The sequence below is a fragment of the Ictalurus furcatus genome, chromosome 3, assembly GCF_023375685.1.
Source record: "Ictalurus furcatus strain D&B chromosome 3, Billie_1.0, whole genome shotgun sequence".
Classification (NCBI taxonomy): Eukaryota; Metazoa; Chordata; class Actinopteri; order Siluriformes; family Ictaluridae; genus Ictalurus; species Ictalurus furcatus.
The window spans coordinates 8,026,298-8,170,476 of NC_071257.1; the positions used below are offsets into that span (position 1 = coordinate 8,026,298).

The following is a 144,179-nucleotide window of genomic DNA, read 5'->3' on the forward strand; positions in this document are numbered from 1 at the left end:
GTCTGAAATCACCGAAAGAGAAGCAAGGAACCAAAGCATGCTAAATTCTTGGAATCGTATAAATCCAGTAAAGCCGGTTCAGCAAAATGATTCGGATTCAGTAAGGCAACAACAGCTCACCAGTCAGCCTAATGTTTTGTGCATGTGAGCTGCCCTTTGTCATGTTAAACGTCAGACTAAGTGGTGCTGGATAAGCTGCGTGGGGGTGACCCTATGGCCTATACCCCTTTGGGGCAGTCTGTAGTTTTATTACAGGGGGTTGGAAGCATTTAAAACCACTATTCTAAGCAGAGTAAGCTTTATCAAGCACTTTCAACATTCCAACTTGAAGTGTGAAATACCTTAGTAATGGCTCATGCAAGTGTAACCCTGGAAGTCTAACAAGAGCAAAAAGACATTTAAAACATTTGTAAGCTCCAACTGTTTGAGAAAGGTGGTGGTGGGTTTATTTTATTTTATTTTTATGTTATTACAATAGAAGGATCTAGCCAGGTACTCCAATTTCATGTTGAACAGAGATTTTTGGAATAGAGTTTGAAAACCTGCAATTACACATAAAATATTTGCAGACATCAGAAAGTTCATAGAGAGTGCAGAGAACATTTTATTTATTGTTTAATATATACAACATTGTCCATAGTGAATTGTTGCCTTGATTAAAAAAAAAAGTTTAGATGATACTAGAAAAGAGTTGCAAAGTTATATTAATGAACTAAATACGTATTTTCTTTAGAAAAATATCCGGAAATACATTTTTTTATTTTAAGAAGAACCCCAGAAAGATTATTACAATTATTTTGTATATATTTTTCTAAATCGATTCAAGAAAGGCGCCTTCTCGGTTAATACGTCATACGTACGCGCCATTTCTTGACTCTCAGTAGGCGTACTGTTTCTTATTTTTACCACCAGTATTCAGACAAATCTCACCTCCTGAGCTAGGAGTGGCTAGATATATCCCAAATCTGGCGACTGAAGACTCCGGATTGGGGAACTCCATGTGTGAACGATATTATAACCAATAGTAACGCAGCAGGCGGGACTTGGCAGAGTATAGGTAGTGAAATTTGTTGCAGAACGCGTGCGCGTGTCTCGGAAAGCTCTTATTGGCTACAGGGCGGTTAAAGGTACTATGCTGATCGCTGATTGGCCAGCGCGTTTTTTGACGCGAAATTCAAACTATGTAGTAACTGGCGCTTTTTCCCTCTCGGTTTTCATTAGTCAGTGGCGTCTGGATTTGACCGCGTAAATCGCTTATGTTGAGTTAGTGTACAGTAACGCGCGCCAGGACAGTTGCTTTCATTTGTAAAGCTCGTATATGTATATATATAAAAGAATAAAACCTGGAGCTTTATTTTCGAGGTAAGGTATACTACTTATTTTGCACTATATTAATGCATTAATGTGTACTGCACCTGAAACCTGGTGCGATAACTCCGGCTAGTTTATCCATCAAATATACTCAATTAACGTGTCCAGAGGAACAAGACGTGCCTGTTATTTACCTGTATATTAAATAACAGCAATGGTTTGTGTTCTGAGAGTCTAATTACCAGCTGTGGGCTTGTAATTTGTTAAAACCCCGCCAATAAACGCGTAGCTAATGCGCTAAGTTAGCCTTTTAATTTGTCCAGCAGGGCTGCTAGCTCGTTTATGTGGCTCTTCTTGGTTAGACTTTTAGCTAAATATGCAGAATTAATAAACTGTGTTTCGGAAAATATTTAAATAACATGGTTATTGTAGCAAGAAGAGTGAAACTGTGTGTCGAGGATTAAGTAATGCCTTTTGCTACAGACGGACATTTTGTCCATGTTAGCTAAGAAGTTTCTAGCAGGATGTAAAGTGTTTTTTTTTTTTTTTTTAATTTTTTTATTTAGTTCAGGATCAAATAAATGTCATGTTTTCACATGGACTGGTTAGTACTCTCACTGACTGACTTACTAGCATTGAATGAAGTAGGGAAGATAAGGTTAGTTTGGCAGTATATTATTAATGGTATTAATTAAATGACTGATGTACATGAGATTGAAATAAGTTCGTGATGCTTATCAGATATTCCTGTCGTTCTCTCTCTCTTTTTTTTTTTTTTTTTTTTTTTTTTTTTAAAAATATATATGTATATAGTTTTGTGGTGAGCAGACTGTAAAGGCGCCGCTATGAAGTGTCTGACCCGCAGCAGAGCTTCAGCAGAGAAAGCGGAACCGGAAACGAGCGCCGAGTTAAAGGGACTTAAGAAAAGCGCGCCATCATCTTCCTGCGTGTCTTCCTCTATCTCTCACCACCTGGACAGCGACCCCAAAGGGCCTGATAACAAAGAGAACTGCAAGGAAAAGCCCTGTTGTGTAGACGTGCTGTCTGAAGCCGAGGGTCTCCTGACCAGCTCGAGTCCCGCAGAAGACAGCGGCTACCTCTCTCTTCACAACAGCCAACTCGAGCTGAACCATGATGGCGACACGCACTGTACAGAGACGCTGGAGAGATGCACAGAGGAACCGGGATGCAGACTGTCCCCAGTTCATTCAGACTCCAGCTCGGGTTGCCTTCCTGTGCTGAAGTTCCAGGAGGAGGTATGCAAACAGTTGGCCAAAAGCTACAGGAAAAGCCAGAGCTATGACTGGACTGTTGTTAATAAGCTAGCAGGGCACTATGGCCTCCATCACATCATTGGTGCAAAGATGGGCCTGGAGTATGTAGACGTTCTTTGTGACCTGCTGAAGAAAGACATGAAACACATCCTGACCAGGATCTTGGGCCTACTTGGGGATTGTGACTTGATAAAGTAGGTCCTTTCTGACTTGTATGTAAAACCGTACTGTTATTTATTTTAAATGAATAAAATCCTCAGAAGGTGTACTGATTGAAAATATTACTTCTACAGCTGTAAAAAAGTGAGTAGGACGTGGCGGAAAATCATTCAGCAAGATGACCGAGCCTTTCAGAGATGCATAAAAGCAGAGCAAATAGTGGTGAGTGTGCTTTCTTTCTTTCTTTCTTTCCTTCTTTATTTATTTATTTATTTATTTATCTATCTATCTATCCCTCATCTCACTTGAACTCTCATTTTGGTTGCAGGACTCGGGAAGGCCGACAGGTTCTTTATCCAGAGACTTTGGCGTTAGCAGGGTGGTGTTTTCTTGCCTGCAGAGTGTAGCCTCTTCAACACCAGGACACAAACCCGTAAAGAAGACCCTCGGCCAAACCGACGGCACTGAAAACGCAGCCAAGCCAAGCCGCTTTGCAGAGTTTCATGAGGTAAGCACGAGTGCTTCGTACTCGGTGGTGGAAATGGCATATTGAGTGGAGAATGTTCAGCGTGATTGCTATCCAAAGACATTTTTCCTTTTTCAGAGGGTTTTTGAGGTGTTTTATTTTATACATCGCTTTGCACATTAGTCTTGAAATCAGATTGGCTCGGGGAAGTGAGTGTTATAGGGGTTAGAACAGCATTGCTATCGAATTTCTGGTGACTCGTGTTTAACAATCCCTTTTTGTTTTTGTTTTTCTCAGGCTACTAAATCCCTGAAAGGGCACGAGGCTCTGAGGAGTTGCCGTCTCTGTGGTTCTCCTGCACGGTTTGACTCGGCCGTGAAAAGGGCCGCGTGTATGCGGGCTAGCTGTGCTTTCGTCTTCTGCTCGCTGTGCCAGTCAGCGTACCACGGCTCCGCCCCGTGCCAGAGGGGCATAATCAAGGCATCATCACCACACTGCCAGACCATGCCTTTAGCAGGTTCTGCTCGCAGCAAACGCAGCATCCGGCGCCTCTGAGTACCGTTAACTCGGGAAACACAATTTGCACCTTTTTAAATTTGGCCTTTATTGTAAAAAAAAATATATATTTTGATACTTTTATAATGTGGACTTTTTTACTTATGTTCCTTAGTGTCCTTGAATGTGAAGTGATGCAGGTCACTTTGTCTGTGGTCCTAGCACATGTTTGTGTATGAATGCCAAAAAAAACGATGAGAGGACTGAATAGCCTTCTCCACTGATACAGTAGAACATTTTATAAATTTTATAATTATACATGTATTAATTAAATTACTATTTGTGTACCTTGTCCGAACAAATTGTAAATATTTACATGGCTGAATAAAGAGTCCTATATTTTTTTAAACTTGTTTGTTGCCGTGCTTTTATTAGAGAATCCAATGTAAATGACCTTAAGAGTAATTTGCATGTTTGTTGGCTAGAAGCTTAGTTTTTTTCCTCATGAATATCAGAATATTTGTATCATTCTGAACTAAAAACTCGGCTGCACCAAACACGAGGGAAAGGCAAATATGTAATAGTGCTCAATAATGGCTATTTATTTACTTTTAAACATTTTTCAGCTGTAAGTTTGCAAGTTCAGCAGTCAGTCATCTGTTTAGTTATTCTTTTCAGAGTCAAAGTAAAACTCATCCACCATTTGCAAGCTGTGGAAAGACGTGTATGACTTATAATCAGTGTAGGACATGCAGAACTACCAATGTCTCACTTCTACCTCTGTTACCATAATTTCATTGTCAGATCTGTAGGGAAAGATCCTTTATGTGTAATATAAATAGCATAAATATTGCTGCTTACACAGTTAAACCACATTTTTTATTTACTTCTATAAAACTAATCTCGGCAAAAAAAAAAAAAAAAAATGCTCCTTTTGCAGGAGACTGTATTTTAAAGATAATTTTGTAAAGCTTTACAGATCTTTATTGGAAAGCGTTTAAAACGATGTTTTTCATGCTTGTTCAATGAACCATAAACAATTATTGCACATGCATCTGTGGAACAGTCCTTAAGACTAACAGTTTACAGGCGGTAGGTAATTAAGGTCACAGGTACAATAACTTTGGGCACTAAAGAGACCTTTCTATCCATCCATCCATCCATCTTCTATACTGCTTATCCTTCCTTCAGGGTCACGGGGAAACCTGGAGCCTATCCCAGGGAGCATCTGGCACAAGGCGGGGTACACCCTGGACAGGGTGCCAATCCATCACAGGGCAGAGACCTTTCTACTGACTCTGAAAAACACCAGAAGAAAGACTCCTAGGGTTCCTGCTCACCTGCGTGAACATGCCATAGGCCTACTGCAGGGAGGCATGAGGACTGCAGATGTGGCCAGAGCAATAAACTGCAATGTCTGTAATGTAAGGCGCCTAAGATGGTGCTACAGGGAGACAGGAAGGACAGCTGATCGTCCTTACAGTGGAAAATTACATGTAACCGTGTTCCCTCCAGATGTGATTGAGAACTTGCAAATGCCTTGGTGGAAGAGTGGAGTAACATCTCACAGCAAGAACTGACTAATCTGGTGCAGTCCATGAGGATGAGATGCACTGTAGTACTTAAAGCAGCTGGAGGCCACCAGATACTGACTGTTACTTTTAATATTGACCCCCCCCCCCCCTTTGTTCAGGGACTCATCATTCCATTTCTGTTCATCAAATGTCTGAAACATGTTCAGTTCATGTCTCAGATGTTGAATGTTTTTATGTTAATACAAATATTTACACATGTTAAGAAATTAGCTGGATATAAAAGCAGTTGAATGTGAGAGGACATTTATTTTTTTGCTGAGTATATAAGCATGTAACCCTACTATATTTGATTGTTGACACAACATCCCACGGTGTTACTCCTCTCTCAAAACATTTTTATAGTAGAAACATATGGAAGATTATGTGCATGTCAGTCAAGTTACGATATTACAAATGTAGACCGAGGACACAGTGACTTAGTGGTTAGCATGTATTCCTTGCATCTCCGGGGTTGGAGGTTCGACTCCTGCCTCTGCCCCATGTGCGTAGTGCTTGTATGTTCTCCTGTGCTTCGGGATTTTCTCCGAGTGCTCCGGTTTCCTCCCCCAGTCCAAAGACAAGCTGATTGGCATTTCCAAATTGTCCATAGTGTGTGCAATCATGCCCTGCAATAGATTGGCATCCAGAGTGTCCCTCACCTTGTACCCCGAGCTCACTGGGATAGGTTCCAGGCTCACTGTGACCCTGTATAGGATAAGTGGTACAGAAGATGGATGGATAAATACTTAAGTGATTAGGTATATTCAGGGAAAATAACAATGTTTTTTATAAGTTGTATCTTAGATTTAGGGACATCATGTTGAATATTAGCTTAGCTACAAAGTCTTATATCCATCATTTTACAAATAATGTTAACAGTAATGATGATTGGACACAGATTAAAAACACTGTTTGTTTGCTTTGCTCTTCCACGCCGGGTCGCGCAGCAGATCATTAATGCAAGATTTGCAACATTTATCACATCAGTCATATTCACCACCACCACACCAGAGGGCACTCTCTTCCAAATTTTAAACTCATCCTTGCTGGTTATGCTCGTTTCCTGTCACAAACCTATAAAGCACGTGGACCTTATGCCAAGTGTGAATCTTTGCTGTTTGCAAATCCATTTGAATACATTTTGCGCTGTATCCTGATCGATTTCTGTTTATGATCTTGCCTTGCCTTCTTGGTTTTTAACCACCTAGGATTATCAGTTTGTTCTTGCTACTGTATCTCTATCCTGTGCTCCTGGTCTTGCCTGTGTTTACTGACCATGACTTTGGATCTGTCTTTTGGATGCTGTTACTCTGAGCCTTTTGCCTATTGTGCATGAGCCGGATCTACCTACTGTGTATGAAATTACGATTGTACAGTGCTGTGAAAAAAATATTTGCCCCATCCTGATTTCTTCTGTTTTTGTGTATATCTCATACTAAATAGTTTTAGATCTTCAAACGAAATACAACATAAAACAAAGGCAACCTGAGTAAACACACAGTTTTTATTTATTTATTTATTTTCACTGACGCAAAAAAAGGTTATCCAACACCTAGCACCAATGTGATACTCTAATTTCCCCCTTAAACTTGGTTGTGCCACCTTTGGCAACAATAACTAGAGATCAGTCTTTCACAGCACAATGGTGGAATTTTGGCCCACTCTTCTTTGTAGAACTGCTTTAGTTCAGCCACATTGGAGGGTTTGCCCCGATTTGCCTGATTACTTCTGTTGTTTGTTTGTGTATATCTCATACTAAAGTAGTTTTAGGTCTACTAACCTAATACAACAACAACAACAAAAGCAACCTGAGTAAACACACAATACATCCATCCATCCATTTTCTATACTGCTTATCCTACTGGGTCGTAGGGAACCTGGAGCCTATCCCAGGGAGCGTGGGGCACAAGGTGAGGTACACCCTGGGCGGGGTGCCAATCCATCGCAGGGCACAATCTCATACACAATCACACACCCATTCATACACTATGGACACTTTGGACATGCCAGTCAGCCTACCATGCATGTTTTTGGACTGGGGAGGAAACCAGTGTAACAGGAGGAAACACCTGCAGCACGGAGAGAACACGCAAACTCCGCACACACAGGGCCGTGGAGGTGTGAGGCGAAAGTGCTAACCTCTAAGTCACCATGTGTCCACACACAATACAGTTATCCAACACCTATCACTAATGTGAAAAACGAATTGCCTCCTTAGCTGCAAACAAACTCTTCCGATAACTGGAGATCAATCTTTCACTTACTTCTAGGACTAGGACTTAGTCCTATGCTTTGGATCATTGTCTTGCTGCATAATCCAGTTGAAGCAGCAAAGCATCCCCACACCATCACACTTCCACCACCATGCTTGACCGTAGGTATGATGTTCTTTTTGTGGAATTCTGTGTTTGGTTTGCGCCAGATGTAATGGGACCTCTGTTTTCAAACAGTTCCACTTTTGACTCACCAGTCCACAGAACATTCTCCCAAAAGGTTTGAGGATCATCAAGGTGTGTTTTGGCAAAATTCAGACAAGCTTTTATGAAAGTAGGAAACCCAAATATTATATACATGCTCCTCTGAAAGTATTAGAACGGCAAAGACAATTATTTTATTATTGCTATACACCAAACACATTTGGGTATGAGATCAGAATTTCAGATTTCATTTTCTGATATGTACATCTACATCTATATCTAGGTACAGCCATGTGTTGAACAACTTAGAACATGGCACCTTTTGTTTGAACCCCCCCCATTAAATGATCAAAAATGATAGAACATGTGACTGACAGGTGTTTCTTGCTGCTGAATATGCAACCAAATATTATATGTTATTTACTTTAAGACTGTCTGTTCCTATACTTTTGCTCACCTAAAAATTGAGTGGTCTGCCACCACAGGTGCCATGTTCTATGCTGTTTAACACATCTAGATGTAAAGATAAGGAAATGAAAGCTGAAATTCTGATCTAACGTCTCATTCATCTTTTGATCTCAAACACAAATGTCTTCAGTTATAGAAAAAAACCCCAATTGATGTTCCAATACTTTTGGAGGGGACTGTACATTTTTTTCTGCTTACTCAAATAGCCTTCAAGTACAAATTCTGCTCCTGAAGTCTGCAGCTATGTTGACTTGATCTCTTGGGACTTTCACCTGATAAAGGACAAACTTCACCTGTGCTCCTAAAACAGTGGAACCGTCTACAAAACAGATTTGGAACACAGATTTCACCATTATTGCTTGTACTCTATCAGCACCAGAACAGGCATCAAGACAGGGAATCCTCCAAGAGGGAATGGTGAGGACCAGTTAATGGGAGCACATTAAAAATAGCATTGGACTGCCAAGCTATGGTCATTAGAGCTTGTGCTCCACCAGCATCAGTTGGAGATGCGTCAGAGCGGACTGTGCCTGCCAGTCATGGCTCCTCAGGATCCATCTGAAATGTCAGTGCGTAGCTGGCAGTGCTGCCATTCTTGCACCCTGACATCCGTTTTATGGTGACTTTCTATAGTCCTTATGGCCATGTTATGATGCAGAGGCTAAATGTGGCTCTTATATGCTTTAGTGATGCTTTAGTGTTTGTCCCCTATTTTTATCCACTTATGCAGATTCTATATTCAAATAGTAATTGCATTAGGTCTTGGATCAGGAGAGTTTTAATACATGAAGGGGTTTGAGATAAAAAAAAAAGTACAAAAAAAAAAAGATTGGCAGTCAAAATGTTTGAGGTCAACAGATATTTAATCATTTGGTTATTCTTTGCAGTATAATTAATTTTAGTGCTGACCTTTACATGGAAAAGAGCTCAGGAGCTCCCTGTTATTCCATTTGATTTATTAAAATAATTCAACTCCAATGGAACTATGCAATTGAACATGTAATTATGGCTTACTATGACTTAAAGATGCTCTGCATAACACATACACACATAGATGTACATCATGGTATATTTACATGCACAACAATGTGGATAAAGACAGATTCCCACCTTCCTATGAGTCATGCTGTTCGGACAAAGAAATCTGATTTTGCAGTTGGTAGATATTTTATAGTATTAACCTTTTAAAATGGGAGTCTTGAGTAATTGAGTGATATTTTCTCGTGAAATTTGCCCAGTTTTCGTTATCTGCTTGAATGCACATCTTGTCTTAAACACACTATGGATGACTACTAGGGATTCATCAGTTTATATATTGTCAGGCAGCAGATTGTTCTTTTCACAATTGAACAATCTCTTTTTTCCTTCCATAAGTCACAGACATCCTTTACCTGGGACTGGAGGTCTTCAGGTTCCATTGCTGTTGGCTAGGAGAACACGATGAGAGATAAAGTAGAGAACCTAGGCTGCATTTGGCTATGTGCATACTGTAAGATTCTAAATAGGCAATGTTGCATATTCTGAGTATGTGTCAGTTACAGATTTACACTTTTAGACTGCGATAAACTGCCATCCCATTGAAGGTGTATTGAAGGACTTGCTCCCTCCAGCACATTTACTGATGAAGATGAATAAATGATTTAATTAATGAATGACTATTTGGATTTGTAACTTTCTGGAGAGGTTCCACTTGAAGATTTTTGCCTGAAAACATAATTGAAGATCTCTAAGTGTGCTTGTCATATGCATGACTGATGTTAAATAGTTTGATAATGAATTAATCAGAACCAAAAAAACACATAAATAACCTATATTAACCATTTGGTGGTGGCTGTGGCTCGGGTGATAGAGTGGGTTGTCCACTAATCGCAGGGTTGGCGGTTCAATTGGCCCACATGCCACCACATGCCGAAGTGGTGAACCCCAAGGTGCTCCTGATGGCAGGCTAGCGCCTTGCATGGCAGCTGCCATTGGTGTGTGAGTGTGTGTGTGTGTGTGTGTGTGTGTGTGTGTATGTGTGTGAGTGGGTGAATGAGAAACAGTGTAAAGCGCTTTGTAGAACAGCTAAGGTTAAAAACATTTTACCATTAGCTATAACCATCACTACCTAGCCAGTTTCTGTTACCTACTGGAATCAGTGCTAGTCTAACATGGAACTTAGAGGACTTAACTGGAAGTAACTTGGAACTAATAGGAACAGAGTTACATATAGCCAGTTAATAACCAGCTAAACTTACCTCAACAGCGTTTTCAAATGAAATAGAGTTCCGGCCTTCTAGGTAGTGCCAGCGTTGCTAATTCTCATAGTCAACATGCAGTCCAATGACTTACACATATTCAAGCACACAAGGATAGATATAGCATTAAGTATGTTGTGTAGCATGAGAAGGTCACTGCAGGTGATAAACTGGCATGATTCTTGATAGTTATGGACTTCATTGAGTGCTAAACTTAAATTATTGGATGCCAAACTGAGCTCATTTGATGGATACAGTATAGTGTACAAAGATATTTGAGATTTGTAATGAGTATGAGGTCTAAACAAAAATATAAGAAGTACAAGTATTTAATTTCAATAATACTCAAGTAAAATATAAATATGCCATAATCTTAAGTATATTATTCAATTACAGTTACTTACATGGGTTTTATGGGTTCTTCCAGACGGGCAAATTAAATAATTGAAGGTCCCCCTCAAACAATCTAGTGCCTATGATTGCTGTAAAATCAATTACTTCAATGAGACATGAGGCTTCATGAGACATCAAGTGCATATGAGTCAGAAATGAGGCACTAATTGAAGCATTCACAGAAATGAGTACCTTAAATGACTGCTAATTTTCACAAATTCCATATTTCCAGAAATTCCAGGATAAAGTGGCTACTGAACAAATGAATCTTTATTTACTGTATATAACACTTGGCATTGTAGCATTTTGGTGCAGAGGGTAAAAGGTCTGCCTCCTATCAGCTTCAGGATCCCTGGTTCGATCCTGAGCTTGCGTTATTGTCTGTGTGGTGTTTCACATATTCACATTCACAGAGTGGTTTCCTCCAGGTTCTCTGGTTTCCTTCCACCTCCCCAAAACATGCCATTAGATGGATGACTATGCTGAATTGTCCCTTTGTGTGAAGGAGTGTGTGAATATGTATAGTATGTGTCGTGCACAGTGCTAGATGGCTTCCAGTCCAGGGTGCATTTCTACCTTGCATGTTTTTGATGTGGATTTGAAAACACTTTGAAACACTATTCTTTTACATTGGTGAGTTAGATACTGTAAACATAAACATGAGCCACTGCAAGTCGCCTCATAACTCTAAGTCAATTCACTATCATGGCCAAATGTACCAACACCTAACTATATCAGTAAGTTATCAATATCAATAACCAGACCTGCATTTACAGCCTGCCACAAGCCTCACCTACCCCAAATGTACTGCATTGTGGTCATGTAAGGAGCAGTGGGACTCCTGAATTCTTGAATACCACGGAGATGATTAAAAAACCATGGATGTTGCTGTACATAAAACACCCTCCACTAGGGGTTGTAAGACTACTACTTTTTATTAGTTTACCAGTAATTCAAAATAGCAGTTGCCTAGTCAACCTTTTCATAGTTAAAGCAAAAACTGATTTATGGCATTGCTAATTTTATGCGGTTTTATTTATAAAGAACGCTCCAAACCACATGTCAGATAATATCCATACACAGGATTCCATTTCCAACTTGTCAGTTCTTTATTTTGGGATTTTTTATGCAATAAGTGTTCAAAACAATAAATCTGTGTATCATGTTACACTATTTAAAGACGTACAGTGGCAAGAAAAAGTATGTGAACTTTTTGGAATTTCATGGAATAAATTGGTCATAAAATGTGATCTGAGCTTCATCTAAGTATTGACAAATATAATGTGTCTAAAATAATAACACAAAAAAATTCTGATCCCTCATGTCTTTATTGAGAAGAACCAAAAAAACCTCATAGCGCTTGTGGAAAAAGTATGTGAACCCTTGAGTTAATGACCTCAAAAAAGCTAATTGGAGTCTTGTTAAGAAAATGAGTTTGGAGGTGTGGACTACAGCTACTTTGGCTGATAAAAACCCTTCAAACTTTTGGAGTTTGCTCTGCACAAGAAGCACACGCTTATGTGAGCCATGCCTAGCCAAAAAGAGCTTTCAGAGGATCTACAATCAAGAATTGTTGATTTAGATAAAGCTGGCAAGGGTTACAAAGTGATTTCAAAGACTTTAGAAATTCACCAGTCTACAGTTAGGCAAACATTTTACAAATGGAGACACTTTGGGACTGTTGCTACTCTACCAAGAAGTGGGCGCCCAGTCAAAATGACACCAAGAGCACAACGAAGACTCATCAATGAGGTAAAGAAACAACCCCGAATGACAGCCAAAGATTTGAAGGCATCACTGGAACTGGCTAACATCTCTGTTCATGAGTCTACAATACGTAAAACATTGAACAAGCAGGGTATCTACGGCAGGACACCACGAAGGAAGCCACTGCTTACTAAAAAGAACATTGCTGCATGCCTGAAGTTTGCGAAAGAGCACATTGACACTCCACAGCGGTATTGGCAAAATGTCTTGTGGACTGATGAAACTGACAAACTATTTGGAAAAACCACACAGCACTACATCTGGTGTAGAAAGGGCACGGCATATCATCATGAAAACATCATCCCAACTGTAAAGTATGGTGGAGGAAACATCATGATTTGGGCCTGCTTTGCTGCATCAGGGCCTGGCCAGCTTGCAGTCATTGAGGGGAAGATGAATTCCGAAGTATATCAGGCAATTCTTCAGGATAAAGTGAGAATATCTGTACGTCAGCTCAAACTGTGTAGAAGTTGAGTGATGCAACAGGACAACGACCCAAAACACCAGAGCAAGTCCACAACAGAATGGCTTCAGAAAAACAAAATCCACCTTTTGGAGTGGCCAAGTCAGAGCCCAGACCTCAACCCAATAGAGATGCTATGGAATGACTTGAAGAGAGCCATACACATGAGACGTCCAAAGAATATGACAGAGCTAAAGCAGTTCTGCCAGGAAGAATGGGCTAAAATTCCTCCTGAACGATGTGCAGGTCTGATCCACAGCTACAGGAAGCACCTGGTTGAGGTTATTGCTGCCAAGGTGGGGTCAACCAGTTATTAATTGTAAGGGTTCACTTACTTTTTCCATTGCCATTTTGAATGTTGAATGAGTGTGTTCAATAAAGACATGAGGGATCAAAATTTATTTCGTGTTATTATTTTAGGCACATTATATTTGTCAATACCCTTGAATTAGATGAAGATCAGATCACATTTTATGACAAATTTATTCAGAAAACCATGAAATTCCAAAAGGTTCACATACTTTTTCTTGCCACTGTACCAATTCTTAAAATGTGGAAGAGCTGGTGATACAACTAAGAGTGCAGCTCAGTGCAGAAACTCCATATACAGTAGGGCCAAAAGTTTGTGGTCACCCGACCATAACACTCGTATGTGCTTCTTGAACATCCCATTCCAGATTTATCCCCCCTTTGCTATAATACATTTACATTTACATTTATCCATTTAGCAGACACTTTTATCCAAAGCGACTTACAAATGAGGAAATAATAATAACCTCCATTCTTCTGGGAAGGCTTTCCATTAGATTTTGGAGCATGGTGTGAGGGAAATTATTCATCTTTACTTTGTAATAAGTTTGTTGTTGTTCATGTTCATCAGAGGATGATGCCTAAGAAGTCCATGTCATGTCACTGAGATCAGTACAGAATGTTTATATGCTTACAGAGACACGAACATATTCATCTGTTCAAGGTTCATCTGCACATCTTCCAAGATCCTAAAACAAAGCCTGTTTGAACTGCCTCAAACTGCTTCTTATCGGTACACAGAATTATGTCATGTTCTACGTTTCATATATATAGTAGTGGTTTAGTACAAGTGCTTCAGAGCGCTCTCATTATTCTATCCTGCTTTATTCTATCCTATATTAACCATCTTTCTGTAATAAACCTTTTTACCTTCAGAGGACGAGTCTGCGAGTGTTGTCTAATTTCCACGACAGTGGCTGTGGGGATTTGTGCTCATTCAGCTACAAGAGCATTAGTGAGGTCAGGCACTGATGTTGGTTGAGGGGGTCTGGGGTGCCGTCAGCATTCCAGTTCATCCCAAAGGTGATCATGGGGTTGAGGTCAGGGCTTTGTGCAGGCCACTTGAGTTCTTCCACTCCAATTTTGGCAAACCATGTCTTCATGGAGCTGGCTTTATGCACAGGGGTATTGTCATGCTGGAACATGTTTGGGCTTCTAAGTTCCTGTCACGGTTTTGGAGAGGCGGAGACAGATGCAGATTTAAAGTTTTAATAAAGAAGAGGACAAAACATAAAAACCCACCCCACCCCCCTTGACGTGCAGCTCCCGAAGCGCATGATAAGTTCGGGAGGGGGTCCTGGATACCCAGACCAGAGGTCTTTAAGTGTCCCAAAATTCCCCTGAGTGTCTGAACTGAAGTCCAGTGCTCCCCCCAGCAATTCATGACAGTTCCAGTGAAAGGAAATAGTAGTGCCATGGCATACAAAAACATCCTATACAATTGTGTGCTTCCAAATTTGTGGCAACAGTTTAGGTAAGACCCATATATGGGTGTGAAGGTCAGGTGTCCACAAACATTTGGCCGTATACTGTAGCTTACTTAAGATAAAATCCTAGCTTATTTTTTTTCAATTCTTTTATTTATGCTGGTATCCTATGTTTTTTCACCAGTTACGTGAAACTTTTCTAAAGAGATTGTATGCCTACATCGTAGTGTGACAAATTTACAAACAATTTTGTAAACATGGCATTCCTTACAGAGGAATATTTGGCCAGAAAATGGAAAATACAGGTTAGAAAATGGATGGAACGAAAAAGCAGAAACCTAAATGATATAAAAGTTCCTAAAAGCCTATCTTTCCATCCACAAAATAGTGGTTTCTGGCTGTCCATTTCTATGGGGGAATCGTTTTAAGTGGTACAGCAGCAATTACCAGAGCAGAGGGTCTGGTCAGTGTAGTGGACAGAGGCCTGTCTATTTTTAAGGGCAGCATTCCCCTGGTCCATTTAGCCTGGCAGTAATGAGCACTAATGAGCTGCCTGTGTCTATACAGCTGGGCAAAATCAACTAGCATCTGAACTACACCACACTATTTTACACATTGGATTGATCTTGGGTCCGTCTGACCTGCTGTCATACTTGAAAAATAGTGTAGTGTATAGCTAATGGCTTTTACAACCTAGGATATTTTGGATGCAGTGACAATTCAGATGAAGTATCATCTCACAACATATGTGGTGAGCACAAGAGGACATGATTGTCTTAGTAGGCATCCCAAGCTCTCAATTCTATGAAGCTTGGAAGCTGATAAACATATTTGAATAAGAATTTCATATACTTGAATTATAAACACTTTTTACGTGGTATATTTAATAAGCTGCGAATGTTTTTTTCTTTATTTTATACTATAAGATTTGCAGGTAGGGTTAAAAATACAGATTTGATGTAAATTAGGCCAAAGGTGAAGCATTTGGCATTTACAGGGAAGAGTGCATGCTTTCAGAATAGTTGAACTTAGTGTTTAAGAATCACAACTTTTACGTTCGAAAGAAATAGCTAAGGGTGGCCTCACAACTTTAGGGATCCACGTTCGATATTGTACTTGTGTTTGCTGTCTGTGTGGAGTTTCTGTGTGTGTTCTCCTCATGCCTGTGTGAGTTCTTTGGTTTCCTCCCACCTCCCAAAAAACATGACAGAAGGTTGCTTGGCTAAGATTAACTGCCCCTAGATGTGTATGTTTATGAATGTTCTCTAAGCACTACCCTTGTAGCCATTACTGAGACGGTTCATGCTGCTAGAGCAGCCAAATTCAGTCTACTTCCTCCTCGACCTGTGACAAGGTCTAGGAATTCATCTTGGACACAGCGTATCAATGAGTTGCTTCTTACCTTCGACGACGATCATATAAGATGGCTATCCACATCTGCCCCATGCAGACTCTCCAATGGTGTCCCACAAGGCACAGTGCTGAGTACTCTTCTGTTCTTCCACTATACACACTCTCTTGGTGACATCATATCCTTGCATCATTTTTTATAACTGCTAGGCTGATGACACTTAAGTCATCCTCTCCTTTCCTCCCTCAGACACTCATGCTTCTGCACGGATCTCAGCTTATTTGGCAGACATCTTGTCATGAATGGCAGTTAATCAGCTGAAATTAAACCCAGCAAAACTGAGCTGCAAAGTCCTGGAGATGCATGCCTTTGCCAAGCTTTTCTGATCTCCCCATCTCCCCAAACTCTTAGATCTCACCATCTGTCACTTCACACAACCTTTGGACAACCAACGATCCTTCTCACCTCACATAGCTAAACTGACTTGGTTTTGCTGGTTTCTCCTCTACAACATTAGGAGGATCTGGCCATTCCACACATCCACAGAGGCCACTCAGGTGCTTGTTCAGTCCCTTGTCATTTCCAGACTGGACCACTTCAACTAGGCCCTGCCAGGTCTGACTCTGCACGCTATCTGACCTCTGCAACTAATCCAGAATGCAGCTGCATGACTTGTTTTCAACCACCCCATTTCTATGCTCCCTCCACTGACTTCTGGTAGCTGCCTAAATCAGGTTTAAAACATTGATGCTTGCCTACAAAGCCAAACATGGAGCAGCACCCACCTACGTTAAAGCACTTATCATATGCTGCAACGAACTATGATCCCTTTGTTATTTGTTTTTTTAAAAACACTCTGTGTTGTGTTTTTCATACAGTCCTAACTTCCCCAGCGGAGTTTATGGACTGCTAGTACTCTTATTCAAGTGAACCAGTAAGAGGATGTGTTTTTTTTTTCTCAATTTTTATAGAGACTAGATAGTTGCTTTGTATGTAAATGTAAATGTAAATGTAAATGTAAGCACTCCATTTCTATTCATGTGTTCTTGCTTTAAAGAATACTTCACTTAATATTTTATTGTCCCCCTTGGGGGCAGTTTGTTTTGCAGCAATGGAATACACCACATACAAAAACAAACAAATACAAATACACTAATTATACATTAAATGTGTAATAAATATTCAAATAAAGGATCACTAAAACCATCACAACAACCTAAATAACTACCTTTATCTATTTGAGTTAAGCAAAGAGAGAGCACATGGTACAAAAGAAAATTAAAATCTGTTTGTTTTAGCTAGAGGGACAAAGACCCTGAGGGCACAGTCTGGAATTCCTCATGAAGGGGATGAGATGTGTCAGATATAATCCTAAGTACCTGTTTAGAAAATAAATAAGACAACCCAGGCAATTTCACTCCTATCACTTTATAACAAGTAAAACTTTTAATGATAATTAGTCATTGTAAAATATTGAGCTAACATAAATTTTATTTATGAGTTAACATAGTCAAAGCTAGCGAGTAAGCTACTGGTGCTTAAGCTCCTAATGTCACTAGCAATATTAGTAATAATACAGGCATTCCTGTGTAAAAACTGACACAGTATGTTTGATATATATATTAATAACAGTAGAGGAAGCACTGATAAGTATTTAGTGGTTGCAAATAAATGTAGCTAAGTGCCTCATTATCTTATAAATGTAGGTATGGCAACGCTGTGCGTATCGTGTAAGTTAGCCCGTTTCTGCCGCCCGCCATTTTGAATTCGGATCAGTTGAGCATCGGTTAGAGCGAAGTTAGCATTAAACCTTTATGAGCTCAATAAGCATAAGATGGTCTGATTTCAGAAAAAGCGTTCAGTTTCAGAATATGTTTTCAGTTTAATAGCAACACAGTGACTGAAACATTATGGTGCATTTTCCATTCATTTTCTGTCCTACAGGGTCACGGGGAGCCTGGAGCCTATCCGAGGAAACCTGGGGCATGAGGTAGGGAGCCAACCCATCGCATGGCATAATCACACACACATTAACACACTACAGACCATTTCAAAATACCAATCAGCCTACAATGCATGTCTTTGGATTGGGGGAGGAAAACGGAGTACCTGGAGGAAACCTCCGAAGCACAGGATTGTGATTTTAATCCCCAACCCTGGAGGTGCAAGGCAAACTGTGTGTGTAATTAAATATTGACAATTTGTAATGCACATTATTTAAACTTTAAATGTAGCTTTGCAATATGTAAATGTCTGAATGTACTGATGAACAAAAAAAAAAATAGGTAGGCTTTACCACATGTGCATTGCAGATATTACTTACTAAAATAGATTAAATGTTACCTTACTCAATAAAATAATAGGTAAAACAGATCCAAAATGAAGTGGTTGCAAATTGCTGCCTCAATTTTTTGGGGATAAATCGTATTTGCAATTTTTTTCAGTGTAGCATCAATTCCGGTAGCTAATGTAATTGGCTAGGCAACGATTCAAATTCTAGCTAATGATAAATATGAGTTATTTCCGTAGTTCTTTTTTTCTTTTTTACTTCTGATTCATTCAGTAGTAAACAACATGGTATTAGTCATGCATATGACAAACAAACTTACAGCAGCTGACTGATGTTTTCAGGCAAAGCAATATAGTTGCTTTAAACTGAATATCATCTTGTAACAATTTTAGATAAGTAATGAAAGTTACATTTTATATGCAAACATGACATTAACTTAATTTCCTCAGTTAAAACATTCACTTTCGAATATACTTAAGTACATTTAAAAGTAGCAACTTGTTTTTTTTTTACTTTCACTTTTGTTTGGATATTTTCCACTTTTAATTGAGTAAACTTTCACTTAAATATAATTTCTCAGTACTCTTTCATCCCTGAAAGCAGTGGTGCCAAGCCCTCTTCCTGCAGATTTCTAAGATTTACTAATCTACTAATACTGAAAAGCAGGCATTGGTTACGTCAAACACATGTATCAGATTTGACTCATAACTAAACTGGGATATTCTGGTACCTAAATGGAATATCTCTCTGAACAGATCAGCCCAGATCATAGAAAAAGCCTTACTCTGACTATGATTTGATCATACATCTTTATAAAATCTGTCACTGTAGTCTCCTCCACATACAGTACTGTGCAAAGACTTGCTTTAAAGTAAAGATGACTTCAAAAATAATGAAATTAAATCTTTCTACTTAAAAGAAAAGTATTTCAACATGTAGTAAACAGGAATAAAACCAAAAAAGTCAATATTTGTTGTTATTTGTTGTTATAGTACAGTTTGTGCAGTTTTATAAGGAAATTATCTGGTAAGTTTCACTGAGCATCTTAGAGAATCTTCCGCAGTTCTTCTGGAGACTTTCACTGTCACGCTAGCTTCGTTTTTTGCATGCAAAACCCAGCAGCCTTTATTATGGTTTATTGTCTGAAAAGTTGTCTATTACATAATATGCTGCGTTCTTTAATGATATATACAAACATTTTTCTGTAACATTATTTTCTGGAAAAGTATTCGTTTGGAAATTTAAAATGTTTTTGTACTGACTCAACACACGAACAATCATGTACTAATGCCTGAATTAATACTTACTTAAATTTGAACTATGATGAGTTAAGGCATGTATTAATCACCAATGCTTTAACTCATCATTAGTTCATATTTAAGTAAGTATTATTTCAAGTATTAGTGCATGATTATTCATGTACTGTTATTGTAAAGTGTTACCAAATTCATAATATAAATATCTATAACAAAATGAATAGGGCGCCTAAGACTTTTGCACAGTACTGCATATTTGTGTCTAACAGTAGAAGGTATTAAAGTTACTTTTCCAGTCAACGATAAAATGAGCATTAATTCAACATGACAGATATTCAGACATGATTTCTAATTTTAGAGTTTTGCATGTTTTTAATATTCTATGTGAATGTTTGCTCAGGCATTCTGCAGCCTCTGACATTTATGATCCAGTTTTGCAAGGCTACACATGACACTAGTAAACAAACTGACTCACCAGTCATGTCATATTAACACATTCCTCTATCTCTAGGTATCAAGCCATTATAGAACGGTTTAGCTATAACAGTGAGAATGATTTAGGAAGGAATAAGAAGCTGAAATTTATTTTATTCATTCAATCATCTTGAATAACTGAAAGTCCTGGTCAGGGTCATGGTAGATCTGGAGCGTATCCTGGAACCACTGAGTGCAATGCAGGGATACACCTGCATGCCCCTCCCTGGTTGGGATGCCAGTCCACCATAGGGCAGCACACACGCACACACATTCACACCTACAGGCAATTTTAATCTGGATGGAAGCATATGTTGCTCTAAAACCTGTATATACCTTTCAGCATTGATGGTGCCTTTCCAGATGTGCTCGCTGCCCATTTCATAGGCACTAATGCACCCACATACCATCAGAGACACAGGCTTTTGAACTGAGTGCTGATAAAAAGCCAGATGTTCCCTCTCCTCTTTAGTCCTCTTTAGTTTAAAGGATGTGGCGTCCATGGTTTCCAAAAAGAATGTTAAATTTCGATTCGTCTGACCACAGAACAGTTTTCCACTTTGCCTCAGTCCATTTTAAATGAGCTTTGGCGCAGAGAAGACGGCGGCGTTTCTGGATCATGTTCACATATGGCTTCTTCTTTGCATGATAGAGCTTTAACCAGCATTTGTGGATGGTACGGTGAACTGTGTTCACAGACAAGGAGTTCTGGAGGTGTTTCTGAGCCCATGCAGTGATTTCCATTACAGAATCATGTCTGTTTTTAATGCAGTGTTGCCTGAAGGCCCGAAGATCACAGGCATGCAATGTTGATTTTCACCCTTGTCCCTTGCGCACAGAGAGTTCTTCAGATTCTCGGAATCTTTTGATATTATGCACTGTAGATGATGAGATATTCATAGTCTTCACAATTTTACATTGAGGAACATTCTTCTGAAATTGTTCCACTATTTGTAGATACAGTTTTTTGCAGATTGGTGAACCTCTGCCCATCTTTACTTCTGAAAGACTCTGCCTCTCTAAGATCCTCTTTTTATACCCAATCATGTTACTGACCTCTTGCCAATTAACCTCCAGCTATTTCTTTTTAGAAACACTTACTTTTCCAGCCTTTTGTTGCCCAAATCTTTTTAGACGCGTTGCGACCATCAAATTCAAAATTCCCTTATTTTTTTCTTAAAATGGTACATTTCCTCAGTTTAAACATTTGATATTGAGATTGTTTTCTATGTTCTATTGTGAATAACATATGGGTTTATGAGATTTGCAAATCATCGTATTCTGTTTTTATTTACAATTTACACAGCATTCCACCTTTTTTGGAATTGGGTTTTTTTCTCATTTATACAATTGAGCAGTTGAGGGTTAAAGGCAAGGCTGCTTGGATTTGAACTCACAACCTTCCAGTCAGTAGTCCAATGTCTTAACCAGTGAGCTATTACTGCATAAGAACACATAAGAATCTCCACACAGCACAGGATTGCACATAGAACTCTGGTGCTGTGAGGTGGCAACAATACCACCATCCCACCTTAATTTAATTGAACTGAATTCAATTAACTTTGCTTGTAATTTTTATCATGTCTTACTAAGGTATTTGACTACCACAAGCTGCCAGAACTGCTTCGATGTACTTTGGCATAGCGTCTATAAGTCTCTGGACCTGTACTGGAGGGATTTACACCATTCTTCCTTAGGATATTCTCTCAGTTGGTGTTTTGATGAGCTCTGTCGAACACACTGGTCTAAAATGTAGAGAGCTCTGTCGAACACACTGGTCTAAAATGTAGAGAGCTCTGTCGAACACACTGGTCTAAAATCTCCCATACTGTAGGTATTCAATTGCACTGAAATCTGGTGATACATTTTCATAGATATCAAATATTCAGTGAACCTCATGCCCTGTGGAATGGGGCACTGTTAGCTAGGTTCAAACCACTCCCATCAGGATAGAAATGTTTCCTCATAAGGTGATAAGTCTGAATAACTTTGTATTGATTTGCAGTTACTCTACAAGTGGATCCAAAACAATGCCAGCAAAATGCAAAACAGAGCCACTGTTTTTTTGTCTTTAATTCATAATAGGTTGTGTATTTATTTTTGAGTGTGTGTGTATGCTTTCAAGTGCAAAGGATGTGTATTTATCCGTTACAATTAAACATACACCCGACTAAAACCAGTCTCAACATTGGTTGATGATAGATGTGATACATTGGCATGGTTTATGACTGATGCAGTAGTGGTAGTTGGTAGGTAGTTGGGTTATTTCGCATCTGAAATAATGCACTAAAAAAAAGCTAGTGGGTTGTAACCAAATTGACCGACAATACGCACAGCTGATATTTCAATGGCTCTTCAAAGTTTTATTATCATTGAATGGCAAAAATAAAGATTCTCCAACGCCCCAATCCCACCCAGCCCCTTGAGCTCCCTTTTTTTTGAGAACCAACAGAGAAGCAACATCAATAGATTCTTATAAAATTATTCTGATTTACAAAATCCATTGAGATCAGACCATATTACATAATCACTCAGTGCTCCAACCTAATACAATACTCTTGGGATCTAGTTGATGCTCTGCTTGTGGTCTTCGGGTCCAAATTCTTGTTCTCTGATTGTACTATGCCAGTCCATGACTTCTTTCAATGCATTTATTAATTAATCTACTACTTACAGAGAACATAGAAGGAATGTGTTTCTGGGCCAAAACTCACTACATACACACACACACACACACACACACACAAACACACACACACATACACACCCCTTCACCTTCAACATCTCTTAGTGTACTTATTATATACAGTGTAAACGTTTACTTTATAGCTAACCACATATTACGTATTTGTTATGTTGAGAAACATTGTTTCAAAATTAAATGCTGCTATCCTTTACTATACTCTGTATATGGAATGTCTATTACAGTCACTGATAATCATGTTTTCTTATCAAGTGGTCTTCAGAGTGGCTAAATGAGAGGGGGTGGGGGGGACAGAAAGAAAGGGAAGAGAAAAGTGAAAAAGAATCAAGCATTCATAATTGAAGGTACACAATGATTACACAAATCCCCCTATACGAAGAAAATCAACAGCAAGGAAACAGACAGTGAAAAAAACAGAGAGACGGGAAGAATTGGAGCATGACTGATGACTGACACATGCACACACAAACACATGATTCTTCAGCGATTATCTGAACTCTTCAGCGTTCTTATTTACCAGAGGCACAGCCATGCTTAGTAATAATAATAAAAAAGTAAAGGATGATCATGGTTTAGAATACTGGCTAGAAAACACAGAAAATACAAGTATGAACAAGGGTTAAACTGGAGGAAAGGGAGCAAGGAGGCTGAGCTTCCCCATTTTTGGTTTATGTGAACAACAAATGGAGCTGAGCTACCATAAATGAATGGAGACGTAGATTATTTTCTTCTTAAGCTGTCAGTGACTTACCATTGGTATATGATTGAGAAGCTCATCTACAGTTATATCATCATAGCTCTCCCGGTAGGAGGTTTGTCCTCCAGTGGAATCCTCTTGCTCACTAGCAGAGTCTTCTAGGCTAAAGACATATATAAAGTATAAGTGAAATCATCCGGCACAGCATAATCATATAATATGGTGAAGGTATAATATGTGAAACCATCCCACTCAACAATACTGATATAGTCATATAGGCTATAACATCGTATGTAGTCACAAGAGCTTGATCATTGATCAGCCTACCTCCGCTTTCCTGTTAAGACAGAGTTCAGGTACTTTTTCACGGCCATTTGCTTGCGGAAGCGACTGTAGTTATCTGTGAATATCGCATCAGAGTGACGCTTCACTGGCATCTGTCCTTCCAGCAGATCATCACTGAAATGGAGTGAGACACTGGGTTGCAGTAAAATGAACATACTCGGTCCAGTTAAACTCTCTAGAGAGTAGTAAGATTTGCTTTGTTTACTAAAATAAGATTTAAAAAAGAACTTATTTTGCTGCACAGGTTACAATGAGCAGTTTTGTCTGCAGTTGTCCTAAACTTGCTCAGGCTTCCTTTACGTTCAAATACACAACGTCCACAATGTTAAAATTAATGCTGTGAATGTGTAATGGAGTCAGTTATCTGAATAGTCCCATAATGTTAAATAAGATGTGTTTCATTTGAATATTTCTGGCAGCAAATAAGTCTCGCTCTCTCTCTCTCTCTCTCTTATTTAAAAAGAGCTTATCCTCTTTTGAACTGACAATAGTTGAAATGTGTGTTTCTATTACTTTTCTGCTCTGAAACTTTTTTACAACCTGGAAAATCCCCCCTCCCCAGGGAACATAATAATAATATTTTAGCTATTTATTGGTGCAAAAGAGCTTTTTTTTTTTGTTCTGGAACTTTCCACTGACAACACATTTGGCCCAGTTTGCCATTTGCTTGTTTTGAGACATGAAGGTTTGGATTAAACCCATCCTTTTCAAGTCAAATGACTGCATAACTATAACAACTCAACAATAAATGTAATAAACTTTGTGAACGTTAGGTTGTGATGACTGTAACGATATTTCCCTGAGCCCTTTGAGATCCACTGAATTGGATTACAGTTCTGTTAACCAGTCGAATGATGTCGCTCATTTTCCTCAACAAATAGTGACTCTTCAAAGTTTTTTTTTCTATTGAATTGTGGAAATAAAGATTATCCAATGTCCCAATCCCACCCAGCATCTTAAGTTCCCTTTTCTCCACAACCAACAGTGAAGCAACAGCAATAGTTCTTAGAATAATTATTCTGATTTACAAAATCCATTCAGATCAGACTATATTACATAATCACGCATTGCTCCAACCTAATACAATACTACTGGGATCTAGTTGATGCTGCGCTTGTGGTCTTCGGGTCCAAATTCTTGTTCCCTGATTGTATTATGCCAGTCCATGACTTCTTTCAATCCATTTATTTATTAATCTTCTACTCACCACACACACACACACACACACACACACACACACACACACACACAGGACCACTACACCTATGGCTAAGCAGTCTACTATTCTGAAATATTGAAGCGGATTGGAAGTTGGTCTTAGTGCGTATACCTGACACGTTTTCCGATCAGAGACTCCAGGTAGCGTCTGGCTGACAGTTGGCCCAGCAGTTTGCTGTAACCACTGGTAAACAGACCGTCTGCGTGTCGAGTGGCTCTGCACATAAAAGGGAAACATGTTAAGAAAACCTATTTTCAGAGTTAATTCTGCTCCCAGAAAAATCTCCACAGTGCTGAGACATCAGATTATTATTATTATTATTATTATTATTATTATTATTATTATCATTATTATCACCATCATCATTGTTGTTATTATTATTATTATTATTATCACCATCATCATTGTTGTTATTATTATTATTATTATTATTATTATTATCATCACTATCATCATTGTTGTTGTTATTATTATTATTGTTATCATTATTATCACCATCATCATTGTTGTTGTTGTTGTTCTTCTTCTTCCTCTTCTTCTTATTATTATTATAGGCTATGCGTTATGGGTTAATATATCAACACAAGTACATTTAAAAAGACGACGGAGTATACATACAAGATGCAGGAGGTTATGAAAGAGTCTATGGACACGAAATTACAACGTGATTCGTTTTTTTTTCTTTCTTTCTTTCTTTTTGGAACCGTACACATTTAGACAGGCATTTTGACGACATTATATGTGTCGCACAAAATTTGCACAAGCTCATAATGATTAGTTATGGGTTACTAATTAGGCATTACCCATTACGCATTACTAGACCGTACACATGCTGCTAAAAAAGAAAGTTAAAGAAAGAAATAGCAAAAGTCACACACATATATATATATATATATATATATATATATATATATATATATATATATATATATATATATATATATATATATGAAGGCAATAAGCCCCCCCCGCCCTCCCCCATTTTATTGTAGGCTAGATGTTCTCTTACCGTGTAGTGGCGAGCGGCAAACTGAGAGTCCGCGTGTAAAAGACGCCGCAGATCGCTACGAGGAATAGCAGCTGAGAGGCGCTCCTATGTAACATCGCCTTAAACCTGCACAGAAGCAGCACATTTTAATTCTTCCCCTCCAGCAGTTAGATAATCCCTGAGTGTCTCAGATGCATGCGTAAAATGCAGAATATACAGGAACAGATTCAAATGTTAAAGGACATTATTTAGGCACGGAATCTCTGGGTAAAGTTGAGGGGGGAAAAAAGTTCTTAAAGCCGCCACACATATATTACTGAAAAACATAGACAGTATAAATACTTGTTATAGGGTAGATTAAAACATGCATTTCGCTAGAAGCAACATGCAGCATTGGTAAAAATCCAGTGAATGTCAGACTGTGCATTTGGAACACATTTAAGAATAGTCAAGGTTCAAAGGAAACAAACTGAATAAAATAAAGAATTCTACATGGCAAATCAGTGGAAAGTAATGTAAAGGATTTAAACATGTAGTTAAAGATATAAATTCAAGCTGACAATAAGAATAGGAATAAGAAATACAGTCCTCACATGTGCTCAGGTTGTTTTGGATGAGCGTGTGGCCCCTCTTGGAGCGCTGACCGTGGTGCTGAAACAGGTGATTTCTAATCTCAGAGAAGTTAGCAGTAAAAGACTCCTGGCGTCTCTTTCCTCCGCGACTGGTGTCTCTTTGAATGGCCTCACCCACCTCGCCTCGTTTTATATGCCTGAAATGTTTTTCATGAGATGAGAAACACAATCAAATCAGATCTGAGCTGCTACGTCATCAGAGAAGTCCCACCAGACTGATGTGCTGGTCACTGGTTCTGTGCTGAATTTAAGGCTTTGCTTTGCACAGAATGACGTTTTTTATGCCATGATTAGTATGATTCATTATACTGTGATGTGTGCAGGTGACATATTGCCTTAGTAAGAATGAAGGACTGCTCTAACCTAGTAAGGTTATGCTGTATGTAAACTAAGAACCCAAGAACCACTTTTCCTAAGATTGTATGTATTAACTGGTTTGGACTCCAAATTATTATTTCTTGGTACTTCGTTGTTGTTGTTTTTTTAAGGGTTCTGTCTGACTTAGTGGATAGATTGAGTCTAATTATTTGCAATTTTGTCTGTTTAAACATGATTCATTGCTACAGGTGGTCTTTGGATACGTTGTTTTTATTAATACTAAAATAGTTTTGAGACAGAATTGGCTCTAAACATACTGTATATTAGATGGAATGTAATTTATGTCTAGGTCCTATAGCAACCTTGTTTGAGCTTTTGAATTCATTCATCCTCTAAATGAATACACACCATGTATCATTTTATTTTCAGTATATGCAGAATTGTCTAGCATCTCAGACCTCTCACTTTTGTATAATAATGACTTTGTGACTTTTGAGTGTCCTCAGCAGTACCACAGGCTGATTGTCTCCATGCCGCGCCGCATCGATGCAGTAATTCATGAAAAGGAGCCCTGACCAAGTATCGAGTGCATAAATTAACATACTTTTCAGAAGGTCAACATTTCTGTATTATAAATTCTTCATTCTAATATTTTGAGATACTGGATTTTTGATTTCCATGAGCTGTAAACCATAATCATCAAAATAAAAAAATAAATAAAATAAATTAAAGGCTTGAAATATTTCACTTAATGTGTAATGAATCTAGAATATATGATGTAAGGTCCACTTTTTGAAATAAATTATGGAAAAAAATGAACTTTTCCATGATATACAAATTTTTTGAGATGCACCTGTATATAAGATGATTTCTTACCTTATAGTTAAAATTTAATGTATATTCTATGCACGTTCAAATTCTATGCACGTTCATAGTATGTCCGTGTTTAACATTATGTTGGAGATTTATGAATTAATCAAATGTTAATAAAGAGCATTTTCTCTCTTTGAGAAGGTACATGCATGTATATGTTCAGACTGTGTGTGAAGAACCAAATACTTTTTGAGGAGGTGTCTATTAGAGCCAATTACAGAATGTTAGAGAAATTATTCAGTGAGTATCTGTTGGGAGAGCTTTGGTTAAATACTGTTCATTTCATTTCTTTTATGATGTTTCATTGCTATGGTCATCTCCTGAGAGTTTGAATGTGAACATATGGTCTACACAGGCATCCAATATTTTCTCTAGAACAGTTTATTTTATTGTGAACAATATTTTTATTGGATTTCAACAATATGAAGGTAGATATTTCACATAGTTTGACAAAATCAAAGGAGTCTGGGTCAAATATGACCTTGTACAGAGTAAATTGCCATTGAGCCATTATTCAAAGTAGTAGGGGTTGCATTGTGCAATCTATTGAACATTCAAGAATGAGACTGTCTAAAAAGTATTGCAACCATATTTTCTTTACAAGGCTTGTAGCTTAATTTAGAATTGGTTTTTATAGAGACTTCCAATCATTACAGTCCTTTTCATTCCATATACCTTGTGGTAAGCAGAGTCATATCATAATAACAGTAGAGTTGGACATTGAGAAACTTACACCTAACAGTTCAGAAGTAAACTTAACTACACAAGTATTGCTAGTGGTTATTCTGAAAATGGGAAAGAAAGTATTGAGTAAAAGTGAAATCCAGTTTTAATTTAATCTGTGTGCCAAGAAGAGTTACATAAGAAATAAATAAATCTGGCCTTAATTGTCATACATATTATGAATAAAAATATATGTTCATGAAAACATCCTGTGTGCTTTTTTTTTAGTTTCAACATTCAATATCATTCACTGATAAACACTCATCGGTCATTTTAACAGGAATACCTGTACACCTGCAATAACTGCATCAAGCCTGTGACCCAGTGACATCACCACACTGCTTTTCTATGCCTGTACTGCAACTTATTTCAGTTATTTTTATGTATTTATTTATCTATTTGGGGGGGGGGGGGTTCTCCCTTCAGTCTCCTCTTCAGGAGGAGAAATGCTGCTCTATTGGTGGTCAAATGGTGGCCAATCTGATGATTGACTTGACTAGTCTAAAACCTTCCACTTTTTTCCCCTGATGAAGTCCTTTGTTGTGTTGGCCGTGCATTTTGGGTCATTATCTTGCTGCATGATGAACTTCATAGCAATAAGATGCATTTCTCTGTAAATTGGAAGATAGATTGTTTTGGTAGACTTCTGAGAGTGAACCTGTTACGGAAGCAGCCGTGCAAACCCAAGCCATGACAAAATCTCCACCATGTTTGACTGGTGAACTCTTCACATGTTTTGGATCATGTGCAGATCCTTTCTGTCTCCACACTTTGGATTTCCATCCCTTTGGTAGACGTTCATCTTGGTTCCAGAACTTTTGTGGCTCATCTCTGTATTTCTTCTCTATATTTCTACTGGCAAATTCCAATCTGGCTTTCTGATTCTTACTGCTGATGAGTGGTTTGTATCTTGTAGTATGTCCTCTATGTTTCTGCACTTGAAGTCTTCTTTGAATGGTGGATTGGGATAACTTCACCCCTACCCTGTGGAGGTTGTTGGTGATGTCACTGACTGTTGTTTTTGGGACTTTGTTCACAGCTCTCATAATGTTTTTGTCATCAACTGTTGTTGTTTCCCTTGGCCGGACTGTTCGATGTCTGTTGTTAGTACACCAGTAGTTTCTTTCTTTTTCAGAACATTCCAAATTGTTGTATTGGCTATACTCAATGCTTGTGCACTGGCTCTGATCAATTTTCCCTCTTTTCTCAGCTTCAAAATGGCTTGCAGAAAGTCATCTCAGAACACTCTCTTATAGAATTTAGATTATGTCAGAGAGGTGGGTACAGGAACATGAAAACTAGACTGTGGAGAATAAAAAAACATCTCTGGTTGGAAGAAAACAGATTTCTTCTTCATCATGCTGATGGTAGGATCAAAATTTGCTAGAAGCAACATAAGACCATGGAGTCATTTTGTTTGGGCTCAATAGGTTAGGCTGCTTCTGGCAGCATGATGGTGTAGGAAATGTTATTTTTCTCCCTTCTGGCATATACTGGGGCCTTGAAAAACTAGTAAGGAATGTCTGTGAAATACAGTGTGTCTGAACATCATTACTGACTTCATTTCTAACTTCTTCCCTTCATGACTATAGTTTATCCATATTTAAACTGACATAATGTATAATGTCATGAGACACATATAATTACTAAATGGCTCCCAGAACATGAGAGTGAGCTTTCATTGCCTCACTGCCTTCACAGTCTTTGTCTCTGAGGTGGAAAATGCTGTTTGCAGTAAATCTGTGTGGCTGTTCATTTCGCAGAAACTGTGAAACACAATCATTTCCACATGATACACCATTCCTATACAACACATTGAGCATGTTGTTAAAGCTAAGCTCTGGCAAGTTTGTACTTTTCTGCAGGTCAAAAGAGCTGCAGCATAATATTACGTACCTAGTATGTGTATATTTAGAATAATTATTCTTTATTTTATTTGCAACAGAGTAACAGGGTTGACAGGAACATACTTAATTTGTTATACTTAATATGTAATATGATACATTATGAAAGATTGAGGACAATATGATTACTAAAGAAGTAACCTTAGTATGATACTAAAGAAGTAAGCTTTCTTAATCTGACCTTTTTGTCATAAAAAATAAAACATATTCCTTCAAATCAGAATAGGACCCTGAAAACTGGCAAAACGTTTTATATATAAGACTCGCCTTTTGCTTCAGTGGATTTGTACCTTGTAAGTTGACAAACTTTTCCTTTAGTCATAAAGACTGTCTTATGCTCTCAGGATTTCTTATGCTAATATAACATGATAATACTCAACACTCCATATCATTTCAACCCATTTATTACTGTTTTCTTCATGCAAACACATACAGTAATGATTTGCAGTATAATCCCATGAAATGGTGTCACAATCACCCCTGGCTTTTTCGTTATGGATATAGATCTACTTCCAGGTTGCTGTAAAGCTGCTTTGTGACAAAGTCTGCTTGTAAAAGGGCAATAACAAATCAATACATCACAATCTTCAATGGACATTAATGATGAAGAATCTTTACTATCATATTGCTATCAAGTAACACTATACACTGTGTCCTTACCTTTTGTTGCTGTACTGTATTACACTAAATCTAGTAAACATCCTGGGAGTGTTCTAGCTAAACTAGCCAGATTTCCATCCTGAGATTTTATAGCTATAGAAGGCAAACACTGAACTTTCAGCAACATCTGACAGTTATAGATACAACATTTTTACGCATTAGCAATAATAAGTCTTATTTCTAAATCAGTGTCAGTAAGGGTGTGACATGGCATGTGTGTATGTGTGTGTGTGTGTGTGTGTGTGTGTGTGTGTTCCATTATAAGTCACTCTTAAGTCACACAATCTCTTGGGCAATATATCTATGAAACTATAAATGATTACTTATAGATTATTTGTAAATAATCGGCCATACTTATACAATTTAGTTCCATATTTTCTTCTATTTTTATTTTAGTATTGTGATCATATGGAAGTCTGTGAATTCAGTCTTTTAATGAGGCTCTAGGGTGCTTCTGGGCTGGTTTACTCACACCAGCCTGCTGCAATGCAGTCCTCAATCACAGTGCTAACAGAATCACTCGAGACATTAAATACATTAGGAGCCAAACTGTAGGGAAACATATTTATTCCACTGTTAGGATGATTTAAACCAAGTTTGTAACGGATCCAAGATGTAGAAAAGCTTACAACCACAGAAGATTTTTTTTTAACAAGATATGGTAAAATTGTGACAGGCTTAAAGCAGCATCCAGTTACATTTATATGTCAATTGATCAATATTATTACAGTCATAAACATGCAACAGTTCAATGTGTTTGCATGGACATACACCTGTTGTAGGAAGGATTGTTTTATATTGCATTATATCGCATGGTTAATTGCTAAATGCCAGTGAGCTATGCATTATGGACTATGGGATGCAATATGTTGACAAATTGGCTGAGATAGAAATTGGTTTGGAGTAAAGTGCTCGCTGAAGCATCTAGCAGTGAGCATGCCCCCAGGATGAGTCAGTTTTACGCAGTTCTCGGCAGAGACACTCACTACTCAGTTACTGACCTTAACAACATCCCAAATGATTTCATCTGCTCTGCTCTCTTCCACGGCCAGGCCAGTTCTCTATAGAGTGATTAATGAAGGAGGTAAAGAATAGAACCGACTTTAATAAATCACACAGATAGAAGAGCTTAAAGCACAACAGATAGAAGAGCTGGTCAGAGTGGTGACTGTTCTGACAAATGACGCATTTGTGGCTCAACTCATCAAGTGCTAGAGATGAACTGCAATTGTTTTATGCAAGCGCTATATAAATAAATACTTTTACAGAGTTCAGAGTACAGAGTTTCTGGCACCATGTTTGTTTATGCATGGTTTACAATACATCGTCAATATGTTAAAAGATAAGGAGATTTAAGTACAAAGAATAAAATAGATGAAAAAAAAAACTCAGATGAAAATAATGCTTTGTAGAGAATAGATAAGGAAGAAGCTGTAGAATAACTCTATAAACAGGGTTGCCAAGTCTAGTACATTACAAATTCAACCCAATGGACCAATGATATCAGTTAATTTCTCAAAATCCGACACTCCAAAACGATGCATTAGACACTGATAGTGAGAAATTCATCTTCAGGATGCACTTTATCTTGGTCAGGGTCATGATCGATCTGGAACCTGGAACCAGGAACACTGGGTGCAAGGCAGGTTGGGTTAGGGTTAGTCCATCACAGACCAAACATATTGTTATATCAAAATAGCAACACTATACAATACATTTTAATGGAGTAATATTAAAACCATGTGGAATCCTAAAAAGTTTCTATGAAATCTCCAGAGCTCTTGCTGAACTAAATGTATCCACCTTTCCCATATGTTTAGAGGTAGGTCATTCTGTGGATCTGACTTCTTCTCAGTTACTGTCAGCTCTTGGCCGTAATTTATACATAAACATTAGGTCTGCTTCAAGTTGGTGAAAACATGCTGAAAGTCATGTACGAGGTGTAAGAAAAGTGTTACGTTTTTGTGTTAAATGCTCAGCTTTGGTAAGTACATCATATCAGTGCTTCATATCTGGCACAAACATGCTTTCTCACATTACTTTTGCATCCAGGGAAGCCCAATGGAGCAGTGAGTAGCACTGACACGGCACAGCTCCAGGATCCTGAGTTTGATCCTGATCTTGTACAGAGTTTTGCATGTTCTCCCTGTATAGATGTGGGTTTCATCTGGGTTGTCAGTTTCCTCCCATCTTTTGAAAACATGCCTGTTTGATGGATTAGCAACTCTACATTGAATAAGTGATAATTGATTAATATGATTAATATTGACTGGTAAGTGAAATACTGATTTTAATTAACTTTTTTCACCAATGTCCTAAAATACTATAAAAGGACAAAAGTTCATGAACACCTGACCATTACATCCGTACGTGATTTATGAATTTCCCCATTCCAGATTTAGTTCCCATTTATGATATCCTTCACTCTTCTTGGAAGGTTTTCCACTAGATTTTGGAGCGTGGCTGTGGAGATTTGTGCGCATTCAGCTACAAGAGCATTAGTGAGGTCAGGCCTGGGGTGCCGTCGATGTTAGAGTTCATCCCAAAGGTGTTCAGTGGGTTTTAAGTCAGGGCTCTGTGCAGGCCACTCGAGTATTTCTACTCCAACATTAACAAACCATATCTTCATGAAGCTTGGTTTGTGCACAGGGGCATCGTCATGCAGGAACAGGTTTAGGCTAGGCCCCGTAGTTTCAGTGACGGCAAACTGTAACGCCTTTGGCCATATAGTGGTCATATTATGATAGTCTGTTATTATGATATTCATTCATTCATCTCCAATAACCTCTGGTCAGTGTCACAGTGGATCAAGAGCCTATCCTGGGAACTTTGGGCACAAAGGGATTTTAGTATTGCCAATCCACTTCTTCAGTGTCTTTGAAGGTGGGAGGAAACCAGAGAACCCAGTAACCACATGGACACAGGGACAACATGCGAAAACTCCTGTGTAAGAGGGTTTAGCCTTGCAGTATTCTGAGATGATAGGTGTTTGCACAAGTGTGAGGGTATATAGCAAATACTTCAATGCACTTCTTTAAGTTGCTCTGGATAAGAGCATCTGCAAAATGCTATAAAAGTAAAAGTGTAAATGAAACACCAAACAAACAATAAAAGTACATTCATAGAGTAAAACATACTCTATTCTTTTTAGTTCATTTGCATTTACCTGAAATTACATTCATATCCCTGGGGCAACCAGACTTGAAACCCATTCAATGTTATTACTATACGTATGTGTTAAAGATCAGTGTTAGCATGTCACATAGTTCACCATTTTCTGTATTAGATGTTAGAAGCTCTGCTTTCAGGCTTTACAGGAATCATGACTCTGATATCACCCAAAAGCCCTGTGACATATCAATTAAGCCCCATCTTCAGTGCAACCCTAACTAATGCTATAAGTACACATCTGGACATCTGGCCACACAGAGGATATTAGGTTCAACTATGCTTTCAGAGCATCATTAGGAGTCTAATCAAGGACAAGGTCTGTGGTGCATTGCTCTTGGGACACTGGTCATCATGCCCAATAACATTAGGAGCTTTTTCCCCCTGCATGGTCCTTGCGTACAGTTTTGAAACACAATTTGACATTAACAAGATAAATGATGGATTCAAAGTAGGTGAATAAGGTTCTTTTATGTTAACTTTGGAAAATTAAATAATTTCCTTAACATTTCTTTTTTTTTTTAAACATGTCACAAAGTTATATAATTATATATAATTAAATATTATAACACTCTTGACCAAAAGTGCAAAGACTATAACTATAAAGGTTATTTCAAGGAAAAAAAATAACAAATGCAGAAATGATTCTCAATACTTGCTTACTTGCCACTGTGTTCGTTGATGTTTTTAGTGCCAAATTAACCCTATTCCAAATTGATCTATTGGCCCAATGTTTGTGCAATGCCTCTGAGTGATTTTCCCTCTTTTCTCAGCTTCAAAATAGCTTGCTTTTCTCCCACAGACAGCTCTCTGATCTTCATTTTGGCTTAACCTTTTTAACAACAAATTGTCTTCACAATAGAAATTGAAGGCTAAAACCAAGAGTAGATGTTCAGAGATATTTATTGTTTAAACAATCACTCTAACAGGACACACCTGGGTAACAAGAAACATGTCACATGTTCCAATATTTTTGATCGCCTACAAATTGGGTGGTGAGATTCAAAATGTGCTATGGTCTATGTTGTTTAACACATCTACATATAAACACCAGTATATAAAAGATGAAATTTTAAACTATTGGAACTGCTGTTCCAATAGTTTCAGAGTTTCATTCATATATATATATATATGTATATATGTATATATATATATATATATATATATATATATATATATATATATACACACACACACACACACACACGACAGAAATGCTGAGATCCAATAATATATCCCACAATTTGAAACACTATGACAGGACTGAGAGGTGACGACTGCCATATGTGAGAGGGCGGAGCTTTATTGAAAAATAATTGAGTAAAATGAGCACAGTGAAGACGCATTCTCCTAGTTCCACTCCTTCTGGGAATGAACAGAACAATTGCCAGACCCATCCATCTCTATTTTCTCTGTCAGTGCGCAATGCACAAATATATCACACTGCCACACAAAAAAAAGAACATTCATATATAAAAAGACTTTATTGGTTGGTTTATATATAGGAAACTATGGGGGGGGGGGGAATTCTGTTTAGTCTGTATGCAATACTGTATCATTCACATTACACCTCATAAAATATTATTTTACTGACAATTTTGTAAAAGCTTACTGTATATAAAAGCTTACTCTATCTATCTATATATCTATCTATCATCTATCCATCTGTCTGTCTATTTGTCTGTCTGTCTGTCCATTTTTCTGTGGTTTTGAACATTCCTCCTCCCTTTTTTACCTGCTGCAGATTTGTTCTGTATTAAATCACAAAAGGTTTTGGTGCTTCATGCTGTTAATTGTTCCCCTGCTGGCCCTACACTGGGAGAAACCAAATAGTTTCTTGCTATTAAACAGAGAGATCGTGACTCCCTCTGTCCCCTCAGACACCTGCTCGTGTCAACAGATTGATTTGAAGACAACCAAGCAATCTCAGTCTCTCTCCCCCTCTCTCTCTCTCTCTCTCTCTCTCTCTCTCTCTCTCTCTCTCACACACACACACACACACACACACACACACACACACACACACATGCCAAACGTCCCTTCAAGGTCAAAATTGTCAGAGATTCCACAGCAACATTTAAACATATGACATGCTCACAAAAGCACCCAGACACACACACACCCACACACCCACCCACCCATCCACACACACACACACCCACCCATCCACACACACACACACACACAAACCCTGTAGTGAAACACTACTTAACACTACGTTAATCCATTTTAGTCACATTTCCATTAGTAGTGAAGTGTACGGTAATGTAGGGTTACAAACAGAAGATGAATCGATAAATGAATGAATACACGAAGGATATATTGGATTCATATATGAAGAGTCACTGCATGATAGACTATTCAGCTGTATCAAAATGACTGAGAGGCAGTTCAGTGGTGAGCTATGAAGCGGCAAAGTGGGTAGTGTTCCCGAGCTCAGGTTACTGTCTGGGTGAAGTTTCCCATGTTCTCTCCGTGTCCGTGTGGGTTTTTTCCTGGTTCTCTGGTTTCCTCTGACCTCCCAAATCTAAATTGCCTCTAGGTGTGAATGCGTGTGTACAAATGGATGGACTTGTGACCTATCCATGGTGAATTCCTGCCTCGCACCCAGTGTTCCCAGCTTAGGCTCCGTATCCACGGTTACCTTGACTAGGATAAATCAGTTACTGAAAATGTATGAACAGTGACTGAGGACTGGCTCCTATGCTCACCTTTCACTACAATCCAAACTCCTTATCTTTCACTGGAGCACACACTCCTAATCTTTCACTAGAACACACAGACTCCTCACTTTTCTCAGCATGCAAGAACAAGGTACAGTATGAACAGCAATCAACAGGAAGATAGTAAATATAATACACACAACACATGAATAAATCAAAACAGGAGGAACTCCTGTACACCTGCTCATTCATGCAATTATCCATTCATCCAATCATCTACCATCTCTCAGGGTGCAAGGAAAGCATGCATCAAAACTCTTCTCTATTCTGGCACTCAGGTGGTGGAATGAACTTCTCCTAGATGTCCGAGCAGCTGAGTCACTGGCGGTCTTCAAACAGCGTCTGAAGACCTACCTCTTCCTAAAGTACTTAAATTAGCACTTTTCATCTAAAAAAATGTGCTGTCTGTGTGTATTTCTTACTATATTACATCCCCAACAGATTTTTTAGACTGATGGTATTCTTAGTCCGTGACCTAGTGAACCAGTATCAGGATGTATTTATTGATAGAGACTTCAAAGCACTTCTGTAAGTCTCTCTGGATAAGGGCGTCTTCCAAATGCCGTAAATGTAAATGTGAATGTGAATCCAATCTTGTGGCAGCAGCGTAATATACAAAATCACACACAAAGGATTTAGGTCAAGTAAATGCTCACATCAAATATCAAATGTGATCAAAGCATGATCTCACTGGATGTAATCCCCCACCCCCCCTCCCCACTCTACAGACTGTTGTGTGTGAAAATCCCAGGAGATCAGCAGTTTCTGAAAAACTCCAACCAGCACCAAAAAGTCATAGAGACCACATTTCCCCTTCATTCTGATGTTTGATGTGAACACTAACCGAAGCGTTTGACCTTTAACTCTTTTAACCAGAGGCCAAAAAAAGAAGGAATTTCTGCTGGTTTGGGGGTGCCTATGTTCAGCATTGAATTTATTTGTAATATCCCACTGCCACTGGTTAATGACTCATATACAAGTAGTATATACTCATATGCAGTTTTTTCCATCTCTTAATCCATTTTCCATACCGCTTATCCTACACAGGCTCGTGGGGGAGCCTATAGCCTATCCCAGGGAACTCGGGGCACGAGGCGGGGAACACCCTGGACGGGGTGCCAACCAATCGTAGGGTGCAATTAGACACACATTCACACACCCATTCACACACTATGAACAACTTGGAAATGCCAATCAGCCTACAACACGTGTTTTTGGACTGGGGAGTACCCGGAGGAAACCGGGTAACATGCAAACTCTGCACACACAGCTTTTCATAAGTATTTCTTAAAATTTTAATTTTTTACTTAGCCTACTATGTTTAAATGTTATATTTCTATTGTGGTGGCTGTATACGGTGTTCTACTATCAAAAAGCTTTAGCTATGCTGTCCGCTTTATCTCTGTACCAATGTTTTTATAGAGAGCTGTGAATTGTTTGCCCAGCAGCAGGCTCACACCCCTCCTCTTTCCCTCTGCACTGCTCACCAGCAGCTAAACACAGTCATGATACTCTACACACAGAAACCCAACAGTGTCCTGACTCAGACTTAATTTGCCTATACTGATTGAAAAGGTCCATTCTGACGGCGGAAATGGAACGGCAGTGTACTAAGAGAAAGGGTTCAATTGCGCTGCTGCCACATGATAAGATGATGGGATAATTGCACGAATGAGCAGGGGTACTGGTGTTCCTCTTAAAGTGACCAGTGAGTATATATCAGATTATACAGGAGGTAAGATTTTGAATAGCATTATAGTTAGTAACTGCGTTATGGTTTGTGTGTGAGAAACTCTGCATGCTGATTGGTCGATGTGCAGTTCCTATGCATTTCCCTGCACAGTGACGCGTCCCCTCAGCTCTCGTTGTGATTGGTTGCTCTCGGTGCAGAGACTCACGGGATTGCAAAGATGTCCGCGTTCATTTGAAAGTGTGTTTTTACTTCATTTTCACTGCTTATCATTCGTTTTAGTTCGTTTCATTGCGGGTGTAATTGCTAGTACGTTCTGGTGACATCCAGTGAAAGAAAGGACCGGACTCCAAGACAAGAGCCAGGCTATTCCTTATTACCAGGTTTGTTATCAGTGAATAGCTTGCCTGCTAATAGTCGCTAGCTTGTTTAGCTAACGGTGTCTCTAAAGTAAGAACAGCTGAGTCACAGAGAGGGTTTATATAGAGTATTTGTCAGTGAATGTGAAAAATACTTAACGTTTTATTAAAAACGTCTTGTCAAAACAAACAAACAGCTACGCCTTGCAGCTAATTTCCTAGCTAGCAAGCTAATAAGTAGCATCATGCCTCTTTAAAATTTCCTTTCGTTTGCAAATACAGTGTAAATATTCTCAGCTGATTCAGTTGGGAAAATACGCTTTATTTTCAAGTTTTCAAGCTAATAAACAACATTTAGTTATTTATTTTATTAAAAAAAAACTTTTAAAAATGTTTCTGCAGGGTTGCTAGTCCGCGTGACAAAAACAAGCCAATAGCAAAACACACAAATATCAGCTGAAGCTAGACAAGTCCAGTATGTAACGTTGCTGTTTTAATACATTTGATTTAATCAGTATTAAAACGTGCAGTTTCCTTACATATTGCTTACACCAAGATCCTAAAATTGTATTATTCCATATGTGGACATAAATAATTGCTATAATAAGTAGGCATGTATTTAGACCTACACACAGTTTAATACAGGAGCAGTGTTACAGCACTAATGTTCTGAGGCCCAGCTCACTGCTGTTGCATGCTGGGAAGTGTATATTTCACTGGTAATGAGTATGTGTATATACAGTCCTGAGGAAAAAATAGGTACACAAACTAACTAGCTGTCCTTCAGTGGTGGAATGAATTTCCAAACTCAATCCGGACCGCAGAATCGGTCACTATTTTCAAAAAACAGCTAAAGACCGACCTCTTCCGTGAGCACTTAATTAAGACCTAAAATGCCAAGCCCCACATTATTTAAAAAATATAAAATAAATAAAACTTGCTCTGGCTCTTACACCTTTACTCTGCGCACTTTGCTTCTCTAGAACACAATTATACATCTTGCAGGATAGCACTACTTATTTTGTTCTCTGCTTTGCTTTTATTCCCTCAGTTGTAAGTCGCTTTGGATAAAAGCGTCTGCTAAATGAATAAATGTAAGTGTAAGCACACCCCATGGAAATTGTTGGCTTTTTTGACATATTTGGACAAGCAAACGTTTGATCCTCTTTGAAACAGTGCCTATTAATAAAGTTGATACACTTTATCAAATGACGCACAAAAAAGAAACAGTTCAGTCACATAGAAAAGCCATAAAATTATGATTAGGTGTTGATTATTTTGGGTTGGGTGCCAGAGATTAGAACCTGTTTAGGGAGTGCAGGTGGATCCTGTGTTATTTATACCCCTCTTGTATCTGTCTGGTGGGAACACTTTGCTGTTGAGGTGTGTGGTGTCATCATGCCAAGATCTAAAGAGTTCTGTAAGGCCTTCAGAAAAATGTTGTGGATGCCTGTGAGTCTGGCAAGGGATTTAAAAAGACCTCCAAATTATTTTAAATAAATCATTCCACTGTAAGGAAAATCATCTACAAATGGCGCAGATTTCAAACGAGTGCTAATTTGTCCAGGACCGGCCATCACAGCAAATTCAATCCAAGAGCAGGCCGTCTGATGCAAAAAGAAGTCTCTAAGAACCTCAAAATTTCATCACAGGATCTGCTAGTAAGTTTTGCAACTGTTTGTGTCACAGTGCATGCTTCTATAATCAGAAAGAGATTGTACAAATTTGACCTGTATGGGAGACATGCCAGGAAAAATCCTTTGCAAGACTACAGTTTGCCAGTGAGCACATGGGCAAAGACCAGGCCTTTTGGAATAATGTGCTCTGGACAGACAAATCAAAGATAGAGTTGTTCAGCCAAAGTAACAGCAGACATGTTTGATGCAGACCAAAGACAGATTTTCAGGAGAAGCACCTCATACCAACTGTGAAGCACAGTGTTGGAAATGTTATGGTTTGGGGTTGCTTCACTGCCTCAGGGATTTAACAGCTTGCATTAATTGATTCAACTATGAATTCTGCATCATATCAAAGAGAGCTTGAAGATAATGTGAGGTCATCTGTCTGAAAGTTGAAGTTGAACTGAAAGTGGACTTTTCAACAGGATAATGATCCTAAGCACACTAGCAAATCCACCAAGGAATGGCTCAAAAAGAAGAAATGGAGGGTTATGGAATATCCTAGTCAAAGTCTAGAATTGAATCCCATTGAAATGTTGTGGGGGGATTTGAAACGGGCAGCACATGCATGAAAACTCTTACATCTCGCAACTGAAAGAATATTGAAGAGTGGTCAGAATATCCAGCAAGCCTGGTGGACAATTATGCAAAACTCCTACAAGAAGTTATTCCTACTAAAGGGGGCAATACTAGCTTCTGAGGCCAAGGGTGTGCTTACTTTTTCCACAGAAGAATATCACATCTATTGATATTTCTGTTGAATAAATGATTGAAAGCGAATTTTCCTTGTGGTTTTTGCTCAAGTAAATCAACTTTAATAGGCACTGTTTCAAAGAGGGTCGAATGTCCAAATATGTTAAACAAGCCAGCAATTTCCATAGGGTATAATTATTTTTTATATATATATACAGGCACATCTAAAAAAAAAAAATTGAATATCGTGGAAAAGTTTACTTTTTCCCTGTAACTGAATTCGAAAAGTGGAACTTTCATATATTATTGATTCATTACCAAAAAAGTGAAAAATTTCCAGCCTTTTTTTGTTTTAATCTTAATGATTATGGCTTACAGCTCAGAGAAATAAAAAATCCAGTATCTCAAAAGATTATAATAATGAATTTATAATGCAGAAATGTTGACCTTCTGAAAAGTATGTTAATTTATGCACTCTTGGTCGGGGCTCCTTTTGAATTACTGCATCAATGCGGCGTGGCATGGAGGCAATCAGCCTGTGGCACTGCTGAGGTGTTCTGGAAGCCCAGGTTGCTCTGATGGCGGCCTTCAGCTCGTCTGTATTGTTGGGTCTGGTGTCTCTCGTGGATTCTCTATGGGGTTCAGGTCAGACAAGTTGGCTGGCCAATCAAGCACAGTAATACCATTGTCATAAAACCAGTTACTAGTAGTTTTGGCACTGTGGGCAGGTGCCACGACCTGCTGGAAAAGGAAATCAGCATTTCCGTAAAGCTTGTCAGCAGATGGAATCGTGAAGTGCTCTAAAATCTCCTGGTAGATGCTGCATTGATTCTCGACTCAAGAAAACATGGTGGACCAACACCAGCAAATTACATGGCACCCCAAATCATCATTGACATTATATGTCAGAAATTTATTAGCTTAATCACACACGTTTCTGTTATGGTACTTCAAACAAGATCATAGGCTGCTAATGGATATTTCTATTAACCATTAAACACTTAAAAGTTGTGGGATTCAAACAAACGAAAGATCATCAAATAAAGTTAAAAATCATTTGAGCGCAACAAGACTGATAAGCTACTCACATTTGTAGACAAAGTTGGCTGAGACTTCTTCCGCCATTTTTTTTAAGCTGAGAGGCTTCAGAAAATATGTCATTTCCAGTAAGGGAACATAGTGAGCATTGATGTGACCTGGTTTTTGCGATGCATCGAGGGATTTTTTTAGGGAGCAAACGTTCCAGTGCAGTAGAAGGATTTTGCGATTGAGACAGCCTTTAAAATGGCCGACTCCTTGATCAGTGACCTGACTACTGAACTAGGGAGCTGGCTGAGATGCAGCTTAAGCAATAAATTTGATTGGTTATGGATATCTTTTTAACATATCAATATAATAAGTCTAATGGAAGCACAATATCCAATCTCTAGACTGCTGACAGAAAAATCAACCTGTGAAACCAGCTTAAAAGTATCTAATCAGGAAAACCTGAGAATTCTAGGCATGAATAAAAGATTAGCATTGGCATGGACATTTTTGGTCAATTTTATACATCACGGAAACGTCACTGTTCAGTTTTTCTATTTGAAAAAAAGAAAACCTGAACTATTTGATCTAGGTTTATTGTCTCTAACCTAATTGTTAAATATAAATATCTGTTCTTAATGTTAAAGATTTTCATCCTTTGTTAATAAGGATGTTAGGGTTTAAAACATTTGACGTGAGGATAAATACACCCGGGGTGGTACGCCGGTCCATCCCAGTGCACCATGCACACAGACATTCACACTTATTGTCATGGTTTGGGATAGTGGAAGGAAACTGGAGAACCCGGAGGAAACTCCACACGGACAGTAACCTGAGCTCATGAGGATCCGAGAACCATGGCATGTGAGGTGGCAATGATATCCACTGTGCCACTGTGTTGCCTGGTATTTAGCCATTTGAAAAAACATCCTGGTCTTGAAGATGAAAAAATGTATTATTAATCTGTCTCTTTGCTCAGCCATGCATATATCATCATCATAATAATTAAAAAAAAATGGAAACAAAAAGATTAAATCCCTTAATTCTTTCTCCAGGATAAGATACCCAGACCCAGTAATGTTGCTGGAGGACATCTGCAGGAATTATGATCCATTCACATGAGATATAAATCTTTATAAATCACAGACATGGGAGTGTCTTCCTGGTGTACACATTCTTGCCACAATATAAAAAATTCCTTTGTGTACTTCATACACCTTGTTTCAATGCAAACTCTTCGTTTTGCCCTTTATTATCAGCACTTGTAAGGATTGTGGCCATCCATATTGCGCTTGATGATTAGTAAATCACATGACCACAGCACGTGTGCAGACTATATTTTACTGTCTGGGTTTTAAACTCAAGCCAATACTTGGTTCCCTTTTGGATTTTCTGGGAAACTTGGAAACTCTTCCCTTAACAATATTCCCAAAGATATTTTTGAGAACACCATTTTACAATTTGAAGCATTTATTCTCTCTCCCCCTTTCTCTTTCTATCTTTCTCTCTCTATCTCTCTCGTTCTTTCTCTCTTTCTCTCCCTTTCTGTCTCTCTCTCTCTCTCTCTCTCTCTCTCTCTCTCTCTCTCTCTCTCTCTCTCTCAGAAATAAAATGCTGATATTGGGGACTCATGTCGAACGTGCATGAAGAGAGAGCTGCCATGATGATAGCCGCTGGGGAACTGCAGCCGTTTGTCCCGTTCGGCCGTGAGCACTGCCAACGCCACCCAAGCGCCGTGAACCTCCAGCTGCGCCAGCTGCAGCCTGCCCCCGAGCTCTGGTGCTCTGACGGAGCTGCGGGACTGGTGGGCTCCTTGCAGGAGGTCAGCCTCCAGGAGAGAGAGAAAGTAGGTGGTGTTCTTCATCGACACTACTGTTTTCTGCATTTAAGCACTGATTCTCAGAATACCAGCTCTCGCGCATCTCGTTCGCCAATGTGTAGGACGAAATATTTCATCATTTATATGGTGTTTGTGCAGTTTTAATTGACATCTGGTAGGAAGTCCAAAAATGCATTGTAAAGTGTAGACAAACAGACAGATGTCTTGTGAAAAAATTCCCCCACGGTTTACATTGGTCTTTGTCTGGCAGGAGTCCTGGCAGCTGAGGAAAGGCTCCGCTGTGTTCAGTGATGAAGCCGAATATGAAGAGGAGCTGTACGTGGCCGGGCACATGGTCATCTGGAGCCGTGGGACCAAGGATCAAGCTTCCTATGTGTACAAGGCTTTCACTGTGGACAGCCCAGTTCAGCAGGTATCAGTAATATGGTACAGGAGGGGGAAAATTACCTTATCCATACCAAATGTATAATACACTCATGGAGCACTTTATTAAGAACACCTGTACACGTACTCATTTATGCAAGTATCTAATCAGCCAATCGTGTGGCAGCAGTGCATAAAATCGTACTTTATCTTTGGGTAAAGTTCACATCAACCATTAGAATGGGGAAAAAAATGTGATTTCAGTGATTTTGACTGCGTCATGCTTGTTGCATCCAGACTGAGGTATAGAATATTTCTATAATTGCTGATCTCCTGGGATTTTCATACATAATAGTCTCTAGAGTTTACTCAGAATGGTGCAATAAAGAACAAACATCCAGTGAGCAGCAGTTCTGTAGACAGAAATGCCTTGTTGATGAGCATGTCAGTGGAGAATGGCCAGACTGGTTCGAGCTGACAGGAAGGATACAGAATCCCAGATAACCACTCTGTACAGTTTTGGTGAGTAGAAAAGCAGCTCAGAATGCACAACACGTCAAACCTTGAGGTCCCACTTGAGCTGAGGCTGCAGTGGGCACAGGCTCACCAAAATGGGACAGTTGAAGACTGGAAAAATGTACCCTGGTCTGAAGAATCTCGATTTCTGCTGAGGTACACAGATGGTAGTGTCAGAATTTGGTGCCAACAGCTTGAATCCATGGACCCAAGCTGCCTTTTCAACAGTCCAGGCTGGTGGAGGTGGTGCAATGATGTGGGGAATGTTTTCTTGGCACACTTTGGACCCGTTAATACCAATCATCGCTTGAATGCCGCAGCCTATTTGAGTATTGTTGCTGACCATGTGCATCCCTTCATGGTCACAATTTACCATGTTCTGATGGCTATTTCCAGCATGATAATGCACCATGTCAATAACCAAAAGTCATCTCAAACCGGTTTTACGAACATGACGTTGAGTTCAGTGTCCTTCAGTGGCCTTCCCAGTCACCGGGTCTGAATCCAGTAGAACACTTTTGGGATGTGGTAGAACGGGAGATTCGCAGCATGAAAGTGCACCTGAAAAACCTGCAGGAACTGCGAGATGCAATCATGTCAACATGGACCAGAATCTCAAAGCAGTGTTTCCAACATCTTGTGGAATCCACGCCACGAAGAACTGATGCTGTTCTGAGAGCAAACGGAGTCCCTAATCAGTATCAGTATAGTGTTCCTAATAAAGTGCTCAGTGTGTGTAGATTAATATGGATGCTGATTACATCTTCGCCATGAGTATGGTGTTCTTTGGGTGATGAGCTCTCTTGTTCTTGCAATGAACATATCTTTTAAAATTAAGCCCAAAAAGTCTGATCAAGCCATAACACATTTTGGCTAAATGTATGCAGGCTTGGGTGTTTTTTCTTTTTGTTAGAAAGGGTTTCCATCTAGCCACCTTTACCCCATAGTCCAAACGTGAAGAATATGAGAGATTGTCACATGCAGGAAGTGACCAGTCCTTGGCAGCTATTCCTGCAGCTACTTTAATGTTGCTGTAGGTCTCTTGACAGCCTCCTTGATAAGTTTTTTTTTTATTATTATTATTATATATATTTTTTGTTCTTTTCTTCTGGCCCTTTGATGACTTTCGGAAATTCCTCTGTACCCATCTCCTAAATGATATATCTTTGAATGCTGAGATCCTGTGCATACTTTGTAAGCTCTTGGCAGTCCATGTCTTCAGCAGTCAGATGAAACCAACAAGATGTCAAGAAAATCTTTCTAAGCTTTTTAAAGGTCTCGTTTTGTTTTCTAGAATGTGGTGCACAGAGCGTCATTTCTGTGCTTTCTCCCTATTATTGCATAAATATATTGTGCAAATGGTCTGTATAAAAAGGTCAGATTATTATAAACATGCATTACCACAGTATACGACCAAATAAAGTTTATTAGCTTGACAAAATTATCTTAGTGTGCGGCAAGCCAAGTTCCCCAATCAGGTTTAAAATGAGCATTAAAGTGGCGCCAGTTATAAGATTTTAATAAGCTTTTAACATTTAACTTCTTTTGCAGCGCATGCAGAGCAAAAACAAAGACGTGAGAGAGGCAACACAGCTGGTGTTATAGAAGCGCCGAAGACATTCGGTCATTATGCTTTGTTGGTGGCAAAAGAGCAAGATGCTTTATAGAGTCGTGATCAGCTCTCTGGAATTAACAAACTCGTTCATTTTGTCTGTCGAGTATTTTGAGTTGTGAAAATGACCCAGTTACACATCACTATATGGTTTGTCCTGGCAAATATACCCTTCCACAACCAGTGGTTATGTGATGCAGATAATGTAGACACTGGGATATGGCAGTGGCAAAAATAGGCCACTGGAGTTGCTCTTTAAGGTATTTACAGTGGTGCTTGAAAGTTTGTAAATCTATGTGGAAAAAATATACATTTCTATATATCTGTATAAATATGACCTAAAACATCAGATCAAGTCCTAAAAGTTGACCAAGAGAATCCAATTTAACACATGAGATAAAAAGTATTATACTTGGTCATTTATTTTTTTGGGAAAGTGATCCAATGTGAACCTCTAGGATAAGCACACAATTCATTCCATCAAATAATGGTTAAAACCAAAGTCAAAGTCCTGACCTGATTTCCAATGTTGTGGAAGGACCTGAAGCAAGCAGTTCATGTGAGGAAACCCACCAACATCCCAGAATTGAAGCTGTTCTGTACTGAGAAACGGGCTACAATTCCTCCAAGCCGATGTGCAGGACTGATCAACAGTTACCGGAAACGTTTAGTTGCAGTTATTGCTGCACAAGGGGGTCACACCAGATACTGAATGCAAAGGTTCACATACTTTTGCCACTCACAGATATGTAATATTGGATGATTTTCCTCAATAAATAAATGATCAAGTATAATATTTTTGTCTCAATTGCTTAATTGGGTTCTCTTTGTCTACTTTTAGGACTTGGGTGTGAAAATCTGATGTTGCTTTAGATCATATACAGAAATATAGAAAAATCTAAAGGGTTCACAAACTTTCAAGCACCACTGTATGTACCTTATGTAAAATGATGTCTGTTCAGGAGGCTTATTTCTTGTATTTTATTACTCTTTTTATAGGCCCTGTGGTGTAATTTCATTGTTCCTCAATCCCGGAAAGAGGGTGAGCCTATTTTGCATCGCTGGCTACGTTTATTTTCTTCATGTGCGTGTAATTGTGAACCTTTGTCAAATGTTGCTAAAATTGAGCTCTTCTCTATCCTTGAACTTCAGAAAAGGACACAGTTGAACAGTGTGTCTGTATAGTCCAAAGCGCATGCGTGAATGTACACTCTGTGAGTGGAAAGGACTTCATCTCCCCGCTGCCGTTTCAGGTAAATGGTTCCAGGTGTACTGTACCATCGTCATATTCGTGCTATATGAGTATTTTAAGCCTAATAAATTATTGATTTAGCTCAGTATGTACAGGTTACTGTAATGGGTGTATAATTTATTGAAAATAATTTGAAAATATTATACAACATTGCAGAGGACTTTGTAGGACTTTTACCGTGGTATTGTTTTATTTTGTTTGTGGATATTGGACAGACATGAACGATTCCTTATGGTTAGTGTATATATTTGATTATTTAGAACTTTAGAACTAGTCAGTATTAAAGTAGTCTTTAAAGTCCGAGTCCACTAGTAGTTATTAAAAGAAATGTTATTTCTTAACGATGTTGTTACATAATGTGTCACTAATAGAAATAAGATAAGTTTTAAGCATTAGCATGATAGCTCGTTATGTACAAATGGTACCATGTGAACTAAGTGTACAATAACCGTTTTATTTGCAATTTAGGTCTCCTTTTTGTGGCCCACTAAGTTTGGATTGCTTTTTGGGCGCAAAAATCTCACATCTGATGCTCCATTGAGCCCCTCAAGGTACTTATTTCATAGTTTTTGTCCTCATTGGCTAGTGGTGATGTTATTTTATCTAACTTGCACGCATTTAATTAAAGTGAGGTTAAGGTGTTTGTGTGTGCATATGTTTTCATTTTTGTTGTTTTTTCTTGTCAGGGAGCCTCTTCCCACCCTCTTTAGCATGCTCCACCCTCTGGATGAAATAGCCCCTGTTGTCTGCAAGTCTGCAGGTGAGATGCAGTCCGTTCCGACTCTTATGAGCTACAACTGTCGTCGAACACGTGTTCTGATATTTTTGATCACCTAATAATTGGGTGGTCTGCCACCAAAGGGGCCATGTATTAAGTTGTTTAATGCATCTAGATGTAAATATGAGGAAATGAAAGCTGAAGTTCTGATCTAACGTCTCATCTTCATCTTTTGAACTCAAACCCAAATGGCTTCATTATGTAGCAAAATACCAAAGAATTGGCCTTGCTGTTCCAGTACTTTTGGGGGAGACTGTATATGGAGGCAGCGTTATCTCGAGTTTAACATGTTTGTCTGGGTGTGGCAGGGCTGTTTGAGACACAGCGCCTGCAGTATGTATCTGACAGCGCACTTCAAGTGGTGTTCTCCTGTGCTGAACCCTCCATCATCATGACCTACGACAAACTGCAGTGCAGTCATACTATCTGGGCTCTGCGCAAAGTCACACCAGAGGTAACAGTGATTCAGCTCAAAACTTGTGTTCGGTTCGGTGCTTAAACCCACAACAATGCAGTTTATTCTGCATATTCAGTAGATAATTTGATACACACACAAAACTTTGATAGACATTTTTTTTTTTTTTTTTAAATTAAATGTTGTTACAATTTTGACACAAACTGAGCATGTTTGCTGTGCTGACTCAGCAAAAGTACTTCTGCTGTATTTTTTTTTTTCTTTTTTCTTAAGAGACTTTTTTTTAACAATCCTATGGAAATGCCGACTATGTGAATGAATTACAAACTGAAGTTTTCCCCTGCAGGAGCAAGCTACCGTTTTGAAGTGTCCCAGTCAGGATGGGCCAGCTCAGACCCCCACAGCCGCACCCACTTTCCTTGGTGCCCACCTGAGGAGCGTGAGCCGGCTGGACTCCCCCGGCTCACCCCTGCACTGCCATGCCCTGCATAACCAGAGCCGTGTGCCCACCTCACCCACACTGCACTCCCGTGCACACTCGCCCAATATCTCCAACATGGCCGCTCTCAGGTCAGGCAGACTCTGCGCTCGTCAGACACTCGCATCTTATTTAAACATCTGACAATTATTGGAGTATTTCCACTTTTATTTTTCCTTTAACCGATTACACATTTTCCACTTTTGTTAAGATAATCGACACTGACATCCTCGTACTGACTAAAACTTACACTCTACAAGTTGTGAAGAACAGTACAAGTGGAATAGCAGCATGCCTTTAATATATATGTGTTAATATATGTAATACGTATTGTTTCATGACATGGAATTTCAGTGGATCAGAAAATGTGTCAAAACCTACCCAGAACCCCCCAGTGCAGATGCTCAGTATCTTATCCCTAGCTATAACCTGGTGTATTTTAGTTGCAACAATGTTTCCAACATGAGTGTTTTTCTTCGCTGTGTGTGCTTAATAATTAGCCGAGCCCACTCCCCTGGCATGGCGGCACCTTCTTTTACGGGAACGCAGCGCTTCAATGTGTCATGCCACTCACCGTCAGCCCGTGGACACAGCCTGCAGGCGTCCCCCAACAGCACGCTGAATGAAACAGCCCTGATGCCTGAGATGGAGCCCATCCTGCCTGACCTCTGCATTGAGCAGCTGTGGACAGAGACCACTAGTTCCTACAGGTTAGTCACAACCTGTATACAATGAAGGCATACATATGATTGTACCGCTATGACTGCAAAGATGAGATCTTACTTTCGAAAGAAAAAGCAGTATTTCTGCTTCTGTTTTTATAAAGTGTCGTTGGAAATGCTCTAACCAAATTGTTTCGCTTTCACTTAAAGTAATGACTGTTATAAAATGGTTGACCTCTTATTTGGATTATACTTTAAGTTGTAAATTGGGTAAAATTTGCTAAACCAGCATTAAGTTCACTTCTTCTTTCATTTAAAACAGACCTTTTATGTACTTTCATTAAAAAAAATGATTCAGGTAGCATTACGTATGACCTCGATGATCTCAGAAAATAAGATCAAAGTGTGAAAATGATTGAAGACAAGGTGATGATGAGAAACTTAACCATAGAATCTATGTGCTAAGTTAAACAGGTTTCACATGGATGAGTTCTTGGGCTGTCATAAGCTCCAGGTTTCCTTCCAGTCCCATAGTTGTCCTCGGTTTTCACTGTTATGCTGATGACACTGTTCTGAGAGCCGTATCACTTCTAGCCCTGCAATTCCTCTTCCTCCATCCTCACTTTTAATACCATCTGTATCCACGGTGTTACAAACTCCAATTTGATTCAGAACTGACAAAACAGTGGTTCAGTCGGTCTTGTTGGTGACCTCTGTTTCTGACCTGCATTGATATTGAAGTCCAGATTAAACCCTAAATCTGTCTGTAATATTGGTGTAATTATTGTGACTCATAACCTAATTTTGGTTCTCATATTAGCTCACTTACAAAGACTACCTTCCTATACCTTTGCAATATTTGTAGACTCGTCCCTATATTAAACAGCGAAGCTACTGAGCACTAGTTCATACCTTCATCAGCTCTTGTCTTGGCTGCTCTAACTCTTTAGTGCTCTTCCTGCTGAACTTCACACTAAATTACATGAAATTCAAAACGGTCATAAGTCACACAAAAATCAGCCCACGTCACTCCCACTCTCTATAAACTGTACCGGTGACTTGTCCCTTTCTGTATTTAGTACAGAGTTCTTATAATAACCATCAAGGTCATCTATGGTCTTGCACCACAGTACATTTCTGACTATTCATCCCTGCACACACACTTGCGCAGCGCTCGACTTGACTCGAAAGTCTGAACTTTTAAATTGTCATTTTTGACCTCTGTGCCTCAGCACTACAAAGTGGGAAAGAAATATGGACGCCACTATGTCTGTTTTTTGTAAACAATAATCAAGCCAGTTAACTGTGATGAGTGATGAATACATTCCTCCTTAAAACACTGAACTGTATAGTCAGTGTTATAGATTTAGCAAGCTAATATGCCTGTATGTTGATTGATCTAAAGCAAATACTTGTGTATATACAGCATTAAGTCAAGTAATTTAAAAGTAAGAAGTGCTGTTTGTTTGCTGTTGATGCTGCGAGTAGCTCTGTTGATTAGATGTCACTTGCTGAACTCAGGGTTGTGTAGGGTTTTTCCAGTCAGCTGTTGCAAATTACTTTATCTAGTCGAATGCAGCATTAGATCCTTGTTTTAGATTAGCTTCAGTAGGTAGGAGGATGTTTAACGTTATATCAGCCACCCGTTGTAAATAATTTCCTCAGAGTCTTGGTGACCTCTGTTTCAGATTTTAAAGCTGAACTAAAAACACATCTGTACACACAGTACCATTCCAATTCATGTCCCCCGTCCATTCATGTTTGGTTGCTCCTGTCCTCGTCTTTTATTTTCTCCCTTTGTTTATATTTATTCTATCAAATCTATTAATTCTGATTCATGTATTGCGGACATGTTTTGTCATGTTTATTTGTTCTGTTTATCTTGGACAGTTTTGTTGTAAACAAAATTAGTTGTCGTTTCTGTCGAGGCTTTTTAAAGCAACCTTATGTTCGAAAAGCTCTGCATAAATGAAATCATTATGTGCTCCTAATTTATACATTTGCTTAGGGAGAAGAGTTGCCAGGCATCTAAAGTGTTCATTACTTCTGACCTGTGTGAGAACAGATACCTGTGCTTCCTTGTTGAATCCCACCAGCAGCTCAGGTGAGCTACACACCCGCTTCCATGCCACTTTTTAAAAAAAAAAAAAAAAAACCCCTCTAATTGTTGCTTTTGTTATTAAAAATGTTTTAACGCTTTATTGGCTAAACGCTTTATTGGCTAAACCGTATAATGGTTCGATTTAGCTTTTACACAGGTTTCTTGTTCACTCTCATGTGGTTCTTCCAGATGTGTCAAGTTTCTTGAAAGCAACGAAACTTCCCAACTCATATTTGCGTCAGTTACTTCCATTCCGGCCAAAGATGCCGCACCTTTGGAGGTAAGGAAATGAGCCTGAGGTAGCAAACGGAAACAAAATTAAATGTGAACTTGTTGAAATGATCAGAAATAAAATCTGTATGTTTAGTTGCCTGTAGAATTAGGGTCAGTGTTCAAAACACGGTGAGATTATTTCCATAGGTGTCACAGAGATGACGGTTATAAAGCTCATGACAAACCGTTAGAGAGATTACATCTATAACATCTAAGTGTTACAACTTATAGAAATTGCATTACCTCATTGTTTTTTTTTGTTCATATTAAGTAAAATTATTATTAATCGTAGTTTTTCCAGAAGTTTTTATTATTATTATTTTTAAATAAAAGCAGCATTACTCTTTGTGGTCCTAGTTTTCAGTTATCATGACATAATAATTAAATATCATGACATACAGTATTTCACAAAAGTGAGTACACCATTCACAAATATTTGATTATATCTTTTCATGTGACAGCACTGAAGAAATGACACTTTGCCACAATGTAAAGTAGTGAGTGTACAGCTTGTGTAACAGTGTAAATTTGCTGTCCCCTCAGAATAACTCAACACACAGCCATTAATGTCTAAACCGCTGGCAACAAAAGTGAGTACACCCCTAAGTGAAAATGTCCAAATTGGGCCCAAAGTGTCAATATTTTGTGTGGCCACCATTATTTTCCAGCACTGCCTTAACCCTCATGGGCATGGAGTTCACCAGAGCTTCACAGGTTGACACTGGAGTCCTCTTCCACATCTCCATGACGACATCATGGAGCTGGTGGATGTTAGAGACCTTGAGCTCCTCCACCATCCTTTTGAGGATGCCCCACAGATGCTCAATAGGGTTTAGGTCTGGAGACATGCTTGGCCAGTCCCTCACCTTCACCCTCACCTTCTTGTGGTGGTCGTCTTGGAGGTGTGTTTGGCGTCGTTATCATGCTGGAATACTGCCCTGCGGCCCAGTCTCTGAAGGGAGGGGATCATGCTCTGCTTCAGTATGTCACAGTACATGTTTGCATTCATGGTTCCCTCAATGAACTGTAGCTCCCCAGTGCCGGCAGCACTCATGCAGCCCCAGAGCATGACACTCCCACCACCATGATTGACTGTAGGAAAGACACACTTGTCTTTGTACTCCTCACCTGGTTGCCGCCACACACGCTTGACACTATCTGAACCAAATAAGTTTATCTTGGTCTCATCAGACCACAGGACATGGTTCCAGTAATCCATGTCCCTAGTCTGCTTGTCTGCAGCAAACTGTTTGCGGGCTTTCTTGTGCATCATCTTTAGAAGAGGCTTCCTTCTGGGACGACAGCCATGCAGACCAATTTGATGCAGTGTGCGGCGTATGGTCTGAGCACTGACAGGCTGACCCCCCGCCCCTTCAACCTCTGAAGCAATGCTGGCAGCACTCATACGTCTATTTCCAAACACAACCTTTGGATATAACGCTGAGCATGTGCACTCAACTTCTTTGGTCGACCATGGCGAGGCCTGTTCTGAGTGGAACCTGTCCTGTTAAACCGCTGTATGGTCTTGGCCACCGTGCTGCAGCTCAGTGTCAGGGTCTTGGCAATCTTCTTATAGCCTAGGCCATCTTTATGTAGAGCAACAATGCTTTTTTTCAGATCCTCAGAGAGTTCTTTGCCATGAGGTGCCCTGTTGAACTTCCAGTGACCAGTATGAGGGAGTGTGAGAGCGATGACACCAAATTTAACACACCTGCTCCCCATTCACACCTGAGACCTTGTAACACTAACAAGTCACATGACACCGGGGAGGGGAAATGGCTAACTGGGCCCAATTTGGACATTTTCACTTAGGAGTGTACTCACTTTTGTTGCCGGTGGTTTAGACATTAATGGCTGTGTGTTGAGTTATTTTGAGGGGACAGCAAAATAGCAAAGTGTCATTTCTTCAGTGTTGTCACATGAAAAGATATAATCAAATATTTACAAAAACGTGAGGGGTTCACTAACTTTTGTAAGATACTGTATATTGTTTAATAAAAAAAATTATGAATTGTGATGCTATCTTTCTTACAGCCCCCACTCCTTATTCTTAGTTTCTATGTGTGTACTTTCATTCTTGTTTTTATAGGACATAGATGCTTTGCTAGTATTAGAGACCAACAACAGCTTGGTGTTATACACAGGAGTCACACGGGTGAGCTTCTATGTGCCATGTTGTGTTCATATCATATGTGGTGTTCTAACTTTCTCTCTGTGTACTTATGTCTATCCAAAAACCTGTATTAAAAATGAGTATCAAAATAAATTCATTCATTCAAACGGATCCTATACTGCAGAGTGAATGTTTGTCTACCGACGTCCGTAATTCGAAACAGTTTTCTTTATCAGTGACCGTAATCATTTCAGAAGTGAGATTTACGTCACCAAATGTGATTTTACTGTGACATTTGGCATCGCTGCTTATTTGAATATGACGGCGTATTCGAAATAGTAATGAGTGAAGTGTGTAAATGTGTTGTAGTCATAACTGTAGTTGTCAAAGCTGGGTAACAGTCCCCAGTTACCGGTATAGAAACTGCAAAGTAATCTTTATTTAAACCCCACATCAAGTGAAACACAGCACATCAGATCTTCCAATCATAATCTTCCAACAAGAAAGCTGGAGTTCCTGACTGCATGAAGTCTAGTCTCGTTTACAGTGATGCTGTTTTCTTATCACTGTCTCTACAGATGCACACTGCAACCACACAACCGGTTATTTTCACACAGGAATGTGTATGCGCTGTAACTAGCTAACTTAGTTTTGCAAGATAAAAACCAGCTTGGTTTTGTGTCAGTGCTGCAAACAGATTAGCTTCTAATATGACTACAAGTAGACTCATTGATCTGCACTGTTGGCCTAATGGTTTTTGATACTCCGCATGCAGTTCTTAAAGTCGTCTGTAATTTAGAAGGTTTTTCTTCTGGTGCTTTGTGTCTGGAATTAAATCATTCAGTGATTCTTTGTGTCTAGAATTGGCAGGTCCTAGATGTCACAGGTTTTACAGTTATGGCTGTGTTTATACAGTGTTATATTGATACATCTTGCATAAAGGAACAATGTATACTATACATACTACACTGTCATGACACTGATTATATTCAGTAGAAAATGACAGGCTTATATTGTACACACGTTGTCCTCCTGCAGCTGAGACGGCTGATGATGTCACAGCTGAGGCTGGCCATAGATGAAGCTCACTTGAAGTTGTCTCTCTTCTCCTTAGGTGAGCAAAGTGTATGTCCGTGGTCTTCTGTCACCAACCTTCAGTTTGCCAACCCCCCTGCCACACTTAAACACCGTGCTGGAGAACGTGAGCACTCCAGCAAAAGCAACTGTCCAGCATATGAGCAGGCTCGAGGAGGTACGTAACAGGGACCTTTCCAGAGGAAACAATCTTATTAACATTTATTAAAAGCAATTTGTCTCATGACTTGAATGAGAGAAGCATGAAAAGTCCTGACATGCAGATGTTTAATAGTACAGTGATAAATGCAATTGTTGTTCACTCCATAGGTCTGAGGTCTGGATCAATAGAATGATCTGTTTAAATTTAGAGTTACTTTTCAACCAAATTCGCCTTCGTTAATCAAAGGCTGTCTAAACGACGAAATCGAAAAGCTTTGCTCTTTTCTTAACGCAGATGACATCGGAGATTATATTAAATTGATATTAAAAAAAAGTAAATCGAAAACAGAAATAAGCATCAGTATAAGATGACAGGAAAGGAGCTTTAGAGCAAATTGAATTAATATGAAGGACAGTTTTACATTACACTAATTACATTCGCTGTGGCTTTTCCGACTGTGCTTTTCCATTTCTGTAACGCTGTCACAGTCGTGTCCGATGCCTTATAGATGTTGTAATGTAAGGTGTCATGTTTTTATCCAAACCTCCCACACCCATCTCTTCCCACGGCGTTAAGTCCGACATGCCTTCCCCGGTGTCAGAGATGAGAACAGTGCAGCACCATGAGTCATCATGGCTAGAGGATTCACCGTTCCAGCAGGCCACGCCGCATATCCAGGCCCTGCGAGACCCAGTCAGCAACCGTCTCACACTGGTCAGCCAGCAAACAGTACTCACTCACGTACACACACACACTTCTATTTCACTGATATTGGGCCAGGGGACCAGATAACCTTTTTAAAAAGTGGGTTGAGAGCTGAGCATTTACGTTGTCAGATGTGGGAGTCACTGATTCATATCCTCTCCCATTCAGTTTGCTGCAATGGCAATAAAAATGCATATGAAAACCAACCTGTATAGAACACATGCAAAAAAAATAAAAATAATTATATATATGTATGTATGTTTGTTGCAGCCACTAGTGATGCACTGTAACGGTGAATTACAGCATCATGGACAGATGAATGGACTTTTATATTAATATTAAGCATTGGTGCTCTAAAATTTGTGTACCCTCTTGAATCCTCTAAAACTGAAAGCATGAATCTCTGAAGCATTTTTTCTACATATATGAGCATTTATGCTTCCAAGTGGCTCAATCCATACCACCTGTGTTGGATGCATGTAAAATGTAACGCCGTATGTCACCCCAAGCTTGCTTTACATGCAGTATCTTTTTTTTTTTTTTTTAAATTAATTAATTTTGTGTCTTGTATGTGAGTGAAACGTAACATCTGTAGAAATCCACTGAGATCGCACTTTCTATACACACGTTTGTATATATTGTGGACTTTTTTCAAATACTAATTTACAAAAATGTCTTGATTGTGTAACCTGTAGTGGCGTAGAAAAGTGTTGTTGTTTTTAAGTGTGATTAATGTACAAAGACTGTTTATGCACTGCCTGTATTCGCTGTATACAAAAGTATGTGGACACTTGACCATAACACCCATATGTGGGCCTTCCCCGAGCTAAGGTACAAAGGCTGTTTATATACTGCCTGTTTACACTATATGGTTTACACTGTATACAAAAGTGTGTGGACACTTGACCTTAACACCCATGTGGGCCTTCTCCAAGCTGTTGCGACAAAGTTGGAAACACACACTTAACTAGAATGTCTGTGCATTAAGATTTCTTTTCTGTGGAACTAAGAGGCCCAAACCTGTTCTAGCATGACGATGCCCCTGTGCACAAAGCGAGGTCCGTGAAGACACTGTTTGCCAAGGTTTTAGTGGAAGCACTCCAACCATTGGGATGAACACCATTGGGATGAACTGAAACATGCCAGGCCTTCTTCTGCTCTTGTGGTTGAATGGGCACAAATCCCTACAACCATGCTCCAAAATCAAGTGAAAAGCCTTCTCAGAAGATTATGTCCATGGTTTTAGAATGGGATGTTCAATGGCCAGGTGTCCACATACTGTAGGCCATTTAGTGTAGCGATTGTGCTCTTTCTCCACACCCTAAAGTTCTTGCAGGAAATGCCACCAATGTCTATGAATTAAAGCAATTCTGTAATAAGAAATGGTCAGAGATTGGAGCTTATTCTGTGAACATATGGTGCAAGAGAGAAATACCCCCTGGATGTGTTGCCAGTCCATTGCACAGCATCACACACAGACACATATGCTCATTCATATCTATGGGCAATTTAGAGTACACACTGCACACACTGGCATGTTTTTGGAAAATGACAGGAAACCAGAGACTTGGATAAAAAAAACCCATGTGTAACTCCACACAACAGTAACTGGAGTTTGAAGATCTAACCCGTCAGTTACTGAAAGCACAGGTTCAGACCTGCTGTGTCATTTATTTTTGTTTTACTCGCTATTTTTATGACTTGTATGATGACATTTTAGGCCAGGGAGGAGCCAGATGCTTCTTCTAAGGCATGAAGCCACTCCGTCTTTTCAAACTGCTGGTCATGCCGTATAATTGCGAGTTTGAACAGTGATGCTGACTGCCCTCTTCCTGATACATGAGCGCACAGATGTCCATTATTGTCACTCTGATGCTGAGAGGAATGCCATATTTCCTACACCAGTGCCGTGGATGACTGTGGCATTGTCAGGGCTCTAGAAGTTTTAGCACCACTTTATTCCTAAATGATATTCTTCCTCAAAAGCTAATAACTACTCTTGGTTTATGATGCCCAGGCTGAGATTATAGAAGTAAAATTGTGCAAATGTATTCATGCATGCTCATCCTGGAGCACCAGGAATCTGTCACGATGTTGACATAATTCAGTTAGCTCCGTGCTCTGTCTGCAGGGCCTGATTTGTCAGGACTGCTGAAGCATGTTTTACTGCCACAAGTATTTTACTTTTAGACCTGCCACAACCATCTTTAATGGATTTTGACTGACATGCAATTTGAACAGGTTTTTAAAAAAAGCTGTTATAGCTTTAGGTCCTTTGGGCTGTAATTGGATTGTTTTTATAGATTTTTTTTTCTGTCATCCATTTTTCTACATGATTATAATTTGTCCTTTTCTTGGCTTTTACTGCTTCAGGAACTGAGCAGTGGCTCAATGCTGTGGATCACCATTCCTGAAGTGGCTACATCGGAACTGGGTTAGAGAACACACGAACACACACACACACACACACTCTTGTGAGATTGTATACCTGGTCCTGTATTTTGTGCTCAGTCACATCACTGCGTATCATCACTGACATCCTCACTTTTCTCAGCCTTGGAACATGTCTTTTTAAAAGCTCTTGTGCTGATGCCCTCGATGAACATTGTGTAATTCATACAGATTTAGAAAACACTCCAGAAATATAGGATTTTCTGCTCTAACATGGAAAACATTCAAGGTGTCCAGTCATGTCGTCTGTTATAGCACACTGTGCAGTTGTGTGATGTAATGCTTTCATTATTGGCTTTTTGTTATGACCTGGCCTCTTCATATTTATGTCCTCAAAAATGATGGCATATTATGACCTGTCTGTCCTTCTTTAATAGGGCATTTGGTTTAGAAGAAAGGACTCCCTACTTCTAATAAAGTGACATTTTAACCAGCTTTGTTTTGACCTTTTGGAGTTTGTTTGCCAATTAAGATACTGGCAGATTCATTAAGAAAGCCTGATTGCCTCTTGTGCTTAGATAACGTGTTGTGTTGTATTCACTGTGTTTGAATATTGAATTTAATGCAGGTTTTTTTTTTCCCCCGTGTACGCTGATGGACAACAAATGCGCTTTGGCCGTGCTCCATTTTACTTAGCGTTATCCAAACTTTTGTTTAGCCTATAAAGATCCCCCCCTGTTTTGAAACTTTATATCACTCTTGGTAATTTACTTCTTTTGATTATTTATGATTAATAATGTACATGCACACATCTTCAACCCACAATATGGAACGTAGATTTTCATATTTTATTGAACTTACTAAATTTGACCACGGGTATATCTTCCATACTCCCTGCTGTTACAATTAATCCTTTTGCACTCCTACCTTCAGCATGGATACAATGGGCCCTCTCTCATGCTCCTCACGGCCTGTTGTGTCACCAAACAGTTCCCTGTAAATCCACTATTGGCAGAGCCCCTCCATCCCGCACTCGTCTATTGCATCTATTTTCATTACCGTTCCCCTCTCTATTTTTCTCCACCTACTCAAATCTAGCAAGCCATATTTGTTCAGTTCTTTTCATCATACCTCAGCTGCTTTCTTTTCAATCTGCTGCCAACCTGCTCTGCTTAAACCTTTCACCCCCTCATTTTTATTTAGAATTGAAGGGTGCATGTATTACATGTACTGAACAGCACGGCATAAAAAAATGTTATCTATCATTTGGGTCAAGTTGAAGGAAATATATATTACACTAATTATATATGTACAGTTTTTAGCGGATATAGTCAGGAAAGAAGTAGTGAGGAATCTACTCTCGTTTGTGTCTAGGTTTATTAAATTACGAATGCCCGATGTGTTTTCAGTGAAACGATGCCTACAAGCCATCCGGTTCATCCTGCCCAAAGACACGGCTATGAAGGTGCTGGTGAAGTGGTACAATATCTACAATGCTCCTGGAGGTCCCAGCATGCATCAGGAGTGGAATCTGTTAGTCACGTGCTTGATGACATTAATGGGCTACAACACGGAACGGCTGTCGTGGACACGAAATGTCAGTAATGTTTGCGTCTAACGTTTGTGTTGAGGATATATACGAGATGACGGGTGTTATTAGTGTAATTGCTTCATAGTAATGTCGTAGCGATGGGTGCTGCGAGAAATGCACAGAGGTCTCTAATCCTTGATGTTGACTCATGAGCCTCTGCCTCCACAGCTCCATTTTGAAGTGCCCCTCTCACCGGTAATTGCTCCTAAGAAGGCACGTCCAGCAGATACAGGCTCTGATGAAGTAAGTGTTCGAAACAGAGCGACCAGTACTTGCTGATATCCGATGTGCTAGAACTTTGATTAAATTTAATCAGTCATTTAAATAAGATGCGATTTAAACCGAACTAAATTATCTAATTGATTAAAGTTTTGCTTAAAATAGGCTGCTTTTGGAAATCTGTCCGAGATTTGAGAAAACTGAAGTTTAAATGTGGAATTTTAGTTTTCTGATGGCTTCTGTACATTTCTGCAGTGTTAATCGCTGTCATATTTATTTTCCCCCACTATAACATTCAAACGTGTTCCATCAAGGACTGGACATACCTCTGTACTTCAGACTACCACTCCCAGGTGTCCGTGTATCCAGCCCCAGGCATGTGTGATCTGCATACAGAAGTGTCTGCTGGTATCATGGATGAGAGCGGGCCAGCAGCTGAGCTGGACCCCTCAGCTCTGCTCTTCACCCACATCCCAGCACTTTTCTATGTGCTCCATCTGCTTTACGAGGACCTAAAACTGGACGAGCTCCAGCGTAGTGGTGCCCGTGCCCTCGTGGGCCTCCTGCAACAGCTGGCCAGGTATCTTAACTTGCATCGCAATATTTATTGAATATTCCATACTTTTCATAAAAGTAAGAGGAGTTAATCAAATAAAATGGTGGGGTGACTAAAATGCTTTGCCATTTCAGTTAAGGGTAGCTGGTCAGATGAGCCATCTTGCCCAATTGTTACGAAAAAAAATGTCAAGAGCTTGATTTGCTTTTGTGTTCAACATAAACACAAGCTTGAGTGGGTCCTATTGTAAGTTCTAGTGTGCTACTGTGTGTGTGGGCTGGAAGCCCACCCCCCTCCCCCCTTACCCATTTTGTGCTTTTGTCCCAAGAACCCTGCTTTATTAAGGACGCACACATTTTTCAGTATGCATGTTTAAGTGTTAAAGGATTAAAGGATTTCAGTAATCATTTGCCTGTTGCTGTAGCTTTCATGGGTCGTTGGTTGAAATATGTAGAATCAATACAAAGGCAAAATATTTTTGAGTGTAAGAAAAGATTTGAGCTAATAAATGTAGTTTGATAATGAAAAGTGATTTCTGAGCCTGTTAGAAGATTTGTGGGGGGTTGCAACTCCTAAACACTTAAAGCAATCTTAACAAAAGGTTCCATAGAATCAGAATTCCTCATTGTTATGCGCTACTATCCCAGTGCATAGCCTTTGTCCTTGTAATAAAACCTACTACGTGTTCCAACTAACTATGGTTTCATAATCAGGCTGCATATCGATTATTCGGCCCGCGCGAACATTCTGATCAGACGGTGTCCACCACTAATCCCCCTGCCCTCCTCAACTCATTAGGGACCTGCAGCAGGAGGAATACATTGATCTGTACTGGCGTGATTACCCCTCATTCATCAAAAGCTTCAAGGAAACCTGCAAGATAGATCAGGGTAAGTACGTGATCAATGGCTCGGGGTCCCCTCATTAGAAGCTAAAGGCATCTCTGCTCAGTTAACAATGAATCAAAGAGCCAAGTTGGGTTATTCTCTGTGTTGCAGGTTTGAGGGTTGGGCAGTGCTGCAGTCGTTGCTGTTTAAACAAATGCTCTGTGCGGATGTGTGTGTGTCTCTAAAGCTCAGATGGAGTTGATGAGCTGGCCGGTGTACCTGACTGGTGAAGTGCCCTGTGTATTTGCGTGGCTCAGCGGCTGTCTGCGGGGACAGGAAGTGCCTCCGTTCCCCTACCTGCCTGGTATTTGTGAAAGAACCAAGCTGATTGTGTTGGTAAATCCCACAGATTTCTACTTTAAGAACTCGCCCTAAAAGTTCATACAGTTCTCACAGTATTGATTAAAATATAAATATGTTCAGCATCTGATTTGCAAGTATAGGTATCCAGAATTGCCTAACGGTGGAGCTTGTACAGAGCTGTACTAGGGAAGAAAGGAAAGGAAAAAAAAAGTTCATATCTCCAGTGTAAGCTTTCTCATTGTGGTAAGCTTATAGATATTATGTTCAAACAAATCAAACGCAATCTAATGAAGGTCAGTGCTTTGACAGAACTCTAACCTGGTCACATGCCCCTAATTTCGGACACCGTGTTCTGTGTAAATGTCAAGAATTTTAGATGATATATTGCTCCTAGCTAATCATAATGACATTTTACTAATACTGCTTCCTTCCTGAGCCACCAAAGACATGTCCATCTTGTGTGTGTGTGTGTGTGTGTGTGTGTGAGAGAGAGAGAGAGAGAGACGTATACTGTGTATACACTGTGCATATGTCAATAAGTAGGGGAAAAATGTGAGATGCCTCTGTATGTTTGTATGGTTAAAGTTTTCTTGCTGTAATTTAAGCCATGGAAATGGAGGACTGAATCACTGGGGTGGGGGTGGGCATCTCTACCCATCAGGCCGAGTGAGATGACGCACAACTGCACAGAGGCGCTGTCAAGCCAGCGTGCAATTACGGATTGTGTTTACCCCGGTATCTCTCTCTGTATATTCCATTTAACCCTCTGTCTGGTCTGACAAAAGATTAGTGTCCATTAACTCTCTTTGACTCTACCACTCACTCTGAATAATAAAAAAAAAAAAGAACAAATGTTCTGATGTGCCACTCCATTGCTTTAGAGGAATTGTTGCGGTGTCGTTTTAATTTTAATCTGCGTTTTTCTCCTCTTCTTTACCTGATATGACATTCAGAGGTAGCATTCCCTTTTATTCTGTGGTTGGTATATACAGTAATGTGGTTGATGACTCCAGTCTTGGTTAGAAGCAGTGCATACATTTCTCGCTAACATAACCAGAATGACTTTTAATGTCATTGCAGCTGAAAACCGAAACCACATGGGTGCTGTCCCGCTGTTAATGACAGTCATTTGCTCATTTTTTTCCTCTCCACCTGTCTCCCCTTCTCTTTCTCTCTCTGTCGCTCTCTCTCTCTCTCTCTCTCTCTCTCTCTCTCTCTCTTTCTCTCTTTCTGGCAGAGCTATGCGCTATATGTAGTGGGAGATGAAAAAGCTGCTTCATCTAATGTGTCTAAGTACCTGTCCAGGCTCTCTGCAGGTGAGCTGTCACTCTTCTGATGGGTGTGTGTGTGTGTGTTTGTGTGCTTCCTCATTGCTTATATCCTCTGTGTTTACGTCAGAGATCAAAGGTTATTTGTACGAGTCTGAGGTTAATTAAACAAAAGATAATTGATTACACAGCACTTTTTCTTGTGTGTATTATAAGACATATTTGGTCTATTTTTTTTTTCAGGGCAAAAGAAAGGTTTCGGTGATCCTGCCCTTCGAAGGTAATGATCAGATTAAAAGGGTGAAATGTGCAATCGTAACGACTATAATTGTATAAAATGTCTGCAGTTGGCATCAGAAGCCCTGTAATTTTCGTGTGTGTGTTTGTCCGTGCTTGCAGGCAGAGCAGTGTAAAGCAGAGCGCTCCAACAGGCTGTCTCGCGGAAAAACTGGTGGTGTGGTTGACCTCTGAAGGTATGTTTGACATTCATAGTTAACGCCACATCATGTAATACTGTGATTCTGGAAACCTGAATACTAAAGCCATATATAGCCATATATAATTCTAAAGAACTTGTATCCTTCTACAGGCTATTCACACACTGTTTCTTATCAGTGCATGAAGTCAAGTTGAGGCTAAGACTGTAATAAAGTAAGTGGTGCAATTATCTAAGGTTTTGTCGTTTGTTTTCAGGCTTTATGTTGAAAGATCTGGAATCGGTGCCTTTTGGTGTGGCGCTGCCAATCCGAGATGCCATCATCCAATGCAGAGAACATCCCTGCTCCGATTGGTCTGAAGATGTCTGTGCTCTGATTGGACGACAGGACTTAACCAAGCAGGCTCACAAGGTTTCCTTGGACAAAAGAAAACCGGTAAGCAACCTAAAATAGCTTCAAGCTACCTACTCAATGACTGAGTCGGGCGCACAGAGCGCTATATACCAGAGATGTTCTCTCAAGTCAGTTTTGCCGAGTCATGTCTCAAGTCTCTGAGCTTCAGTTCTGAGTCAAGTCTTTAGTCATGCACTTGTTGTAAACACTCAAAATGTTATCCGTAGGTGTTGTATTGCACGCAAGTGAAACACTGCAATATTATTTCTAGGTAAAGCACTGCCATGCACATTGTTACTCGGGTTCACTCAGGTGCACCATCGATTTATTTGGCCAATTCAAATGTTAAAAACAATGCCAACATGTTTGTTTTTTTGTTGTTTTTTTAATCTGTCCTGATGGTGGCATTGTTTTTAACTTTGACAATTTGTATAAATTTCACAATGGAATCACCTACGTATATTGATGTTGGGTTTGAGCACCATAGCCAAGAATAGTCTAGTGATTCTGACAACAAGGAATTATACACACTATATGTAACAAAGTAACTCTTATTTGTGTGCATGTACTAAAAGTATCAAAACAAACACAGAATTCTGCTAGATAAAACACTAGCACTGAACTAACCAACATTTCTGTGTGTTTTAATGTGTTTTATAAAAACCTAAAGGTGCTGGTTAACATGGGCACGTTTCTGCTGTGTTTGATGCAAGGCATGCCTGTGTCTAAAACTGTTTCAGAACATGTTTGGTGTCAGGCTTGTGTGATTCTCGAAATGTATCACCCAGAGTAGAGACCTTTTCAAGTATGTTTAAAAGAAAGGGGGAAAAAAAGCAGATGAGCATGAACGTGAGAGATGGGAGGCTAAGGACATGAATATTCTTAGAGTACAAGCCTGTGTGAGTCCTTCTCTTTCTTACCGTAATATACTGTCTATATCGTAGATATCTATTACAGGTTGCACTGTTGTTCATTTTTTCTAGCCAAGCAGTAATAATAAAAAAATATATATTTATATAATCTATACTTAAAACAGAAAACTGATCCAGGTCCAGTACACTTCATACAAAGTGATATCAAAAGGAATAAATAAATGTAAAAAAAAAAAGCATGACAATTGCTCGTAAACCAGTACAAGTCTATGGAAATGTGCCGTTCTACAAGGATAAAATAAGCTGTAACTCTCTGTTCAAATTATTTATTTTATTTTATTTTTTACTCAATTTGCTTTGTTATAGATATCACAGATTTCAGCATGATAATTTAATTGAGTATAACTGCTGGAACAAAGAAATGAGCTTAAGCCTGCCAGTTTTGAGCAAATTTCTCTGATATCTATATTTTAAAATCTTCTAAACAACTAGAATAATAGCCTAATAATAACATTTCAAAGTCTGGAAATCATTTTGTAAAAATTCATTTAATAGGAAGGAATCAACAGTAATGCCACGACAACCTGGCTTATTACAAACTCTTTAAGACAGCCTGTCAGGTGAAGTCATCACTGCTCAATCTCTAATACAACTCAACACTAATTATGCCAAACTTCATAGGCACGAACTTTTATTAGGAACAGTACCCAAGTTGTGGTTGAAACTGTACTAAGCATTAAACTCATCATCATCATCAATATTTCAGTAGCTGAATTAATGTTGGCTTCTACTGTGTGGCAGTGCGGAAAACCCTACAGTGCTTTGCATATATTTTTTAGATACTGTGAGTTTTTAAGTTATGTTTTCTTCTAGTCTTGTGTAATGAAGGATACCTGTTTTTCTAACTCTCCTTGAGGGGCTTTCAACCGTCCTGTGAAAACAAATGCTCAAAACACCACTTCACTTTTTTTGTGCTTTACCGCTGCAGGCTGCACAAAGTAGTCAGTCAACATGAAACTCAAGTCTGATTTACTAACTGAACTGAAACCCTCACCCATTGGACGGCCAGTGCTCTACCCAATGTTGAGTATTTAATAAGATTAAATATTAAGATGTACTCTGTCTATCTATCTAAATAGATAGATAGGGAAGGCCAGAGAGAGAGAGAGAGACAGAGAGACAGAGAGACAGAGAGATAGGGAGATGGGGGGGGATAGGGAGCGCGAGAGAGAGGGAGCTAGATGGAGGGAGGGAGGGAGGGAGGGAGGGAGGGAGAGAGAGAGAGAGAGAGAGAGATGTGGTCATTTATTTGAGCTACCTTTTTGTTTTTTCCACGTGTGTGTAAGATGGTAGCACTAAATGAGCCACTAGAATCTCCAATAACAAGCGAGGCAGATGAGGAAGAAGACGGTATGGCGGATCTTCATCCGGAGGTGACGGGACTGATCTGGAGCCGTGACCTGCGTGTTCAGGAGGTTCGACGTCTCCTCCAAAGCTCCAGACCTGTGCGGGTCAATGTCCCCCACCTGCCGGAGGTCAGCGACCATGAGTATATTGAGGAAAAGGAAAACAAGTAAGATAACCCACCCTTTCATGTACATGTAAAAAGTAATGTATATGAAATATGATTCTACGTCATTATAGAATTTATAAAGCCACTTTACTAGTACCGGTGGATACAGTAGGAGAGACACCTAGTATACTGGACAACAGATATGACTGAAATGTCAGTCATTTGAAGGCCATTTCTTCAAATGGCCTCAGGAATGAAGATACAGTATATGCTGCTAATGCAAGTCAGAATCTCTATTGTTAGAGTTGATGTCTCAGACCAAAATGTATGTAAGATTTAGTTTTATACACAAGATTATCCACTTGCACATATTTCTTCATCTTTCTCATAAGCTGTTCTCAATATAGCAGCCATGTTTAGAACATAAACAATAGGCAACTGTTTATGCATGTGTCTTTCTTTTGCTTACACTCGCAATTACACTTGCCAAACATGCCGTTTAACTGTACCACTGTCCTGTGTGTGTTGCCAGGCTTCTCCAGCTGTGCCAGCGCACCATGGCTCTCCCTGTGGGTCGAGGCCTCTTCACACTGTTTTCATACCATCCAGTACCAACTGAGCCCCTGCCTGTGCCCAAACTCAATCTGACTGGTATGCCCAGGCACAAACCAACACGTTTTCTCCACATATTCATTAGTGGAATGGACAAAAAAACAATGTTTGCGTTATCCTTGTGTTAAGTCACATGAGGCAGTCAGTGAAATGCTTAAGGCTGGCAAAACATGTTTATTCCAGTATTTTGTATGTCGTTTAGACCATAAGGGATAGAAAAATGTTGCTATACTAAGGGTGTTCTGGGCACTCTTGGCTCTCGTGCTCGCTCAGAAGTTTAAATCTTGCTTTAGCAGGCACACTTTCTGCTTTTTGATGTCCACAGATAACCCTCTTCTTCTGTCGTGTGGTTTAACCGAGCCACACAATTAGAGAACAGCTCTCCAAGACATCTCATTTTCTGGTTAAACAAAATATGTTGAACAAGGTGCTGCTAGAACTTCAGAGGGGAAAAAAGACGACTTCAGATTTCAGTTCATTTTTAGACTGAAGAAAATGCTCAAAAATGATGGATCTTTCAGGCCTGTGCTGATGATTAGTTATACATATATCACAATACTTTACACACATCATGAAAGATTCCAGATATTGTCATTACCATTGTATTTGAAATGCAGCTAAAACAATTATATACTATCGAGGGAAAATGTTTGCATACTCAGAAAAGTGTTCGTCCTATAGTTTGAATCCATCAATGCCATCTGAGCAAAGGAGCAAAATTGGCCATGCTTTCTGGGTGGGAGGGATGGCATTACTCTGTTCCCCGTCAATCAAAGTGACACAAGCCAATCCTGATAATATGTGAGCTCATGTATGCGGATTTCCTCAGAGTGTGTTACCCTGCCTTGTGACGCAGTAGTCCAGAAAAGATGCAGTTGGCTGGCTTCACATGTCGAGGAGGAAGCACATGTTATCCTTGACTCTACTGTTTGATTCTACTGTGATCAAAGTGGGAGGGGAAAAAAGTTTGCATACGCTGAAAAAAAGAAATTTATTGTGTTGTAATATTTGTGCCCCCCCGTCTTGCCATTGTTCTTGAACACTGCCAAATTTAATATGCTGTCTTCACATTCTGTTTGTTTCATTTTTATTTATTTATTTTTCAAATAAATTCAAAAATACTAATTAGTTTTTTTTTAAAAATTAACATATTTGCATTCAATGTTCTGATACTCCCATTATTTTGTTAATTGGGAAAGAGTTCTCTAAAAGTGTTTTTTGAAAACCCCCTTTCCTCATCACTTCATCCGGCAGGGCGAGCTCCACCTAGGAACACCACCGTGGACCTGAACAGTGGCAATGTTGATGTGCCACCCAACATGGCGAGCTGGCCCAGCTTTCACAACGGCGTGGCAGCAGGCTTGAAGATTGCACCAGCGTCACGTGTTGAATCAGCCTGGATCGCCTACAACAAACCCAAGAGCACCGAGCTAGCCAACGAGTATGCCGGCTTCCTAATGGCACTTGGCCTTAATGGCCACCTCACCAAACTTGCCACGCTTAACATCCACGACTATCTAACTAAGGTAAAAGGCTTATAAACGAAAAGTTTATGCTTTTAACTAAAGGATCCATATCTCTACAGCAGTTATGACTAAACAATACCAGTAGAGGTTCAAATCTTCTAATATTCAAACGTTCTGATTCCTTTATTCTCATTATGGTAAACGTAAGTGTTGTTTAAAAAAAAAAAATAATTATGCTTGTTTCGGGGTGCAATGTGACATGGCTGAAATGTCTAACTAAGGCATGAGAGAACAGTGTATCTGTAACTGGTATTTTTATTGGAATGACTTAAATGTATTGGTTATGATCATTAGGATAGGGCCCTTGAAATATAATATTTGTTGAATTTCACAGTCACCGTGAAAATAATGCATGGGAACCGGAAATACGCCATGAAAATAGCTTAAATTTGGGGTTAGAGCACATTGTGATGCTGCTTATCTGACCACCATTTTATTTAGTTATTTTTTTAGAACTAATGTTTATATATCTTTAATATTAATCAGTTAGAATTTGAGAAAACAAATAGCAAATGTAGTGGTGAATAATTTTGTCCGAACTGCTTACATACACTCTCTGCCTATTTTATCAAGTAAACGTACTGTATAGTAGGTTTACCCTAATTCGGTAGGTGTACCTAATAAAGTGGCCACTGAGTGTATAGCCACAATTTACCACATTGTGCTAAGTTGTCTTCTACAGGTCAGGTGGCTTTATTTATTTATTTTTTTAAATATATAAAAGTCTTTGGTCCAAACCTATATGTGACCAAAAAAAAAAGACAACCCCTTTGGATCATAGACAAAAATATTTATGCATAGTAAGAAAATGATTGCTGTAGTCCAGCAGGATGACTATTTTCAGTTCTTTCTTTTCATATTTAGGCTCAGTAGAGATGTAAGAGCTATTATAAAGGACATTTTACAGTTTCCTGTATGAGCACAAATGGAATAAACAGGAGATGAGTGTTAGATTCCCTGTTAAAAGGGGTAGTTCAGCTTGAAATGATATTACCTGGCCCCTCTTGGTTTCATGCTGTGCTTGCTGTATTGCTTTTACGATTTGACATTTAAATCTGTCTTTCCTTAGTCTTAGTGTAATTCTCTCCGGTTTTTGGAGTTACACGCTCTAATTATCTTTTGTCTGACTACTTTTGCTCTCATCCTGTTGTTTTTCTCACATGAAAGACGAACCTAAAACACAGTTTCATTATGACACTGCATAGCTTTCTCATTTCCAGTGAGGCCAGGCTCTATCACTACTTTCGGTGGTTACAATGCATATATATACAATCTATGACTCCATCTTTACACAACGTATTTACGCTGGCCCTTTACCGCATCGAGAATGGCAGTCTGGGCTTTCTAGAATATCATAGTACTCAGTTACGAGAAGCCAGCAAATAACATCCTGCTTTACACACATTCATTTGAAAAGTGAATGAATGAATGCAGAACCGGCTGTTTTTGTCCTTGTCTTTTGAGCTTTGAAATTTGCTTTGTAAATCACGCATCTCTCCTAGTTCCGAGGTGTTTTCTAACTATATCAGTTCTGCACTGAATAATACTCATTTCTGATGAATCCAGGAAAAAAAACAACAACTTCCAGTTGAAGACTGGAATAACACTGCCTTGTTAAAGTCACTGAGATCACATTTGTCCCCATTCTGATGTCCAGTGTGAACATTAACTGAAGCTCTTGATCTGCATGATTTTATGTGGTGCACTGCTGCCACATACTTGTCTTGTTGCATAGTTGCATGAATGAGCAGGGTTTATAGGTGTTCCTATTTTATTGGCCACTGAATGTAAATTTGCACAGACCAACATATGCATTGACTGAACCTTTATAACTGTTTGAATTCTATGACAGTCTAAAGGGTAAACAGTTAATAAATAATTAACAAGGTTTGAGTTTTGAATAAAATAATTTTCTCCCCTTTTTTTCCTCAGGGTCATGAGATGACGAGCATAGGGCTCTTGTTGGGTGTTTCAGCAGCTAAGCTCGGCACCATGGACATGTCGGTCACACGCCTGCTGAGCATCCATGTCCCCGCCCTGCTGCCACCCACTTCCACCGAGCTGGACGTGCCACACAGTGTGCAGGTGGCCGCAGTGGTGGGCATCGGCCTTGTCTACCAGGGTACTGGACACCGGCACAATGCAGAGGTGCTGCTTGCAGAGATAGGTCAGTACACCATGGGATCAGTGTGTATGAATATTATATGGATGTGTGTGTGTGTGTGTGTGTGTGTGTGTGAGATGGTGGTCAGAGGGAAGTGCTGTTTAAATGTTGCAGTTAAGAAGCTAGAGTGCTCACAGGTGTGTTTACATGTGTGCGTTTAGATGGTCGTGATAGAATAAGGTGAGAATAAAGGTTAGATGTGAGAGGCGAGTATGTGCGCGCATGCACATACTCACACCCATTCACACACACACTCAGAGCTGCCACGCAAGGTGCTAGTTTGCCATCGGGAGCAACTTGGGGTTCAGTGTCTCGCCCAAGGACGCTTCGGCATGTGGAGTCGTGTGCCGGGAACGTATGTTTGACTTGGCTAACTCGGATAACTCGGTGTGTATATACAGTAGTTATCTTCAGTTAACTATATTTATTAGGGACGCCACCGAAACATTTTGGCCACACATGATCAAAACGGTGCTTCGTTAACTTCATTTCTCTCCTGCGCTGGTCAGCACTCGAATGCATTCAAACACTTTAAGCAGCAATAGATCAGCAACGAACATGTCAGCCATGTCAGCTGGACATCAGACATTATTTTGTAAAATAATTGTTTTTTCACTTAAAAATCCACCATCCACCTGAGTTGGAAGTGCCAAGTTGGAAATGCTTGCCTCCTGCCTTGTTTTAAGCTGACTGTTCTGGACAATTAAATTGTTAATTTTGAAAAAAGGTAAATCAAGAAATGAGCGAGGAAAAATCAATATCGCACAAGCCCAAGGCTCATTTAATGTGTTGGAGGTGAGCATGCTTAACACTCAGTACGTTTAAATGGACAACAATAATCCAATATTAACCCGATTAAGACAATACTCTGATTAAGAAACTAGCATGTAAACAGTGATTATTGATGACCTTAATCCGACTAATGTCATACTCGAAGAAAACACAAATCGAGTTATGCCGTGTGGAGTATTCCTGTTTTAGTCGCATTATCGATGTGCATTACAGACATGTAAACACCTTAATCATATTATTAACGTCGTGTGGGAGTTTTCACCGCATTTTCCGACAGGACACACACACGTCAGTGTTCACCCGTTTGACGGCAAATAAGTGAGCACAGCTGCATCCGAAACCGTGTACTTACTTGCTATATAGAAGGGGAAATGCATGTATTTCAGCTACTATATAGTAGTTAAGTACGCGGTTTGGGACGCAGCCCACAGCTTCAAGCAGTCATCTGTTTGCACGTACAGCATGACAAATAATTAACTGCACTTGAAGCTTTTCTAAAATTAAAAATGACCCACCCAGAACTGAAGATGAACTGAATGTTGATACGTGAAATTCTGGTGGGAACGTCGGACGGCGTAGCGTGGGGACGTAATGACGTGCGCCGTTAATTGATCTATGTTCTATAACATGTTATATGGGAACATGAAAGGAATATTCTAAAAGCAGCTCATGTAAACACCTTAATCACAATATTGTCTTATTCAGAATAAGGTCAGTAATTAGATTCTTGCTGTCCATGTAAGCATAGTATATGTGGTGTGTGTGTGTGTCCGTCTGTCTCCACACAGGCCGTCCTCCCGGCCCTGAGATGGAGTACTGCACAGATAGAGAGTCCTACTCTCTAGCAGCAGGCCTGGCACTTGGCATGGTTTGCCTCGGGGTGAGTGTGCAAATACCGTCAAATTATGCCGAGAATGTTTTCTTTCATGCAAACTTAATTTCCTTGGAAAGTCACCGGCCTTACCAGCTTATTAGCACACTTATGTGTTTTAGCAATTTTCACGGTCACCTGACAACATCCTTCCTGCTTGTTATCATTCAGGCTGCCAAATTTCTCGCACATCAAGAATAACTCTGATGTGGTTTTGTACACTGGAGGCACTCCCTTTTAGATTCCAAAAGCTACATATCATTTTTGTTTTCATGCCACTGTGAGCCAGTACTTGTATACCTTATCTCATTTTATTTTGTCATTCTCTTGATTTTAAAGGTTCTTCATAGTTTCAGCAATTTGTGGGTCTAGGATCGTAATATTAAAGTATTTGTTACATCTTAGTATTCCCGCTAATAGATTAATTATTACGTTGGCCCAAATAGAGAAGGACACTATTAAATAACCCGAATTATAATGAATTAAATGGTTCCCATGTCTGTCAGACAATATTTGCTTGGAAGACAAGTTCAAACAAAAGTGCCTTTTTAAGTTCTCAGAGCATTGTGTTACAGATAAAAGGCATTACGTGAGCCTATGTGCAATATGTGTGTGAGACTGAAAGCTGTGTTTTTCCCATACCGACTAAGCCTCTCTACCTGTAGCATGGCAGTAACCTGATCGGTATGACGGACCTGAATGTGCCGGAGCAGCTTTACCAATACATGGTGGGAGGACACCGGCGCACACACACCGGGATTAACAGAGAGAAGCACAAATCCCCAAGCTACCAGATTAAGGTGTCGACACTGAAAACACAGAAAGATATATAAACTATATCATATTATTGAGGACATAATTAAATCAGTGTGTTAGATGTCACCTTCGGGAAATCTGATATAACAATTAATTATAGGAAGGTGATACGATCAATGTAGATGTGACCTGCCCTGGTGCCACCTTGGCTCTTGCCATGATCTATCTAAAAACCAACAATAGGCAAGTGTGCTTTTTTCTCTTGCTCCTTTTTCTCTTCCTGTCTAGCTTGTTCTTTTTTTTCCCCTAGTTCAAAACAATTCATTTTGAAGACTCCCATGGTCTCTCAGTGTGTACTTCACAGTCAGTGATTATCATGTCACACCTCTCTCCCTCTCCCTCTCTCTCTCTCTCTCTCTCTCTCTCTCTCTCTCTCTTTTCCTCCAGGTCTATAGCCGATTGGTTGAAAGCCCCAGACACCATGTTCCTGCTGGACTTCATCAAACCTGAATTTCTGCTGCTGAGGGTGAGAGGAAGAGAATGAATGAGAGGGAACGAGTGATGGATAGATTATGCCTCTAAAGTTCATTATGACCTTTGAGCACATTAGCACTTCCAATTACGTATTACAATTGTCTGACCCAGTATAGCATTTTGTGGTATGTATCTGGTTACAACTCAGCATTTTCTAAAAAGACTTTTCTAATATGTAACACTGCAGTGGCAGTGCAATACTTACATTATTTGGTTCAGGAATTCTCTCTTAATAAATACATTAAATATTGCTACATTTGAAGCCAAAAGTTTACATACACCTAAGCTAAAGATATTTAATCTCAGTTTTTCACAACTCCACACATCTAATGTTACCATACATGTCTTTTGGCAAGTCAGTTAGTCAATGTCTACTTTGTTTACATCAGAGGTGATTTAAAAAAAAATGATTAAAAACAGATTTATTTCAGCTTTAATTCACTATATCAGAATTACAGTGGATCAGATGTTTACACTTTCTGTTTCTTTGAACAGTCTGGAAAATTCCAGACATTGATTTAATGACTTTTAGAAGCTTCTGATTGGCCAATTGTTATAATTAGGCGTTATAGTATAATAGGGAGTGCACATGTGGCTGTATTTAGAGCCAGTATGTTTTTGCCCTTGATGGGAAAATGGGAAAATCAATGGGAGAAAGTCATAAGAGAACCCTATATTGCCATGGCCTGAATGCGTGTCATGCAAGGAAGAAGCCCTACTCTAAGAAAAAAAAAAAGCCAGACTAAAATGCAGGTGATCACCAGCCTTTTGGTGATCAAACAAAAAAAAAAGAACTATCTGGCCATAATGATGATAATGTGAGAACTATTTATGGGTCAAAAAGCATGACGCTTAACACCATCCCAGTTGTGAAGCATGGTGGTGGCAGCATCATGTTCTGTGGGCCATTTGAATGGACTGGTGCATTTCAAGATGATACAGGGTGTTCCAAAGGTCTCCGTACATGGGGGGGTGAACACTTTTTCAAAGTTTATTTACAAAACATCCTCTACATGATTTGCCACTTCTTTGTAAACACACAGAGTCATGTCTCCCAACATTTTGCTCCCAGATTGGCAACAGAACACTGTGTGTGTGATGTGTTTGCTATGCTTCCTGGTGAAGTCCATCGCATCACTTTGCCCCAGCTTCCCGTTCCAGCCACGAGAATGATTTCAATACGTTCTTCTTTTGTCAAAGGCCATCTGAAAAATATATATAATATAAACTTGGTATGAAAAATTTTGGAAGACATTTTGCTAAAAAGTGTTGATTTCCCCCATGTATGGCGATGAAGATGGCATCATGCTTGAATGTAAACGTTTGAGCCACTGAATATCTGATGAAGTAAATAAAAGCTGAAATAAATCACTCTTAGCTACTATTGTGAAATGACCTTTTTGTGGTAATTAAGTAGATAACAAAATTGACAACATAGGAAATGTGTGATAATAGTATGGTAATGTATGGCTATTTTTCATCAAACAGTTCACCATCACCTTTTAAAGTTTTCATTGCAATCAGACATGCACATCTTATACAAACATGTATGAGCTCTGACCAGGGTATAGGAAGAAAGTTGGAAGATGACAGCAGAAGCAGTGACTGGGGGATGACTGAATCTCAGTGCTTGTTTTGTGTCTCCAGACTCTGGCCAGATGCCTCATCATGTGGGATGAGATACTGCCTAATGAGGAATGGGTGACTAGCAATGTGCCTCAGGTACAAAATCAACAAATTGCCCTGGCAAACACTATACACATAGGCATTTTCCTCTTCACTATTGCATTCTTACTCCAACTGGTTCTGTGGTAAAAGAGCTTGAGGTTTTCCACATTAACTCAGCTTAACTTCCTCTTGCTTTGTTAAGCGGTCACTAAGGTATTTTGCAATACAAGTTTTGCAAGTCACACTTTGCAAGTCAAAGCTGTGTTAAGCCATTTTTTGCTGCAATCCAAGGAAGCCAAAGAACATTGTGCAACTAACAGGTTACTCCCGTGTGTTGCAGTGTGTGCTGCAATTTAAACATTCAACATCTGTTGATGATTTTTTTTTTTTTCCCCCCAGATGTTTTTGAGAATTCAGAACGAGTTTCTAGTGCAGAATGCTGTGAGAACTTGTATAATCTACCATATGTGTGGTGAGGTGGTCTGGAAAAGGATGTTGGAATTTGCTAGAGTTGCAGTCTGGGAAGCAACAGGGAAAAAACAGGCATAGCTAGATAGACTGATAGATAGTCATTTGAACAAATAAGTACACCCCATGGAAATTGATGGCTTTTTTGACATATTTGGACAAGCGAACATTTGATCATGTTTGAAACAGTGTCTGTTAATAAAGTTGATATACTTGAACAAAACTACAAGGAAAAATAGCTTTTTCAATCATTTATTCAAAACAAATATCAATAGATGTGATATTCTTCTGTGGAAAAAGTAAGTACACCCTTGGCCTAAGAAACTAGAATTTCCCCCTTTAGCAAGAATAACTTCTTGTAGTTGTTTTGCATAATTGTCCATCAGGTTGCTGGAATTTTTGACCACTCTTCCATGCAATATTCTTTGAGTCGCAAGATGTTTGAGGGTTTTCTTGCATGTACTGCCCATTTCAAATCCCCCCACAACATTTCAGTTGAATTCAATTCCAGGCTTTGACTAGGCCATTCCATAACCTTTAGGATAACCCATAATGCTTAGGATCATTATCCTGTTGAAAGGCCTTTCAGATAGATGGCCTCACGTTATCTTCAAGCACTCTTTGATATGATGCGGGATTTATTGTTGAATCAGTGAATGCAAGCTGTCCATTCCCTGAGGCAGCAAAGCAACCCCAAACCATAACATTTCCAACACCGTGATTCACAGTTGGTATGAGGTGCTTCTCCTGAAAATCTGTCTTTGGTCTGCGCCAAACAACTCTTTGATTCGTCTGTCCAGAGCACATTATTCCAAAAGCCCTGGTTTTTGCCTATGTGCCCACTGGCAAACTGTAGTCTTGCAAAGGCTTTTTCCTGGAACACCTCCCATGCATGTCAAATTTGTGCAATGTCTTTCTGATTGTAGCAGCATGCACTTTGACACCCCCAGTTGCAAGACATACTAGCAGATCCTATGATGAAATATTTTGTTTTTTGGAAACTTCTTTTTGCACCAAACGGTCTGCTCTTGGGCTGAATTTGCTGGGACGGCCGGTCCTGGACAAATTGGCAGTCGTTTGAAAGCTGTACCATTTGTAGATTATTGCAGTGGAATGATGTATTTCAAATAATTTGGAGGTCTTTTTAAATCCCTTGCCAGACTCTGGCATCCGCAACCTTTTTCTGAAGGCCTTACAAAACTCTTTAGATCTTGGCATGATGACACCACACACCTCAATAGCAAAGGTAACACAAGACACTAGATATGAGAGGGGTATAAATAAGTCAGGTTCCACCTGCACTCCCTAAGCATGTTCTAATCACTGGCACACAATCTTGAACATCTGATTCTAATTGTAAGGTGTGATAAATGTAGGGGTGTACTTTTTCCATGTGACTGATCTGTGTGTTGTGAAAATTATTTCAAAATGTGTAATCAACTTTATTAATAGGCACTGTTTCAAAGAGGATCAAATGTGTGAAATGTTTGCTTGCCTAAATATGTAAAAAAACAAAAAAACAAACCAAACCAGCTATTTCCATGGAGTGTACTTATTTGTTCACATGTCTCTCTCTCTCTCTCTCTCTCTCGATATGTATGTATGTGTATGTATGTGTGTGTGTGTGTGTGTGTGTGTGTGTATATATATATATATATAGTTGCAGCCCTAATTTTTTTTATTTTATATATATATATATATATATATATATATATATATATATATACATATATATAATATATATATATAAATAATATATATTTTATATATATATATATATATATATATATATAAATAATATATATTTTATATATATATATATATATATATATATATATATATATATATATATATATATATATAAAATAAAAAAAAATTAGGGCTGCAACTAACAATTATTTTCATAATCGATTAATTGGCTGATTATTTTTTTGATTAATAGGTTGGGGGCAAACTTTCAGGTTAGTAAAAAACTAATGTGTTCCATATGAGACCATATTACCTTTCTAAAATTCATACACTAGACCAGTGGTTCTCAACCTTTTGTGAGCTTTGGACCCCTAGCATATTTTGAACAATGCGCAAGGACCCCCTCACTCCACAACAATTATAGGCTATATTTTAAACATTTCTATATATTACTTTATTTTATATTAATATTTAACATTATTAATATTAACATTAAACTTGAATCAAACATTTCAAGATTTTATTTTTTACATTTTATTGTTGGTGTGACATTTAATTTGACTCTCTGAATTATCATTTGTTTATTCTATCCATCAATGCGACACTTGAACTTGAGGTTTTTGCAAATTATCATTTCATTTATAAATAAGTTTAAAATAGAACAATCGTCAACTCAGCTAACGTGATATTTGCAAATAACCAAATTGATTAATTTCAGAACATCTCATTTGAATATGTTTTGATGCATTTAACTATATATATATATATATATATATAATATAGATATATATATATAATAGATATATATATAAAATATATATATATATATATATATATATATATATATATATATATATATATATATATATATATAGATATAGATATATATATATATATATATATATATATATATAGATATAGATATATATATAGATATAGATATATCTGGAAAGTATTCAAAGTGCTTCACTTTTTCCACATTTTGTTATGTTACAGCCTTATTCCAAAATGGATTAAATTAATTATTTTCCTCAAAATTCTACAAACAATACCCCATAATGACAACGTGAAAGAAGTTTGATTGAAATCTATTAAAATTAAATTTATTAAAAATAAAAAACAAAAAAAGCACATGTACATAAGTATTCACAGCCTTTGCTCAGTACTTTGTTGAAGCACCTTTGGCACCAATTACAGTCTCCAGTCTTTTTGAGTATGATGCTACAAGCTTGATACACCTATTTTGGGGCAGTTTCTCCCATTCTTCTTTGCAGGACCTCTCAAGCTCCATCAGGTTGGATGGGGAGCGTCGGTGCACAGCCATTTTCAGATCTCTCCAGAGATGTTCAATCGGGTTCAAGTCTGGGCTCTGGCTGGGCCACTCAAGGACATTCACAGAGCTGTCCTATAACCACTCCTTTGTTATCTTGGCTGTGTGCTTAGGGTCGTTGTCCTGTTGGAAGATGAACCTTCGCCCCAGTCTGAGGTCCAGAGTGCTCTGGAGCAGGTTTTCATCAAGGATGTCTCTGTACATTGCTGCATTCATCTTTCCCTCGATCCTGACTAGTCTCCCAGTTCCTGCCGCTGAAAAACATCCCTACAGCATGATGTTTCCACCACCATGCTTCACTGTAAGGATGGTATTGGCCAGGTGATGAGTGGTGCCTGGTTTCCTCCAGACATGACACTTGCCATTCAGGCCAAAGAGTTCAGTCTTTTTGTTTCTCATGGTCTGAAAGTCCTTCAGGTGTCTTTTGGCAAACTCCAGGCGGGCTGTCGTGTGCCTTTTACTGAGGAGTGGCTTCCGTCTGGCCACTCTACCATTCAGGCCTGAGTGGTGGAGTGCTGCAGAGATGGTTGTTCTTCTGGAAGGTTCTCCTCTCTCCACAGAGGCACGCTGGAGCTCTGTCAGAGTGACCATCGGGTTTTTGGTCACCTCCCTGACTTAGGCCTTTGTCCCCCGACCACTCAGTTTGGCCGGGCGGCCAGCTCTAGGAAGAATCCTGGTGGTTCCAAACTTCTTCCATTTACGGATGATGGAGGTCACTGTGCTCATTGGGACCGTCAATGCTGCAGAAATGTTTCTGTACCCTTCCCTAGATCTGTGCCTCGATACAATCCTGTCTCGGAGGTCTTCAGACAATTCCTTGGACTTCATGGCTTGGTTTGTGCTCTGACATGCATTGTTAAGTGTGGGACCTTATATAGACAGGTGTGTGCCTTTCCAAATCATGTCCAATCAACTGAATTTACCACAGGTGGACTCCAATCAAGTTGTAGAAACATCTCAAGGATGATCACTGGAAACAGGATGCACCTGAGCTCAATTTTGAGTGTCATGGCAAAGGCTGTGAATACTTATGTACATGTGCTTTTTTTGTTCTTTATTTTTAATAAATTTGCAAAGATTTCAAACAAACCTCTTTCACGTTCTCATTATGGGGTATTGTTTGTAGAATTTTGAGGAAAATAATGAATTTAATCCATTTTGGAATAAGGCTGTAACATAACATAAAATGTGGAAAAAGTGAAGCGCTGTGAATACTTTCTGGATGCACTCTGTGTGTGTGTGTGTGTGTATGTGTGTGTGTGTGTGTGTGTATATGTGTGTATATATATATATATATATATGTATGTATGTATGTATGTATGTGTGTATATATATATATATATATATGTGTATATGTATATATGCACACACACATATACATACATATATACATATATATACACACACACACAGTGCATCTGGAAAGTATACACTGCTTCACTTTTTTGTGTGTGTATATGTATGTGTGTATATGTATGTGTGTGTATGTATGTGTGTATATATATATATATAATATATATATAATATAAAATTTTTACCTTTCCTACGGATCCCCTGCAATTACACCACTGAACCCCCCCCCCCCCCCCCCCCCGGTTGAGAAACACTTCACTAGATGGTGGTGCATGGTGTAAGTGTATAGGATGTCATTTAGGACACAACTTTAGTATTTACTCTCCAGTGCGTGTTTTTGGAACAGAAGTGTATATATATATATTTTATATATATATATATATATATATATACAGATACACACACACATACACACACCAAAATGATGTCTGTTTTTATATAAGCTACTTTCTAATCTTCCCTTGGTGTCTGACTGCAACGATGTCAAAAAGGAGCCATTTTGACAAACACAGCAGTAAAATGAAGTCAGTCTGTGTAAAGATGTTTAACACCTTACTTGGCTAAGAGTGCCTTGCTCATGTTTCGATCATTTATTTGGATTAATAACAAGAAATTTAACCAACAGACAAAAGTGACTGAAGGAATCAGCAATTATTTTCCTATGATGTATGTGCAAACAGTGAAGAAATGATGACGAGGCTTATGTTTAAATGCTGCGAGTGATAATAATTAAAATGGTAATCAGTGTTTCTTGTTGAACACTGATAAATCTTCATAATTTGGCGGTAATGATGTTTTCCATATGTATATTAGATTATAAATGTAGAGGTAGACAGGGTGTCTTAGTGCAGTTGAAATGTAATCTTTAAATATCTCAATTTTTCCCTCTGTTTTCACTTTTTGGGATAAACAGATTGTAAAAAATGCTAAAACTTCTTAAATTCTTACACTTGGTTAAGATGTATGCAAAAAAGGCACATGTTACAGTTCAGGAATTCAAAAATTGGAATCCGTGAAGGGTTTTCTCAGTGTGCCATTGCACTTTACTTATTTGGTAAACCATACCTGATCGACTACTAAATCAAATTTTAAAGCATGATGCGCCTGTATTTTAAACTGCAGGTAGACGTTTAGAGTCTCAGATCTCCCATAATGAGACTTTGGAAGGTCATCAGCAGTTGAGAGTACCTTTAAGTACAGTCTAGATCAAGATCCTTTTGTTCCATTTGACCCTTGTGCCTTGAGGAAGATCTTGGCATGGGTTTTTAAATATTGAGCTAGAAGATAGTACTGTACTCTAATATTTAACTGAAACGTGTTTGTCGGTAGATAATCCAAGAGAACATTGGACTGCAGGAGGAAGCACTTGTATCTGAGGATCTGAACATGGAAACTTTGGTGTAAGTTCATGTGTGGTTGTTTTTTTGTTTTTTTTTTTGGTCTTGATTGTAGTATATCTTTCAGCAATTTTAAGAGGTCCATTATGGTCGTGTTTGGTTTTTTAAAATTTTTTTTTATTTTTTATTTTTTTTGCATTTGGTATAAAATGACTATTTCCAGTTTTGGGCTTCAGTTACAATTACATGCCTGAATTTAAGCATTTGTTCTAAAGCCACATGTTCCTCTACTCAGACAAGCTCATGATTATATCATTGCTGGGGCCTGCATGGCTGTGGGCTTTAGATTTGCTGGATCTGCAAATTCTGATGCTTTTGACTGCCTGGTAAGGGGAACCACACGACACTGGAGTTTCCGTTAAAATGCCTTCAGTCAGTTACAACATACTTCTTAGTATTTCTTGCTGTTCTCATTATTAGATAAGTAATTGTCCACTGATTTTTCCCCCCCACAGTATAAGTTTGCTCGAAACTTCATGAAGTCTCTCACTAGCACCACGTCTACAGCCACAGTTGTAAGTTGTATTTCGAAGAAGGAGAAATCAAATCAGTTCAGTCACTTAATGATGTATTGTCTGATCTCTGTTTTTTCTGGCATGTGTCTGACAGTCGGGGCAGTATAACTTGCAGACATGTCTGAGCATGGTGCTTCTGGCTACTTCCATGGTTATGGCTGGCTCAGGGAACCTAAAGGTGCTTCAGCTCTGCCGTTTTCTGCACAAGCGTACTTTTGGTGAGATGAACTACGGATTCCATATGTCTCACCACATGGCCTTGGGATTACTCTTTCTTGGAGGAGGCAGGTCAGTGCATCTTGCAGCCATAACACCGGGCCCTTTGAGTTGTACAAAAATACTCATAAATACAACTTTCCTGTGTTGATAATCACATGATGAGGGCATTATGTACATTACAGTTGCAATCAAAATTATTCAACCCCCATTGCAAATCAGGCTTGTTGTCAAAATTTACAGACAGCTGTTTGCAATGAACAAATCAAACAAAAGCATATTACAACCCCTGGCAAAAATTATGGAATCACCACACTTAGAGGGTGTTCACCTGGCTTTTTTACTTTGTGGCAAATAAACAAATCAGAGATATGACACAGAACAGTTTTTGTTTAATAGCTAAACATTCTGGCTTCATGAAACATGTCTCAAACAACTTGAAATTAAAATGAAATTATTTTAATCAATGGCATATTTTATTCCAGATCAAGTAGAGGGGAAATAAAATATGGAATCACCTTGTAATTTGCATTTCTACAAATAACAAATACCAAAACTAAAAATGCTAGTTAGTCTGCAGTTAAAAGAGAGTTCTTACAGACCTTAACAAGCTGTTGGACTTGGCTAATTGAAAGGAAACATGGCACCAACCAGGGAGATGTCAATTGAAACAATGGAAAGGATTATAAAGCAAATGTCTGGCAAAAGATTCTGGTTGTTCCCAGTCTGCTGTGTCTAAAATTTGACGCAAGTATAAACAAAATGGGAAGGTTATAAAAGGAAAACATATCGGGTCGACCAAGGAAGATGGCAAACGTCAGGATAGAAAACTCAAAGCAATACGCCTTGAAAATAGAAAATGTAATAGAAATCTATTCCAAATAGATTTGGAAAAAAATATGCCATTAATAAAAACGATTTAATTAAATTTGTTTGATGTATGTTCCATGAAGCCGGAATGTTCAGCTGTTAAACAAATATTTTGTGTCATATCTGTGATTTGTTTATTTGCAATGAAATTTAAAAAAAAAAAAAAAAGGCTGGGTGAGCATCCTTTAAGTGTGGTGATACCATAATTTTTGGCAAGGGTAGTACACACTGCCAGATTGATGCAGGTGTATATAAACTGTTGCCTGTGAATGTTGCAATTGTGTAAGGGTTTCGAAGGGAGAGAGAGAATGTCAGCACTAACTGGGACTAACGTACCACAAGAGCCTCTTTTCCCTCCTGAAATTGCTCAAGCACATTCATCGGTGCAGCTGTTATTTTTAACTGAAAGCCATTCAAAGGGCTCAAATTGCTTTTAAAACACAACTCGGATCACTCGTTAAACAATGGCTGTGTGGAACAATAATGCATCGTGCGGCTTTGTTCACAGGTACACACTCAGCACCTCCAACTCCGCCATTGCTGCCCTTCTCTGTGCTCTTTATCCTCACTTCCCTGCTCATAGCACCGATAATAGGTAAATACACTACAGTCTCCCTTCTCTCGTTGTTCTGCTGAATTTAGCGCTATTGCTATGTTCATAATTAAAAATATTATTGTGTTTGTACTCAGAATAGTTTTAATATGATTGCATCTTGGACCGCTTTGTGTTGTCTTTGCTGGCTTCTTTCATGGGGAATGGTCAGCGATTCAAACAAAGGTGTTTGTGTGTGTGTGTGTGTGCGTGTGTTGGATTTTTTGACTCCTCAGGTATCATCTCCAGGCCCTGCGTCACCTCTGTGTGCTTGCAGCTGAGCCTCGGTTGCTTGTTCCTGTAGACGTGGACACTCTGAAACCCTGCTACGCCCTGCTTGATGTCACCTACAAGGTACTGCATGTGTACATACTGCTTTTTTTCAGTGAAGCAGCCAACTATAAATGTTGACATAACTGTTGAATTAGTAACACTAAAGAGAATTTACTTCTGTAGTGAGTAAACATGGTCATGGTAATGCATCAGACTGCAAGTTCCTGGCACTTCTGTCTAACTTGTTTGGTGGGGTTGACTTTTAAATGACCTTATAGCATCTGAAGATTGGAAACACACTGTTAACTACAATTACTGAGACCCCCTCCCACCTCTGTGCCTGATTACACACAGTTGTTGTGTGGATGAGCAAGTCTGTGACGTGTACTGTGTGTGTACTGATTTTCAAACATAAAATTGTGTGTTTTAATAGGAAACACAGTGGTATGAGGAGACAACTGTGGAATTGATGGCTCCCACTATGCTCCCTGAACTTCATCTACTGAAACAGGTAACAGCCAAAAGGACTACAGTAAAACAAATGCCTAATTGACTAGTCAAAGAAAAATGATTGACTAGTAAATGAGTCATCAAATGGCTAACTACAACCCCAATTCCAAAAAAGTTGGGATGCTGTAAATAAATGCTGAAAGGTATATACAGGTTTTAGAGCAACATATGCTTCCACCTAGATTCCATCCCATCTTTACTTCTGAGAGACTCTGCCTCTCCAAGATACTCTTTTTGTACTCAATCATGTTACTGACCTGTTGCCAATTAACCTAATTAGTTGCAAAATGTTCCTCCAGCTGTTTCTTTTTAGTAACTTTTGCAGCCTTTTGTCCCCCCCCCCCCCCCTTTTTTAAGACGTGTCGCAGCCATGACATTTCAAAATTACCTTTATTTTATTTTCTTACATTTCCTCAGTTTCAACATTTGGTATGTTTTCTATGTTCTATTGTGAATAACATATGGGTTTATAAGATTTGCAAATCATTGCATTCTGGTTTTATTTACATTTCACACAGTGTGGAATTGGGGTTGTAGATGATTGAACAGCTTGATTAGTAGAAGGTTTTTGTTTCTAATGTTTTGGTCAGTGTGGTGTTTAGGTTAGTATTATATCATTGTATTGAAATGTTTGTTTGTTTGTTCATCACGTTTCACTTGAACCTGTTATGTGTGATCTGTTTGAGAAGGCTAAGTCCAGTCTTCTGAGGGTGTGATGAAACGTAAGCCCTGTCTGGGTGAATCTTTTGCAAAACGGCACAAAATGCGCCTTAGTGAAATTACACCACTACTGCAGTCTACATCCCCAGTCTAAATCAGACTAACTCAACCACAGGTCGAAAATCTTGAGAAAAAGCTTTTGGTCTAATTGTCTAACGACTAAAATTTGTATTATAACACCAGTTTAGATTTTGTTACGCCTATATTAAAAACAAGTGAAACCTGTGTGTGTACAGATTAAAGTGAAGGGTCCAAGATACTGGGAACTAAACATCGATCTGACAAAAGGAACTCAGCATCTGCAGTAAGTCTACACAGCGTGCCGTATCGTACGATGCTTGACGTCTAGTGTTTGAATATAACCGCAGTCCCTCGAGCCGTGTGTTTTCTGCTCCAGGTCCATCCTTTCCAGAGACGGAGTTCTTTATGTGAAGCTGCGTGCTGGACAGCTGCCCTATAAGGATGATCCTCGGGGTTGGAAAAGTCTGCTGGCTCCTAGCGTCAACAACAGAAACCCAGAAGTGCGCACATTCAAGGTCTGTCTGTGTGGCTGATGTAGGGCTAAAATATAAAGGGTTTATTACTTAGTCCACTGCTCTCAAACGCGTGAATGAATGCGTGTTTTAATTTATGATTTATGTATCTGACTCCATTTAATTAATTAGCTGACTCCAAAGGATAATCTTCTAGTTAGTGCTGGAAGTATAATACCTCAGTGTTGTGATTTTATATTTAGTCTAAAGCAGTTTCATGCTAAACTTTCATTACAAAGAGACGTTCCTAGGTCAGAGGCTTTTATATAGCCTATAATGAACAATTATTTTTTGCTCAGAGGTTTATATCGACGTGCAAGCCTAGGCCTTTGCTATTTACTTGTCAGAGGTTCCATTTAAACTTGTAAGTAGTAACCGTTTATATTCATTTATCAGAGGTCGATTTTAATGTGTCTAACATACTACAACTTTAGCTTAGGAAATTATAACCATATAAATACAGTCATGCACTTCTAATGCAGCATACTTTTCTTACGGAAGAACCGCTGAATATTTAGAGAGAACAATAACAAATGACTTTATTAAACAAACACAAATGAAGGATATACAGGAAATAGAGACAAATGTGAGTGAAAAGAAGGTTGATCTGAGTCACGGACATAGGATGCGTGATGATAAAGCGTTAATGGCAAAAAGGCAGCCTCTGTTGTTATAAGCCCCTTCCTCGATGTTACAAGTTATACTAAGCATGCACTCCTTCTTTTTTCTTTTTTTTATACCCCTGAGCTTCTTTGAAATGTAAGTGACCAAGATATCAGATGGGACTGAAACAATGGGTTTTATGGCAGGATAGACCCCAGCTAACAAATTAGCTCACCCTACGGAACTGTATGCGGATTACATACCTGAGAACGGGTCAGGGAAAACTGTCTGCTATGTAAACTGTGTGTGTGTGTGTGAAGAAAGAGCACATATTGCAACATATATTGTAAATGTTGTTTCCTAAACCTATATGATATTTATGATGTCACCACATCGTTCACTATGAAATATGGACAGAAATGATACCAAACATGCCCTGAGGCATATTGTAATTAAACACTGTTTAGATGACCTGTTTTGGTTTACCTGGTACCTCTGAAACACATTCCTGATCATTTTAACATTAATCAAATTACTACCACAATTTATAAGTCTTCTACACTGATGAAAAAAAATGCAGAGCAAGGCATAGACCATACACTCGTTTGACTGAAACATATAAATAGCTACTGAAGTTTTAGGTCCACTTAATCCAGTTATTATTATTTTATTAATTTATATATTTTTTGAAGCCATGAGGATTTACAAATATAAAGTGTGGGGATATTTTTGTTAATTTTTTTTTATTTTTACGGTCCAACCCAGGTTCCTAAATGAAATTTGAAATAAAAATGTTGACAGTGCATATTGTGCAACATTTTAGTTTTTTTTTTTTTTTTTGTCCCAAACCAAACATTCCAGTTACAATAAAATGGAAAATGTGGTTAATTCCATCCCATGTAGAAATTCCTTTCCATTTGGAAAGGATTGGAAAGCTATTTAGACCCTATGTTTTGTACTGATAAGGATATGTGTGTACACAAACGCACACAAAGGCTGTTTACTGTTTGTACTCCAGCATGTAGCTATGAAATAGCTCATCATAATTTTAATGGACAAGTCCCAATGTGAAGTTACATGTTATCAACAGAGTTAGCAAATTCCCTGTTTAAAAGCGTATATATATTCTAACTGGCTAAATTTCCATTCTTGATCAGGAATCGCTAGCTAAGCTGTGCAGCGCAACAACAAACAGGCTCAGTTTACCTGTCTAATGTAAACTTTAACATATGCTTTATGTTGGGAAAACATTTGTAGTAGTAGTGTAATTTTCTTCATCCATGAACTGAAGTTACGGAACATCATAGATTCTCGCACAAGGGCTGATGAGTTTGGAGGCAAGACTTAAATAATACACTAGTGGGTTACATAAAAAAAGAGGTTATTAAAAGAGTAACTAAGATTTATTTCAAATGAACATTTCTGTTGGATTGGGCATGTGTTTGGTTGCATGACCTTTTTACTTTGTCACTGTCTCTCCTCTCTCTTTTCATCTATTCCCTGCAGCCTGAAGCCATTTCGACGTTCACGTCAGACGCTGCCTTGGTTTCCTTTGCTAAGTATTTCTGTGAAGCCTCTGAAAACATGAAGAATGTGAGTTGAGTGAAAAATAATGGTGTACAGCCAAAACATGGATTACAGCTGTGGGTAAAAACAAGGCTTTGGTGTGCTGCTGTATTGCACCTACTTTGAACTATATACTGTAGAGTGGAACGGTTCAGCTCGGCCGGAAAGCAGCGTTGTGAAAATGTGTTTGCATCAAAAATATTAGCTGACCATAATTCTCTACTTGGTTATTCTAATTAACTATATGACTTTGTAAAGGCTTTCTAACTTTGCTCCACCCATCCTCATACACATGAGGTCAGGAAGTATTTGTTTCTTCTTATTGTGGTTTTCCTCTTATTATTCATGTGTTTCTCACTGTTTGTTTATTTCACTTGGGTTTCTGTTCCACAGAAACAGGAGACCGTGGCCTTATTCTCAGCTATACTATACGAATGTGTGACCCAGGAAAATCCGGAGATGCTGCCCACCCATATCTCTATTGATCAAGTAATTTATTTTTCATAACATAATAGTGTTTACTGAACTAGGAAGTTGAGGGTTCTCCTTCAAACCACATTTTCCGTTAAAATCGATCACTGCATTATTTTGCTTACACAGTGCTGTTGGGGAGCACAAACACTGGAGCAAATTCACTGTTTGTCTTCTTCCAACACCAAAAAAAACGGCAAGTGACACTGCTTATACCTAAACACCTAACTCTCCGCATGAAGAAACAAAGCCTTATCAAGATGAAGGCGACTTCCAGACTGACAGGCGTCTAGTAAGTGAGGCGTACAGAGACTCAGTAACTACTCATTTTGCTGGCGAGTGTCAACACCTCACAAATGTTCCACAGTTTAACCTTTTGGGTTTTGCTGAGATGTCTTTGAGACATCCATAGACAGTTGTTAAAGAGGAAATGTTTTTTATTTTAAATGTTGTAAAATTTTAAATAAAACTCTTTATAATCTGATGAATGTACAGTTATCAATGAAACCTCAATAGTCTTGGCCCAGGTGTTTTATTTTTAGGGACATATAAAAATGTACAATTAGTCTGATGATTTATAGCAGAGGTGTCCAATCTTATCTGCAAAGGGCCGACGTGGGTGCAGGTTTTCATTCCAGTCAAGCACGAGCCACACCTAATTCCAGCTGTTTAATTAGTTGATCCTGGCTTTCAATAGACTCGGGTGTGGTGGCTTCTGCTTGATTGGAATGAAAACCTGCACCCACACTGGCCCTTTCTGGAGAAGATTGGACACCTTTGATGCATAGGTCTGTTTACGCGAATGACACAAGAACTCTAATGAAACTTAGGACTGGCTTATTAATAGACCAAATTAATATAATGACACTCGGTTGCAGTGTGTGCTTGTTAGTCTCTTTCTTCCAGTGACAACTGAAATTAATGAATTGACTAATCTTTTGTGGCTTGAGATGTATAATTGTAATACTTGAATTGCACTCACTAACCATAGCATTGTATTTTGTTGTGCAAGAAGAACAGAAAGTTGTAGTCACTTTTTGATTTGGTTGCAATACACTTAAAATTTTTTTTTTTTTTCGCCCATTTTTTGTGACAATTTACAACTGTTCATTTCGACTATAACACAACACTGTGTGTGTCGGTGTGACCTTTTAAGGTTGTGAAGGCTTTGGAGCAGGGTGAGCTGAGTGAGACGTTCTCCCTGTGGCAGATGAAGCTCGTGCTGGAGCTCTGTGAGAGCGGAATATTACAGCAGAGACTGCGGGACACACGCAGGCAAAGCCGTGGTCTGCTGCTAAGTTCTGAGTTCCTACCCGTCATGAAGAGCTCGGCGGACCAGGCCCTAGACCGCTGGCTCGTTGGTAAGAAAAGGCCACACTGAACGGTTTCGAGAAAGGATGCATATATACCAATACTGATATCAGTCTGATGCTCATACACGTTTACTCATACACATACTTGTAAGAAAAAAAAAACCCAATTGATACTATGTGACATAAGCCTAGTGTACGCTGTCGCACTGACGGACAGATGACACAAAATGCAGATGATCTGGATGTATTTCAGTATTAATGATGGCAAGCAAAGCAAAGCAGACTGCAAACTGTGCTCTGTGAAAATACCACTTGAAGGAATTAAGCCATCATAAACATAACACTCATTGCGTGCAGCACACAGCAGTAACCAATGCTGAAACAAACTCTGGCTAGCAAGAAAATAACAGCTGTTACTGTTAGCATATTGTTCTTGGCGATCAGCCACTATGGATCATTGACGACGAGGGATTGTGAAAATGTACAGAAACATTTTTCTGAAAAGAAACAAACACTGCGCTTCTCCACTTGCGAATTTACTCAATCCAACTCCTGTAGCTATCTTATGCACTTAATTTAAAATCAAGTAGCTAACCTGGTAAATTACATGTCTTGTAATCGTAGTGAATGAAGACTCTCGTGTGTGTCTGGAGAATTATAAATGTAGCTAAATAACATGTTGTATGATGCCGTATTGATTGATCAATATGAATTAGGTTACTCATTTTGATACTGCTGTCAGTAAAATACTGATTAAAAATAAACAACCCATAAAACATGCACTTCTACTCGTACTCATTCATACTCCCTAGTTTCAGGATCTTTGATTCTTGAAGGGGAAGTTGGCCTTTTCAGTATTTTAAGGACACATGATTACACCTGCTTGGTGGTTCGTAGGCAGTAGCTTTTAGCACCATTGTGTATTTAAATAGGCATAAACTAGAGCACTCTACCTCTTCTTTCCTTGTAAATTCACACTGAATATTTAGTCCTTAATTTTATGGAAACAAACTAATGGCCAGCTAAAGTATGGATTTTGTAATAGTAATAATATGCTTGGCACTTGTTGCATTTGTTTACAGCTTCCAGTGCCACAAAAAGGAAATGTTCTTGTGCACATAGTGTAAATTCCATGTGAAAACCTTTTTGCCTGCGTATAAAAGAAACTGAAAGCTCAGATGCCTGCAAATACCACCGACGTCATTTTCTAGCAGTGTAATAACAGTTCTTAGCAAGTGTGAAGTGCTTAAGAACTGTCTTTCTTAGAAACAACATCTGGTACGAATGGAAGCAGGCGTATTTTGAATCAGCAGTATCTTGAAAACTCTCCTTTTCTCTGACCTTTGATCTTTCATACACAGACAACAGACATGTGCTACAGGAGTACATTAGCAGGCTGCCGACCAGTGATGATTCAGACAGCAGCATTCTAGCCTGCTTCTTGGTCTACCACTCAATTCCTAGCTTCAGGAAGATGGCCACAACAGACCTTGGGGGTAAAAAGATATTGATTCTGGTCATATCTATATCTGTTTGCGTAAGGGATAAAAATGTAACGTGTGAATGTGAGAGAGTTCTGATTACTCCACTGAGTTTACAGCAGTATGTGCTTGTCTTGGTTTTATTGAATTTGCAGTGTTGACGCAACCCACTAATTATTTTAGCCCATTTCCAGAAAAGGGAGGTGATCCCTCTATCATGTCTCTGACTTGTATGTTCTCATATATTGATCTGTTTGTTTTCTCTTCTTCAGGGTGTGCCTCTTTCCCTGAGCTGCTGTTGAAGTTCAGTCAGTTGGGTGTTCCTGTTCGAGGCCTGCTGCATCTCAGTCCTTTGCTCTTACATGATGGTTGCTCTGCTATATCGCAGCACTTTCCCTCTGAGCCCCAGAGGTTATGAACCTAATATGCTCCCTTACAATTACAAATGTCTTCCTAGGGAAGACCGAATGTTTTCCTAGGGAGACTCCAACACCCAACTAACAGGAAATCCTTTCTGGAAGGTGTAAAAGCCGGCCCAGGTTTCATTGTAAGGCCTGGGTTAATTAGTAGGTCCTTAGGCTCAAGGTTGTCCGCTGCAGTATTGCAGTTATGTAAATAATTTGTATCCATGTTTGTGCCTGTGATAATGGTGTCAGTAAATGTTTTCAATGGTTCACACTTTCTCTGTTAAACAACTTTTTTGTTTATGATGCAGTGGAGTTTTTTTTTTCTTTCAATATTTGCCATGACTGACAAAACAAGTGTTATTCCTGAGCAAACGAACAAGAGCATTCCTCTGCAAATGAAAAACATTTCCCAGCCTGGAAGCACATTGCCAAACACACCCACTCACATTCCACACTATTTGCATTGCTACATTTCTCAGTTTAAAATAGTGCTCGCCCCACTGTGCTTTGAATACTGATATCTGGCTGTTGTGTCTGCAGTTTTTACTCTACTATAAGATGAACTGAAAGTTCTGTTCTTGCGCAAATCTATTTTAGATAATCTTGCTACATTTCATTTTTTGTGTTTGTGTAAGAACTTTAGGAGAACTGCATTTTCATTCGTTCTTCAATAACTCTGCGAAGTTTGGGTCTTTGCATTGTCAGCACACCACTGATAAAAGCATAGAAACTATCAGAGCAGTGCTTCCTGTATGACAGCAAGTGGTGTACCAACACTAAGAGAATGACTGGGCATTAATCTTGTGCCTCTATTTAGAAAGTATCTTTATATCTTAAACCCGACACTCGTCAGTATCATGACAAGGCACTGCCATTAGTTACTCTTATTTTCTATAGCTGACAGAAAGCAGGCGCATGTGTAGTAATGTGAAATGTGTCTGAGAGCTAATTAGTGTCTGCTTGGAGTTACTCAAATTGAGCAAAGCTACTCCAGCAACTTGTCATACTGCAAGAAGCGTGTAACCACTGGCATGCTGTATTTAAGAAGCATGTTCTGTAGCATGCTGTTTTTAGATTTCAGCACAACTAAGCAGAATTGGTGCACGTTTAAATCTCTAAATGTCTGGTGAGTGCTTTTCCTTAAGCTCATGGCAGTGCTAGAATAATAATAATAATAAAAAAGATAATCTATGGACTATCCATATCTTAAAAAAACAAACCAACCATATTTCTGATGCAGCTTCAGCCTGGTTTCCTGATGTGGCAAAAAAGAAATAACCCAAAAGAACATCACTTTATATGCATTCTCAAATTTCTGATGAAACTTGGATTTGCAAAACCTCATACCCACCCATATCCATGTTGCTGGAGAGAACAGGGCTTTTGATTAATGCTCTACTTGGTGTAATTATCAGTCTAGTAAAGGAGGAAATTAGTGTGAGGCAGCCAAAGGATGTCTGGAATGTGAATGAGCATACTGTGTAAAAGGTCAGTAACCTGGAAATAGAAACCTTCTCACACTTGGTGTTACAGTATTTAGGGTATTTGGCTTGCTGGGAACTTTTAAGTGTTCTCACACACACGTGTTTCAATTCCACAGACACATCAACAGTAGATATATATTTTAGATAAAGGAAGTCAGGGTTCATTTGAACTGACTAACAGTAGATATATATTTCAGATAAAGGAAGTCAGGGTTCATTTGAACTGACTGAATGACTGTAGTTATGTTCAGTTGATGTGAATTTGCTCAGCTTTTCACGCCCTCCTTTCTGCTCTCTTTCTCTTTCTCTCTCTCTGAGCGTGTGTGAACAGGCTTTTTCAAGGCAAACTCCTACACACGCCCCAATTCTTTTTCTCACACCTCACCATCCTAAACGTCCCATGGAAAAATCAGACATAATATTTCAACCGAGCTGCATTTTCAGCGTTTTTCCCCCTCTACTTTCCTTTTGCCAAAACCAGAACCGCCCAAAAAACCAGTGTGCAGCTGCATGTGTTTCCTCTAAACACTCATTTGGTTACAAGGGCAGCGCGAGCCCCTATTAAAGTATCCGCTTTTGGCCCTTTTCCCAGCAGCTAGCGTCCTTTTTTTATTATTATTTATTTATTTATTTATTTTTAACTTTACGTAGAAGTAGTAATATTGACAGGGCGTGTTGTTTAGAGAGTTATCGAGGCGTTAACCGCTTTACGGGATAAACTTCATTCACACAAGCAGGAAGATTTGAATCTGCGGCGAGTCTGACGCTCTGGATAGAAGTGGGCGTGGCCAGCGGCGCCGGACAGACTCAACGCAGGCTCCACTCCATGAATGAGTCAAGTCCACGACGAGCTGAGGGGGGAAAGACAGACTAATTCAAACTCAAACAACGAGGAAGACGAAGCTTCTTAGTTTATTTATTCGCAGTTTTGTGCAAAAGCTCATACGTAAAAGTCTCAAGTTAGTCATTTTAACCGAAGTTACACGGTCACAGTCCGAGGGCTCAGTACTCCTCCACTAGAATAATCGGTAAGTTAAAAAGTATTTGTACACTAAACTCATACTGTCCTGTCTGTGGGAGGAAAGAACAAAACAAAACAAATATATGGTGCATTTTTTTAAAAACATGATAACTTTCAGCATTTTAATTTTGGATTTTTTTTACAAATCTTTTTAATCCAAGCTCAGTTTTGTTTTTCTTCTCCGAATTAGACTGTCCTGTTCTATCATTTACATGGTACATCTTGCAGACAGGTTTGCACATGTGCCAAACTTCTCAGACATTAAGCAAGTATATTTAAGTCCACGCACAGACACTCACATATTATCCTGAGTATTATCTGCTGCAGTTTGAACTACGCATTATGATTGTTGTAGCCGACACATTTTCTTTTGATTAAGCCTGTATCATAATGAAGAGAACTGCCGAGTTAGGTCAGTTTATTCTCATTGGGCGATGATAAGAGGAACTGTGCGGTAAAGCAGGAGAGTGTATCTAACTTCCTCTTCCTTCTATTTCAAAAAGATACAACTGCAGAGGAAATGCAAACGACGTTTAAGCAACTATACATGAAGTCAGTCGTGCTGGTATTATTTATTAGAGCGTGTGCTGGATTTAATTCATATATCTGCATGGGTTTGACTCGCAGCGTCCTCTAACTTCTATAGAACCCGTGTTTAAAAAGCCGTTGTTAATAATGCCCTGCGTGTGCAATAAGCGGGGATCCGCTGCGTAGTTTCTGTGTTGAGTCACGTACGTTTCATTTCTCTGCGTCACCCAGCCGACAGATGGATAGGGGCGTGGCCGGGATGGAGGGGGCGTGATCAGTGGGTGTGCTTTGACAGCACGCGCGCCACTGTATCCGGGTAGAAAAAGAAGCGCCTCGTGGCGTGTAACGCAGAAAAGAGCGGTTTTAACGTCACCACATCAGCGCCGTGGCGAAACGCACCATATTTAGAAATATCTCAACATCTGGCAGCCTAGGATTTGCGTGTCATATCGTCAGTTTCTTCTGAAGTTTGTTTTTAGCAGTTGTATCAGTGTCGTGGGACTTCCTCTGGTCTCCATTCATGTGGTTTGAGTGGAGCGGTGCGCGCGCTACATTCATGAATCTATGAATTAGAGGGTAATTTCCAGCGCCACCTCAACGGGGCAGGTGATAAACACGTGTAAATGTCCCATATTGTTCAAACAGAAAGAACAGGAGTAACACGCAAGATGATCTAGCTATTGGACCCCCTCCAAAAAAAAAAAGAAGAAGCTATATACATGATGTAGAAGCATGACATAGCTAATGATTGGCTAATATAAAAGTGTAGGTTTTTTTTGTGCCCTTTGAAGACAGGTGGCCATGTTTGTGCTGGTTTAAAATTTTGACTGGAACTAGAACACATCATAAATAATATATAATAAGCATAAATAATAAATAAGTTTGTTGTATAAGCATATACAATGCGAGTAAATATTATGCTTATAGGTGTGAACATGGGCTGTGTGTCAGTTTGTTGACTCTCGTTTCCAGTAAATTCTCTCAGTGGCTGCTTCAGAAGAGGAAATAGTGACACAAAGTTGCGTCTGTGAAATGTCTGTCTATTGTTCTCTTTTGCATGGTTTTGAAATTACTGAGCTTCTGGTGCAGCACTCTGGCCAGATGCTCTGTGCTGATGGACTCTTAATTAAAGCCCGAGTACCACTGGTGTGAAGCCTTATTGGATCTGCTCTGTTTATTATTATTATTATTATTATTATTATTATTATTGTTATTATTGGAAGATTATCGCCAGACCTGGCGGAAATGTACATCTGAAACAGGTTTTAGAATTGAGTGTGGCAAAATGGCTCGATAGCGCCACCTACAAAATTTCAAGGTGTGCCTTGCGCTACGTTTCACGTACATGTACGAAATTCGGTAAACATGTGTGACATGCCAACACATACAAAAAAGTCTCTTGAACCCATGCACTCAACTGAACAGGAAGACAGCCATTTTGATTTTTCTGTTACATTTTTGCTCAGATTTTGCAATTTCCAGGCCTTGTAGTTTAACAAATTCCTCCTAGAGATTGATGTCATATTTGGTCAGTCTAATCTAAACAGCTTGGCAATGATAAGTTGCAAAGCTTTTGAGTTTTCGTTGCATGGCGTGGGCGTGGCGGTCTCTCAAATTTCGATGTTTCGCCATGAAAAAGGGAGTTGTTACAATTCAAACATACAATGTCCATTCTGCTCCAAACTTCACAAGTTTGATAAGAGTCCTGGACTGAAGACATCTACATGACAATATTCACTTATAGTCATAGCACCACCTACTGTCAACAGGAAGTGATATGTTTTATGCTGATGTATTCCTAGCAACATATAAATAATATGCCAGCAAATTCGAAACATGCTAGCAACACTTAGCTAAGTGCTAAAGCGTGATTTTACCATTATTGAAAAGGAAGTTGTTATAACTCAAGCATACAATGTTCAATCTGTACCAAATGTCACATATTTGATATGAATCCTGGCCTGAGGACATCTACATGCCAATATTCAGTTATATTCACAGCAACACCTGTTGGCAACATGAACTGACATGTTTTACACTAACTCAGACATAGTGTTCAATCTGCACTACACTTTACATATTTGATACGAATCCTGACCTGAAGACATCTATGTGCCAATATTCAGTTATAGCCATAGCGCCACCTACTGGCAACATGTTTTATAAGAGTCCTGGCCTGAAGACATCTACATGCCAATATTTAGTTATAGTCATAGCACCACCTGCTGCCAACAGGAAATTGCATGTTTTACATTGTAATACACTCCTAACAACATGCAAGTGCCAAAAAGTGCTAAAAAATGGAATGGCATTCCCCTGGAAGAGCAGCCCCAACGTGCACCCTGGTGCAAGGGCCCGTTCATCGCTGCTTGCAGCTTTAATTAAGTTTATAATTGACCACTATGGAGTCAACATCATAGACAAGTTATTTCAAGTAAATATCACACCAGTAGTCTAGTTACAGGTAATGAGGTAATACATTTCAAACAATTTAGTCAAGTTGTTAATAGGGAAGCTAAAAAAATAGAGACAGGTTGCTTATACTTAGTGTCTGTACTCAGAATGAAACCATATATTTTAAAGTTAATGTAATCACATAATTTAACCAAATACAGGCCAAACTGGTCTGCCAGCTTGGGTTTTAGCAGCTGCTAGCTGATCAGACCAACTTGGATTTTTTTTTCTCTGTCAGATGATGTTTTACATCAAGTTGCCTTCTTGACGTGTTGTACAATAACATTAAAGTAATCCCCTTTTTCTTGCTGTCTGTTTAAGTAAAAATAAATAAATAAATACTAGAAATAAGTGTTCATGTATTTTAAACATACAGCATGTGCTGTAGTAAAGATTTACTGTAGTTTAGGTTTTGGTGGACATCGACATCTGGTGGACATTTAGGGAACTGCAGGAGCAGCGTTTTAGCTCCTGCTATCAAATAATGTGGTTCGTAAATTGGGGTCCGCAGTTTTATAACATATTTTTTAGGATGTGATGACGATGAGAATGATAAACTACTACCAACTGCCAGTATACTGTTTTAGTCGTTGTAGTTATTACTAATTGTAATGAAAACCTAATTGAATAGACCACATTGCTTTAATTGAATCAGGTTAGATTATGGCAGGCATTCAGTGTCTTTCTTTTATGAAGTTGATGATTTCATAAGCTAAACCTCAGTGATATAAAATCTACTATAAACAATATCAGCTTGACTCAATTTTAATACTTTTATAGCATGTTATATGAATATAGAATGAAACAGAATGTTAATAGGCCTGCTGTATGTTACAAAATGTGTTACTGGGGGGAAAAAGCAATGGCTCCAATAAAAAAAAATATTCCTAATGTGCTTATTTGAATAAAACTGATCTGTGCTGCTAACAAAATGGGGTCCTTGCATACAAATCGTTTGAAAACCCCAGGTTTAATGACTAGCCTGTTACTCTATAGTGAACACTGAGTGCTCTGGGCATAATTAAAACGCTATCTGACAGGTTAGGTTAGTTTGTGGATCACAGCCCTTTTGTTATTGCTGTCAATATAGAGCAAATAAAACTTTAATTAAATTTGGTCTGGCATTTGCACGCAGTGGTAGTCCTACACATACTGAGGATGGTTGTTTACTAATGAACGGCTTAACGCCCGAGACGCGTCATAAAACACTTCAAAGTACAATATGACCTAACATTTTAAGTGATGACGTGTGTGTGCTTTATTAATAGGTTCTATGTACGTATATGCAAACCATTTCAGAGGCTTTATTTGCACGCTGTTGGCGTTAGAAATGCGAAGTCCAGTTTGACCGCAGTATCCGTATTCATTTCCTACTAAACACCTAACGATAAAAGGAGATGTGTGTCCACTTAGTGAGATGTAGTTCACTATTCACACCAGGGAGATATGGTATTAAAACCGCCAGAAATTTAGTGTGGGACATTGTCCACTGTTTGCATTAAAATGGCTATGGAAGGGACTCAGCCACCAGATGGCGCTGCTGTTTACATGTTGATGAAAGGCTGCCGCAATAGAGCAGTAATTACATTACACTGTGGACACAAATTAGGAGCAAACCAGCTTATATTTGTCATTTTGGGTTTTAAAGTGACTGGGTCTTCCTGTGGTGATACTGCTTGGTGATTTCCATGAGCTTACTAGGGACAAAACTATAGTGTTCAATTTGACACATCATTGAACCTTAGTAATTTTTGGTGTGTAGATTTAAAAAAAAAATACTTGTGACAGCGCACATACTATTAAAACTGAATGAATTGAGCAATTTTTTTCACATAGAGTTTTTTTATCTTAAAACAAACCAATATAAGCTGCTAAATTGTTGTTTAGCTAATTGCTGTTGGTGTATCAGTTATTGGGTTGTAGGCATTGCCATAGAAACTACTAATTAATCTGAGTTAAAGATGAGTTCTTAAGAGTCATGAAGTGACTTTTTTTTCTCTCCTATTTTAACTGCACCATGCTCTGTTGTTTACGGACAGCTGTAAACACTCATGTTTTGATGATGTGAAATATCCTATTTTCAATTTATTTATTTTTAATGTATAGAGAAACTACAGTACAAACCTCTGTAAGGTAACTTCATATTGCAGGAAATGGCGTAAGACTTCAACTTTGTGCTGTTCATGTCCAAATTTAGACTCTGATGTCTAGTGGGTTAAAGTTACAAGTTGCTGTACTGTCTTTGTAGTTTTTTCCACAAGGTGGCAGCATACACGACGCCAACACAATATAAACAATAGGGGTTTATAGGTCTAGCTTTTGTAACTTTAAATAGCGCTTTTATTAAGACGTGTGAATTCTAAACTGGCTCATGGTATGTCGTACCATAATGAAATGTATTTAATGATAATGAGAAAGGCAAATTATTAGCAGAATACACAAAATAAGAAGCAGCCTAACAAATGGCATTTTATGGTTCAAATAAATGCCTTTGGACTACAGCTGACAATTTGAGAAAACATGTTTCCCAAAACAGGTCCTGGCTAAATAAAATGAAAGACCACTGCCTGACCAACCTAATTGATAAAAGTGCCATCTTTTATATGTTGCCTCATTTTCAAAATTACTGTGAATATTAGGACATACACTCACTGAGCACTTTATTAGGAACTATACTAATACTGTGTAGGGCTTGCCTTTGCTCTCACAACAGCCTCAGTTCTTTGTGGAATGGATTCTACAAGATGGAAACATTCCTTTGAGATTCTGGTCCATGTTGAGGCAACTGTTGCTTTGAGACATGCTGGATGTAGCCATTAGTAGATGGTTAAATTGTGGCTGTGAAGAGATGCACATGGTCAGCAACAATACTCAAAAAGGCTGTGGCATTTAAGCGATATTTGATTGGTATTACTAGGCCAAAAGTGTGCAAAGAAAACATTCCCCACACCATCAAACCACTTACACCAGCCTGGACTGTTGACAAGGCAGGTTGGGTCCATGAATTCATGCGGTTGGCACCAAATTTTGACCCTACCATCTGTGTACCTCAGTAGAAATTGACTGTCCAGTATTGGTGATCCAATGCCCACTTCATCCTCAGACAGAAATAGAACCCGACATGGTCTTCTGCTGTTGTAGCCCATCCACCTCAAGATTCGACGTGTTGTGCATTTTGAGATTCTTTTCTACTCGCCAAAACTGTACAGAGTGGTTATCTGGGTTTCTGTATCCTTTCAGTCAGCTCGAACCAGTCTGGCCATTCTCCACTGAACTTCTCATCAACAAGGCGTTTCCTTCCACAGAACTACTGCTCACTGATGTTTTTTCCTTAGTGCACCATTCTGAGTAATCTCTAGAGACTGTTGCGCATGAAAATCCCAGGAGATCAGCAATTATAGAAATACTCAAACCAGCCCCCCTGGCACCAACAACCATGCCACAGTCAAAATCGCTGAGATCACATTTTTCTCCATTCTGATGGTTGATGTGAGCATTACCTGAAGCTGCTGGCCTGTATCTGCATGATTTTATGTACAGCACTGCTGTCACATGATTGGCTGATTAGATGAAAGAGTGGGTATACAGGTGATCCTAAAAAAGTGCTCAGTGCGTGTACTAATATTGTGATTAGATTATCTGACACAGAGCCAAACATGTAAAATTTTAAAGCTGGCGGTTTGCAGGTTTCTCAGAATTTTACCAACTTGTTAACATCAACTGTGTGTCCAGCAGGGAAAAACATAAAGTATTTGGTTTTCCTTAAGCTTAATTATATCATTAATCTATTTTTGCTATGTCATTCTAACAAATAAAACGCCTTTGATTAGTCACAGCAGGAGAAACCTGTGAAAAGATGAGTTAACCTGCCTTTCAAGGCACAGAGATCTAGTTCTGAACATGTGTCTTCACAACAGTGTTTCGTATTTACTTTGTCCAATCATTCTGTCATCACTCATGCAGTTACAAAAGTTGTTTCTTAAGCTCCTGTAAACCTGCTTAGTCATTCCGTCCTAATAGCCTCCAGCAATTGAACCCTGGACTTAGTGATCAATGTGCCCTATGAGGATGACACTTCCCTGTGACTTCTATGTGGGAAAAAGTAAAAGTCATTGTAGTGGCATTTAATGAATATTGATAGTCCTTAGAGGTGCTCTGTAGCGGAGAGAAATTTTGTGTGTGTGAGGTGCTGAGTGGAACTCATGATGAGCCCCTCTAGGGTTTCTCACTCCCCGGAGGATGTGTGTAATGGGAGAATATTGATCAGTGTTTTTGTGTGTGTCGTTTCTCCAAGGAGACTAGTTCAGTGAGAAAACACCTGCACTTCTTTCTCACAGGGTTTAGTAGAAGGAGGAGGAGTAAGGTACCCTGCTGTGTGTGTGTGTGTGTGTGTGTTGACTGTCACACTTGCCTCAAATGCGATTTCCCTGTTTTGAGAATAGAAACATGTAGTACGTTTTGACGTGCATATGTCATGTGGATGGTATTGTTAAATGGAATTTTCCATGCAAAAAAAAAAATCGTCCACCGTGTGGGTGGTTCCAGCCACCAAAAACTACCACAACTCTCTGGTGGACATGCAGTATCATACTGCTTCACATCGCTTTATTTAAAGGTGCAAATTAGGTCTTTTTTCCCATATGTCCACTGCTATCAGAGCTTCTAGATTACTTTCAAGTGTCCTAAAGAGTCAACCCTAAAATGTGTGGAGGATTTGGAAACGGTGGATGATGGGTCAAAGCTCTGAGTCAAGAAGGCTACTGTCTTAGCATGGTTTAAAAAAAAAAAAAAAGCACTTCATGTATCCACCAATATTTAAACTACATTTTAGTTTCCACATTTTCCCAGTTGTAGTCTCTTTATCCTCTACTACAGCCATAAATCACTAACGTATGTAGTGAGTCAGTAGGCCATAGGGTTTGCCTGTAGATCTCTGCTGTGCGAGTGTTTTCGGCAGCTGGTGTCAGACGAGTGATGAGAAGATGGGGATCTTCTGCAATCCCATCCATGACATGAAAAGGTGGCCCGTTTCTGGGTCTTAAATGGCTTAGACTGTGCCATTGGAGTTTTGTCATCATGGCCTTTAATGTGAGCTACTTCACTCTCTAAGTGTGCGGGTGCGTGTGTGTGCTTGGTGAACAATAGGATGGTTATCCATCATCTGTCAATGATGCAATTTCAGATGTCAAAACAGTTTCAACATCTGATAATGGACCATTTTACATAGGAACAGGAAAGCCATTTTTTATTTACAGAGTCACTCGACTGTAAACCTATTCATACAAAACGCTATTGGCCCCAAGGCAGGGGACACCCTGGATGTAGGGGCTAACGCATCACAGGCCAATTTGGAGATCCCAGTCAGCCTACAATGCATGTCTTTGGACTGGGGGAGGAGTACCCAGAGGAAACCCCAGAAGCGCACAGACTGCAGCAGACCTGTATATTAACCATCTCTTTATTATTCTGTCATTAGACTGAGTGTAGGTCAGAATTAAACCCTAATGACACAACCCTGTGTTGGACTGGAATCCCAGGGTGTGTTCCAGACTCATGCCCAGTGTAGTCGGGACAGGCTCTGGATCCACCGTGACCCTGACCAGGATAAAGCGGTTACTGAAACAGAGTGAGTGAGTGAGACATGACACAATAAACTTGCAACTCCTAGACTGACACTCCATCAGTTATCATTACTCATATAATTATAACATGTCATGGATCTTATACGACGTTAACTCTGTTTTATTGAGCAGATAAGAATCATAACATTCTTAGGTTTTACTGTAGTAAGTAATTGCCAAAACACAAGAACAAAACAATAAGTAAACTTGCATTCAAACTCTCACCAGGCTTAAAAACAATGCAAAATTACAGTTAAACCAAAACACAAGCTCCACATGTATCTTGAATTATAAAGGTCACATGAAAAATATTGCGCATAGTCATGGGAATTGACGTCACCTTGAGCAACAATCAGAACATCCGTTTAGCGGGGAAAAAAAAACATCAGTATTACAACATCTAGCAAAATAATGCAAGCACAAGAATACAATTGATGACAACAACTGCAATTTCTGGTCACACACTATTCCCTGCCTTTAAACATAGTGTTTTGTAATTTTATGTCTAATGTGCAAGGCAGTGATCAATGCAAATGAAGTTTGGTCTACTCTTTAAAGACATCTATGCTGAGCAAAGGTACTAACCTGATATACATCAGTTAAAGCAAAGGCATTGTAAAGCTAATGACTTACGATTTGTTTAAAAAAAAAAAAAAAAAAAAAAAAAAAAAAAAGAGAAGACGCACAGCAAATGTGAATTATCAGTCTGTGACAGTCTTAGTGTGGCAATTTCAAAACACCCGTAAGCTTAAGGACATGGGGTCAAGAGAAAGTGGGCACTTCAAATATCTAGGGATAGTATATTATGCCATTTTAATAACACATTTTGCTTCCTAAATTTTAGAGCTGCAACAACTAATCGATAATATGAAAATCATTGTCAACAAATCTCGTTATCGATTAGTCGGTCTGCGCGTGGCACGGGACATGTTTACTTCTACGATACTTCTGTTCCGAAAACGCGCATCAGAGAGTACAGAGCAAAGTTGTGTCCCAAATGATGCACTATGCACTCTAGACAGTAGAGTATGAATTTTACAAGGATAATATCATCTCAAATGGAACACTAACGTTTTTTTTACTAACCAGAAGTATAAGCTGCTTCCTAGTCGATGGCACATGACGTCAAACGCACGTAATGTGACACCGTTAGCTTTAGCAGAATACCCAGAGTCAACAAAAATGAATTTCTTCAGTTTACTGTTTGTTAACGTTACCTTTTGTACCCAACATGACCTCAGTCACCATCAGACGGAGGTATAATAGTCAAGTGACAGCGGAAAAAAAGTGCGTGACCTCCAAATCCTTTATGGCAGTGGAGCATTTTATATTAAATGCCATGAAGGCCACTGTCACCTGTAAACTTTACAAAGTGGAGCTTGTGTAGCACAGAAGTACGACAGTGATGCGCGAGCACAAACTTATCTTTATATCCAAAATGCTCCATGATCTGCAAGGGGTGGGGGAAACTGATGTGAATTGCTTAAAAGGTTTAGTGTAATTCAAGTTTGTCATTTGCACACTTGCAGTGTAAAGTGAGATTTTATTATTAATTTAGGAGTGTAGTTTAATTATCATTGCTTTTATAAATGCATCCAAAAAATACTTAAATACACATTTAAAAAACCCACATAATAACACACAAAACTGACAATTTGTAGTAATTTTCGCAATTTAAATGAACTAAAAACAGATCAGTCATATGGAAAAAGTAAGTACACCTCTAGATTCATCACACCTTCAAATCCCTAAAATTAGAATCAGCTGTTCAAGATTGGGTGCCAGTGATTAGAACCTGCTTAGAGAATGCAGGTGGGACCTGTCTTATTTATACCCCTCTCATATCTAATGTCTGGTCTTCCCTTTGCTATTGAGGTGTGTGGTGTCATCATGCCAAGATCTAAAAATTTCTATAAGGTCTTCAGAAAAAGGTTGTGGATGCCTGAGTCTGGCAAGGGATCTAAAAATGATTTTAAATACATCATTCCACTGTAAGGAAAATAATCTACAAATGGTGCAGATTTCAAAGAACTGCCAATTTGTCCAGGACCGGCCGTACCAGCAAATTCAGCCCAAGAGCAGGCCATCTGGTGCAAAAAGAAGTCTTCAGGACGCCAAAATTTCATCACAGGATCTGCTCGTATGTCTTGCAACTGGTGGTGTCAAAGTGCATGCTCCTACAATCAGAAAGAGATTGCACAAATTTGACCTGCATGGGAGGCGTTCCAGGAAAAAGCCTTTGCAAGACTACAGTTTGCCAATGAGCATAGGCAAAGGCCAGGCCTTTTGGAATAATGTGCTCTGGAAGAACGAATCAAAAATAGAGTTGTTTGGCCATAGTAACAGCAGACATGTTTGGCGCAGACCAAAGACAGCTTTTCAGAAGAAGCACCTCATACCAACTGTGAAGCACAGTGTTGGAAATGTTATGGTTTGGGGTTGCTTTGCTGCCTCAGGGACTGGACAGCTCGCATTCATTGATTGAACTATGAATTCTGCATCCTATCAAAGAGTGCTTGAAGATAATGTGAGGCCATCTGTCTGAAAGTTGAAGTTGAATTGAAAGTGGACCAAGGAATGGCTCAAAAAGAAGAAATGGAGGGTTATGGAATATCCTAGTCAAAGGCCAGATTTGAATCCCATTGTAATTTTGTGGGGGGATTTGAAATGGGCAGTACATGCAAGAAAACTCTTAAACATCTTGCAACTGAAAGAATATTGCATGGAAAAGTGGTCAAAAATTCCAGCAACCTGGTGGACAATTATGCAAAACAACTACAAGAAGTTATTTCTGCAAAAGGGGCAATACTAGCTTCTGAGGCCAAGGGTGTACTTACTTTTTCCACAGAAGAATATCACATCTATTGATATTTCTGTTGAATAAATGATTGAAAAAGCTAATTTTCCTTGTAGTTTTGTTCAAGTATATCAACTTTATTAATAGACACTGTTTCAAACATGATCAAATGTTCGCTTGTCCAAATATGTCAAAAAAGCCATCAATTTCCATGGTGTGCATGTGATTTTCATATATATATATATATATATATATATATATATATATATATATATATATATATATATATATATCAGTTGTGTTTGTTTCAGTTTGTTTGTAATACTCAGTTTGTGGGTATTATTTTAAATAAATGTTCAGATTTTCCACGAAAGGCTGCCTAGCTTTAAAAATGTGAAACACGTGACCAAGTCCTGAGCCAGAAAAATGAGCATCTCTAGGCATCTGTGAATTGACTAACAAAAATCTGACTAATAGACTGAGAGTGACTACCTGACGTTCTCACAGTAACAATTTGACACAAACACTGGCTTTGAAAATAACTTCAATTTCAGGCATACCAGACCCATTCAGGCATACTGTATGTGACCACTGATACGAGCAAGACTGAATTTGAGCAAGTTGAATAAGCTCACTCACCACAGGATTAGAAAGACAGAGAAGTACCAGGTAATATACAGGAAGGATACCGAGTGCTGATATGTTCCCAAAAATGTCAACTAGCTCATGGTATCTGCATTGTCTTAGATCTGATCTGTGATTTAAATGCAACTTGTTTCTCCGTGTCATCATTTGCTGTTTACTGTTCACTAAAAAAAAAAAAAAACTTGACAGCACTATTTGCTGATTAAGTGCCTTAGTAGCACAACTGGACAGCAGAAGATTGTGAGTACATTGTCTGCTCTTTTTCCAGTCTTCAACTGCTCAGTTTAGGTGAGCCTGTACACATGGAAACCCTCAGATTCCTGTTCTTGGCTTGGAATGGAACCTTGTGTGGTCTTCTGTTTTTGTAGCCCATCTGCCTCAAGGTTTGGCACGTTGTGCATTCTGAGATGCTTTTCTGTTCATGACAGGTGGAAAGAGAGGCAGTTTGAGTTACCATAGCCTCGAACAAGACTGACAAAATGTGTTCTGAGGAATTTATTTTACAATTAAAAGGGTCTCTGGCTGCAAAAAAATTCCAATCTCACACCAGTGCTGGTTTTTCATTGTCTGTCACCTAAACATGTGACTTATTTCGCACACACGATGTTTTTTTCCCCCCGCACCATTCTGTGTAAACTCTAGAGACTTTTGTGATTGAAAATCCCAGAAGACCAGCAATTTCTGAAATAGTAAAACCAAATCTGGCACTAACAACCATGCTTGCAGTGAAGGTCATTGAGATCACATTTTCCCCTCATTATAATGTTTGAAGTGAACATTTACTAAAGCTCTTGTCCTGTATAGGCAAGATTTTATGCATTGCACTGCTGCCAAATGATTGACCGACAAGATAAATGGGTACAGGTGTTCCTGTTAAAGTGGCCGGGGTCATTTTTATTATTTTTTAAATTAAAATTTGTATTTTTTTAACACGTGGTATGTCATATGATGTAAGTTGTCGTATTCGTGAAACTGAAAGTTAAGAAGATGGGATCCCTGCTGTAGATTATTCACAAGGGTATAAGAGTGAAACTGTAGCCCCATGAGTCATTCGGTTCGTATGGTTCAGTAGGTTTTGCCTTTGCAGCTTTAAAATGCCAGCAGTGCTTGAAAGTATGACTTTAGTCATTGTGTTTCTCTCCTGTTATTTTTGACTTGCTAGTAGTACCTTTCTTAGATATTATTCATTTAAAAAAAAAAACAGGCCCATGGTCATCAGTGAACCTGTAGAAGCAGTGAAGTCTTATGCCTTTCCGTCTGTATTCGAGAATGAATGATATGGTGTGTAAAATTGTACCAGTCGACAGTCGTAGCTAGCTAGCGGGATAACTACTGAGATATTCACTGGCAAATCTACTCACTCGCCCACTTTCGCTTTCCTGGGAACATAGGGCATGAGGCAGGAATGCATCCTTAAAATGGGACTCCAGCCCATAGCAGGGTCCCATGGACATGCGCGCACACACAGAAGTACACACACATTCATTCACATACTCATTCACACCAGGGAGCTATTCAACACAGCCCATCCACCCACTGGTGGGATTTTGGGACGTGAGAGGAAGCCAGAGAACCCCATGCAGACAATGGGAGAAGATGCACAGGAACTCTGCGGCAAATCTATTCCTAAGGGAAACTTGCACTGTATGTACCTCGAGCTCGCTAGTAACAACTACACCTTCTGTATATCTTGTAGATGTGCTACCTTTGGGTGGCTGTGGCTCAGGTGATAGAGCGGGTTGTCCACTAATCGTAGGGTTGGCCCACATGACTCCATATGCCAAAGTGTCCTTGGGCAAGACACTGAACCCCAAGTATGCACCTTGCATAGCAGCTCTGCTACCATTGGTGTGTGAATGGGTGAATGAGAACCAGTGTAAAGCACTTTGTAGAACTGCTAAGGTTAAAAAAGCACTTTTTATAAGTGTAGATGATTTACCATTTTACCACTTACCTTTTGAAACAAAAAAGTCACCTAAAGTTGTAGCGATTTACAAGAGGAACACTCTGATTTGACTCAAAAAGTAAAAGATCAGATCAAACCTACAGTGTACGTGCTTGCAGTGGTTGCATAGGAGGAACTTAATTTTTCCCATGGACCTCATGCTTCCACAAACTCCAACTTGAAAAGCAGTGCTATGTCATATCCGGTGCCTGTGCCTTTTTAAGACCTTTCCTCTAAAACAAACAAGCCAATATCCCCCTCCATTATCCAAATCCAAAATGGGTTCCTAGTTGTCTGGGATTTTGTGGAGGAAGTGTTCTAAGACTTTTGATTTACTTTAACTCGTTCGTTCTCTTTAACAAAGCACAGTCACATGCCCACACACATCTTGGCCAGGGGTTAGATCGTGTTCCTTTGGTGTTAGAGGTCCGCACAGGCCTCCCCTGCACTTCTGTGGGAACTTGGCCAGTCATCTGTGGAGTTATGAGAGGCATGTGGGGGAGAGGAAGCCGTGGTTTGGTGTGTCAGCGCCTTATGTGTGTTCCATTCTGTTAACCTTCCACTCTAGCTTTTTGACTCATCTGGATCCCTCTGGTCCTTTGAGATGGGTGTGTGTGAATGTGGGGGAGGAAACAAGCTGTTGCTTCTTTAGGAGGTTTGTTCAGTAGTGCCTTTATGGCTTCTAGGAGAATGAAGAACAGAATGGTAAGTCAGTACATGATCAATACTATTTGAATGGAGAGTAATGATGAGTGAGTGAGTGAATCAGTGAGTGAATCGGTGAATGAATCAGTGCGAAGATTTTGCTGCTGAAAGTATTTTGGAGTTTGCACTAGGACAATAACAGTGCCATTTTGCATTGTACGTAAGAATAGGAAGCGTATTAGCATTTATTTTAAGATGACATGCACAAGATTCCACTATTTCATAATTTGTTTGCGACTGTAGGGCATCAGCTTATGCCTAGACAATGTGTGAGGAGTTGCTTTTTAAATTCAGGTTGGTCAGAACATAATTATGAATATGAATTCAGTAGAAATATTCTGCAGTCCGTGGCATGGTGGCACAGTTGTTAATTTTGCTGCTTCACGGCTCCTGGGTCTCGAGTTCAGTCCTGAGCTTGGGTTACTGTCTGTGCAGAGTTTAGCATGTTCTTCCCGTGTTTGTTTGGGTTTCCTCCCACCTCCCAAAAACATGCAGGTAGGTGGATTGGCTTCCAGTCCAGGGTGTATTCCCACCCAGTGCTCCCGGGATAGTCTCCAGTTCCACCGTGACCCCTTGCAATGACTTGTAGTTATTGACATAATAATGGACAGTCACAATTCTGATTCTTTAGATTATATGTATATAATGTTTTAATGCACAGTTTACACTGATTTTTTAATCTTTTACATCTACTTTACTTACATTATTAGTCATTTAATTCAGTTATTAACCTGGATATAATAGCAAAAACACGCATTTTTTTTCACAAATGAAAAGTTATTGTGCAGATGATTTTTGCTGAGTCTATGACGAAAAAGGAAGCCCATCTTGACCTCTCGGTTTTCCCAGCGAGGCTTTTGATCCATCCTCTATTCATTGTGGGAAAACTGGAGAACCCGCCTCCAGTCTATCTTTAGTTCAGGATTTTAGCCGTACGGGGAGGGCTGTGTGATCTCATGTAAACTCAACACGGCCTCATGATTGCAAATCCATAAGGATTCACACAAGCCTCCTAGAGAATAAATATTAGGATAGGGGCAAGGTTATCTGAGGGATGCTTTTTTGTTTTTGTTTTTAAAAAATAAAATAATTTATTTTAAAGCAACTCATAAAATCCAACTAAATCTGTCTGACTTACTAGGATTCTTGCATATCTTGCATGAGATTGGGTTTGGTGAACTACATGCAATGGCAGCCTATCTACTTCCTTTCAATTCATAGTTTCAAATCTGTTTTAGCTAGTAGCACAGACACGTTTCATCTATTCTACTTTGTACAGACGTAAAAATGAAGGGCAAAAAAGACATTCTAGAGGATCTGAGTAATATTGTAGTCTACACGTTTTCTTGTGTATATTTCAGTGACTCGTTGATGTCAGTGAGCATGACGCGGTTCAAATACCCCCTTCACCGAAGCAAATACCCCACACTGGTACCGTTTACTGTAAACGAGGAAGGTTTGAGACATTTGTGCAAACCGCTGGCCCGGGAGCTCACGGTGCACTGAGCAAAGCTGCGTGGGGCTGTGTGTGGGCAGCCATGACACAGATGACTCAGCACCCAGCAGCAAAAAACTCCCTTAATAACTCACTTAAACTGATCTAGAATGCAGTCTGAATGATTCTTTAGCGATTTATTTGTTAGACATAACACTCAGGGCTATAATATGGTTAGTTCAGAGTAGATACTGAGTATAAATTGTTTGATGTATTACTATCAGACAGAGGAGTTAGTGGCAAAAGGTAAGAAATGATACATACTTTTATATCCAGTGTCCAATATACTGTAGCAGATCCATGCTACAAGTCTAATATATTCTTGATCAGAAACAATTCGCTGTTTAAATAGATCAAAAATATTTTAGCTGTTTTTAGTTTAGTTATGCTTCACCAGCCTCTTTTATAATTTGACTTGTTTGCTGAACTTTACATTTTATTCCAGCACCACGTCATTTTTTGAGTGTATCTGACCGCTGCATAGGCACCACGTCATTTATGGCAACCATAACTGACCACTAAATATTGTTTTTGGTAGTTTGCATTTATATCATGTATTACATGCCAATATTTTGTGTCACCATAAACAGACAGTACTGTGTACAAGCATCGATCAACATGAAAAGTAAATCTGCCTGTTCAATTTTTTTTTTTATCTGCCTGTGTGTGTGTGTATATATATATATATATATATATATATATATATATATATATATATATATATATATATATATATATATATATATTTACTTATTTATTTTTACATTTTGTTACAGTCTAGCTAGTACATAAAATGAACAAAAGTTCTGTTAAAGTTTAATATACTTGAATTCAAAATCATTTAAAAGGCCTATAATATATAGATACTTTTTATTTCTATGCGGATTTCTTTAGTTTTATATGTAGATATATTTCTGTGTGGAACTGCCATGGATGTAAGGTAAAAATTTTGTAACCTTATACTATTACTTTTAATAACAGTAAAGTACTAAATACAATCATAAATAAATTGTACCTTTTTATATAAATTCTATTTTATACATTATATAGTGTGGCAAATAAGCTACTACATGGCCCCGTTTACAGTAATTTCGTTTAAACAGACCGAAACAAAAATTTACTGCCTGATTGTATTGCTGGGTGAAATTTCTGGTAAATATGAAATAAGGCAAGGATTTTGAAATGTCACGTTAATGTCACAGGTAAAGATCAGTATCGGTATCAGATCTGGTATAACATGACTAAGAAATTGCCTGTTTGATCATCTAAGTCAGGTTTCAGTCTTATTTATGATCACAGTGAACTAAACAAATTCTTGTTTGTGAAGCTGATAGTCATTTCTGCGAGTTTCTTTTCTAATGTTGGTAAGAATCAGCAAATTTTCTTGAAGAAGTCACTAGGTTCAAATAAGGTTGCTGACGCACAAGTCAGATGCACTGCGTGGGTGTGGGTGGTCAAGGCCCAAAACGAGGGTTGTGCTTTGAGTCAGCTCAACTGCAAACTGCAAATGCTAAAAACAAAAGCTTATTATTCTCAAGTGTATATAAAAAAAAAAACCTGATGAACAATATATGGAATTACAGAAACCTGCTGGAGAAATTAGTCCTCGGTTTAATCTGACACACTGTTATTGATAATACTTGCTCATGGTGGTTGTGTGTGCATTTGGCTGGTAGAGGTTCATAAGTTGAAAGGAAAGTGTTGGGTGTTGTGCTGAATAAACTTGATAAAGACAGCCACCTTTAATAAGTGCTTTCATGTTCAGTACACATGCACAATTTTGTGTCTTTTGACATTTCTGTTTTGAGAAATTATACTGACTAAAATCTTTTGTATTAGAGGTTTTTTTTTCTTTCATTTATACTTATGATCTGGTCTACATATAAATGTTTCTCTTTATTGAATAGAATTAATACAGATTGCTACTTTTGTATCACAGTAAATGCTACATGATTTAGCTAATGTATTTATTTTAGTTACTTGTTTCATTTTGTTTTCCCCCTTCTGGGACATGCTCAACAGAGATTTTTATCTCTCCAGGAACAAACAACTAAGTGACTACTAGCTGCCTGCCTGCTAAGCATCTTGTACCATAATGCACTGTGACATACTTGTATATGTAAATGAATTTGTTAAATTAATTATTAGTCTGGTGTTACTTACTTCACTAATTTGTGACTAGAGATTGAACCACCAGTGGATCCGTTTGTTTTTCCTTAAATAAGTGATCTTTAGTTATTAATTACTATGGTATTTCTGGTTCGAATATGCATCCCTTTTTAATTCTGTGGTGATACTTTGTTGTGCATTGTCACGTCTAAAAGTTACTGACGATCTGTTTCTAGCAATGAAAAACCCGATGCTTTTATATTTGACCACATCTGACTAAACTCAAGAGGTTTGTAAGAGAATATGAAACTCCTACATTATTGTGGCACATTTTAAAATGCAAACATATTACATTGTACTTTTTGTTTGTGTGTGTGTGTGTGTGTTTGTACTTTTTCCAACGTTGATGCTAATCTATTTTTGATTTTTCTTTATCCTATTCACATATTTTGATTATGTGCAATGTCTTATTTTAAATTAAAAAAAAAAGTTAGAGTATTTTCAACTAAGAGAAAAACAGAGCAGCATGAATCTTGCTTACAGTATGCTGTCACAAATCTTACTGATAGCTAAATTCTTACCTGAACAATTTTATTCCTACATTTTACCTCTGATATGATTAAATTTACATAGTGTTTGTTTTTCTGTTGTTGTGTTGTTTTGTACCTGGCTGTTGGATATATAAAGTGCTCAGAGCAACTTAAATTATACTTAAATTAAACTGAGAGGAAAGCAATTCTATGGGATCTGTACAGTAGGGCCAGTGAAGTAACGGTTAGGAGTTAGTAAAGGCTTAACACAAATCATCTTCCTCACAAAAACAGAGTACATTATATGTTCAGTAACCTACTTTACACTGCAATGCAGTACAGCTGTGAACTAAACAATAATATAGTGTTTATTTTCTGTATTTTGACTCTCTTGTCATACTGTGTAGTGTAGAATTAATTCTGCCTTTTTTTTCATTACATGGAAATGCTAGACCTGCCAGAAATGTACACTGAATATTCGTTCATGTCTAATTTTGTTTTATGAAACGGTTCAAGAGTAGGTGCTGTTTCAGCGCTGTTTTGTTTTCGTGTGTGTATTCCGTTCACGTGTTCCTCATAAAGGCGGCAATGCTTCATCTGACCAGAGGGGGGCAGCGTTTCTAAACTAATGAACACAGTGTTTTGTTCAGTGAAACAACAGACACGGCGTGTTTTTGTTTTTTGTTTTGTTTTGTGGTTTACGCCCCCCCCCCCCCCCCCACCCCACACACACAAGATGTCACGCAATTTTGAAATGCGAAAAGAGATGAATAAAGCTCATTTTATATACTCTAATTCCCTTATTAAAAATCCATGTTAAAACAGCCGGGGTTGTATAGGCTCTCATTTGACAGCATTAAAACAGATTACACAAGCACTTTTTGCTATTATAATACATTACAATATTGTGCTGAATATAGCATTATAGAGTTGTAAAAAAAAAAAAAAAAAAAAAAAACAAGCATTTTAATTAGGCATAAAGTGACACGAACAGCACTTGTAAATACCTACAAAACAATTCAAATGAGCAAAACAGATCATTACTTAGTTTCAGATGCAATGTCAGTCAAAGCAGATACAACATTTCAGGTTCTGATATAAGAAATATGCTGCTGTAGAAGGTGTAAAGCACATTTTATAACATTTATTGTTTAGCAAATGAGCTAAAATGTATTTACATTTAATGACGAATTGTAATCACACGTGGCATAATTTAGCTAGAATTTCGACCATAAATATTTATTTAGTCTACATGAATAAATATGTTATGGAGAATGGATGCCACACACTGTAAACTAGACCTGTTTGAGAGGTTTAATCAGTTTTAATGCAGAGACAATATTTAATGGCATTTTGTACCATAAGTGCACAAATGTATGTGTGTGTATATATGTGGTCGACTAATATAATTTTACTGTGGTACATTTTTATGTGTATATAATGTGGGCTATTAAATATTGCCTTAATACCACAGTAAAATAATATTACTCGACCACATATGAGAAATATTACTCAGATGTGAGTCTTCGGCTATTTCACTGTGAAATTCTCTTCATGTGTATTCGTGATCAGCATTTGTAGTACATGAGAAAGGACCACTGCTGGCAGTTTATCCGTTTTAGTATAACAGTATAATCAGTTCACATTAAATGTGCTGGTTAATTTGACATTATACAGCAAACTGTGGTGCTCACTTCATGTGAGGGTGGATAAAAACAACCACATTAGTGTGACACAAAGACGGCATTATCAAGCTGACTCGCTTTCCGTCGCAGATGTTTAACTAACCTGCTGTTTATAATATTCTCTTGAAATCCTCATGCGTTTGAAAGACATTTCTCATGCCTTAAACCAGGGTCACATTTCCGTTTCTAGTAACTTCCATGATTTCTTTTATGAATAGTAATCCTGCTGAGAGTGCTGTTTAAAAACCGCCCACGCCAGGCGAGATCAACAGGCTATTTGTGTTGAATGAAGAAAGATAATATAGCGTACATCATGTTTAAGCTAAAAGGCTGTGTTTACTGTTCGACATGAAACGAAATTTAGTCTACCTGTACAATTTATTGCCGTAGTCATGTTTTAATGTCTGCATTAAACCCACACGCCCGAAGTTACTACTTTCAGTCAATTCCAGGCGCTGAAAACAGAAAGGTCAAGTTGTTTAAAGAAGTTTTTCGACACGCACACTGTCGTGGTTTATTGCGTCGATTGAGACTTGAGAGTACCGGGTTGTGTCTTTTTGATTTCATAGCGACGCAAATGTAATGATTATAAAATCATCTATACTCTTTACATCTTATCTCCATCTGTAATTACTAATGTAAACAATAATTACAGAAACACACACATACAAAAGCCTGTGTACTGATGTGAGAGCTAACATAAGATAGAGGAAATGTAACATATATAATATAATATATGATATATTATTTCCACTATTATTATTATTTTTTTCAAATGAGTGTTTTGAGTCAGGTTTAAAAGTTTAAATGCTTTGGTTACAGGGTTATTAACAGGGATATCTTAATTTGGTTAAGATACCATAATAGCACAGAGCATTGCTAGCTTATTACTGTATAATGGTCACATACTTTATATATATATATATATATATAAAACACAGCAAAATAGCGGTTGTGTGTCAATTCAAGTCACAATTTTTTTTCCTTGTGTATTTAACATAGAAAAAAGGTGTGTATGAGGCTCTTGGCCTCACTTTTGTTGATTCACATCAGAATTCTGACTGACAAAATGCCTGAACTACATCGCTTTCATTTTTGGCTCTGCCTTTTTCCTTTCTTAATGCTCTTCTAAAACTATAAATAAAATGAATACATTTTGAATGCAATTTATTTTGTGACGTCACCGATATAGGTGTGAGGGCAGTAATATGAGGGTTAGTGTAGTCTGTGTTACGTCTTTTCAAAATTCATTCATGCAAAATTCTCATTTGTATTTGTCCACTTGGGAAGCATACACTTTGACTGACTTTTCTGTGAAAAAGCTGTTGTATTGTTTGACAGTAGACATTAAATTTAGACGGGAAATTATGTAGCTTTTCACTGTACAGACCAGGGAGTGTACAGGCGTTAAATCACGTGACGAGAAAATAAAAATGTAGGCTATAATTTACAAATGCTTGTCAGATGTTAATCTTTATGCCTTTGATATGAGAGCATATCGATGTTTTGTGGTGTACAGGTTGAATATTTTCCTTTGTTTATATCTAAACTAACCCCGGCCCGGTTTGAAGAGAGAGTCCTCTTAATGTTACAAGCTGGACTCAAAGAATTGTGCATGAATACCTGTTTTAGGCATTGTTTCCACTCTCTCTTATCTTTCTCTAGCATGCAAGATTCAGTCGGGAGCACTAGTAGCTTTTTGTGCTCGATGGGGATTACTGCTTTCCTAATAAGTGAATGAAGTTGGTGGAAATGATTTGCTCTGCATTTTAAAAATATGGCTTGATTAAAGTTGCCTGCATCGCGGATCCCTGGATTGTGTTAGATTAGAACTATTGGTATTTATTATGTTACTTGATTTTTGACTGGCCTCTCGATGCTACATTGTGTCTGAGTGTAATCATACGGTGGAATAATCCTATTCTACAGGGTGTCCCAAAAGTCTCCATACATAGGGGAAGTTAATACTTTTTAGCAAAATGTACTTGTATTTACAAAACATTCTCTACATGATTCCCTCTCCCAATTTTGACTCCCAGTTTGGCAACAGTGTCGTGTGTGTGTGTGATGTGCTTGCTATGTTTCCAGTTAAAGTCCATGGTGCACAGCTTCCCGATCACAGAAGCGACAGCTTCCTGATCCAGCCATAAGGATGATTTCAATACATTCTTCTACTGTCGAAGGCATTCTTAAAGGCTGGAATGTGTGTATAAATATAAGTATGAAAAATTTGGCAAGACATTCTGCTAAAAAGTGTTAATTTCCCTTTACAATTGAGACTTTTGGGAAACCCTGTATATGTGCTTGTTTTTGTTTGGTTGTCATTTGTGCATTCAAGCAGAAGTGTGTGTGTGAGAGAGAGAGAGAGAATGAGAACATGCAGTACCTAATGAAGCCATTCGATCAGATATCTTTGGGTAAAAGGGTTTATAAAACATGGTCTTTCCCTGCACTAGTTTATTTGAGGCTACTAGCTAACTGTGCATATAGTGTGTATATATAGCATTTATTTTTGTACTTCACTAAAATTCAAAAAGCTTCAAAATTATGTAATTATGCCTCTCAAATATATACCATGGACTTCAGAACAAAGTCTGTTGAAGCTATATTATAGTTAAGTATTTTTAGGTTCTCTGTACTCAAGGCATGAGTGATTAATTCATTGACATAAGACAGAGTTTGAAATCTCGAAAAGATGTGGTGTTATTTACACTGTTGTATTGTGGGAATTGGTCAAGTTACAGTAAAAAGGAAATTCTAAATTGATCTCTTTTCTTGTCTTGTAATCTTTGGTGACAGTATGACTAACAAGCATGTGAAGGGAAGCTGTATGTAGCAATGAATAGAAAATAACAATTGTGCCCTAGTGTATAACCTCATGTGAACAGGAAGATGATGGTGAATCAAGCACTTATTCACATTGTAATGGAAAAATAATTGTCACTATTTGTCAAAAAAAAAAAGTGCAGAGTTCATAATGGAAGTGATATAATTTGGTATCATTCAGTAAATCTTGTCTTCAGTTGTGTTCCCGATACATTTTTGGTATATTTTTTTTACACAGTCATAATTTGAGCCATATATGCAGTTGAAACATGGAAGATTTTCAAAATAATTTCATCACTGGGCCTGACATTGTCTGTTTTAGTTGTAAAGTAGGCTGTAAAAGCAGGTAAGTAATATCAGGTCTAGCTGATATTCAGATGCAATTGCAAGTGAAAACAAGAGAGTGACATTATAAGGACGATGTGAGCAGATTACATCTCTTAAAGCTGAGCATCGTCAAACATAGCTGAGGAAGAATGAAACTCTAGTGGACCTCCATAGTGCAGAATTTAAAAGAGCATCGATGGCTGGTTGTTCTGCTTTGAATGTGGAAATTGAGCAAGGCACCTTATTTATGTCATGATATGGAAACATCACATTCTTGTTAAAAAAACAAAAAAGGTTCCCAAGCTTCCTGTGTCCCTAAACACACATTTGTAATAGTAGATTGTGACCGTGGGTGACATGCGACATTTAATGATGGGTGACATTTTATGTACTGAATTCCAGGAACGATAAACTTTTTACAATTTCTCAGTGTGAATTGTTAAAATAACGGGAAGGTAGACAATTCGGGAGAGAAATGCAGAATTACAGGGCTGTCTCACTACATTTACTGTCTGAATATTTATTAATGTGTTCCATTTATTTGCAAGTAAGTTCAAATTAGTCATCAGTCACCATTGGCTTTTTCAAATCTCTTGCCACAAATGTATTTTTAGGACAGAACAGTGTCTTATTCATTTAAGTGCGTTTTAGAGTCTCAATCAGCTCTGTGTAATTTCACTTTGGAGATTGTTGGAGCAGCGTGGCCTAGTCAACAGCTGTGACTTTTAACCTTTTGCTTGCCCAGCTGCAGCAGTTCAACCGGTCGCTGTACAGGTTTCCGTGTGTACCGACTTTTTCACCATCTAAAAAGAAATGACATGTCTACTTATCCAGTGCAGTTCTATTTTTAAGTAGTTGGGGTTTTTTTTTTTATGTGCAAGCGTTTTCAAGATCACTTACACAAAGTTTTAAGTGACAATCGCCTGATAATATATGAACAGTTCAAATACTGTTTCAGGATGAGCAATGCAAAAGGTGTGTGTGCGTGTGTGTCAGAGGGAAGAGATAGCGTGGGCTGAATTTGAATGCCGAGATGCCAAGTAGAAAACATAGGATGTGTAAATGCCACAGAAATATCGAATCCTTCTCAAAATATTGCACAGCCCTGAATAATATGCATGACCTTTTTTTCTTTTTTCAGAAAACCACAAGCCTTCTCAGTTTTGTTTTTCGGGCGTAATTTGGCTTATGTTTAAGTTCACCATCTTTGTGTTAAGACAAACATTCTTCGAACCTCTGCAGGATAGCAGCATATTTAGAAACGTGCATGGGCATAAAACAAAACCGATATATGTAGATTTTTTTTTCTTTTCTTTTTCCAATCAGTCTGTTGTCCTGCACACATTTGATTTGCTATTGTTAGCAGGTTGCAGTGTCGTGTGTAATGTGTAGAGCACTGTCATGTGGCAGTGTTTTTTAAATGAGATGTTTGTTTATTTTAGTTTGATTTTATTCTTAGATTTCATCCTTTATATGTAATGTATTTTAACTGAGTTTGCAGTTGTAGATGAAAACAGGTCCATGACACATACTTAATTAAAATGCATTTGTCAACTGCTAGAACAGAAATACAAGGCTCTTAACACCTTTATGCACTTCACTCCATGCACATGACTATACAATACAAATTGATTTAATTTGATTCTGCAAGTGACACTTCATTTAACAGTGATGTGAATTTTCTGCTGTTGTAATTACAGATCACTGAGTAGTAGTAGTTGTTGTTGTTGTTGTTGTTATTTAGTGGCTAATTGCTTATCACAAACTTCTCATTTTGTTTTGACCATGCTGCCTTAACATTAGTCGACTCTCAAAAGCCACGAGGTGGGCGTATGTTTCCAACACAATTTAAAAAAACAGCAAAAAACCCCCCCAACCGGCTGCCTTAAGATCGGTGCTGTTAGTTTATACACTTAAATAATGACCTTAAATGTCTCATATTGACTATTTATGAGTGCTGTTCTGTTGTTGGTGTTCATTCTGGTTCAGCTGTTTAGAAAGGGGTGGGGGAGGAAACATACATATGTCTGTATGGTATGATATGTATCTTTCACTTAAGAGAGCTTTTCAAAAGTCAACTTTCAACCTTTTTTTTGGTCTGTATGTCTACATATATCTGAGTGTGTGTGTGTGTGTGTTTGTGTGTGTGTTTTGTATTTCACAAAGTGTATCAGTACTCCCACCTGTGGTTGTGTGCTGCTTGCTGCTTTGCGCACAGACAACAGTAAGAGGTTAATGGTAGTCACAAAAACACTCCAGCATTTAAAAAACAAAACAAACAAAAAACAAACTAGAATTAATATCTGTGCAAAATGGACATTTAGTTTGTTTCTAGTTGTTACTGGTTTTAGTTTTTACTTTGTTGTTAGTTGAAACCCTTAATCTGTCTAATTCCTAGTTAATTCTAGCAATACAAAGCTGTATATTTGTAGTTACTCTGATGCAGTTTTACACGAGCCATTTCTGTAAAGGTTTCTTCATTCTTAGCATGTCATATTTTCTCAGTTCAGACCTCATTTCACAACAGAGGTAGAATTTAGTAGTGCTGTTTTTCCAGGCACAGAATGTAATGCAGTTCTGAAGCTCTGAAGCTTTTTTTTTTAACCGACTGTTACTAGTTAGGTTAGGCATGACTATTTAAAAAATGTGTGCTTAAATTGTACGGTTTATGAAGCTATGAGTAAGATTAGATGACATGCCATGCGTGGAGATTTGATCTTTGTTGTCTGTGAGAGTTTCAGTATTAATTGTCACTGCGTCTGCGTGTAGGAGTAACTTGTTATCAGCAGCCAGTCAAAAACAGAACACCGAATTTCACTCTACGTTTTTATTATTAAAATCGCTCATATTGTACGAACGCCTGGACGGCTTCGTATCGCGCTGAAATTCTTTCAATGATTCGCTTTTTTACTCCTCTGTTTTGCTTTTGTGGGTAAAGGTAAAACAGAAAAAGCTCCCCAACAATATGAGGTAATGTCTGCACAAGAAGTCCTTCGCAGCAGCAGATCCTAATATATTATTGAGTGAAATTGTGTGACACCGATGTAACGAAAACCAAGCGAGATTTGTTAGAAAATCACCATTTAGAATGAAATGACAAAAAAGGAGGGTTTGGTTGCATTTCCTCTCCTGCTGTGGGTTATATCATGCAGCAGTGCTGTATTGTCTGTGCTTCAGTTGAAGACCTAATTACAGTTGCAATGTTTTAAAGGACTCTACTGTTATTCTCTCGATCCTGATGAAGCAGGATCGAGTAGAACAAATGCGCTGGCCACAGCCGTTCTCTCTGCGCTTAACCACGGAGCCTTCAAACACACCTCTGCGCACGCTCTGTCACCTTCAAATGACTAATTTAGATGTAAAAAAAAAAAACCAACAGCAGCTGTGTGTGTGTGTGTATGTGTATTTCATATCATGACAAGGAAATAAAATAGATTTCTTTTTCTGTTTTTAAGGTGCTTACTCAGAAATGAAAGACATGTGTATACTAAATAGACTCAAAAGTACTTCCAAGACTATAATATAAAATTCGAAATCATTTTGTTGACCACCAAATTAATATCATTTCGATTTCAGATTTAATCAGCTTTGTAAGAACAACCCGAGAACTTAATTGAATATTGTTACTGGGAACAAATCTTCAAGAGGATGTGAACTGGTATTTGAAATTTCAAAGCTAATTTAGGTTGGTGTTTTTGTTTAGTTTTTTTGTTGTTGTTGATTTTTTTTTTTCAATTACATATATATTGATAAGTGTCATGTAGTTGTTTTTATATAAATAAATCCTGAAGTCATTTTGAAACTGATGGTTTAGATGATATTAGAGACACTCAGGGGAAATTTGACTCTCAAACATGTTCTTTCACAACCCACTCAGTTTCATAGGAAAAATCTTTAACCTTTTCAGCGCTAACAAATGCCCATCAAAGTGAGAGTGTGTGTGTGTGTGTGTGTGTGTGTGTGTGTGTGTGTGAGAGAGAGAGAGAGAGAGAGAGAGAGAGAGAGAGAGACTAAGCAATGTTTTTTCAGGCCATACATTTTTTTTTTTTTTTTGCCATTTTTTGCACACCAAGACACATAAAATTAAGTTAAGATGCATGAATATATATACCTGGAGAGATATTTTATACCTGACATCATGACACATCTAATATATAATATCATATAATAATATTTTATATATATATATATATATATATATATATATATATATATATATATATATATATAAAATATACTATAAAAATAACACAGAAGTGTTGTCAGTGTCAGGTCTTGATAAAGTTGAACGCGTGGGCAGATCCATGAGTTTGTGAATCAGGGGTTTTTTTTTTTTTTCCAATAGACTCCTCTTTAAGAGATGTTAACATGATTTAATAGTCATTTATCACGCGGATTTGAATGAGGGACTAGTTGTAGATTGCTTGGTGAATTTGACATGTAAGTTGTCTTTTACTCTCTGTTTGATATTATATTAGTTTTTATTTGTCCTGGTTTTAAGTTGTTCAAGTTTGCCTGTAGTTGAGGGGGAAATAATAAACATGACTCAAAATATATCTGTCTATACTTTACCAAACAATTTAATATTTCATACACTCATATCGAGTTCAAATCACATGTAAAAACTAGAACTCATCTGATCTCAATTCAGGTAAACCTAAGAGTACTAATTTCTTGAATTATTGTAATATTGTTATTACATCATACTCTTGCTCAGTATGATGTCCATGTTATAAAGTAATCTGCCCCATTCAACACATCTCTCTTTGTGAACATTTGATCACTTAAAGGCATTTCTTTTTAAAAAGGAAAAGAAATCAGAGTTTGTGCATTGATCTTGTACAGCTTTAAAAAATGTTCATCTGTGTCTTTGAGCTGTTCTTAGTTGGAACACAGATATTAGCCTCCCACTTCCTGTTTAAGGCTGTGTTGTTTACCATTCAAAGGTGCTAAATTTTTAACCCTGTCACCAGTTGTCCGTTTGAGACTTTTAAGTGGGACACGGTTGTAAACCCACTGTAAGATCTACGCAAACAACTACGCAAACTCTGAGCAGACAGACAAACAAAAAATAAATAAATCTCACCATACAAGAATGCACTTAATTGAACTTGGTGATGTTTAGAGGTGAGGATGATTTTAAAGAGGGATTTTGCGGTCTGATCGTCAGTCAGAAGCAGCCGGCGATGTTCAGCAATGTACACAGTAGTGAGAGAAAGTCCTAGTCATTAAGAAAGAGTATTGTGTTTCTCTGAATAACTTGAGCAGTAATAGTGGCAAATTTCATTTGTACTTGTAACATGACATCAATCTTTATCTCTACACATTTCCTGATAGTCTACCAGAGTTTTTGTATGTTTCATTCAGTGCATATCTCTCTCTCTCTCTCTCTCTCTCTCTCTCTCTCTCTCTCTCTCTCTCTCTTTTTAAGAGAGTTTAAGTAACTGATTAATTAGTTTCTGGTACTTTTCACACCCAGAAATCACACCTCTTCCACCCACTTTTAAGACAGATAGAAAAAAAATTGTTTTCCTTCGTTGACCTGCTTCTATCTACCACCATGGGGGAGGTGTTTACTAATCACTGAGATCTGATGCTGACTCAAAGTAATGGATATGCTTTTCAAACTCATTTGCTAGTTAGTAATGGATGAGCACATGAAGCATCGGCTCTGTGTCTGTGACAAATGTCTGTTTAAAAAAAGCAAAACAAAACAAAAAAAAAACCCTGAAGTGGGCTGGAGAAAGCTTTTTGTAATCATTTTTTTTGTTCGTCTCTACGTGCGATGACTGTGTGACCAAAGGGTCATACTGTCGATTTGATGGTCATATTTTGTCGCTAAACTCCTGACCACTGCATAAATATTAAACACAAAGCATGTAAAAACGTGTGTTGATGAGGCCTGAAGACAGCTGGCGATTAGTGTGAGCTACTGGCGTTTTCTACGAAGACGTTTATGGGATTTAGTTGCATCTGTTCCTCAACACATTTATCGTGCGTTCTTATTGTCCTAGCATACAGCAAACAAGTGATCCCTCAGTAACCTAATGTGTTCTGTTAGTGGAAAGGCTTCTGTAGATTTAATATATAGCCAAAATAGAATCTTAAACATTTAAATAATGAGCCTAATATGTGAGAAGGTTCAATATGAATGTGTTGTAAGGAATTTGTTTTATAATTAAAGGAGTCCCCTGGCTGCAAAAAGTTCAAATCTCACACCAGCGCTGTTTCTTTCTTTTCTTTTTTTTAAAAAAATAAATATATTGTCTGTCACCTAAACCAGCTTTCAGCTTTAATTCAAGGGGTTTAACAAAAAATATAGCATTAACCGTTCAGGAATGTCAGTCCCTCCCTTTTCACAGGCTCATAAGTAATTGGACAAACTAACATTATCATAAATTTTAGGATTATTTTTAATTCTTTGCAGTCAGTGTCTGCCTGAAATCTGGAACCCATGGACATCATCAAATGCATCAAAGAGTTTCCTCCATTGAAATGCTTTGCCAGGCCTTTACTGCAGGTGCCTTCAGTTGCTGTTTTGTTTGAGGGTCTTTCTGCCTTTGGTTTTGTCTTCAGTAAGTGAAAAAATGCTCAGTTGGGTTGAGGTCATTGGACATTTAAGAACGTTTAATTTCTGTGCATCGGTTTTGCAGCATTTGACTGAATCTGGGCAGAGAGTATAGCTCTATACACTGCAGAATTCATCCTGCTACTTCTATCAGCAGTCACATCATCAATAAACACTATATATACATATATAGTGTATACACACTACCGGTCAAAAGTTTTGACACACTCATTCTTTACTTGTATTTCCCTCCCCACATTTTAGAATAATAATAAAGTTATCAAAACTCTGGAGTAACACAAATGGAACTATGGGAATTATATTGTGATTTAAAAAAAAAAAAAAATCCCAAATAAATCAAAATAATATTTTAGTATCTTCAAAGTAGACCCCCTTTTTGTCTAGAATTTCCAGAAATGTATTCTTGGCATTTTCCTACCTATGCTGGACACTTATTGGCTGCTTTTCGGAATATCTCCCTCCGAGTCGTCCGTTTAAAAAAAAAAAAAAAAAAAAAAAAAAAAAAAAATTATTTGTAAATAAAATGGTAGTTTTCTAATGAAAGAAATTAATATGGTGGCACAATTATATTTTTGTCTACAACACTGATTTGAAACATTTTATATATATATATATATATATATATATATATATATATATATATATATATATATATATATAATTACATTACCAGATTAATGGCCCTATACTTTCATAAATTGTTCTCTCTTTAAGCTAATCAGAGTGACTACAGACAAAGGTCACCTGTTTATTAATAACCCCAGAATGAAATCTAGAATCCTGAGCATTATCAAAGCCTTTTGTATGGATCGTCAATCAGACTGTTTAGCAGTAAGCATTTACATGTTTTGTGAGTTCTCTAGAGGAAGTATGGAGGGTAGGAGAGAAGAGGCTGAAAACACTAGCGCTGTGTCATCTCGCCACATTTCACCCACCATTCCAGGCATTTGTCTGGTTTTAAACACACCAGAAAAAAAATCTGAGTTTATCAGTTTCTCAATCTGTTGGTCTTGTGTAATTATATGCAACTCCGGCACAATCAAAAACAGGAAAGGGAAACAATGCTATTTTACACTGTACCCTAATGAACCCGAAATGCACTAGAACAGGTGTGTGTGTGTGAGAGGATTGTGTGGAACAAGACGATTTCATTATGATATATATTTCTTATTATTTTATGTTGTTAAAGAATGAAACATTTTAAAATATTAAGCCTCTAATCTGACCTGAGATTAACTTATTTTAGATTAGGAATAAGAAATAATCACTGTGCTCATTATAGCATGTTATTGAGAATGATAGAGCTGTGCTGTGTGTGTACCACACAAACTTTTTCATAAATTACCTCTTTAATCTAATGTGGCAGTGACTAGAGACACCGGTCGTCTGTATATTAATAACCCCAGAATGAGATGTGAATGGTCATGGGCGAATGAGAGGGGTTTGGGTGCGTGTGTGTGGATGTTTCATTTGGTGTGGACCAAATGTCTCAGTTCTGACCTTGCAGGGACATTTGGCTGGCCTCTATGAGAAAAAGTGCGCGCACACACACACACGTGCAGCTTTTAGTTAAAAAAAAAATTAATGAACAAAACGAACGAACAAAGTTGTTTCCTTTTGGTTAACGAGATTAGGGTTAGATATATGTGTAGGCATAGCATTAATTAGCTAATTATGTCAATAGAAAGTCGTAATAAGTACAGTTAGACAAATTTGTCCGTCTTTGTCCGTGTTAATGTATCAGGGGCACTTTATTGCAGTGTCAAGTTTCATACCAAATACTGAACTAAAGGTCCTCTGACTGCTGTATATTTTCTTACCTTTTTCCACCCCATTTCTCATATTCATATTCTCATTTCTATTATTCTTGTAAGCATTTATTATTGTAAGCATTCTTGTAAGCATAATGGTTTGTATTTTATGTTTGCCTTTCTAAATACTTTTCCTGTTAAATTGGACGTGTTTTTATCTTGTTGTGCTTTCAGGATGTGGGCTTTGAGACAAATTGTTGCCAATAAACCGAAAATGTATCTCGTGTTAATGAGTTAGTAAGAAAGGGGAAACAGCAGAGAAAGATGTGGTTAAACACACAAATGAGAACAAACGTGTTGGGGGGGGACATTATTCAGTCTAGAAAACTGAATAATGCAAATTAAAGAATGTGTGGGTTAAATGCAATAGTGTTTGAAGCTTAGTGTGTAGCTAATACTTTTACGTGGGATTACGGCTTTCTACACGACATGTTTTTTGCGCTTGAAATCTGTATGTAGTGGAAAATCTGTTGCATATTTAAATGCCGCATATTTAATTGCCACAAAGAAACATGCAAATAACACTTGTAGTGAGTAGGATGTGCATATAGTGACTACGAGGTGCACTGAATAGATAAGACTACTCCTCCTCGTGTCATGCAATACAGTCTGGGTAAGTCAATTTAAAATGCGTTAGAATAGCTCGTAATTTGTTTCAGAAGTGAACGTCTGTTTTTTTTATGGCTACAAAATGATGGACCAAAGCGAGCGCCCATTCTCGATTTGATAAGGAGGAGAAAGTAAAAGCAAACGGAAAAAAAGAAAATGAAAACTGGGCATTTGATAGTAGTACCAATGGCTGTGAAAACTCAGCCCGGTTATTACAGCCATGTCTATAGCACAAACGGAAATGAGTGCAGACAGGTGCTACAGCTCAATGCCAGCCCTTCCTGATGTTTACAATGATAATAATAATAATGACTACTGCAATGTGAAGGTGCTGATGTTAACTGGTGTGTTTCTTTTGTACAGGTCACCAGAGAAAGACCTGATCAGCCACAGCTGCCTAACAAAACTGAGGACCAGGTCATCTCAGGTATCCATCTTTTGGATCCCTATGCTGCAATTGTTTTTTGTTTTTTTTGATGTCCGTCTATACATATCTAAAGATAGTCAGATCAGGTCTATAATTATTTGGACAGTGATACAATTTTTGTAATTCTGCCTCTGTACACCACAACAATGGACTTGAAATGAAGCAAATCAAGATGCGATTGAAGTGTAGACTTTCAGCTTTAACTCAAGGGGGTTAGCAAAAATATTGCATTAACTGTTTAGGAATCCCTCCATTTTTACAGGCTCAAAAGTAATTGGACAATCAACTGATTGGTATGGCCTGTTGCCTCATTATTTCATGACAAATAAAGGAGATAAAAGGCTGTGCGATGGACTGGCACCCTGTCCAGGGTGTACCCCGCCTCGTGCCCGATGCTCCCTGGGATAGGCTCCAGGTTCACCCGTGACCCTGAAGAAGGAGTAAGCGGTAGAAGATGGATGGATGGATGGATGGATGGATGGATAAAGGAGATAAAAGGTCTGGAGTTGAATCCAAGCACTGAATTTGCACAGTAAAGATGGATAATGACCCAACACATACAGTGAAAGCAACTCAAGAGCTTCTTAAGGCAAAGAAATTAAATGTTCTTAAATGTCCAATGACCTCAACCCAGTTGAGCATGCTTTTCACTTACTGAAGACAAAACTGAAGGCAGCTGCAGTAAAGGCGTGGCAAAGCATCTCAATGGAGGAAACTCAGCATTTAGTAATGTCCTTGGGTTCCAGATTTCAGGCAGTCATTGACTGCAAAAGGATTTCCGTGAAACTATTACAAATAATCCTAATATTTATGTCCATTTACTTTTGAGCCTGTGAAAATGGAGAGAGTCTGCAAAAATGGCTGTAATTTCTAAAAGGTAAATGCAATGTTTTTGTTAAAGCTGAAAGTCTACACTTCGATCACATCTTGATTTGCTTCATTTCCAATCCACTGTGGTGGTGCAAAATTCTGAAAATTGTGTCACTGTCCAAATACATATGGACCTGACTGTATGCCTGACTGTATACATGGAAATGTATATTTGAGCAGCAGATCATCAAGATGGCAAATAAGATGAGTGGATGTGAAACACTGATAACCTTGATACCACTGATAACCGAAGTGGAGTAATGTAAGGAGCTAATTGGTTGCAATAAATATTACCCTGAAAAAAAAACAACATGATCAGCGTGACATTTGTCTCTTTCTGTGGTCGGCGTTGTGACCCGAAAGTGTTTGTTTTAACGGTGTGTTTACATTTGATGTGTCCTCCTACTTGTCTACCAGTTGAGAGCAGAGTGGTTGAGCTGTGGTTTAGATGAACACTATGCATTCCCAGACTCTGAGGTGTGTAACGTTTTCAAATGTCACTCTTTCTCTCTCTCTCTCTCAATCTCTCTCTCTCTCTCACACGCACACACACCTACACCCACTCTATCAGACACATGCTTAGCTGGAACAACAAGTTTGGAAAGATATTGATAGAAGTGTCTTTTGCACCACAAAAAAGTCAAATATCAGCATCCATAGGTCATGTCCAAACATTGCTGTCTTTATATTTTTTAAACTACAGAACTGTGTAAAAGTCTTGCAGAAATGCAGAAAGGTGCTTTTGTAGAAATGTTTCTAAATATTTGAAGTATTCTTTAATATTTTCAACAGCATTAGCTCTCTCAGGATGTTCATTATAACACAGAGTTATAGTTCAGTGTTCGAATGAAAGCAGCTGGTACATTCAATAGCATCAAAAGAAGAACCTGATATAATTCTTCAGAAGGCTCCCACTTGCTTCTGTCTCTCCAAATACCTTCATGTTTTTAATTCAATCTGAAAAGTGGCTTATTTACTGTTTCTTCAACTAATGACCGTACTCTGCATAGCACTGTAAAACGTGCTCTTTTCTACTGACATACTATTACAGGATAGATAAATAAAATAAATAACTAAGACCAAATCTGTTTTTAAAATGTCTGGTGTCTAGGACATTTGTACAGTGCTGTTTATCAGGCACTATTGTGTTATTCCTCTACAATCCCAGGGTAGCCTTCAAACTAATAAAAATAGCTACAATACAATAATAAACTGCTTGTTAATACCATACACGGTATGTCATACAAAGTGAACAAGTTCCAGGTTTCCCTAAATGATAGTGAACAGATATGTACACTGTGAACCCTGTACCAGCCCCCCATGCACGCTTTAACGTGTATATGTAGAAGTGAAATATGCATAATAATATACATATATTTTACCGTGTATGAAATGCCCATGCTCTTCAAACAGAGATTAAGTATTGTGGATGTTGTCCGATAATCAGGGGCGTCATTACTGGAGTATTTATATCTGAACTGGTCTGAAGATGGATGTGTAAAGGTCAGGATATTATCACAGAGCAGATCACAGCAGTTATGACAGGCTCATCATGGCAAACACTTGCTGTTTAACTAGAAATCCGCTTCACATGTGCATCCTATATTCAGTATACAGATCTTCAGGGTTTAATCTGTTCTGCTGATTGCTCAGGGACTGTTGTTCAGGTTTTCGGAGGCCAAGTGTGCACATTTTAACGAATGTATCTTTTGCCTTGAAAGAAATTTCTGGATCTGATAAGAAGCAGATTTCTTTTCCTTAACATACCTTTACTGCTGATCATCAGGGGTGGGGAGTCACAGTGTGCTTAGTGTCAGCCTCAGACGCTCTGCCTACAGATGTCTGGCTTGTAAATCTACAAAGTGCAGTGAGGGGAAATAAATATTCGGACACGTTTGTCTTTGTTATTTAATATAAATTTACACGTCTTTTGACTTTGTGCTTATAAATTTGAACAAAAAACGCATTCATTACTCTATGTCTAAATTATTTATACTCTTTTTTTTTTTTTCCTCCTTTTTTTTTTAATACAAAAAGCTGCATGATGTATGAATTATGATTCCATCTAAATATTACTTCTATTATAAAAAGTAAATGGACTGTCCATCAGATTTTTAAAAAAGGCTAAAACAGTATGCCTGAGATAACAAAAATAACTAAATATCTTCCAGTGTGCAAAATGTTTAACATTCAGGTTAAAATATGTAATGTTGAGGACAATTTAAAAAAAAAAAAAAAAAAAAACAAAAGCCACAAAATATCATTTCTAAACATACAAATTGACTCTCTCTCTAGAGCTACAGAAGTTTTTGTTCATTTACAGTAATGCTCTGAAGTCATTTGGAGTTGATCCCTGCAGCTGACCTATGCCATATGGAACCAGTGGCACTGAGCATGCATTAATGGTACCAGTGCAGTATGCTACATCCTTAGTCACTGGAGAGGCCTGTATGGTTTTGGTTGTGTTTTGCATGGTGGCAAGGCTGAAGGAAGAGCGGTAATCCTATGGGCAATGGAGGAGGTGCACCAGGAAGTCATGTCATAGGTCAACATCTATCTGTGTAATTAATGATGTACATCTTATATTTCCCTAAAACATAAAGAGCCTTAAACTAACTGTCTATAAGTATGCACACTATGAAAGGGTTAAAAAATTGATAGTAAAAAAAAAGTCTTCAGACACCACAAGTTACCAACATATATATATATGTGTGTGTGTGTGTGTGTGTGTGTGTATATATATATATATATATATATATATATATATATATATATATATATATATTTTATATATATATATATATATATATATATATATATATATATATATATATATATATAATATATTTATAATATATTATATATATATATATATATATATATATATATATATATATAAATATAATATATTTTTAAACAAAGCTGTTGGTAAAAACAGCTGATGTCTATAGTAAGTGAGAAGTAATGAGCTTTTTGCAGAATTGTGGTTAAATTTTGGGTCCCTTTGATGGACTCGCAATGCAATTCAAGTCAGGAGATTATTTAGGCCATGTAAGGCCTTCTTGAGTAATTTTGGATGTTTGTTTGGGGTCTTTTGTCTTGTTGAAGTGTTCATCTTCTCCCTAGATTCATTTTCTTGACCCATGAGATTAAATTCTCCTCTAACGTTTTCTAGCACATTGCTCCATTCATATTTCCTTCTATGATGTGTTATGCCCCAGTACTGTTTGAAGAGAAGCAGTCCTGTATCATGATGCTCCTAGTTTCAGTTTCAATTTCAGTTATCATGATACTTCACTGTGGGTATGGTGTTTTAGGGATCATATATGCAACCCTTCTTTCTTCAAACATTACATGCCAGAGAGTTCTATATATTTTTTTTAATATTCTGTTTGACCAGTGTATATTGTTCCCAAAGAGTTCTGATTTGTCTAAATACATTTGGATGCACACTGCTATAGTTCTTCTTTAGAAGAGGAGCTTTGTGTGAGGCAGAAACCAAGATGATTGTGGTGCAGTTTATTGATAATTGTTCACTGTGTAATTGTTGTTCCTGCTGCTTTCAGGTTGACCTGTAACTCTTTTCCAGTGACTGCTGGTTTCTCTCTTCCCTTCCTTATAATTTAGTCTGAGAGAGCATTTTGAAATCTCGTGTGGTATACCTGTCCAGGGACAATCAGTGGTGGTTCCATGAACTTTCCACCTGCACGTTTTCATACCTCTTGCAGTGACCAGGATGTTTAGGTCTTTGTTACAGCTCTGTAGCTTTTTTCCCAATCAAGTGGGTTTTTTAAAAAAAAATATTGTTGTCCTTGAAGAATCTTTTTTACCTTCCCCATGATTTCTACTTGCTGCATGAAATTTTCCATCGAGTTTTAATATTGTGTCTGAATACTTTTCTTCCCTGTCTTTCATTTTAAAATGTAACTTTGTACAGCTTAATATAAACAAGGTCTTGTGTTTAAGCTAGCTAGCTAGTGCATAGAAATATCAATTAATTCTGTGATTGATAATTGGCTTGCTAGCATGTCTAGATATTTAACTTATATAATGGTAAGGGCTTAAATCAATACAGTAAAACCTTTTATATTGATACTTTTACATAAAACGGTTTGCCACAAAGCTAAAATTACCTGTGACACTCTGCATTTTCTTGTCAAATGTACTCCATGGAATACCATAGTGACCATAGCCAGACTGGATATAAACCGTTGCAAGGCATTAAAGCTAGCTAGCAAGAAAAAAAAAAAAAAAAAACCTAACTAGTTACTTTTTACTAAAACTTTTGGCACAGTTTCCATTTTAAAATTCAGAGGCATGACGGCAAGTGTGGTTTAAAAAAAAAAGTAGACATAATATAATTCCAAAGCATTTCTCTGTGGAGAAAAATTGAAGGAAGCTGGGTTAAGATGACTCTGAGACACTGAATGGCTTAATAAGATGTAAAAACATTACTTTCTGCAGCACCTATGAGACTCGCTCCTGGCGTTTCATGTTTACTTAACACTGCTCCATTAGCTATATTAAATTAACAATACCTTCAAGTTTGTTAGTCTCTTTCTGTTGGCATGATTGCATAGTTAATCAAATTTATCTAGCCTACTTATCTGCTAGATGTAAACAGATAGTTTTAGCACATGATATGTTGACATATTGTGCAGTGCAAAGTGATGTTGAATCCCATGCTATGGACATTTTACTTTCTAATATGTCTTATCAGAAATAAAATACCCTGAAAAGTGCACGTCTACAAGCAAAAACAATCATCATGCTGACGAGAGAGCAATTTCCTTTTTATGTGAATATTCCATGAAATATCTGATTCACCTTTTGACTTCAACTGGAAGTCAGGTTCAGTAGAAAATCACACTGCTGTAGAGTTCAGGACGTTCAGACATGAAGTCCATAAAGGCATGGTTTGTATGCCAAGGTTGGTATGCTTATTAATGCATGATAATGTTTTGTTCATATTTATAAGTACAAAGTGAAAAAATATTTGTGTAAATATTAAGCGGTTATATTCACTAGGTGTATTAAATAACAAAAACCAAAAGTGTCCAAATACTTATTTCCCCATGCTGTAGTTGACCATCACTACAACAACCTATATGAAAATATGTTAGTCTTCTGATTACATGTTTAGACCTTAATTTCACTTAAAAACTTTTAATCTACTTTTGATCACAACAAAACACTTCTTTTTTTTTTTTTTTTTAAATGGTGAGACATTTGGCAAGAATGTTGAGAGCTGCAAAGTCATCAAAGATTCAATAAATACAATGGACTTCTCTGGAATATAACGTATATATATTTGGCACAGCTGACAGAATTCATCTTCATCATCATCATCATATTATTATTATTATTATTATTATTATTATCATTATATTGAAAAAGGGAACATGTGATCAAACTGACTTAAGAGAAAATCTTAAGTGTTTCTCATCAAAACATAATTTCATTGCCTATACTAAATTTAATTCAAATAATCTAATTTACTAGCTTGAATTATGCAATTATGAGCGAGTGTGATCCATTGAGTATTGACATGATCGAATCACGTCATACACTCTCGGCATGCTGGCACAGTGGGTAGCGTTGTTGCCTCCCAGCTACGAGGGCCTTGGTTTGCTCCTGTCTGTGGGGAGTTTGAGTTTATTCCAGGCCTTTGAATATACATGATCAAATCATGTTGGCTGTACAAAACAGATCATGCAAACTCCACTAACAAGACTGTGTTAATGCAGGTCAATTAATTTACATAGAAAACAAATACGTGAACTTAACAATTAAAGTGTAAGAGCTGATTTTGTGTTGAAGTAAAATTTCACTTCTGTGGAACATTTGTATAAAGTAAATTCACTGAACTTTTTGTTTCCAGTGTACAGAATATGCTGGCACAGAATAACTTCAACATATACATTTTATGTCAGGTTTGAGGAAATACATAGTTCCATAGTGAGGAACTAGTGAGTGTATAGTCATGTACATATACAGTGTATGTGTTGTACAGAGAACACAAAGTTCAAACTACAGTGTGTGTGTGTTGACGTGACAGACATACTTTATGCTAAATGTTAACAAAATATTATGTTATCAGTATACAGTCCACTCTGAAACTATTGGAAAGGCAATGCTTATTCTTTTGTTTGTGCTATACACTGAAGGATCCAAAGATGGATGAGACAATAGATCAGAATTTCAGCTTTCATTTCCTGGTATTTACATCTAGATGTGTTAAACAACATAAAACCTTTTGTATCAGAACACCTAATTTTTAGGTGAGCAATAATAATGGAACAGATGGCCTTAAAGCAAATTAAAGTAAATAACACTTAATATCCGGTTGCATATCCCTTGCTTGCAATAACTGCATCAAGCTGAAGATGCATTCACATCACCAAACTGTTGCCTTTTTAGATGATTGACTTGGCCAGCCTCAAACCTTGCACTTTTTCCCCCTGATGAGGTCACTTGTTGTGTTGGCAGTGTGTTTTGGATCATTGTCTTGCTGCATGATGAAGTTCCTCCCAATTAGGTTGCATGCATTTGTCTGAAAATTGGAAGACATTGTTCCTGTAAACTTCTGAATTCATTCTGTTGTTACCATCATGAGTTACATCATCAATAAAGATTAGTGAGCCTGTTCCAGAAGCAGCTATGCAAACCCAAGCCATGACATTACTTCCACCATGCTTGACTGATGAGCTTCTAGGTTTTGGATCATGAGCAGATCCATTCTTTCTCCTCACTTTGGCCTTTCCATCACTTTGGTTGAGGTTAATCTTGGTTACAGAACTTTTGTGGCTCATCTCTGTACTTCTTTTGCAAATTCCAATCTGGCTTTTCGATTCTTACTGCTGATGAGTGGTTCGCATCTTGTGGTATGGCCTCTATATTTCTGCACTTGACGTCTTCTTCGAATGGTGGATTGTGATACCGTCACCCCTGCCCTGTGAAGGTTGTTGAAGTCACTGACTGTTGTTTTTGGGTTTTTCTTCACAACTCAACAATGTTCATGTCATCAACTGCTGTTGTTTTCCTTGGCTGACCTGTTCAATGTCTGGTTATTAATACACCAGTGGTTTCTTTCTTTTTCAAGACATTCCAAATTGCTGTATTGGTTATGCCCAATGCTTGTGCACTGGCTAAGATAGATTTTCCCTCTCTTCTCAGCTTCAAAATGGCTTGCGTTTCCCCCATAGACAGCTGTTTTTCTCCCGTAGACAGGGCTTCATGTGGGTTTATCCTTTTTAATGACAAATACAGGTCATCACAGATGAAACCTAGGACAAAAACCAAGAGTAGACGTTCAGAGATATTAATTCTTTAAACAATCAATTTAACAGGACATACCCTGGCAGCAAGAAACACACATCAGTCATATGTTACAATATTTTTGATCAATTAAAAAAAAGTGTGGTTTCAATCAAAAGGTGCCATGTTCCAAGTTGTTTTTAACAATCTAGATGTAAATATGAGGAAATGAAAGCTGTATTTCTGATCTGTCGTCTCATATTTATCTTTTGATCTCAAACACAGATGTCTTCAATGTATAGCGTTAAAAAATGGAATTGGCCTTTCTGTTCTGAGACTTTCATAGGGGACTGTATTCACTCTGCTGAAGGTCTTGATTTTAGGTATTATGAGGCTGATAAATAGGTAATTATGGTAATCATCATACTTGGTTTAGAGTTGCATTGCTTTATGTACAGTATCACACTCCAAATGGTCCAGGCTTAATGATTTTCACAACTCATGGGAGGTTAGGATTAGCATCAGATTCATATTCAACAGCTGTGAATTTATATTACATTTATATAACATCTAAAAGTATTAACTGCAATCACTTATATAACGTTCATGCTACTGATTGTCAGGATTACAATGCGCTAACCTATGGAAGTCTAATATGTTTGTTTTAAAACTTCACACGCTTGACAAATGTGGATTTTGCAGTTCCTGTTTTAATTGTCACTCCATCTTCCCATCCTGTATCTGTCCATTCACACTGGGGCCAGTCTCAAGTTTCCCGCAAAGGTGAAAGTTTGTTAACAATGTAACACTGTAATCTCTCTGTGTCTCTCTCTGTCTGTCTCTCTCTCTCTCTCTCTCTCTCTCTCTCTCTCTCTCTGAAATTTTGAAGCATGTAGTTACATTTCTTTCACCTCCTATTGATAGGTCTGCTGTTTTGGAATTATATATATATTTTACTATAATTCTTTTTTTTAGGTCCATTTCAATAATTGAAATTTAGATTTGCATTCATGTTCATGGGAAAATAATGATAATTGACTTTTTGCATTGTAAAAAAAATTAAAAAATAAAGATGGCTGTATCTTACAAAACTAATTTGATTTGAGTGTCTTAAAAAAAATCTGATGAAACGGTCACCTGTGTTGCACAGCAGGCTTGATGAGTCACTGTTTGACTAAGTCTCCTCACTGCGTTTGCCGCAAAAACTAAAATAAAATTTAGGAAGTGGCTTTAGGTTAGCAACTTGGCATATCTTGGTGGCCTGCCATGTAAGGGAAAGCACCGAACTAATGTCTCTTACGTGAAATCATTACAGTTATGCCATAAAAAGAGCTAAATTCATATACTGGTGGAAATTTTTTTGTTTTGGATTTATATTAGGCATTGGGTGGTGAGAGCAGTCTGAAAACCACACTCGAGTGAAAGTATTCTTATTTTACAGTTTCACATAGAAGTAAAAGCAGCCTTCAAATCTAACTTGGGCAATTTAAAGACTTGTCCAAAGACTATTGAATGTCGTTTGGTTTCAGGTGAATCATTTCTGAATCAAGTCTTGCATTTGAATTGTCCTCTTGTCCTCTGCATTGTAACGCTATTGTTCAAAATGGAAAAAAGAGTAGATTAACAGATGAGCAGTGAAGCAGCTGTGAGCATCCGTAAGATAAAAGAGCTTGCTTAAGCATGTGCACGAAAAAAAATGGAGCTTATCTGATGATTATTATTTTTACATAGACATCTCTGACATGCCATGTCTTTCATGTACCAGTGACACTAGACTGGACACATTTCGTTTCGTTATTAGATACCACTGTGTCAGTACGTGAGACTGAATCTGTAACAATAAGGAAGAACCTGTACGCCACATCTCTTCCTGACCCCTCCTGTTTCCATGACTCGGCAAAATAAAAAACACAGGAAGTTGTGTGACTTCCAAGCAGTGCATGGTAACTGTTCTTTGTCTGTCTCGTTTTATTTGTGCTAGCACTTCACTCTGGTAAACCTGTTGCCCTCGCCATCTTAATTGGCATATAATGGCAGGCAAAATTGAGCCCGTATTATAATAGGGATCTTATCTCTCTATGATTATGAGCAGCAGTGTGTCATGGTGATCCCTTTGTGTACATGAGTAAGTGAACACAGGTGAGGTGGGGAGGGGGATGTCAGACAGACATCTAGGAGCCAAAGCACGTGTGATACAGATATGATGACTATCTGTTTACAGGCTGTTGAAACCCACCTCACAAAAAAAGTGACTCAGATGACTCATGGCATTGAGAAACATCCTGAGATATTAACCCTGTCCTTACACAGCCGCAGACAACGTTGTGCGTGTTGACTTCAGGTTGCCAACAGTTGACAGGCGAGTCAAATCAAAAAGATTGTATGTGCCGTCGTGCCGCTTTTATGGTTTAAGATTTGCCTTATTTGATTCTGCTGCACTTTACGTTGTAGAGAAAACAAAGATGTGCTAATGACTCAGTGGCAAACAAGCATGGTGTGGGTTTTCACCTGCATGCTAATTGCTCGTGCATAACTTTTATTTGAGTTTCTGTTCAGTCAAGGGGGAGTTTCTGCTTAATCTTTTTACAGTACAATTTGTTTTGAGTGTACATGTCCAGTTATATTCACGTCATAAGATCATAATTAACAACACTCCATGACAACTCGATCCAAGTAACCCCCGTCCTGCCTGCTGCTTTTCATTGGGCTGACTAAGGTCATTATCTTGAGGCAGTAGTCTGCCTTTTGTTTTTTCACTTCCAAAAGTGTCGGTAGTTAGAACGAGAGAGACAGTTCGTGGGGTGGGTGGTGGGGGGGACAGGAAGAGGTAGAGAGAAACTGTCTCAGCCCCAGTGAGAGTGCTCACTGCCCAGGGCGATACTTACACGCCCTTACATGTTGAGCTGCCTCTACTCTCTCTCCTTGTGGCTTTGTCCGGCACTGTGTAAACAAAAATCATGCAATCAGGTGCTGCTACCCTGAGAACAGACTTTACTCAGCGCTGTCTGAACCTCCGAAACACCCCCAGCCCTACCATGAAACCCCACACTCCCCGTCCCACTCTCTCCTTCCTGTCACACTCTGCCCCAGGCATGATGTAAGGATTAGACACTCGCACCAATTCAAGCATTTAAACATTCACCACTACACTTATTGTTCTCACTAAACTGTTTGTCTTCACCTCTGGAAGTGGCATATGTTTCCCCTAGATTAACACATCTCAAACTATACAGTTTAACAAAGGTTTCATTAGCTTGAGATGAGCACGGACGCACAGCATATAAGGATGTTAAAATGCTTCTGAACATGGCGTCACGTTTGCAAATTCATATGAATCTGATCACCCAGCGGTACTTAAAGAAAAAAAAAAGTTCCTCCATGGCTTTGGATAGTTCACTTCCTGGATTCTTTGCATCCTGAAGGAGTGCTACTGAGCTTCTTAAATCAAACATTTCTCTAGCTTGTTTAATATTCTTCTGGAAGATTGGTTTGGGGTTTTCACATTGTGAGTTTTATGGCCAGGCACAGAAGAGCAAACAAGGGAATCTGAGATAAGCAGTTTAATGGTGGAATTAGACACTGCGTGAACGAGATGTTCAGGAGGAAGAATGTGCACGTCTGATATCATCAATTAATATCTTAATGTGGACAGCTTTTACGACACTTAAACATTTCACTGTAGTACATATAGTTTCCAGAGACATTTTGCGCACACATCTTTCATCAGCTGTGTAAGCGAAGTGGCTCTGGAACTGTAGGAGGTGAAACGAGTTGATATTTTTTGTTTCACTTTTTGAACCACTTTGTTTGTGCAACTGAATAAGGGCTTTTCTTTGAAATGTCGTTTCTCTAGAAACTTTGTGTACTACACTGATCCTTAGGTATAGCTGTTGTATCAGCATTCTTAATACATAAAGGGTCCAAAACGAAGTGTGTAAGTGTGTTGGCTATCCATTCCATATTATGAGGCCAGAATGAAACAATGCCCTACACAACCCAAAGTGTCATTCTCAGCAATGCTCTATCCTGGATATCTGACTCATCCCTGAAGATCAACAAAAGAGCTGCTCCTTCAGCCTTGGGGTACTAGCATTAGTTAAACCTTGGGGAAAAAAATAGACAGTTATCTAACTCATTAGCATAAGAGTTCATTTCTATTCATTTCTATTTCCTTTCACCGATAATCAACTGCCCTAATGCTACATAAAATGCATCTCCAACAAGCAGCGGATCCTCCCTGTCATACTGCCTCATTAAGTTAGGCGTTGGTCTTTTTCCAGTCTTCAACAGTCCAGTTTCAGTGAGCCTGTCCCCAGTATATGCCACTATATTCCTGTTCTGCTGAGGAGTGGAACTCCAATGTGTGGTCTTCTTTTGTTGTAGCTCATCCACCTCAAGCTTCTATATGTTGCATGTTCTGAGATGCCTTTCTGCTCACCACAGTTGTAAAGAGTGCTTATTTAACCACCTTGTTAGCTCAAACCAGTCTGGCCATTCTCTCTTGACTTCTCTCTTCAACAAGTCATTTTCACACACACTGGATGCCACTTACTGGATTTTTTTTTGTTTGTTTTTGCACCATTCTGTGTAAACTGTAGTGTCTGTTGTGTGTGAAGGAGTCATCAGTTTCTGAAATGCTCAAACCAGACATGTTCACAAGTCCATGAGGTCCAAGTCCACATCTTTGATCTATTTTTTTAGCAATAGTTCTTTCAGCCAGTTATTGTAAATTAACAGTGAATAAATTTTGACATATTAAAACTGATTACTTCGATGGAACATATTGTTCATTTATTCAAAATTGTCTAATTGGGGCAGTGGTGGATTGATGGTTAAGGCTCTGGGTTATTGTTCAGAAGGTCGGGGGTTCAAACCCCAGCACTGCTAAGCTGCCACTGTTGGGCCCTTGAGCAAGGCCCTTAACCCTCTCTGCTCCTCAGGTGCTGTATCATGGCTCACCTTGCGCTCTTATCCCAGCCTCCTAACATGCTGGGATATGCGAAGAAAAGAATTTCACTGTGCTGTGATGTACATGTGACCAATAAAGACTCATTATTCATAAAGCACACAAGGTAATACTTAATCCAAATTAAATAATTAATCAAAAACTATTACTTTCAAACTATTACATTTGATCCAAAAGTTCTCCATTCATAAAAAATTCAGAAAGATCTTACTTTTTTTGTCATTTAGTGCAAAATGACAATGTACTCTGTATTTTGAGCTATTTGATTCGTCGTAGTTTGCTGTAGTTCTCAAACAATGATGAGTAAGGTAGTCTTCCAGTGAGCGCCAGCGGTAATAAAACCCCCCCGTGTATAGATGCAATATAACTTGGTAAACCTGGATATTATATGCATATACTACTTGCAATCCCCTGACAGCTGCGTAACACCGCAGCTTCCCTTTGGACGAACTGATTCCTTTTCAAATGAAATGACTTGGCTATATTTTTGTTGTTTGTTGTTCATTTATATAACAGCACTTTTCCAATATAATAATGTATATAATAATGCTAGCTTGGTGTGTTTAGAGATGAATTGTTGTGATATTTGATATAATGAATAGAAAAATGTGGTATTTGATGCAGTCATGTGGTCTTGTAGTCTTGTGTTTTTCACAAGTCTCTCTGTCTTCAAGTCCAAGTCAAGTCTCGAGTCAGCTGTTCATGAGTCCATGTCAAGTAGCGAGTCATTTTTTTGCGACTGAAGAGCGACTCGAGTCCAAGTCGCAGACTCAAGTTTCCATCTCTGGCTCAAACCCTGTCATACTGAGCCCATCTTGCACCAACAGCCATGGTCAAAGTAACAGAGATCACCCCTGCCCCCCAACCCCCACCCAAGTCCGATGTTTTATGTGAACATTAATTGAAGCTCTTGACCTCTATCTACATGATTTTATACATTATGCTACTTCTACATGATTGGCTGATTAGATAATTGCTTGTACAGTATTGACCAGGGGTACAGGCATTCCCATTAAAGTGGCCTGTGTATGTGTGTGTTTGTGTGTGCCAGTTTGAGTGGAATCAGCAGTTCTAAGGAAAGAACATAAGGGTTACAGTCTATTTTATAGACTTTGTTGAAGTACCATGTATTTCCTTCTGTAATGTAAAGTAATTTCTACTTATGTACCTTTTTTGCAGAGAAGCCAGAAATTCCGTCCCGAATATGGTGACTGCAACAGAAAAATCATGTTCCTGAAACGTTACGATAGTATCATTTATGATAGTTTCATACTGTGTGGGTTTTTTTTTTTGATTTCATTATTATATTAAGGCTGTTGTTTTTTGCTCCTGCTTCGGTGTTGTTCTGGCATTTTTGGTTCTCTTGTATTTGTTGAGAAGACTGTAAACATTGACTTCAGTGGAATATGCTGACAGGACTGCTTTCTCTTGTGCTGGTTATGATGCGTGTGTTATCTGTCACTGCTCATAGTCTCTGGGGGGAAGTTAATAAGCCTGGACAGAGTTACCAGAGCCCTGATTAGCAAAGGACTGGAACAAAACCTACAGTGGTATTTTGTTGAAATACATGTTTAAGTACAAGGTGGTGAAAAATTAAGTCGGTCTTCTTCTTAGTTCAGATGTTAAAAGTTATAAGAACTTAAGAACCGGACAAAGTTTAAGCCTAATGTAAATATGTCTGACTAAACTTTCATGTGGATCTACATAACAGCCAGAATGTCACAGTGTCAAATTAAAAACACTGCAAAATGTTTGAATATAGTCAAATTATAATTAATAATAATTCCTTTTCTTGACACTCAAAGCGCTTGACGTATGGGGAGGGGGAGGGGGGAGGGGGGATGTTTCCTCAAACCACCACCAATGTGTAGCATCCACCTGGATGATGCGATGGCAGCCATAGTGCGCCAGAACACCCACCACACACCAGCTATTGGTGGAGAAGAGAGTGATGTAGCCAATTCAGAGATGGAGATTATTAGGGGGCCTTGATGGGTAAAAGCCAATGGGGGAATTTCTCCAGGACACCAGGGTTATAACCCCTACTCTTTTTACGAGAAGTGTCCTGTATCTAGTATTTCTTATTTTAAGATTACTATATTACCAAATGTAAGAAAAAAATTCTGACGATAGAACAATAATTTTTCAAGCTTGAAATGTTTAGAAAGATGTTTAATAATCTTATATTTGGTTTATTGGAATCTTATAATAGGTAATACTAGATACATTTGACTATATATGAGATATTTTCACTTGACGTCATTTTTAGCAATCAAAGTCCTAGTCTTCAGACAACCAGAGTACAGTGAGCCGAAGAACTGAACAAACCACCTTAAATCTAAAGTCCATCCTGTTGCTTACCTTGAACCTGAAACTAAACATCTCTTTAAAAACCACATCATTTTAGAACTGAACAGAGTATTAGTTTTGAGCTAACATTTCTCATAATATTTGTCCAAATTTGAGGTTGCTTTTAACCCTTTCATGTATATTGTCCACATTTATGAACATTCAATTTAAAGCTCTTTTTTTTCATTTTCTTTTCATTTTCAAATCAACTCTGAATCATGTGAGAGATTTACTGTACACTACAGTAACATAAACCTCTATAGACTAGTAGTCATTCTCAATCTTTACCAACTTTCTACATTAAAAATGTTTTTGTGTCACACTCAACATTGAGCACCTTCAATAATTTTAATTTTTTTTTTTTAACTATTTTGTTTTTTGTTTTAATTAGTGTTGTTTTAGCGGGATTTTTTTTCTTGCAGCATTCAACAGTCCTAAACTGTGTACATTTTCTATGTTCAGAAAGGATATTGTCGAAAATGTTTGTCTTCAAACTGAATATTTAAAATTTTGGACATTGGAAGATTTCATTTTATTATTATTATTATTATTATTGCAGGCATACTATTTTTTTTTTTTTTTTTTAAATTTA

The 144,179-nt window shown here is 38.4% G+C and overlaps 4 protein-coding genes across 4 annotated transcripts in view; 3 read left to right on the forward strand and 1 right to left on the reverse strand.

The window, feature by feature from the left end:
* Nucleotides 1–593, forward strand: part of mtrf1l (mitochondrial translational release factor 1-like) — an 8,909-nt gene extending 8,316 nt beyond the window's left edge. The window contains exon 7 of the mRNA XM_053620611.1: nt 1–593. This exon is cut by the window's left edge and continues 713 nt beyond it. The gene's annotated coding sequence lies outside the window, so the exon portion shown is untranslated.
* A 64-nt stretch (nt 594–657) lies between these two features.
* fbxo5 (F-box protein 5) lies at nt 658–4,122 on the forward strand. Its single transcript, XM_053620612.1, has 5 exons — nt 658–1,362; nt 2,125–2,779; nt 2,879–2,966; nt 3,073–3,252; nt 3,508–4,122. Exons 2-5 carry the CDS (start codon nt 2,157–2,159, stop codon nt 3,763–3,765), a joined length of 1,149 nt encoding a protein of 382 aa, XP_053476587.1. The 5' UTR covers nt 658–1,362; nt 2,125–2,156; the 3' UTR covers nt 3,766–4,122.
* A 19,452-nt stretch (nt 4,123–23,574) lies between these two features.
* Nucleotides 23,575–26,838, reverse strand: vip (vasoactive intestinal peptide). The gene is made up of 4 exons (XM_053619951.1): nt 26,106–26,838; nt 25,208–25,312; nt 23,860–23,991; nt 23,575–23,695 (listed from the first exon to the last, which is right to left on the reverse strand). The coding sequence occupies exons 1-4, from the start codon at nt 26,198–26,200 to the stop codon at nt 23,575–23,577; spliced, it is 453 nt and encodes a 150-aa protein (XP_053475926.1). The 5' UTR covers nt 26,201–26,838.
* A 12,133-nt stretch (nt 26,839–38,971) lies between these two features.
* On the forward strand, nt 38,972–93,044 carry anapc1 (anaphase promoting complex subunit 1). Its single transcript, XM_053620614.1, has 48 exons — nt 38,972–39,158; nt 44,137–44,378; nt 44,623–44,784; nt 47,863–47,905; nt 48,016–48,116; nt 48,584–48,666; nt 48,802–48,875; nt 49,202–49,347; nt 49,655–49,878; nt 50,287–50,496; nt 52,457–52,552; nt 52,739–52,829; nt 54,912–54,977; nt 56,050–56,187; nt 56,749–56,886; nt 59,251–59,311; nt 60,678–60,865; nt 61,028–61,102; nt 61,393–61,658; nt 62,433–62,524; nt 62,709–62,857; nt 64,062–64,140; nt 64,336–64,372; nt 64,492–64,565; nt 64,786–64,964; nt 67,141–67,367; nt 67,840–67,958; nt 69,174–69,445; nt 71,378–71,612; nt 73,190–73,281; nt 73,938–74,072; nt 74,189–74,271; nt 74,476–74,554; nt 76,210–76,284; nt 82,400–82,470; nt 82,703–82,793; nt 82,923–82,982; nt 83,077–83,270; nt 84,577–84,663; nt 84,897–85,014; nt 85,367–85,444; nt 86,400–86,467; nt 86,561–86,699; nt 88,806–88,892; nt 89,259–89,354; nt 90,493–90,697; nt 92,011–92,145; nt 92,403–93,044. The coding sequence occupies exons 2-48, from the start codon at nt 44,163–44,165 to the stop codon at nt 92,546–92,548; spliced, it is 5,880 nt and encodes a 1,959-aa protein (XP_053476589.1). The 5' UTR covers nt 38,972–39,158; nt 44,137–44,162; the 3' UTR covers nt 92,549–93,044.
* The last annotated feature ends 51,135 nt before the right edge of the window (nt 93,045–144,179 follow it).

Excerpts from the sequence above, each read along its gene's own strand:
- vip (XM_053619951.1), bottom strand. The coding sequence starts at position 26,200 with ATGTTACATAGGAGCGCCTCTCAGCTGCTATTCCTCGTAGCGATCTGC. Across the intron at positions 23,992-25,207 it reads CTGATCGGAAAACGTGTCAG|TGATGATCTGCTGGAAGGAC; the intron begins GTATACGCACTA and ends ACTCCATTTCAG. Across the intron at positions 23,696-23,859 it reads GTCTTAACAGGAAAGCGGAG|CCTAGAAGACTCTGCTAGTG; the intron begins GTAGGCTGATCA and ends ATATGTCTTTAG.
- fbxo5 (XM_053620612.1), top strand. The coding sequence starts at position 2,157 with ATGAAGTGTCTGACCCGCAGCAGAGCTTCAGCAGAGAAAGCGGAACCG. Across the intron at positions 2,967-3,072 it reads TAAAAGCAGAGCAAATAGTG|GACTCGGGAAGGCCGACAGG; the intron begins GTGAGTGTGCTT and ends TTTTGGTTGCAG. Across the intron at positions 3,253-3,507 it reads GCTTTGCAGAGTTTCATGAG|GCTACTAAATCCCTGAAAGG; the intron begins GTAAGCACGAGT and ends TGTTTTTCTCAG.
- anapc1 (XM_053620614.1), top strand. The coding sequence starts at position 44,163 with ATGTCGAACGTGCATGAAGAGAGAGCTGCCATGATGATAGCCGCTGGG. Across the intron at positions 52,553-52,738 it reads GAATCCCACCAGCAGCTCAG|ATGTGTCAAGTTTCTTGAAA; the intron begins GTGAGCTACACA and ends TGGTTCTTCCAG. Across the intron at positions 61,659-62,432 it reads CTCCTGCAACAGCTGGCCAG|GGACCTGCAGCAGGAGGAAT; the intron begins GTATCTTAACTT and ends TCAACTCATTAG.